The sequence below is a fragment of the Nyctibius grandis genome, chromosome 6 (genome assembly GCF_013368605.1).
Source record: "Nyctibius grandis isolate bNycGra1 chromosome 6, bNycGra1.pri, whole genome shotgun sequence".
NCBI classification, from domain to species: domain Eukaryota; kingdom Metazoa; phylum Chordata; class Aves; order Nyctibiiformes; family Nyctibiidae; genus Nyctibius; species Nyctibius grandis.
In genome coordinates this window covers 40,517,291-40,661,469 of record NC_090663.1, presented here as the reverse complement: position 1 = coordinate 40,661,469, position 144,179 = coordinate 40,517,291, and the positions used below count along the sequence as shown (strand labels likewise).

The 144,179-nt window shown below is 36.7% G+C and overlaps 1 long non-coding RNA gene across 1 annotated transcript; it reads left to right on the top strand.

Moving 5' to 3' along the window:
- Positions 1–30,707: 30,707 nt before the first annotated feature.
- Positions 30,708–121,039, top strand: LOC137665265 (uncharacterized). The gene is made up of 3 exons (XR_011048472.1): positions 30,708–30,966; positions 91,889–92,005; positions 120,970–121,039. It is a non-coding gene; the product is annotated as an uncharacterized lncRNA (long non-coding RNA).
- The last annotated feature ends 23,140 nt before the right edge of the window (positions 121,040–144,179 follow it).

Sequence of the window (144,179 nt, the reverse complement as noted above, 5' to 3'; positions counted from 1 at the left end):
TTGAAGATAATGGGGAAAGCTAAAAGCCATAGCGATGTTTATGTTTTTTGTACAGCAACAGGAAATGGCAGAAAGTCACACAGCCTCACTGGAGATTCAGAATAAAAGTGTCAAAATGGGGAGAAAGGAGCAGAGGAAATAATTTTGAAAGGCACAACACTCTAGATAACAACCATAGTAAAGTCAGACAACTGTGAACCCCAGTTTTCGGTGTTAGAATAGCTGAAAGCAACTATTGTTGTGCCTGTAGTAAAGGCACTTCCATATATAGACTCTTGATGCGTAATAGTGATTATTAGGATGGTAGATAGAGGAAGAGAAAGAGCAAAAAGTTATCAGTCCTTCAGCTACCTGCCCTTTAACAAGCCACCAGTTCTTCAGTGTGTCGATAATCAGAATGGTATTGCAGGGACATATTCCAACACAACAGGGTAGTCTCCACAAGAAGAAAAGTAATCAGAAACTGATTTGAGTCAATAGACCAAATCCTTTCCTGCTGTTACTTTCAAACCGCTGGTCTTTTCAAAACAACCTGATACCCTAGAAATTCATGTTCCCTCTGTCAAGTGAATGTGGTCTACCTACAGAAAGAATTTTCAAAGGCTTATCTCAAAAATAATGAAGTACAAACCTCATACAAAAAGAGTACAGTTTTGTTTTACCAGAACAGAATTTTAGATGACTTCCTCTCCCTGGATGAAAAGAAATAAATCAATTTCAATCTTGTATAAGATGAGGGATGGGGAGGGAGGCAAAACAGCTGAGTGGTTTACAAATGGTGTAATGAAGGTAACATAACTTCTCTAAACTCGGACTAGAATCCTATTTAATCACACTAGGTACTAACTAGGAGCTAACTACTTGTGAGCTCTAACTTGTATTTTTACCTGCTAAATTGAATGTAAAGGTCTAACCCTTACATAACTGAAAATAATGGGGAAAGTGCAAATACCTGAGCAAGAGTAACTTTTCAGATACTAAACGTATGTTACAGTACTTTGACTTGGGATGGACAGAACACATGCTTACATGTGAGCATAGAGCTTAGCATTACCCAAAACAGAGATATTATGAAGTGTTATATGTTTACTAGAAGTTAATCCTAGTGCTATAATTCTGTGTGAGAAACAATCAATTCAAGTACTGACAGAAACTGATAATGTTTTGCAATATACCAAAACTCTTCAGCTTTATTTACAAAACCTAAACAATGAGAACAAAAGCCAATGCAATCACAAACCAGCACACTTATTACAAGATACTGAATATATGGAACAAACCATATAGGCAGTTCTAGATATTTCCCATGACAAGGAAGGAAAACGTTCTTTTAGATACACAGATAAAATACTTCATATTCTTTAGTATTATCCCCTATTTTTTTAATATTGAAAATACATATGTCCTTTTTTCATTTGGTTATATATTCAAAGCATATGTCTACTTTGCCTCTACAAGCATACATATATATGTAAATATACATAGCTTTGTATGTGTAAATGTATAAATGCATATGTATATATGTCTATCAATTTTATTATATAGTCATACACATCTTCATTTTGAATCCTCTGTTTTTTAACAGGCTGTTGCTTACTTCTTATCCTTAATTCTTCTCTAATTTTACAACTAGTTTAATCTAATCACTTGTGATTGGCAGCGGTTGGAGAATTTAAGAACTGAATAGTTTTTCTTTATGAAAAGTGATCTGCTCACAATGAATACAGAACATGGTCAAAAGCATTACATTAGATAAAGTATATATGCAAACATATCAAAGCTTATTTCAAATCACTGACCTATATTAGGATATTGTTATGAATAGTAAATGATTTAATACAACATTCAGCCTAAGACTGAAAAATATTAGTGTGTTCATAATCACCATCATATAGGAAATCACTCATAAAACAAACTGTGACCATAAAGAATATGACACATAAAAAATCTTGCCATTCTCTGTATTTGTACACATGAAAGATTCTAATAGATTTACTATAAAAATTACTCTGCCTACAGTGTACACATCATGTGGGGAAATATATTCAAGCTATTTACAGAAATCAGAGATTGATTTAGGCGATTGTGATTTTCCAAGGAAAATGTCTTCATTTAAATATATATATATACATATAAATAGTAGATTGCCAAACTGAATAATTCAGTCAAGTATTAATATCCAGAGAGAAATTCAGAGCTCTAAATGTTCTATATTATCAGCTGGCTGCTGACTATTAATGCACTTCATTCACAATGCAGCATGTTTTTAAACTCAAATAATTTGTTAAACTTATGGGTATTAAACCTTTGTTTTTATAAAAAGACTCTTTATTATACAATCTATCATGAAAACACCCTTTATGATATAATATATTTTAAAGAAAAAAAAAATTTTTCAATAATTTTCCAGCCAATTGTAAGGAGATATATAAACAGGACAAGTATATGTGTGAAATATTTTGCTTTTGTTTTGCATTTGTCTTGTAAAGTTCTAAACACAAAAGATTCGAATGACGGGAAGCAAACTTTCACCTATAACACTCTCCAAAAATCTGAAAATTATATAGAGGAATAAACTTCTTGAAAAGTATTGCATGCTCAATCTTTTAAGTTATATCTTCAATCTTTATATATTATAGTCTTACCAAAAAAAAGAATGGTGACTATGCAAGTTTGATAAAGAAGGAAAAATCTTACTCCTTTCTTGACTGAAAAACAAGTGAGTGATAAGAGCAAAAAAAAGATCCTACCCACCCCTCTGCCACATGTGGGTATGCTCAGGCATTTTAGTTGGGGTTGACAAGTCACCACTTACTTTCTCTATCTCATTTCAAGACCTCTCTGTTGGGGCAGATAAGCTTTGAAGACTCTTTATTTTCTCAAGTTGTGGTAGTCCAGGCTTGAAACAGCTACCACTGTCAAATGTTAAGCTTGCCACCCCTTCTCTGGTAGCTATAACATTTTGACAAGATCCTATAATAAATGTTTCATCTTTCTGTATTTATTTAAAAGTAATTTTGATTTTAATTCAGTTTTCAGAAGCTAGCTCACTAGTAAGAGCAAATTTATTTCATGTTTTTTTCTGAAGTTATTCTCAATGATTTGTTTTGAATCCTTATTCATTAAGTACTGCCAAGTATAAATTACATTTGACAGACAGGTTACTGGTTTTGATAGTCATTGTTGATCAATTCTCTCCATTATGAATTATTTTCCACCTCTTACTACAAATATTTTCTGTATGTTTTCATCACTCAGAACCATTTGCAATCCAAGATTTAACTGTGATCTGCTTAGTTGAACCATTCATCATTCACGGTTTGCAACTAGTCAATTAAGTTGCAGGGGTTTGATCTCCTTTCAGAATGAGTGAAACCTTTGAAAATGCAGACTAATGAAAAGGGAATAACAAAAAAACAAACATTCATGCTTCCATGGGAATATTCTGTTTTAACATCATTTGGTTATATAGGCACGAGAAAGATCACTGGTGCCAAAGGTCACAGAAAGCTCAGTTAATATGCTGGAAAAGTATCAATATATTTTTCCCCACTCATACTTTCCCCTAGACCCTCTCAGAAACAGGAGACTAGACTAAGTGGATTTGTGCTTTCACATTACAGATATTTTTATGTTATGTTTGTACCACCACCTATTTTCAAATCTTTGTGTGAACAAAAGCCTATGAGATAAAATCTCTAAGTATTCCTGGATAGCACGTAGTGAGTGAACATAGTAAATGATCAATAGTTAAAAAATGAGTAATTAATAGCATTCAGCAAAATTTCTCTACGATTTAAACAGTTTTACCTCCTCATTTGAATTCAAATATTTGTGATACAAATTAAACAATGCTGTAACGTTCACACACTGATGGGAGAAAAGCACCAGCCATGGAAGAAGTAGTGGAAATTATTTCAAATTGTTAAAGATGTTCATTTAATAAGCTAGAAAACAGAATTTTCATATTGTAAGGAGTTTTATCTTTTTGTTAGATAAAATGTTTGTTATTATCCTCAGGGTGGTATTTCTGTAGCTTTTGTTTTGATATTAACGTTATTAAACTTGCCTTTTCTGTTCTCATTACCAGAATATTTTATGGGTATATCCACTTAAGGAACCTATCGTGCTTTCTGATCAAAGTGGAAAACGAAGCCAGGTTATAATAAGCAATTTAATTTTTAATGAGCTGATTGAGGCCCAAGGTCATAACAAAGGGCACAAAACCAAAAAAATACAAACAACAACAAAATTTCTAGCACAGAACACTAATGATAGCACCCTACACATGACCTGGGCAAAATAATATTTGGCAGAATACATCTAGAAGCTATCCTAGTTGTATTTTTTATTTTCTTTCAGAACTCTAAGTAAGTCTGAGTAAGGTGTAGCATATTAAATAATACAGAAGCACATAAAAATGCATGAGACTTGTTTTCTGAAAAGAACTTAGCTAGCATGGTTATTAAATTTAAATTTCCCAAGCTCAAGTTTAAATGCTACAGCTACAAGCTGAGCGTTTAACCCTCTAATATCTCTTATAAGAGCTTAGAAGGTAGTTAACTGCTATCCTGGAGTGTAATTCTGCCAGAATCCTACACGTAACTTCCACTGAAGTCCTTGGGATTTGGCCTTTCAGTCTTCAGAAATAATAAATCATATGTAAGTAGAATCTTTACACAAACACAGTGTCCTTGCTTTCTCTGCAGTTTGTAGATTAAGTCATCAAACTTTATTATTTTTGAATACAGCCTTGTTTAAGACCTTATTTAGCATATTCTTCGATTTTTACTGGTGCACTTTCTTACAGCTTTCTCTAGCAGTAGAAATATTTATGCCACTAAGCCCTTTAGGAAGCACTTTATGTCCAAGACACACATCATTTTACCCTGACAAAACTGCTCTATCCATTGCAAGTAATGTCTTTATGAAACACACTCTGTCTCATTAAAGGAATATAAAATTTAAAATTAAATTAGATATACCTTTACTTGTAGCAGAATATAAGCAATAGAGGAGATGCTGATGAGTTCTGCAGGTTCTACAGGTAGTCCATGGATCAAGTCCAGCCCACAGGATGCTTTCATCTGCTTTACTACCTTTTCTCTAGGGAACAGAAGCAACGGTTTGAGCAGCTAATTGCTGCTGGCACAGCCAAACACTTCATCCTGGTACTGTCACTGCCTCTACTGTCCCAATGAGAGGGGAGAGGAAAGAAGAAAAGAGGACAGACGTGTCTTTTGCGTTCTGCCAACCAAAGGTGGTTGGCAGAACACAAAACTGCCCCCATTCAAAGAGAAGGAGAAACGGTACCCCTGCAGAGCTCCAAAATAACTGTTCTTCCTAAGTGACAGCAGCATGAAACACAGAAAGAGGCACGTGCCTAGGCTGGTACCAGCCGGCAGAGCCATGAGCTGCAATTTTTACGACAGTCAGAGTCTGAAGGCAAAAACTGAAGTCCAGTTCCCACGGTTACTGCGGTGACAGTGACTCAGCTTAGAAAGTTTACACACTCCATCAAAACACTTTTACTTAATAAAATGCATGCTAATCCCTCCCTTTCTTGCCATTACTAACAACACACGCTGTTGCAGTTTAAGAGTTGGCAAATACAACAAATATAAGAGCTGGCTACCTAGTAAAGTATTATTAGAAAAGTATCTAATGTATTTCAGCTGTCTTCTGGTTAGGATTGGAGGAGGGCAGGGAGATAACAGTACTAGGTGATAAAGAGTCTTTCTATAGACCACAGAACACAATTTGAGAACCACTGACTTGTATGATCACATATCAGTCATTTAAACACATACTAATATAAAAAGCACTAAAATGAATGTCATGTTATGTCCCATTTGTGTATTATGTCACCTGTTTCAGGTGTGTTGAAGAAGTGTAATCCCACTTGTCAGCTGTACAGGAGCTAGACATGGCCCTTATCTCTCCTGATAACAAGTATATACTCTGAATTTTATCAAAGGACATTGGTTGCTGTTTCTGTGGATGTTTTTTTTTCCCCAGTTTCCTTTAATAAAACATACAGGTCAGGGCCCCTGTTCTTTTGCCTACATAATTTCTTATTTCCACTAAAAGAGAAGAAGGAGAAAAGGAAAATGAGAAGGAGAAGGAGAAGGAAAGGAGAAGAAGGAGGAAGAAAGAAAGAGGAAGGGAAAAGGAGGGAGGGAAGAAGACAGAGAGATTGATTCTCAGTGAGGATATTTGGTTTGTGGAAAGAACCTAAAGGAATGAGGACTGGGGAGTGGAAATGATAGAAAATATAATGAGTAGGTAACAGAGGACTGAGGACTCAGAGTGTCTGCAGATAATACCAAGTTAACCTATGCCTTCAATTTCTCAGCCTGGAGAAGAGAAGGCTCTGGGGAGACCTCATAGCAGCCTTCCAGTACCTGAAGGCAGCTTACAGGAAAGCGGGAGAGGGGCTTGTTACAAGGGCATGTAGCGATAGGATGAGGGGGAATGGTTTTAAACTGAAAGAAGGTAGATTTAGATTAGAGATTAGGAAGGAATTCTTTACTGTGAGGGTGGTGAGACACTGGAACAGGTTGCCCAGAGAAGTTGTGGCTGCCCCCTCCCTGGAAGTGTTTAAGGTCAGGGTGGATGAGGCTTTGAGCAACCTGGTCTAGTGGAAAGGTGTCCCTGTCTGTGGCAGGGGGGTTGGAACTAGATGATCTTTAAGGTCCCTTCCAACCCAAACCATTCTATGACTCTATGATTCTATGAATTTGTTGTTTCAATAGAAAGGATATTGTACAAATAAATGTTAGGATATGATTTAAATATGATGCACTTATGCAGATTATCCATTACTTGCACAGTGCAAGCTTCTTTACTGTATTTTATCTATAAATTATTGTCATAATGTGTTACTCTACCACATCTGGAAAGGTCATTATCAGTAACTCACCAGCAATCCAGTAGCTGGATTGGAAGATTGCTTCAATTTCCTCCTTCTGAAGGTGCACAGAGATGGACACACTACTTCACATCTTTTTGGGGAAAATAATACAGATTAGACAACTCTGATATAACGCATAAATGCACTTGTTTTTGCCAAACTGCTGTTAGAAAAGATTTACAGCAGCTTTACAGTTGCTGTGGTAACTAGATTCGAAGGGGGATGGGGTAGTAGCTGGGCTTGCACCACTGGGGCAACGCTCTAGTGTTGAGGTAGACCAGGAGGCCTCCCATCCCCCTGGGGTGAAATCGGTGTGCTCAGCTCGCTCCCTGAAATGCCTGTACACCAATGCACGCAGCATGGGGAATAAACAGGAGGAGTTAGAAATCCGTGTTCGGTCGGGGGGCTATGATTTAGTGGCAATTACAGAGACTTGGTGGGATGCCTCGCATGACTGGAATGTGGTCATGGATGGCTATGTCCTGTTCAGGAAAGACAGGCCGCTAAGGAGAGGTGGTGGAGTTGCTCTTTATGTGAGTGAGCAGCTAGAATGTATTGAGTTCTGTCCAGGGGCGGATCAGGAGCGAGTTGAGAGTTTGTGGGTGCGAATTAAGGGGCAGGCTGGCAGGGGTGATACTGTTGTGGGTGTCTATTACAGGCCACCGGATCAGGATGAGGAGGGTGATGAGGCCTTCTACAGGCAGCTGAGAGCAGTCTCGCAATTACAGGGCCTAGTTGTCGTGGGGGATTTCAACTACCCTGATATTTGCTGGGAGGACTACTCAGCCAGCCATCCTCAGTCCAGGAGGTTCCTCCAGTGCATTGATGATAACTTTCTGATGCAAATGGTGGATGAGCCAACTAGGAGAGGAGCGCTGCTGGATCTTATCCTTACTAACAAGGAGGGTCTGGTTGAAGCGGTGAAGGTTGAGGGCAGCCTTGGTTGTAGCGACCATGATATAGTAGAGTTCAGGATCCCATGTGGCAGGAACAGAATAGCTAGCAGAATCACAACCCTGGACTTCAGAAGGGCCAACTTTGGCCTTTTCAAGCAATTGCTAGGGGAAATCCCATGGTACAGGGTACTAGAAGGTAAGGGGGCCCAAGATAGTTGGTTAGCATTCAAGGACTGCTTCTTCCGAGCTCAAGATCAGAGCATCCCAACAGGTAGGAAGTCAAGGAAGGGTACCAGGAGACCTGCATGGTTAAACAGGGAACTGCTGGGCAAACTCAAGTGGAAGAAGAGGGTGTACAGATCATGGAAGGAGGGGCTGGCCACTTGGAAGGAATATAAGTCTGTTGTCAGAGGATGTAGGGAGGCAACTAGGAAAGCTAAGGCCTCCTTGGAATTAAACCTTGCAAGAGAGGTCAAGGACAACAGAAAGGGCTTCTTCAAATACATTGCAGGTAAAGCCAACACTAGAGGCAATGTAGGCCCACTGATGAATGAGGTGGGGGCTCTGGAGACAGAGGATAAAAAGAAGGCAGAGTTACTGAATGCCTTCTTTGCCTCTGTCTATACTGCTGGAGGCTGTCCTGAGGAGCCCTGGACCCCTGAGGCCCCAGAAGAAGTCAGGATAGAGGAGGAATCTGTCTTGGTAGACGAGGGCTGGGTCAGGGACCAATTAAGCAATCTGGACGTCCATAAATCCATGGGCCCTGATGGGATGCACCCGCGGGTGCTGAGGGAGCTGGCGGAAGTCATTGCTAGGCCACTCTCCATCATCTTTGCTAAGTCGTGGGCAACGGGAGAGGTGCCTGAGGACTGGAGGAAAGCGAATGTCACTCCAGTCTTCAAAAAGGGCAAGAAGGAGGACCCGGGTAACTATAGACCAGTCAGCCTCACCTCCATCCCTGGAAAGGTGATGGAACAGCTTGTTCTTGGTGCTGTCTCTAGGCACATCAAGGATAGGGGGATCATTAGGGGCACTCAGCATGGCTTCACCAAGGGAAAGTCATGCTTAACCAACTTGATAGCCTTTTATGAGGACGTAACCCGGTGGATAGATGATGGTAAAGCTGTGGATGTGGTCTATCTCGATTTCAGTAAGGCGTTTGACACGGTCTCCCACAGCATCCTCGCAGCTAAACTGAGGAAGTGTGGTCTGGATGATCGGGTAGTGAGGTGGATTGTGAACTGGCTGAAGGAAAGAAGCCAGAGAGTGGTGATCAATGGGACAGAGTCCAGTTGGAGGCCTGTGTCTAGCGGAGTCCCTCAAGGGTCGGTACTGGGACCAGTACCATTCAATATATTCATTAATGACTTGGATGAGGGAATAGAGTGCACTGGCAGCAAGTTCGCTGATGACACAAAACTGGGAGGAGTGGCTGACATGCCGGAAGGCTGCGCAGCCATTCAGAGAGACCTGGACAGGCTGGAGAGTTGGGCGGGGAGAAATTTAATGAAATATAACAAGGGCAAGTGTAGAGTCCTGCATCTGGGCAAGAACAACCCCATGTACCAGTACAAGTTGGGGACAGACCTGTTGGAGACCAGCGTAGGGGAAAGGGACCTGGGGGTCCTAGTGGACAACAGGATGACCATGAGCCAGCAGTGTGCCCTTGTGGCCAAGAAGGCCAATGGCATCCTGGGGTGTATTAGAAGGGGTGTGGTTAGTAGGTCAAGAGAGGTTCTCCTCCCCCTCTACTCTGCCCTGGTGAGGCCGCATCTGCAATATTGTGTCCAGTTCTGGGCCCCTCAGTTCAAGACGGACAGGGAACTGCTAGAGAGAGTCCAGCGCAGAGCCACGAAGATGATTAAGGGGGTGGAACATCTCCCTTATGAGGAGAGGCTGAGGGAGCTGGGTCTCTTTAGCTTGGAGAAGAGGAGACTGAGGGGTGACCTCATTAATGTTTATAAATATGGAAAGGGCAAGTGTCATGAGGATGGAGCCAGGCTCTTCTCAGTGACATCCCTTGACAGGACAAGGGGCAATGGGTGCAAGCTGGAACACAGGAGGTTCCGCATAAATATGAGGAAAAACTTCTTTACGGTGAGGGTGACTGAACACTGGAACAGGCTGCCCAGAGAGGTTGTGGAGTCTCCTTCTCTGGAGACATTCAAAACCTGCCTGGACGCGTTCCTGTGTGATATGGTCTAGGCAATCCTGCTCCGGCAGGGGGATTGGACTAGATGATCTTTCGAGGTCCCTTCCAATCCCTAACATTCTGTGATTCTGTGATGCTGTGTAAGAGTTTTAAAGAAACTTTAAGAAAATCTAATTGATCCCTTAGTTTTGAATTGATTAATATTTCATTCAACACATATAGATGATAGGTATTTTTATTTACTTTTAAGTTGTGCTAGATATACTCTATTTTTTGTTTGTTCATTTCAGCCTGAATTAAAATTAAATTTTGCTTTATTTTGAGGGACTTCAAAAGAAGAACCCTCTTTCCCAATTTCTTTAGATGGTTATCTAATTGCAGTAAAAAAAACCCAGATTGTTTCCTTAGTCTGAAAATTGAAAAAGCAGTACACTGCTTGCTGTTATTTTTCCCTCTAATTCAATACCTCTAACTTATCCTGAGCTCTTGTCAGTTTTCAGGAACTATACTTCTGTCTTCAAGCATTGTCATGAACCTTGGATTGTCAGCTGAAAACACAAACAGAAAACCAGCAGTTGTAGGTAATAAGATTTGATAGTAGCACAAATTACGTATAGGACAGATGCCCAAGACAGTATTGGATATGCTGGAAATAGGTGTCCATTAACGTAGAATGTACTCACAAAAATGGTATAAACACACTTTAAATTAACATAAAACCAACATCACTCCTGAAAGAACTCTGGAACGGCATTGAATCTAGAGAAATCAATACTATTTAGTAGAGAAACGAAGCTCAAAACTCAACCTGTATTTGTCATTATCAGCCTGCTCAATGCAGTCTCTGTAGCGGTATTATATACTGCTTGCATGGGCAAAAGAGTGACAGCATGCATACCTCTCCACCTATTATAGCATGTAAACTCAGTAACTCAAAACAATACTTTGGCAATAGAAGTGTAGAGAAAAAATCCTCAGTCACAGTCCTGGGAGTGACAGAAATTTGTCACAGCCTGAAATTTGTAGTCTCCTGTGTTCAAAATGCAAAGATGACTTGTTTAATTTTTCAGTCCAGAATGTTTATTCTTTTACAAAGCCTTCACATTGAACCAGTACACTCAGTCATGTAGAGCCTTTGTAGAATACAGGTATAGAAAAGACCCAACAGCAAATTACATTTAAAAAAGCAACACGAACACCATGAAGTCTTTTCACATTATCTGAAAGCAAGAGTCAATTTCACAGCAATTCAAAGATACCAACAATATCTATTACAAATAGTCACGATGCAAACTGTGATAATTATTGTGGCACTTCTCTTCTCTGATGCTAGGAAAATCCTAGCATACCTAAACTGAGCAACTCAATTTCTGTTTTGTGTAATCTGTCTTCCCAAAACTTCAATGTGGAGTTATTAAGAAAGTAACACTACATACATGACCCTTTACAAATAGTATTAAGTCAAATTACAGTCTTTGCTTGCTGACCATTGACCTAACTAAAGGTTTTGACAGTGTAAATTATAAGGGACTCTTGAAGCTTTTGCAGACCTCTGAGTGCCCCACAAATTTTATTTCTGAATTATTTAAGTCTTCTGTAATAAGATGATGGTTAGAGAGGTGGAAAATGGCAAGATCTCTTTAATATCATAAACGGTTTCCATACTCCTTTCCATCTTGTCTCTGCTGTGCAGATGGAAGCACTTTGTGCCATTGGCAGAGCTATATTTATTCAGTTTCTTACCAATGCATGTTGTTCAGTCTGCAGACACGTGTGGCTGATTTCTTCATTAGGGAGCTTCTTTTTGCTGATGACTGTGAGTTGGTAGCTCACTCAGTCAATAACATTCAATTTACTATTGATGACTTTTGTTGTGCACACTATCCCTTTACTTTTTCTGTGAAGGTAAAAGACAATGGAAGCACCAAACCAACCAACACAGTGGCACGAGCACATGCACTCACATTTTTGCAATTAGCAAAATTTTCTCAAGCCTACAGAATGTTTTTCTACTTATCATTCAAATACCGACACATTGTGAAAGTGCTTCCACATTGCCAATTTTAACTCTTAATTTGAAATATTAGAATACTGACCATGTAGCCATGAAAAGGTCAGTCCCCAAACACGCACTGAGCACTTGTTCTCAGAACACTCCAGCACGTTCATGAGACATAGACGATTTATTCTCTCCACATGGGAAACTCAGTTTCATAGGCAGTGCTGCTAGCATATCTGGAAAATTGAATGACTACATGCTTCTAACAGCAGAATCCTTAAATAACAACAAATATTGAAACTGATGTCCTGATCCCAAAAACTTGGCTATGATAATGATGAGAAAATATGGGCCGACACTCAGATAGTTATGATTATCTTTGTGCCTTTTTACAAGACAGTCAATGCAACCTGCAGTATCCTTTGAAACATAATGAAAGTATAATATGCAAATCTGAGCATAAGAAGGCAGTTTACAGAGCAGCAGACTCCGTATATTCTGGCTAATTCTAATTAGCTGATGATGCCTTTCTAAAGTTTCATAATGATATTTTGTATCGCAATGCCATAGCCTTCCCTTTTCCTCAAATGGAATTGAATACATTTCTCTGCACTCATTGGGGAGACCAGAGCAAGAGAAGATATTGCTGGCCTTTCAGCCAGCCTGGAGTAAAGTCTGGTAGTTCTTCCAAGGAAAAGAGCTCCACAGAAGCCTGGACTGTGTCCTGCTCCTGCAAGTACTCTCTTCTGCTACGATATCTTTCCCGTGACATGGACGTGAGTTACTGACCGGGTGGTAGGGGTTTTTTTTTTGGAACTGCTGGGATAGCCCAAGGGCTCCTAGTGACCATCAGCCAGATGTCCAATCATATGTGAAAGAAGCTCCAAGCCGTACAGAAATGCAACACAACATTCAGTAATTTTCTTGCAGCTTTTCTCTCTCCACAGATCAACCCCTGAGTAATAAACCTTTCTTCTAAGGACAACAGAGCTAATGAGCTTCGCTACACCATATGTCCATCAGCTAGGCCATAACTACCTCCCCTGTCTCCTGATATTAGGGGTTACAAAGCAAGAAGCAACATTACAATCTTTTAAAAGATTAAAGATTTCATTTCCCCTGTATTAATTCAGCTAAAATCCACACACATTCTTCTGAGGCCTGTGAGAAAATTTCCATAGTCTAAATGAATAAAGTAATTGTTTTCTTAGATTAGACCACTGACACCTCATGAGAAAGAATTTTTATCCAAGTTTACTTCTTAACTCTTTTCTGAGCAATGCAATAATATCCGTGTCTAATGGCTCTCTCTTTTTCTAAAATTTTAAATAATTTCCCTTTTATTGTATGAGTTGTCACACCAACTTAGTGATTTTGCAAGGAATCAAACTTTGTGTGGCAGTACTTTTAACTATAATTTGACCCATTATTTTCAGTGGAGTTAATCCACTTAGGAAAGCAATATTCCTTTATCCAAGAAATTTCAAGTGCCTGAAAATTCCTGAACTCAAAGACATAGATATGTCAAAATTCTGAACATTAACATTGCTACATTTAGTATTGTGTATCTCATCAATGCCCATTTATTCAAACTTCCAGATCCAGTACTTGCTGGATACTTCCTAAGAGTCATTGTGATGCCTTTGAGCACTGTTTCCAACACTTGAGAATTTGCAAAACACTACATAAAAGGAAACACAGTAGGTGACAGAATTTATATATTTTACAGCTTTCAAAAGTTAGAGAGACTATGGCTTTTATTTCACAGTCAATATAACCAAAAGAGGAGCATGTAAGGAGCAGGGCTTCATTCATTGTAGAACAGAAGCATCATTCATGCAAACACATGAAGAAATCAATAGAAAATCCAGAAATAGAATTCTTAGTTCCTAGGTTCATGTCAGTGTTAAACATGTTTTTGCAATACTTTGAATAAGAGATAATTGGATTACAAAAACATGTGAACTGATGAAAAAACAATTTACAAAAAAATTACCTCCTGTAAAGCAATTTACTTCTTAAATTACACAACTAAGAGAAATAAATTAAGTTGCAATTTATGGTACTTTTTTTTTTTTAAGGAAAGGCATTTTGCACTTCAGTAGCACTATTCTGTTAAAGACTGGTGAACAATTCTTGTCTGATCAGATTTCTGACAGATCTGACTGAAAAGTACAAATTTGAGTGATGTTATTTATAAAAATAGGATGTTATTTTAAAGTGTTTACAATAACACATATTTATATATTTCCTGTTTGAAAAGGAGACACTCTTCTGACATCAAATTATGGAGAAAATGCTTTCTGAATTTGAAGCTACACTTTGGGAAAAATTACTTTCATGAGTTGAAAGTGGTGTTTGTTAAGTATAAATGATCTTCAGAGTAAGTATAGTCTTCATTTTTTTAGTGTACTACAGAGCATCACACAGACAATAAAAGATTGTAAAATACTTACCAAAAAGAAAAAGAAGATATCTAAGGAGATGTCTCAGACAAACCTTTGGAAACTGCTTTCATTTTCCAGTTCCACTGTAATCAAATTATTCCACCATCTTTTCAGAAGCAAACCCTAATGTTTTCCTTACTCTTTCTGAATATATTCCCACTTGGAAACAGAAGATAAAAAGCAAGGGAGAGGGAATTCCTTACTATGATACCATTTCACAACCAGAAACCAAAATCAACAAGAGAAACTTCATAATTCTTCCCTTTGAACTCAGACACACAGTTGGTGAAACCACTGGATTCAAACAGATTTTCTTTTATATATCTTTTATATATTTTCTTAGAATTTTGTTCTCTGGCAATATATTTTGGGTTGGGGAAAATGCTTTCTTTTGCTAAAATATTCACTCTTTTCTTATTATTGTTGCAGTCAAGAGGCAATACTTCATTGAAAAAAGAACTAGATGAAAAAAGAAAATAAGAAATCAGGGAAGAACCCATTCCATCCCAAAGGTAAGTTTTCTTGTCCTCTTTAACTTTATTGAAGGCAGTTTCATTACACTGGAGCACGCAACACGTGTTTCTTTCTGGAGGACTCTCAGCCACAGCCAGATTCTCTGAAGATTTTTGAAATTTCATTTAAATTAACATCTCTCTGTAAATTTCTGTGAAGCTCTCTTTTTATAAGGAAAGAAGGGAGGTGTGGGTAAGGAAAACTCAGGTTTGACAGGTAGTGTTTGGGAATGTTCTACCGCTGCCTGGGGATGTTCAGAGGAAAAAATCCTTCTCATTCTTTGATGTTTTCCAGTAAGGACAGAAGGGAATTAAATTGCCAGTGCAGAGGAGTTTTAAAACAGAGACTTGATACTTAGGGACAAAAAACCCCCACATTAAAAAAAAAAGCATTAAAAATAATCCTATTAAAAAAGAAAAACAGAATCTAATGAAGTCTGTGTTATAATCTGCAAAGTGATGACATCAGAAAGCAGACAAGCAATTAAACACGATCCTTCACATTGTGAGGTAGAGATCTAAAGCAAACAGAGGGTCCACAAATATTTGCCTCAAAAGTTATCTGCTTCTAAAATATATACATGTATAATAAGTACCGCGTCTTGATAATCTTTCAAATCTAAGTGCGTTCATCTATTTTTTCTATTTCAAAAGTTACTGTATAACCTCTTTAATATTCTTCTTCACTTTCTGTAGGTGCTCCAAAATTTGAACCATCAAAATGTCATCTTTTCATTTTTTCTGTTTTAATCAAACTGTTCAAAAGAATCTTTTAGTCATGAAGAGAAAACAATGGCTCACTGAATACAGTATTGAGAAAGTAAAACATACATTAAATGTTAATAAAGAACTATAAACCTCTTCCTAATGAACTTACATGCAGATCTGTAGCTCCACCTAGGAGGAGGAGTAAAAAGAGGAGGAGGAAGATTAAGGTGTCTTAACACCTGTAAGTACTGGTCTTAACTCAGCATTTTTTTCCTTAATATGTGACATGTTGTGTAGTGTTCCTTGTTCTGTGAAAGAAGAAAGAAATACTCTGAAAAACATCAATTCCAGTGTGAAAAAAAAATTCTTTCCCAGAAATATTAAGTATGGTTTCTAAATTCTTAAATGTTCTTAATGATAAGGCTCTTTGATACATTTTGAAAAATAAGTGCTTCAAAATTGGGTCTCAAATCTTATTTAAAAGTAAATTAAAAAGGTTTTAGTCAATAGCACTTTATCTATTGATTTTGATTTTTATATGACTTTGCCCTTTAGCCACTTTTAAAATGGAAAACATAATATGTAAAATATATACACTTGTTTTGACATAAAGATAAATTATCTAATTTCTGTAATCTATCTCAGCTATGGACAGATGCAGGAAAATTCCTGGGAGGCAGACACTGGGTCTTTGAGGCATCATGCAACATTTTGAAAGTCAGAACACAAATAACCTCGATATGAGAAACAATAATGGTCTCTGCCAATTTATTAAATTGCATCTCTTTTCTACTCACATAACTTCACTGGTCTGGGTTAAGCTTGAAGTGGCTCTTCCCTCAAGTTCTCATTCCTTTAGCACACTCGGTCAGCTAGTGACAGCTTTGTCTCTTCTTTACAAAAAACACGGAGCTGGATATCAATATATAGATTTAATATGAACCTCTTATTTTTGGTATCTTGCAGATGTCTAAAACGTATTTTGAATTAGAAAATAGACAGATTCAATCAGCATGTGACAGGTTTTGAAAGGACTCACACTTCCTTATTACCATCTTTAAAAAACAAAATGAAGAGTAAAGAATAAAAAAGCATACAAAATATGCTGAAAAGCAGGTAGTTGAAGGATCAGTGTGTAGGATAACAACCAACAACTGGTGAATTTGGTAGCTTGAAAATGCATATACATGTAATGATTTGAAAAAAAAAAATCCAGTAAGCAATATTGTTTCATTATACTCTGCATGATCATCTGCAATAGTACATTTTTAAAAAAATATTTGTTTTTTAATACATTTAAGAATTGGCTTAACAACACGCCATACAGTACTCAGCACTGCAATACTCCCATTGTCTCTGAGTACGTCTAAGTTTTCAATTTTAATTTTTTGTTCCTTTTGCTCATGACAGATTTTTTCAGAGACTTCAACACAGTGGAAAGGTGGCAAGGGCAGAAGAGGATAAAAGCAATTAACATACTGACATAAAATAATCAATATAATACCAAACAGCAAGGGGTTTCTTATGTAGCTACAGCATTACCAGTACCTGAGCGAGGAACTTCTAAGCTATCTGTTGCCACACTGCCGAAGTACTGATTGTATTAGAGGTATCCCAGATGCTTTGCACTCCACTGACACAAAGCAGTCATACAGAACAGTGTACAGCAACTGGGACAGACACATGACATGAGATCTCTGAGAGTTTATATATACATTCCTGATCTGATAATAGCACTAGGTGTTGAACAAATAACAGCCATTGTAATTACTCCTAAATGTGAACCAGCTCTTTTATTTCCGATACTACCATGATTTCTTTATAACCTTTCTCACCACACTATATATAGGTATTACCACAGAGCCTGCTTATGTAGAACAATGCAAATCAACAGGAGTACCAGCACACCGAAACTTTTGGCTAGCTGATCTCAGAAACTTGTATGAACATTAATAGGGTAAAAGCTTAACAATGTTGTGGATGATGTATGCATGACACTCCTGCAATTTAAATACAACATATTTGTCTGGTGGATTTTGTAGTGACACTGAGAAACCTAAATTGGATATGGAGACCTGGAGTACTTATTTGCATGTTAATACATTTTTATCCTATATGACTGTTTTCAACAGCAATATTATGGCATTAGATCAAGCCAAAAACTTGGGTGCATTTTAGATGAATTTTCTGCTTTGATTTCAGTTGAAGTCTTTGCAAGAAGACAAAATAAAAAAAAAATCTGTAGTATGTACATATAAATATATATTTCTACATATCTAAAAATATCAACACACACTTAGAAGACCGTAAATCACTCTCATTCATAGAAAGATCTTACTATATGAGTACAATCATTTCTGCAGAAAAATGCTAGTATGTACCCAGAAAATGTAATTTGTATAAACAAGTGATGAATTGCAAAATGCAGTACAATTAATTTATGCACACATAATATCCATAAATACTGTCATCTTCTTTCACTTTTCTGTGACTACAGAATGCTTGCCTTGGTCTGAAAATATATATATATTTTAAACAATTCATTAATTTGATTTAATACATTACATTCTTTAGAATCAAGGAACATAATACATAGAATATATCAGGTCCATACATTTCTTAAGGTCTAAAAGGCATAATCGTTACTTATGGACTATATTATGTTGATATTTTCTAGAACTAACATGATCATTAGCAGAATTTCCACTTTCCTCTGCACTTTCCCTATTTTCCTGTACATCGAACGCTGCCCTACAGATGGAGAACAGCTCAATGGAAAAAGACGTATGTGCACAGGAATATAAAGAGACTGACAGAGGGGAGATGAAACAGAAATGATGTCTAATCCACAAATGAGGAAAAGTAATGATATTACTGACTTACAGGTGTTTTTCCTCACAAACAGGAGACATCTTAAATTCAATTTGCTATTGAAATAGCAAATATATGACAAGGTTTTTTTATGTAACTGGCAGACATTTTCATTTTTGTTTTTTTTTAAGTCTTCCAAAAAAGCTTTAAAATATCTGTCCATATGATCTATGGACAATTATGGAAGGATTAGATTTGCACACAAGCTCTTAAGGTACCTTATAAATTTTAGTATAATAATACTATATGAATAATATTACCTTATTAATGCAAGTAAAGATGTATTTACCACAATTTTACTCTTCTCCCTGTAGAAAAATCCCAAAGTGAAGCTGACTTAAAGTGGGTGGAATTTGAAACAAAAATTCCTCTCATGTCTCCCGGAAAAGCCATATTAAGAAGGATGTTCTCCAGCCAGATCCCCTCCCCCCCACTTAATCTAAAGTAAGTTTAGAAAATTATTGTATTTTTGGTAAGAATATTTTAGTATTATAAATCAATGAATAAATATACTGACCCATATGCTATAAGGCATAAGTGTACTATTTTCCTCTGTCAATGACAGATACAGTCTTTCTTTTGTGTTATTCAATCCTCCTTCCCTAGAAAGGAGCATATTTTCTGGCAGGTCAAAAATGTAAGATGTAAATTAGGAGGACTCCAAAGCAGACCATGAAAAGTAAGTAACCAAAGACATAAACAATTCTTGAATGTGTAAATAAAGGATGAGGAAAAGTTAAGAAAGAACTGGTGGTATAGCTGGATTTCAAAAGATAACATTACAAAAAGCAGGTAAATGCTTTATTTTGTCACTTTTCTCCAGAAGATGGAATAAGTCATGTTCAAAGTTTCTGAACATTAGTTTTAAGAAAATACTGGAACAAACAGATAAATTGAAAAGCTGTACTTCATTAGGCCTAGATACAGTTATTCACGAGTTCTGCTGAAGCCTCGGAGTCATCTGGCTGAACTGCAAGTTCTAATGCAGTAGTTAACGGAAAATGAAAAAGGCTTCAGGGTAGCAAATCTACTTGTCTTATGCTAGCTAGGACTCCAAAATCATGGATACCAGCAGTCAAAAATGATTACTTTAAAAGGGTATGACATAGGAAAATATTAAAAACCGGTTATGAATTTCTGCCTCATTTGTACAGTGCTAGTGCAACAGGAATATCTTCTACTAAGGAGAGCTAAAGTATATAATTTCATATTATATAATACAGAAAGATAAAATTATATAGAAATATAATTTTTTTTATTTTCAAAAGTTATTGACAGTAAAACCTGGGACTGCTCATGGGACAAGAGGAAAAGTTTTATCATGTATTAAGCCTTGGTTAATTGGAAAGAGACAGAAAAGAGAAAAGAGAAATGAAATAATCCGTTTTCATTACATCCAGTGGTTAGCGTGTTAATTAACACATTATTTAGTATATATTGATTCCTGTAAAGGGTCAAACAAATACTGAAATTTGCAGAGGACATAGAATTGTATGAGCTGTAATGTCAAGATGGTAGGTGAGTGGAGAAAACAAATGAAATGCAATGTTAAAGGATGAACTAATATATATTAGGAACAATATTTTAAGCAACCCAAAAACATTGCTTGGTTATAATGCTTATAACTATCTAGTGTGACTCAGCTGAAAAAAAACAGTATTACATTTCTGGCTAGTAGCATGTAAAGCTTTGCAAAATCCTATAGCATTCAAAAAAAACCCAAACAACAAACCTAAATATCTCTAGAGAGGAAATGTAATATATATATACATTATATGGGTGTATATATATATATTAAAAAACCCAACAACTTACAATGTTCTTCAGTGTAGTCACCATCCCTGGAGGTATTTAAAAGACAAGTAGACGTGGCGCTTAGGGACATGGTTTAGTGGTGGACTTGGTAGTGTTAGGTTAATAGTTGGACTCGATGATCTGAAACGTTCCTCCCAACCAAAACAATTCTATGATTCTATGATATTCATTCCCCAGCACGTGAACTTCAGTACTGACTATTCCATCTTGAAAAAGACAGAGCGCAAACAGAAGGGGATTAGAACTGAAGGCTACATACAGAAACATTTTTCTTTAAGGAGATACAATAGAGATTCATAGTACGAAGGCATACAATGAAACCACATGGAATGACAGGTATCACACAGGCAGAGCAGCATTTCCAATGTGACTTTAACCTTTTAAGTTTCATTTTCAAGTGTCTAAGGAATTTTAAATGCAAGATTTAAGACTGCTAATTTTCTTTAGGTCCTCTAGCAAATTATACACAAGAAATCAGGTGTTCTTTTCTAGAAAGAACATAGAAAAGTTCATTGACATTGAAAAGCAAGAAAATGAAAACACACAGAGACATTTTATAAATATATCTACATTTACATACGTGTGTGTCTAAACAAAATGCATAATTGACTTCTGTAATTCAGTGCATTAAAATTTCATAGCTGAAGAGTAGCTATATACATAAAAGAAGAGGATAAAACCAGTGAGACATAACTATGGATAATGATATTTGTCACAGTTACCATAAGAAAAGAAAAATGTTGCGTGTCAACCTTGTAATCTCTCTAGCGGTGGGCTCGCACAAGCAAGCCGAACTCTCGAGCAAGTAATACGGGCAGAAACTCAGCAGATGACAAAATCATGTACATTCAGGGAAGGAGAAAAGGCACCTTCCTTCCTCCTGAGCAAAACTGCTTGTTTTCCCTCAGAGGTCACTACCAGAAATTCCTTCTCCAAGCTGACACTCTTGACCAGAGGATCTCTTTTTGGTAGCAAGACCTCAGATTGCTAAGACTCGTGGAAAATATAACTGGAAAATTAATGTTTAAGGCTTGTGAATTGACTGATTATGTTGGATTAGAAAATGAAATATAAAAATCCAAAGCACTGCAGGTTAGCCATGGGGGCTGGACATCAAAGGTCATTTATTTCAGTCAAGAAGACTGTCTAGGTAGAAACTTGTTTTTCACTGATTATCTCAGACTGATTAGGAAAGAGACACTGCTCAGCTGGGTGGTACAAAGAACAGAAATTTAGAAAATGCAGGGCAAAGATATCTTGATGAGAACAAGAAAGAAACACAAATGAGGCAAAACAAACCATTTTACACGTGGCTGTTGGGCATCCTTGGCTGTTCATTAGTGAGTGTGAGGTATCAGCAGAATAAATAACGTCCTTTATGGGGAACTTACTATGCAACTTCCCAGTATGATATTTCTTGCTGATGGAAAATGAGAGTGAAAAAATCTTTTGATGACGATCTGATCTAAGACTGTAATTTTTACTTTCACATTATTAAAAGGGAAATTATAATCCTCTAATACAAGTCCTTGCTCTAAAATTCCAAAATGTAATAAAGTACCTCTCAATTTAAAACTTTAACATATCTATAAAATAATTTAGTATCTATTCTAATGTAATATTAGAATATTTAGTACCTATTTTAATTTAATATTAGAATATAGGGGCATAACTTTGACCACTTTTATACATACGAAAGGTTTAGAATCTTCTAAAATCTTTAACAATTAGTTAAGGGAATATTAGAAGGTGAAAGGGAAGCATGAGGTGAAAATACTAGTGTTATGCATATCAGCACAGGAAAAGTCTGTTATGTGCAAATTTGGTGCTAAATAACGTGAGTTAATATGTTGTTCCACAACTCTTACTCACACAGACACCAGGGCTTTGAGCAACCTGGTCCTGTGGAAAGGTGTCCTTACCGGTGGCAGGGGGGTTGGAACTAGATGATCTTTAGGGTCCCTTCCAACCCCAACCATTCTATGATTCTATGATTTTAAAACAATTAAAATTCTATGCTTAAAAATCACATTGATCAGAGTATTCAAGAACAGAAAGAACCAGGTATATCATAGGCCCTTATATTTGCCTCAGACTTAAATTTAAATGTTTTATTTGGTTAAAGCATAATCTGCACCCGATTAAAAGATTGATCCAGATTTTATTATAGTACCTGAAGGAATGCAGCCTTTATCATTGCTTCTGGGAGTTTGTTATAGTTGATCTCATCATGAAAAATACATACTGTATTTACATTTTAAAGAGTTTTGGTGGCAATTTCCAGAAAGAAAGACTACAAAGTCTGTCTCCATTAGACTGAAAAATTCACTAGCATCTGATACTTTTCTCTCTTACCAGCTAACTAATCTCTTTAAATACTCAGTTATTAGACATCTTCTCTAGTTTCCAAGCACTGAGGGCTCTTCTCTGTAAGTTTTCCACTTTTCAGCTTCACTTTATTGTGTGGGCATGAGGAGCTGATATAACATTCTTTTATCAGCTTTATCTATACTATACATGTGAACAATTTAATCTCTATTCTCCTAAACACTACTTATTTCTACATATGACAAATAAAGAGAAAACCCCTTTTAAATGCAACATGGTAGTGTGCGTGTGTGTGGATGATAGCGACTTAACTGCCTATTTTATGACCTTTTAATTATTTTCAGAATAATTATTTCCAAGGGTACAATCCCAATTTTGAAAGTGTCACTTATGTATCTAATTTCTAAGCATATAACTATCCAGGCAGCTTTACAAAAGCACTTACTTTGATCAGCCAAACTTTTAACATTCTCAAAGAAAGAATTCACATTTGTTTGACAAGACTTTATCTTCCGAAAACCTTCTGCCTTGAATTCTAGCAGTAATGTTCTGTATTCAAAGCTTTTGAACTGTTATGTATAGAAATCCACCTAACCATTCTATTAGCTTCTCTTTTACAACATAGGTCATGTTGCTTGGGTTTCTATTTTATTTTTTTTAAGCTTTAATATTACATTCACTGGTTCCAGGAGTTTCTAGAGTATTCCAAGATTCCTCTAAAATGAATACAGTATATGTCTTCTTCTTAATTCAGTTCATCTGAATCAGCTGCTTTCAAATATTCATCATAAAAATACTGCTTAATGCTTTCCTTAGAAACTAATTGCTCGGAAAATACTTTACCATCATTATGGAATGCGAGTGCACTCTTTTACTTCCTTCCAGAAACAGAAAAGAAATAGATATTGAAGACTTTTTTTCTTTCCATCATTACTAGTAATTTGATTTTCTTAAACTTTTAATGGTGCCTTTTTTATATATAAGGAAATATTCTTTTTTTTCCCTAATATTATGTAATATATATTCTACCGTCCTTATCTAAGCCAAGGATTGATCCTTGGTCTCACTTCCACTATACTTCAGAGCTTCTAGTTCATATCAAACTACATTTGCCTACTTACTTTCTATACTGTGATATTATATACAAGTTTTTTTCTAACTGGTGTCGTCATCATCAGATTGGGTTTCTAGAAGTTGCTTTTCTCAATCATAGTACACTGGCTATTTGTTTAGCTACTAAGCTTCCTCTAATTTATCTTTCAGTCATAATCTTGTATCTACTTACACTCCAAAGAATGTCATTCAGAACATGTTTAACTTTGAGAAATCAGCCTCTTTCTTTGAGGTACCAGTTCTCCACATTATTTCTAAAGATCTTCCTCTGTTTACCAACAGTAAGTACGATCAACTTAAAACCACTGGTCCCTAGGCAAATGTAAACTTCCATTACAATGAATAATTAGTCTTTATCTAGCCCAATAAAGTCCAAAGTGGAATGAGTGCATGTAGAGTATCCAGCCATATATCTCCTGAATTGAATTCCCAAATAGCAATTCCATTTTGCTTAGGACGGAAAGAAGGGAATTTTTAAAAAAAAAAATATATATTTTAGGTTTAGAAGAGTAAGTTTTCCAACCCTCTTTTTTTCCCCATAGCTATAAACGGATTATCTAAATATCAAATTTCAGGTAAAAAAACCTGAGCATGTGCATAAATGTTTTCAGACTAGGAAGTCCACGAGTAGAGAAGGGATTACTAGGAATTGAAAACCAAAGTGGTTTTAAATATCAACATCATGAACACTTCAGAACGTAGTTCCTCTCTGTGGCAATCTAGTTGTTTAAAACTTCACTATATACATGGGTCATGTGTAATATATATATATAAATCTGCAAACAGTTCATTTTAGCAGCTATTTGGCTGCGTAGATTGGAACAATACAGACCACAAGTCTACAAAACATATTCATTTCAGATCGAGAGTGCTGAATGTAAAAAAGTGTAACAAGGGGTTTAATTCCTTGATACGAAGCCAACAGGTACAGTAACATTGGAAGGCACAACAAAACAAACTAAAATGAAAATTATAACATCTATTTGAAAAGCAATAGAAAACCAAAAATTTTCTTTTCCACCTATAAATGTCAAATATCTATCATTATACCAAAATTCCAATTGTGAAATGTATTACTTCAGACAAGTAATTTTGACAGTTAAGCTCTCTTTCAGTTAATTTGTTCAGATATCTATTCCAGACATCTCTGTTATATATGAACTTTCATCTTTAGATTTTGCTTGTTAACATCAGTTCTTACTATTACAGTGACAGATAGTTTCCATTGCCACTTCTTGATTTTATAAATTCATAATCCTGTGAATCTTTGAAGCTTTTTCTAAACGTGTTGTGTTTTTTTTTTTTCTGAAGTGTGTATACTATTATAAAACACTCAATAGGACCATTACAATGAAATAGCATCATTTATTCCACCGTGAGCTGTAGAAGAGGTTCCAAAACCATGTAAGAGCAGCCAGACCAGACCAAATCAAAGACGCCTCTCACCCAATACCCCTCCTTGTCAAAAAGCTGTTTGCCGCGTAAGGTGATGTCTAAGCGTAGACAAGCATATGGTGATGATTTCCTTGAAAACTCTCCCAACATCTGGTACTACATGGCTCAAAACAGAGCTTGAGTCAAAGACATCATCTATGTTTTTTTTCACTGTATTCTTCTTCCTAAGAACATTTAAGCGCAGTTAAACTGTCAGCATTCACCATGTCCTATCGTATTGTACCGACTATCCTGGAAATTATAGCAAATGTCTTTCACTTTTGGTTATTTCCCTATTCCAGGGAATTAGAAAGGTTAGTTTCATCTTCTCTTAGACCCTTCTATCAAGTAATCTTTCCAGGTGCAAGATGTTTTTTGTGTCTTGCTTAATAGGGGGAATACCTTTATGTCAATATTTACATGGCCAGCAGGAAGTACCCAAGTGCTGAACAAAAAAATACCACTAGGAGAAGATATGGTTATTCTGAACATTTATGATACCAAATATTTTTAAAAGACAATGTATGGTTGAAAAGGCTCAACTGGCAAGACACAGTATAAATATCTGCCCATTATGCATGACTGCCCAGAGGCAAGTCATGACAGAAATTGCTTAATACACTTGATTCCCACTAAGATGTGTCTCTAAAAAAAAAAATTGAAAAAGAAAGTCAAAAAAACATGTTCAATTACAGAGAGGATTATAAGCATTGACTCACTCCAAATCAGAAAAAGGACACTGCTCAGGATCAGCAGAACATTTTAATCCAGCTCACAACAGTTTCAACTTCAGCACTTCAGACATGTTTTGCAGCAGTAGGCCACCCATCAAGATGCTCATACACACATCACTTTGGAAGATTTCTGGTTCAGCTCTACAGCTCTGACCCAGGCAGGGCTATTCTCTGGACAAATGCCAGAGAATCATGACAATTACAAGGTATCACTGCAGTGAATGGTATTCAAGCAGCCTCAAAATACACAAGAAAGTACTCTCTTCGGCTCCCTTTATGACATACACAAAAATTTACCAATGCATCTGATGCAGATGAAGATGATCTTCCTGGCTGCTGGGGGACACTGGTGACATGGGGCCATATGTGAATGTTTTAGAGTTACAGTTATGATAACAGCCAATGTGACATCCCTGTCTTTCACAGATTAGAATCATAGCATGTCTCAAATTGGAAGGGACCCATAAGGATCATCAAATCCAACTCCCTGCTGATTACAGGACTATCTAAAACTAAATCATATGACCAAGAGCATCGTCCAGACTCTCCTTGAACTCTGACAGGCTTGGTGCCATGACCACTTCCCTGGGGAGCCTGTTCCAATGACCGACCACCAGTGAAGAACCTTTTCCTAATGTCCAGCCTGAACTTCCCCTGATGCAGCTTCATTCCATTTCCTCGTGTCCCATAGCTGGTCACCAGAGAGAGGAGATCAGCACCTCTCCCTCCACTGTTCCCCCTGAGGAAGCTGTAGGCTGCGACGAGGTCAGAAGATGCAGACTTTCCTAGTTACCAGAATAGAAATGGACTGTAAACAACTCCCACTACCAAAGGCAGCTGCTCTTTCTCTTTTATCTGGAAGCCACTGACCTCACCTGTGGTTGTATGTTTCCTTAGAATAAATCATTTTCCCCTAACCAAAAAGGAAAAGTAAGTGGATCCATTTATTGACACACATCTCTTTTTCAATATGCAACATTAGCACAATTATCCTAATCAGTTATATATTCATCTTTGTTTACAGAAACCGGAGAACAGGCCAAAGATTGAATTCTCTAGTAGCCCTTGGACAGGCACAGTAAATGCAACACCGCACGTATTGGGTCTGAAAAAGGGAGAATTCCTACCTTTTCTTGCCTTTGAAATGCTCACAGTAGTAAAATATTCCAAATCCCGGCTAGCTGAAAAACGTACTCATTAAATCTTTATAAGACTGTAATAATTAGGTAAGATTTCATAACATATTAAACGTTATCCACCCATAAATCTAATATACACTTGTGTAGAATTCTTGATTCTTTATAACATACACCAGCATATGTTTTCTAACACAATTTTAAAACTCAAACTGTCCAATATATTCTTGCTAGTTTATTCACAGCTTTGCCTGACATATTTATAAATTGTGATCAAAAGCATTTCAGCTACCTGAAAAGAAATTGCAAAAGGAGTGAAAACTTGCCTGTTCAGCTGTGGCAGAAAAATCTATCTTTTTTTGTAAAAAGCCTCCTGCACAGATAAAATGGCTGGGGGTAGAAAAGAGTGTTTGTTTTGAAGAAAATCCTTACTGATGATCTGTCTCTCTCGATACTTAAACAGAACTTGCTCAGATTTGACTGATTTGAATATTTGAAAATACTGACATATATGTTTAATTTTCTGCTGAGATCATTAGATGCATTTCTGAAGTACAACGTACTGCACAGGATGTGTATCAGCAGCGACGTGTAACATCAGCAGCTCTTTAAGCCCTTAGAAGTAGGATTTTAACAGCCCAGACAGAAAACAGGCTGTTATATTAGAATAAGAAAGCCAGGTTTAAGGTTGTATCAGTGGCAGTGGGGGCTGCGTTTTTTTTTTATTTAGCAATTTCAATTTGAAACACTTTAAAAACCCAAAATGCCAAGCATAAGATCACAGGGATTTAAATGATGAAAGAAGCCAAGTGAAAGCAAGTAAACAATACAAGATTAAATTTAAAACCACATAACTTTGCTTTTTCTTTCTTTTTCCTTTTACTTTCTGTTTTTATGCTATTTTTTCTCCTGGATTTCTTAATTTTAGCTATTTATTCCTACCCTTCTTGTATATTTCTCAGCTATGACTCCAGAACACTGAATAATATTCTGCTTGCATAACTCAGGTGAACAGTCAATATATTAAGTAGCCACTAAATTCATCATTAGCTTGACTTAGTCAAGTCAAAGTCCTGTTGAGGTGGATCCACCTGCCTAAGGAATTCATTTTAATGGAAGCAGACATAACATGTTAGTATATGATCAGTCTTGTTAGGGGCTTTGCTGTTTCTAGATGCTGCTTCCTCTTCTTAGAACCCATATAAAAATAAGAGTCTCTCAGCTTACTCAGAAATTAATTGCTTTTTAAGATCTATGAAACAGTTGAAATTTTGAATAGTGTATCACAGAGTCAGTGTCAAACTAAATGTAACTGAAAACACTGACGGTCTTTTCACTGACTTTGACAAGTGTCGTTATAGGCCCACCATTAGTAAAGTAGTATCTTCATTAATCTCCCATATTTTGAAAATATAGTAGTTTATTCCAGCGAAAGACACTCCGTGCTCTTCTGAACAAATACTTGCTGAACACTGGGAGTTTACAGATTAAAATAAAAGTCAGAGAGTCAACTTTTTAAACATTGCTCACTAAACGCTGTCTAAAGTTGGTGGCATTCTTTCAGGCATGGAATGCATCTGTCATTTGCATTTCATTGACCTTGAAGCTTACTGGTTAGAGATGAAACTTCACCTATTCAAAGCAAGCTGTTTAAAATATTCAAATAGATTTTTTAAGTGAACTTCACTTTTTAATTTCCTACTGTTCTTCTTCCATTGAGAAAGCACTGTCAGAACCCAAAGGGATTTCCACATCTAGCTTTCATGCTTTTTGTTGCTACATGGCAGTGACCGCTAGATTGGCAAATAGAATAATTGCCTTTGAGAGATTTCTTTAAGGATGTTAAGAGCATGAACATCATTCTTTTTAAGTAGCTTCTTAAATAAATGCTTCAAAACAAAGTCAACTATTGATCCAATTCTTTGGATAAAAAGTTCTCCCCATTTCACAATAGGATTTACTACTGAAGACAAAACATACATTAATCTTTCTAGTTTGTCTTCAGTTGACAAAGGTAGAATTACAGAGTTGCTGCACAAAGAAAGATTTGTACCCTCTGTTTGAAATGACAAATCTACATAAATTCATTGACTGACTTAGGATAAAAGCAATCTTTATATCTCTATGTCTTGTCACCTGAAGAGAAATAGGGATATAATTTATGCTGTATTGCCTAGTAATATTGTTGAATAACTGTTTATTCTCTAAGCACATTTGTGATTTTCTTGAAACACAAGAATCATTCAGAACATCCAGAATGTCTATTTACTGGCAGGGGAGAAGGGTGGAAATTTCATCCAGGAAAAAACCAAACAACACCCCCCAACCCCCATCAGAATACCTGGAAGAGTTTGTACCAACTTCGCAGATTTTACACTTCTGTCTTCTACCACTGGGACGTCTAATTTGAACCCTAATTTCTAAAGGAGAAGGGATGGGAGAGAAGACAAGAATGTCAATATTCTGTCTGTCATGTGTGTGTACGGCGGGATGAAAACACCCACTGTGGGACTGAAACGTTTTTCTCCACTGACAGCTGCAATAAGAAGCTGAGCTAGGACAGGTACTGCAGGAGCAGTGAAGGAAATCCTTCATGCAGTCTCACCTCCGCAGCTTTTAACTTAGATTCTTCTTCCTTGCGATAATCGTAGCCTTGTACTCGGCCCTAAGGAACGGACAGGTGAGACCTACTGTGTTGCTCAAGTTGCATGTGGATCTGGGGGGCAGGGAAGGAAAAGGGCAATAAAAACAGCAAACAAAGGTTCAGCAGCCGGTAAGACAGAGATGAAATAAAGCTTGCTCTGCACTGGTCACACACAAGCTATAGCAAAACGTAAAAGCGATGCACACGGAGTACACTGCGGCTAGCGAGCCTGGAGTCTCCTTGAAAACAAGCTTTGTGCAACGTTACCGGGGACACACGTACGTAAACACACACACAGAGGCACTTACACGCACACGAGCGTGCCCGTATGCGCACACGGCGAGACATTCCCTCCCGTGCACGCCCGCCCGCTCTCGCCCGGCGCCGCCGCTGCCGCACCACGGCGAAGCCCGCTCCCGCCGCACCGCGGCCGCCGGCGCTCCCCACGAGCGGGGGCGGCAAAACACCGCCCCGGGGCCCCCCGGGCTCCTCGCAGCAGCCGCCCGGTACGCGCTGGCCACCCTCCTTCCCGGCTCCGGTCACCAAGCATCCCCCTGCCCGGCTGCCCCGCCCCTGCGGTGGCCAGCGGCAAGACGGGAATCACCCTCCCGCCCCCGCGCCCCGGTGCGGAGGACGGGGCGCCCGGGGACACCTCCCGCCCGCTCTCCGCTCTCGCCCGGCAGCGGCGCAGCGGCTGTCCTGCTCCCGCCCGCCTCCACTCCCGCCTCCCCGCAGCGCGTCCGCCCCTCGCCCGGCACCCGGCCAGCGGCCGCTGCCGCCGGCCGCAGAGCAGCCGCGGGCAAGCTGCGCGGCGCGGAGGGACCGGGGCTGGCTCGGCGGCGTGCGGGCGGGGAGGGAAGGCCGGGGAAGGAGGAGGGAAGGGAACGGGGGGGTGGGTGTGTGTGGAGGGGGAGGGGGGGGGGAGAAATCAAATAAATAAATAACCTCCGCACCAATAAGAGAGGCAGCGGCTGCCGAGCAGGCTGGGATCGGATGGGAGAGGTCCTTCCTGGGCTGTATTTGTTTGTGACTGGAGCTGCAAAGTTCAGAGCCAAACGTGTTGCTTTCCGGCGGCAGCGACCGCCCCATTTCACCTGCTCCGCTGACAGCGTGCCTGCCCGGCTCGGGGCGGCCCCGCCGCTCTGCGGGCCCTCTGCCCGGCATCCTCCCTGCCGCTGGGGCCGAAGGACGGGAGAGGAGCGCGGGGCCGCGTCTCTTGCCTGCCCGCCTTCCCCTCCGCGGCTGCCGGAGGGGCAACAGCCAGGTGAGTACCTCTTTTCCTCACTTCTGCCCAGCACGACGCGGAGGGTGCCGCCGCTCTGTAGTTAATCTGTCACTGTAGGAGCTGCTCATTTATCAAACTTTGCCTCCTGTTGGCTCCCGCACCCTCCGCCTTACCTTCTGCAGGAGGGCGAGTGCTCGGGGTTAATTGGTTTTGCGCAGAGGGAAGCCGGGGGGCCGGGTGTCCCGCTCTGCAGAGCGCAGTTCAGCCCCTACCGGGAGAGGGGGCTTGGCCGAGCCGTGCGCCCCTGTTGCCGCCCGGAGCCCCTCGCCCCCCGTGCGGAGTTGGCAGCGCGGGCGCGGAGGCGGCGCGGGCGCCCGGTGGAGCGAAGTTGTTTTTGCCCTGGAGGGAGCCCACCGGACCTGTGCAACAGGCACCGTCCTGCGGAGGGAGGGCGAGCGGGCGGCGGAGGGGCGCCTCGCCCGCCGGCGTGTGGCTGCCGGCGTCCCCGAGCGGACCTCTGCCCTTTTAGGTAATTTCGCTTTGTTTCCAACGCCTCCGAGGGTTTGCCTGGCGGGGAGCCTGCGCCGCGCGGCTGCTTGTGAGCGCCCAGAAGCCACCCTCAGAGGCACGCCTCCTCCCAAGCAGGGGAGAAACTTGTCGATGCGTATGAGGGGTGGATGGGGTGTTTTCACCCGGCAGCGCGGAAGATGCGCGTTGGGGCGCCGGGCGGCTCTGCTCTCCCCGCTGTGGGGGCGCGCCCCGGGGTGCGGGGGGGGGGCTGCGCGGCGCTGCGCGGGTGCCCGGCAGGTGGAGCCGTGGGGAGCGGCGGCGGCGGCAGTGATTTATCTCGGCGTAAGCAGCGTTGCGAGCGGAGCCCCGTAGGCTCCGGTGGAAAGCGGCCCGGTGTCCCTGAGCCCGCACCGCCGCGGCCGGAACGGGCCCTTGAGTTGGATGCGGCGGGCGGTGAGCGGGGCTGCGGCGGGCGGGGGCGGGGGCGCGCCTTCCCGTGGTGTGCGGGAGGCAGGTGGAAGAGCCGGCGCGCCTCGGTGCGCGCGTTACCTCTGGTCACACGCGTTATTTTTCTATCAGTGATTGTCTTGCTGGTTGTCACTAGGTACTGGAAAAAAGATGAGATTCTAGGGGTCTGTCTTAATTATCACAGAATGTATAAAAGTGTAATTGCTAAAATTATTCAATAGCGGTTAACAATTAAAAGATTATCCCAGTACTCTGCAGCTAGCAAGGAGCAGACTGTACTAATTGGATAGTTAATGACATTTAAATAGGCAGGCTTTCTTAAAATAGTAAGCTCCACTCTTCCAGGGAACTGAATAGGGTGTTAGAATATTAAATAATTATATTGCGATGATGGTAACACTTCTGAAAGGGCTGTGGTAATTAAGTTGTTAGCTTGGCCAGCAGCACTGGGACAGACTTTGCACAGTTTTAGAGCATTGAAGGCAGAGAAGGCTGGATTTTCATTGCTCTTCCGTTGATAGGTAAATATAGCTGAACACGTTAGAAATTCTTGTGAAGCTAAATCGAAGGGAGGGCAATATTTTACATATTGTCCAGTGAAATCTTCTTCCATCTTTTACCGACATCACTTGACTGAATTGATAATTGAACTTGAGTTTTCTGTCACTTACTACATGAGTTTTCTGTCACTTTATGACACATATACTGATTGGAACCAGTTACTGTTTAATATTGTGAAGACTGGATCAAGGATGGTGTAACAACACTCCTCTTGTCACCCTTTAGAAACTATACAGCTAAGGTAGTAATTTTTTTTGGTAATAATAACATACCAGTTTAAACACTGTACTTCAATAATAAAGCGATACATACATCGACTTCTGTGTGGTTAAACTTTATTTTCCGAACTTTGTTCTCCACATCTCTCATATTTCTTGCATAATTTGAGAGTTTCTATGAGAAACTCTTAGAGTCTAACTGCATAAACTTGTTGCATTTTGTTTGAAAAGTTTTCTCAGTGTAATGTATGATAAAGTTGGCATAACAAGAAGCAAGACAATGTAATCTTACGCTTGCTGTATTTTTTTTCCTACAGAGAAAATGTTTGCCACTATCTTCATCAAAGACATACACTTAAGGAAAATGCCAGAAATGGAATTAAATAAGAGATTAAATTTAACAAATTAAATAGGATATTCTATTTTAAGAACTACTGTAGAGAATAACACATAATTAAAATTGTAAATAGGCTCTTATATACCTATGCTTTATTCAGTCAATCTTAAGTTTTGTCATCAACATAGTTTTGTCTTCCTTTGAGGTAAAAAAACATATAAATAAATAAATTCCTGAAATGCTGGTCTAAATACTGAAAGGGCTCAGAGTGTGTGTCTCCCAGGTCAGTGAATATGCTGAGCTTCACAAAAGTTATATTCACAATTGTGAAAGTAGTCTATTTTCTTCCTGTGTCAGGTGTTACAGTTATCACATAGGAATCCTTTTGTGTGGTATCCCAGACTTGCTCTTTTCACTATTACAGATATATTTCTCAAATGCTTTCTTTATTCTTGCATGCCAAAGTATTCAAATATTTCTTATGAGCGTTGCTGCTGATTTCTGAACCTTAATTCCATTCTGCGCTTTCCCAAATGAGGGTTTCTAAAAGTCAGAATAATGGAGCTTTTGTTTTTTCCTCAATTCTTGTAAAAATGTTAGCTTGAATGAAGATGGGGTTTAATGTTAAGATTGGATTTCCTCCAAAACAAAAGTATGACTTTCCACACAGCTGATAAATAGATAGCTGAATATGTTATCAAAGATTTACAAAACACTGATGTCTTGACATCTGGATTTGTGGAGTGTCTTTGCTAAAACATGGAGTGTTAGAAAATGCCAAAGAGGGTTTTTTTTTTAAGGGGAAAAAACCCCAATCCCAAAATAGAAGGATTTTTTAAAAAGGCTTTCTGTGACATACTGGATTGTATAAGGCTGTTTTGGGGAGTTGTATTTGTGTATTTTCCATATATTTTATTAAAATTCTACCAGCACAAGTTTTACAAGAAAATGAACTCTGCTTGAAAAATCCTCCTAATGAAACAGGTACCTTTCTTCTAGAACATCTACATATTTTTTTCCCCTGATTTTTCCCAAGTCTTTGTAGGTAAATCTATGCAAGAGGGTTCCCCAGCATTATTAAGCATATTCTTCTGTATGGCTTCCAAATTGTACCACTTGAAGTCTTTCTTTCATCCTAACATTTGCAATACTAATGTTAAACTTAATGTCTGTGGTAGGTTGAAAGTACCTTTCTGCTCTTCTGACATTTCCAAAAGATACACACCAATGTTTTATATGTAGTATGTCGAGAAATGTTGTATTCACTAAACTCATGGATAAACCCAGAAACTTTGATCTTGCAAAAATGCTATTTTAATATGGGGGGCGGGGGTGGGGAATAAGTTCGTAATTCCTGTAATTACTATATTCATATTGCTTGTTACATGAGGAAATGTCAGGTTCTGGGCATATGCCTCTGTCATAACAGTAAAATACCCTATGGTTGACTTTGGAGCTACAGCATACATTACAAATCATTCCAGGTAAACCAAATACTTAAGAAACAGGGATGCAAAATATTTGTTAATGCATTGAAGTGAACAGGCTATGAAATTCAGTATGTGAGAATATTTCTAGTGTAGCCAATAAAATAATAATAATTACCTGTGATAGATATGGAATCAGACTTCTGGAAGCCAGTACTTCTGTTTTTAAAAAAAATATGTTGGCTTCATAGATGTTGACATTTTTTTCTAATGTTATAATAGTGTTTTACTGTATTAAAGATAGCAATTGAAGTTATAAACTAATAAATTCTATAGGCTTAGCAGAATCATGGTCTGCAAATTATCAGAATGACTAAAGCATTAAATTACACTTTTATTTGTGCAATAAAAATAATTTCATACAAGACTTGACTCGCAGCTCTGTTATTTTATGAATACATTCATGCTTCTGAAATTGTGTTCTTTCATTCAGGTCCACAAGGAAACATAAGTTTTACATGTGAACCTGTTACTTCTGGACCATGAATTTAGCAATTTAATGGTGGATACTCTAGAACTAGCGTTTTTTTGATGACTAACATTTTGTCAGAGAAGACTGATCTTTGTTTAGCACACACATGTGCACTGATACATATCTAAATAAGTGCATATATATGCTTTCTGTGTGAAAATGAGTCTTTTATTTAATAAACTTTAGCAACAGAGATAATCTGTCATCTATTTTACAAATTGCTTTAAAGATTTAATTTATATGGCACCTTATACCCCAAACATTACCTCTATTACAAGGTAAGAAAGAGTTTGAAAAGATTCTTTTTAAAGCATGGGAAGTGTTTTAACTATAGCACATAGAAAGATCAGCATGGAGTATTTGCAAATACCTTTCCTCTAAAAACATGAATGAGTCAAAGATGATACTAGTTTTGTTAATTCAAACTGCATCTCTAATCTTAAACTATTGCAGTATATTACCTAAAGGCAGTCTGCCTGTGAGCTCTGCTGAAATCTAGAACTCTTGAGAATGTCTCTTCTAATAGCTGCTAAATGTTCCAGTGTTAATTAAGAGGTAATGTAAGTGGAATCGAATGTTATGACAGCATAATGGTCTCCTGTTAAACATGGCTAAGCAGACACACTTTCAGAAAACAAGCATATTTCAGCATTGTCTGTTCAATAGGAAGTGTTTCTGCGAATGCCTTAAATAATCCCCCATAGAGAAATCCGTTCATCATGTTTCTGTTGTAGCAGTCTAATGAGAGCAGCATCACTTGCCCTTCATTAGTTTAATGCAGGGCTCGTTTACACAGCTGTGTAGGGTCACACACATGGTGGTTCTCCACTCCAGTCCCTGTCTGCATCTCTTCCTCCAGGGGAAAGAGAAAGCAAGAAAGGTTTGCTGTATTCCAGGATGCGCCATCATGACTGTTAGACTGTGCAGAACTGCAGAGGGCAGACTCGTGGCCATCCCACTGTGCATGATCGTGACCCGTATGGAATATTTAGAGTAGGAGCATTTTAAACATAAAAAGGGGAGCGGTCAAGCTGCTCTTCCCTTCTGATAGACACCTGTGCATTGACAGTTCTTCTGTTTATTCAGGAATCATTCCATCTTTAAAGTAGTGTTAAAAATCACATTGATTTAGTCTATGAAGAGATATGTAACAAATCATTCTGGCTGAAGAACTGTTCCCACACTAATCTCTACCTTTTTATTGTAAATATGTTCTCCATTGGGACAGGGTAACATTGAGATGTAGCCATAATGATGTTCAAAAGAACATCAACCGTTTCCAAGGGCAGGGAGCAGGGCACAACTAGGGGAAGGCAGCCAATCAGAAAGGATTGAGCTCATATTTATCCACTTCCAGAGCAAGTGGGCTGAGGAAGAAAGAAGGATGAAGTGTGTGCTAATTGACAGTGGGCAGTGTCCCTAGGTCACAGCAAGAGTGAGGCTTGTTGAAATTTGTACTGGAACACCTCCAGCTCAGATCTGAGAGACATTATCTTGGCACCTAATTACGCTTTACGGTAGACTGACCATTATATGTATTCAGATGAATGCATTTGAACTGTTAACAAAATTATCTGGAATTGCGCTGATTTATGCAGTGACAACCATCTAACATTATGACTGATAAAACCCATTTAGGCCCTCTTCCTGTGGACACTACATACATGTTTAATTTGCTGACGAGTCCTGTTTGTATTTTTAGGACTACAACTTGATATAACAAGAGGTATGAAACATAATCTTTTATCAGAAGCAAAATCGGTTTAATAACTTTCTTTTTGGAAACTGACAACTTTAATTTTCATTGTGGGGGATCTCTGGCAATGAGTCATACCTTAGCCGCTGTATATTGTCCAGTTTCACTTACATGCTAACCCCTGTAAATCATTGGGGTGTAACTTGTTCTTGGACAGAAGAACTTACTAAACCTAATTTTATGTTACACTGAAATAAAAGACCACATTCAAGGAACATACAAGTCTTGTCAAGGTAATTTTTAAATATTTCTAACTATTTGCTACAGTGAAGGGGATAAAATACATGGATGAGAATCAAAATGAACTAGCTGATGGTCTAAGGGGAAATCAGGCTTTGGAGAGAAGAGGTGATAGCTAATAGAGTTTTGTCCTTTTTTTTTTTTTTTTGTATTTCAGCAAATCTGCTAATTTAGGGTGTGGGCAGAGGACAGCCTGTGAATTAGGTACTGTGGGTAAGAAGGTACTGTGTGTAAGAAGATACTGTCCATTCACTTAAAAGCTAGAGTTAATTTAATTGGATTTTTAGCTGCCTTTCAGACTAAACTGCACATGTATTCCTAGTCCATTGCAGCAGGAAGTAAAATATCTTCGTTTGCAACTGCAAGACTAATTAATTTTGCTTTACTTTGCAAAAGATTTATTGTGGCTTACGCGTCCCTGGGAAAAGGAATTGTAGATTGTTGTGAAGTGCTGTAGCATGAAGATTTGTTTTTTTTTTAATAAAGATTAACTAGTTAGGGCTTACTTCAGTGATAGCTAGGTTTAGCAACACTGAGGCACAGGTAGAATAAGGGTTAGGTTTTACCAGCCTTCCTTATACTCACTAGTAAATACTTGTAACTTAGTTGAGTATTCACTCAGATATGCTCTTTGATTTCTCATGCAAAACTTGGGGAAGAAACTACACAAAGAAAATGAGAGGAGATTGCATGGGACTGATTGGCAAACTAGCAACAACTGTTACAGCAATCAAGGAGGATGACAAGTAGTTATTCTTTAGTAGGAACTGAAGGACTGAGGATTGCATTTAACATAAAGAAGAAAAAGGAAGAGTGATGAGAAGAGAGAACAGCTAAAGAAGGCTTTAAAATACTACCTTGTCAGAAGTTCTTGAGACAAAAAGGTTAGTCAACAAGGGGGAAAAATGATTATTTTTTTTTTTTTAATGAAAAAAAACTCCACTTCTTTTTTTGAGTAAGAAGTATTAAGTTTGGTATGAAGCTTGTCTCTTGGAGAGCTTGTCATGTGCTGTGGAGGACATGGAGTGAGTGTCCAAGTCTCAAACAGTACACAGATTCTTTGGGTTTAAGCCAGGTCGGGGAGAACTACTCTTCATATGCACAGAGTTTATGTTGTGCCATGTGGACTTGTGTTTCTGGAGGACAGGAAGAGCTTTTAGCAATTTCTAAAATTTTCTGCCCTTGTTTCCTTTTTATAGACTTTCATCCTACTGTCTTTTTCTCTCTTTGTTTTCTTTACTTCTGTGATTCAAGAGCATGAGGATCTGAAGATAAAATTGACCTAAACTGAAAACTCCCTGAACCAGTAGAATTGACTGGGGCTGCGATCACACTCAATTTCACACTGCTCCTAGTGTCATGTAGAGTAATATCATGAAGGATTCTGTCAATTTTTGGTTCAGCTGCTAGTTGTCGTAATGGTAAAGAATCACAGGGAGAGTCACTATCTTCAGTCAGTGAATGAGAAACTTTGTTAGAGAAAGGAAAACTGGTATTTTCTCTGAAGCTTTCTTTTTTCCCTCATTATAAAGCTTTCATATAGACTCTTCTCATTTCCTGACTGAATATCTGCAGCTGATTTTCAAAAACTGCACATTATACTTGAATCCTTGGTTCCATACATTTTTTCCTGATGGAAAAGTTAAATTGTTCTAACTCTTTGGCTATTCATTTCTATCTCCTCAGTTGAATTAGAGGACTATACACAAAACCAATTTAAACTGAGTAATTCTGTGTTGCAAACAACAACAATAAAAAAGCTAAATTTTTAACCATATTGAATCACCTCGATGCCCCAAATAGTTTTGCTGGTGCAAATGAGGGTGCAGAGTAAGCATAGGATTCCCTCCTGGGAGGGAAGAGGAGGTGGGATCTGCTTCAGCCATCCCTGCTACCAAAAAAAAGATTTTTTAGAACTTCTGCCTCATGCTTGGTATCATCTATACTCTGTAATCAGAAGGGTTTGTGATGGTTTTATTATCTTTAATCTTCTGTGTTCTGCCATAGCACCTAGAGACCTAGTTAGAGAGCAGGAGTGCACTACCTTGTGGTAGATGGCATATGCATTTAATGAGTACAGATTCTGTTTTATCCTTGTAATGGACATAAGATTCCACCGTCTTGTCAAGATGTATGCACTTGCTAATAAAACATGTAAGAATATTTGTTCCTACTTAGAACTTCAGAAAATGTAGTTGAAGTTTAAGCTTATTCATTTTTCTATTGCTTTTTTTTTCATTTACCCATGCACCATTCTACCATCTATTCCATATGGGGAATTTCATGGCTTTCAGATCACATAGTGAAGATCCTATTTGCTATTTATGTATTAATAACTCTTTATAGCATAAGTAGTGTGCAGCTATCTATTGTAAATAATTCTTTGCTAAGGAAATTTTCTATTGCTGCTTTTGTTTACTCAACTACAATGACTTCCTCCACCCACCCAGCAAGTCTTCCCTCTTGCTCTTCTATTTTGGTCTCATCTGTTTCTCAGGTGCAACTGTACTTCTGCTATTATTGTAGTTATCTGCATTTACAGCTTGTCATTGAATTCACCGTGGCCAGCCCTGACTGCTATATCCTGAGCTTTGTGAGTGGCTATCCTTTTCTCAGAGTCTTTGTCTGACTCTGTTTCTTTGCCCTTCACCTCCCCACAGAAATGCTCCTAAGTTGATATTTTGGGAGCCAAATCTGAGTCTCAGACAATCCTTTTTGTGAATAACCTGTGAGCCTGGAAAAAGATCTGTTGTGAAATCTGTGTATTAGCCCTTCTTTCTTATGTTTCTCATAGAAAGAGGAAAGCATGAGGGAAAGATGCAGTAACTAGATAGTATTTTTAATCTTAAAAATACAGTCCATTGCCTCAAATTGTTTCTTCATTAGTGCACAAATTATGATCTGCTTAAGAGTTATGCTCAGCAGTCACACTTTCAGAATAACAAAAGAAGCATATTGCTTGGGGTTTTTCTGAAAGCTGGTTTGAAGCCAGTGGAAGAGAAGTGTTAGCTGCATGAAAAGCTGCTTGTCAACTTACCCAGGGAGAAGACACACACTGGGTACACAGGTATAAGGCTCTATTTCATCACTGTCATGGTAATCCATCTCAATCTTCCTTTTGGGAGGCCACTTCTAAGTTTAATGTCAATTTACATTTCGGTGAATACCTTGTTTCTGTTTCTTCACTGCAGGGAAGATATCCTTACTTCTTAGATGACAGCATTTTTGAAATGCCTATCATATTTGTAAAATATCTACACTGACAAAACATACACAGTAAAATGTAAACTGTAAAAAATAATACTGCATCCTGAACTGCCAGTAGTTTCAGCCCTAGTAAAACAAAAAACACTTCTGAAGTTATCCTACATTTTCCTCACACTCCTTCAGTACTCCAAGATGATGAATGAATGTCTTCACATGTTTAAAGCCTGCTGAGTCTGAACTTTGAGGGGACCCACAATAGAAGTTTAAATGTCAGTAGGAAATTTTTTGTTTAAATGCCCTCACTAACCACAGTAAAAATATTGCTTCATGGGGAGAAAAATGCATGTCATAAGCAAGATATTTCAGGAATTATGCATTCAGACTGCTATCATGAACTTCATTTTTACAAAACAAAAGCTTTCATCATTCAGTGATGACAATACTTTGTGCCATCTTCAGAAAACAATACCAAGCATGTCTGACTAAATTCTGCATTACCTATCTTTTAATTGTTCAAAGGTGTTATGCTATGTGATGTGCAGAAATAATATACTGTATTATACCTTCAGTTCCTCGAAATCAGGAATCAGTCTGTTATTGAAAATAATAATTTTGGCAAGGAAATACAAAGACAGTGTGTGATGCTGCAAAGTAAAAATTGTACATACTTTGCTGTCTGTGATTTTGCTACTGCAGCTTGCTCTCTGTTCCTCAGAACTCTGACAAATGCTACCAAATATAGTGCATATTGTAAATATTACAGTGGTAGGTCCTCTATATTTAATATTTTATTGTCACTGCTGTGAAAATGGCTAAACAGAAGTAGCTTTTTATGAGAAATTAATTTAAACTCACTGATAACTTAAGCGTTTACATGACTTGATGATGGTTGTCAATGTGTACAACACATGTACTTTGTATTCTGGCTATGCCTGCTGGTGAAAAACTGTGTTGAAAACATCCTTTTCTTCACATTTGACATAATTATCACATGCCTTGCTCTTTTCAGTTTCTTTCTCCGGACTTTTCCTCATGTCACCCTCTCTAGTTAAAAGAAATGCCACATTTACTCCAGATGTGTAATCCTTCTCTTCTAATAAATCTCATAAATAAACCAAAACAAACCCAGAAAACAAAAAAGCCCATTTGTCTCTTTTAAAAAAATTGTCGTTATCTATGTGTACATATTCTATTAGCTTATTGGACCTGAAATCCACTATGAAAATGCTGAATGCTAAACTACATTGGACTGGAAGCTAAAGTTTTAGTTTTCTGTTGGACCAGTCATTTTTCTCGGTTATTTTAATCTTGTGAACTTTTACTTTTTCCATTTTTCTCCAAAGGTATTCAAATGTAAATAAATAAAAGACTTAAAGATGTTATTTAAGTGGAAGGTTGCTAGAGATTTAATGCTTTCATGTTAAAATCTGCATGAAACTTTCTGTAAGTTTTTGTAAACTGTAATCTTTTTGTAAACTCAACTCCCAGTTGGAAGAACTGTATCAGTTTAAAGATTAGCAGCTGTGCAATACATGAGTTTCTTTTGCATAAAAAACACTCTATGCTTTTGAAACAAAAATCTGCTATTTCTAATTTTATCTTGTGGTTTACAAGATGGACATTCTTCAATTCTACTTGTTTATTTTGTATTACTTGTCAGTATCAAGCTGGTTTAAAAAAAAAAAAAAGTCCTAGGACCCAATCTTGCTAATATTCATGCATGTTCAAGCCAGAGTTAAAAACATGTAAATGAGAGCATGCATAGAATAACTTTTAATGCTGTAGCTCCAGTATCAATCTAAGAATACATCACTTTCAGAGGTCTGAAAAATCAGGTATTTGGAAAAAATGGCATGATGCTAATAGTTGTTTTCTTTTGCATCAGTTCATTATCTCCTCTTTTGATAGTACCCATGGTTTTGCTGTTAAAACCAAGATTGTCATGTTGTTCCTTTCCAGTGCAAAATACTTCTTATGACACGTTTGAATAAATTTAATTTAAGATCCTTCATATTTATTTCTGGCTTTGAGTGTTATCTTGTCCATGCAGAAATATAACCTGCTCTGTATGTGCAAACAAATGATGCAAACATTTTGAAAATACTAGCTGGCAAATCGGAAAAAGTGAAAATCACTCTCTACTTGAAGACCCTTTATATAAAGAGCAACTTGGACAATAGTAACACTCTAGTTTTCCATTGAAAACTGTCTCTAAGTTGTGCGCTATTGAGTACATAATATAATCCGCTGAATACTGAAGGGTTGTATCTCCATTCTTTGCAACTACTAAGCATTTCAAAATTTATGTGATAACTTAAAATGCAAGAATAGCTGGTAAAAACATTGCTCAACTTAACTGATTTCCTGATTTGTTAGCATGTGTATACTTACATGCTGAAGAATTCACTATTCTTATAAAAGGACTTTGACCCCTTAGTCTTGTCTGGTTTTTGGGAAGCATATCTATAGTTTCCTGTTGCTTGGTCCAATTTGGATTTAAATTCAAAACCTTTGTATAGTTTCAAGGTGGTAAATACCTTGAAACCTGGTTTTTAGATTCAATTATCTGATTGTCTTATTGTCCCATTTATCCTCCATATTTTAATTTCCTGTAATAAAGTTGGTAAAAATTACAAGTAAATAATTCATAATGGTCTTTAAATCAGTGAAGGATCTCTTTTTGTACTTTTATTTGAAATAATTTTATTTATGATTTATTTTTACAGTTAACTTAGCAGAAATTAGTATATTAATTTCTTATTACTTCAGGGAATTTTACTTCTTCACTAATGTTATATCTTCTGGTGAGAAAAGTATCACAGAATCAACCAGGCTGGAAGAGACCTCAGGGATCATCGAATCCAACCGTTGCCCTGACACCACCCTGTCAACTAGACCATGGCACTAAGTGCCATGTCCAGTCTTTTCTTAAACACATCCAGAGATGGTGACTCCACCACCTCCCTGGGCAGCCCATTCCAATGTCTAATAACCCTTTCTGAAAAGAAATTCTTCCTAATGTCCAACCTGAACCTCCCCTGGCAAAGCTTGAGGCTGTGTCCTCTTGTCCTATCGCTAGTTGCCCGGGAGAAGAGGCCAACTCCCACTTCACTACAACCTCCCTTCAGGTACTTGTAGACTGCAATAAGGTCACCTCTGAGCCTCCTCTTCTCTAGGCTAAACAACCCCAGCTCCCTCAGCCGTTCCTCGTAGTCAGACCCTCCAGACCCTTCAGCAACTTGGTCGCCCTCCTCTGGACTTGCTCCAACACCTCAACATCTTTCTTGAAGTGCGGGGCCCAGAACTGGACACAGTACTCAAGGTTTGGCCTCACCAGTGCCGAGTACAGAGGGACGATCACTTCCCTAGACCGGCTAGCTACAGTATTCCTAATAGAGGCCAGGATGCCATTGGCCTTCTTGGCCACCTGGGCACACTGCTGGCTCATGTTTAGCCGGCTGTCCATCAGCACCCCCAGGTCTCTTTCCGGCGGGCCGCTTTCTAACCACTCTTCCCCCAGCCTGTAGCACTGCATGGGGTTGTTGTGGCCGAAGTGTAAGACCTGGCACTTGTTCTTGTTGAACCTCATGCCGTTGGTCTTGGCCCATCTATCTAACCTGTCCAGAGAGTAATACTGTCAGTGAATTTCAGATTCAAATAATTTTATTTCCAGTGCACTTTTTTTTGGGAAATTATCTTTTGGACAGAATGTGAAAAGCTATGGAAAGAGTTTTATCATTACTTCATTTTCTTTCCATTGTTTGATGATTTGATATATAGGAGGCCAGTGGAAGCCTCATTCTCTTTTACAAAGTGTTAAAAGAGCCAATTGTAACCTTTGTCACTGGCTCTGGAGGGCTCTTACACAAAGTAATTTTCTACTAAATTGAAAGTGTCTCATAGTCAGTAATCACTATATGTAATAGACATATATATTATCTTGTAGCTCAATTATCTTATAAAGGTACTTTATTGTCGGGAATTTTCTTAGGTAGGCCAGTTGTGTGGTTGAATCTAGCAATGTGGTGAATAAATTTCTTGATATCCATGTAAAAAGCTTGTAGACTGTAGTCAGATAGTGACTGGCTCTATAGTCCTCTCTGACTGTCATGTATACTTACTCTATGGATTAATGGTAAAAGCATTACTATATTGGTTTGGGAAGCTAATTTAATCTGCTTTACAATCTGAATGGGTTTGTCTCTTGTTTACTAGGTAGCCTTTGTCTCTTCATAGTGTCACTTAATACTGATTTACAAGATATTTTTCTTCCTGTCTTTCTTTGCTCTCCTTATGCAATACTGTGCTGAAGCCGGTGTGCAAACGAGCCAAAGATGCCCTTTCGTAATAAATATATATTTGTCACCGGCTGCCTTTGCTGTATATAGTCTGGATTTTTCTGGATATACCAAGGATGGTCAGGCACACATTTTAATTCAGGGAAATGAAGCAGAATGATCTAGTCTGCCTAGTTAGAGCACTTCATGGAGACACTGTCTTTTGAGGTATGATCAGAGGACTACAGGCCCATTGAGAGGCTGCAGCAAGCTGGTCAATAGAAAATGCCACTTGTACCATGTTTTGTCTGAAATTTCACATCTCTTTAGGGCTTCAAAGACTGACTCAGGGCTGTACATTAGAAGTATCTCTTCATTCAGGAGCCAGAAATCTGGTGTTCTTTTTATAGGAGTAGACACCTAAGTGAGAGGTGCTTATTCTCTTTAAAAGGACAGTAATAGTGATTGCAGGGAAGTCTTAGTGCTTAGGGCAGTTGCACCAATCTTTCAGTCTGTTTTCTTTTGAGGGGACTTCAGTTAGTAACTCCTGTGTCCTACAGAAATACCAGGTTAGTTTATTACTGCGCAACAACTGATTTTGAGAGAGAAGTAGAAATAACCAAAGAGCATTAGTCTGAGATGCAGTGAATATGAGAGGAGTTCTTGGGTGTGCCACTAGATTGCTTTTGCTTTTTTTTCTATTACATGGTTATTGGGTAAGCAGATTAAATCCTATGAGCAGGAACTAGAATCTGTGTCTCAACTCATAAGTTTTAAAGATATTGATCACTAAGGTCGTAGACACACAGGCATTCAATGTCGGAACTGGATATACAAGATCTGGCATTTAGGCATTGTTAGCGAATGTCAGATATTGTACATGAAGAATGAATAGCTTTAGAAATAAGTTTACTGAAGTATATAAGCCACCTCTCTGTTATCACAATATTCTTATACACTTTACAAAAAAAGAATGTCTCTGTCTAATGTGTTAGAGAGTGTCACAGTTATAATTTTGGCTAGCAGAGAACTTTGGCAGAGAACTTGAATGGAATTCCAGGGTTCAACCAGCCGTGTAGATCAAACTACTGTATCTTACTAGGAAAAACATAGGGGAAAGATTTCTGTACTGTTTTATTGTCAAATGATAATATTTAGCAATCTGCAAATAAGAAGGAAGAAAATTAAGACTATATTTGGGAGTCTGTATAGTGGCAGTCCTATCAAAGGCCTTTAAGTAATCAACACAATTACTTTTAAAAAAAAATATTGAAAAAGAGTAAATGGAAACTCCCTTACTAAAACACAGTGAGTAATGAATGCTTTCCGTGTTTCAAAAAGGTATATGTGGGGGTGAAAATATATCTCCAGTCAATTCTCAGTCATGGCACATACAGTAGAGTATCTTACCTGATTTAACATGATCATTTGTTCTAATATATTTTTATTAGTCTTAAAAGTGTTTAAGTCTTAAAAGCTCCTTGGCTTTCTGCATTTGTGTACTGATTTTTCTCATGGGCTAACACAGTTGTCAGTATTATCCCAGTGATTAATGGAGTAAATTAAATGGCCAGCTGCCTTTTTCTATACATTTTTCCTTATTTAATATTCCTATGAATATTCACAGAATTCCTAGATTCGTTCTTCATTCAGCTGCTTAACCTGAAACTACAGAATTTTTTAGTTCACTAAAAACTTATTTGTGTTTGTTATTTGAAGAGTGTGGTGGTATGGCAAAAGTTTGGAATGCTAATTGTGCTGCATTTCTTTGTGGTATAAAAATCTAGACATTTGTATGTGCTTAAGCTTCAAATATAAAGCAAGATGATTTTGTCTAATTACCAAAACAAGAAAGAGGTTCAGCTCATAAGCCATATCAAAAATGCTAAGTACTGGTTATTTCTCTTTATAACAGTAACGGGATGAACTGTGCTTTTAAGATGAATGAGCGTAGTCTTCATGAAACTCATCTGTCTTACTATAGCTGAATGTGTGTAAAGTAAAATGATGACTTGCATTTGTGTAGGGAGCAGGTATTAAAGAAGACTTTAGAGGCATCACTGTGCTATAACCAGAATTATAAGTATTCATAAGGACAGTGGAAAAGAATTTTAAAGAATCAAATTTGGAAGTCTAGAAAAGGGTTTCTTCTTGGTGTTTCAGATTATGCACTTTTCTTACATGAACAGTACTCCTTGCATAAGGGTTTAGTTAAGTGGGGAAAAAAAATATCCTGCAATGCAGAGAGCCTTAAAATGTTACCACTGGAAGTGTGCCAGCCAGTTTACTGGAATCTAATGTATGTTTCACAAATGATGAGAGAGAACTGAAGATACAGTGATTATTGCTTATAATCAATAAAAGGATCAACTACAAAGTGTCCTGAATATTAATGAGACTGGTTACTACCCAAAGCTCCCTGCTTCACTTCGTCTGAAGGGTGGCTTTTTCAGGAGCATTTCAAAAGTGGTCCCAAGGTACTTCTGCCTCTGTCACAGGTTAGTTGTGAGATTTAATATGTAAGTGAAATTCTGTTACATTGTGTGAGGAGAATATCGAGCCTGTCATAGAGTAGGAAGCAAGTAACAGACCTGCAATTATGGGAAATTCTGAAGTATTCATAGGCACCTACTTTGGAATAGCCAGAGTGTGTGCATGTGGAAAATCCACCATTATATTATTAGGTTCATCTTTGGCATAAATTTTTGCATAGTATGACAGTATTTGTAGTAAATAACACCGAGGCCATGAGGATCTAGAGCAAGAAAATTTCTTGTTTCAATTGTATGTAAAAATTATTTTACCATATCAGTTCCATGTCTGTTGTTCAAGTGCCTAAATAATATTAATATTTAGCATTAATAACACATAGTATTATTGTGTATTGTAATTGGCATTTTGCACTTAAAAGACATAAAGTTAGGTTATTGGAAATCAGGCTCTCCTAAACATAGACAAATTTTTTTCTGAAAAGGTAGTATACGTTACGTTAGGAATATGACGTGGCACTTAAGCCTCAACCTATTTTGTTGCTTTGTACAAGTATCCTAATAGCATTTATTGTGTATTTCTAAGTTATTAGCGGAATCCACAATGATTTTGGTATGTGCATATAATTTTACTGTTTGAATGCAAGCCACTCAACTACCTCTGTAAATTGGTATATTGTAAATACTTGTGTCATCTAGCATCACATGTATAATTTTGGGATGCTGCTCAGTACAGAGGTCTACAGCTCAGCAGATCTCAAGTAAATTACAGGCTGGGGGCAAAAGAAGAAAGCACAGCAGTTTCACTTGTTATCTTTTGTGGTTCTAGGACAGTATACCTATGTTCACCTTAGTGCATCAGTGGTGAGCTTGAGTGCATACTGCAGAACTTCAAGATAAGACAAACTTGTACTAAAAATGTGCGCTAAAACTTGCTAATGCAGGTGTACTAGAGGAGCACCCTGTCCTTATGGAGGAGCATGCTGTTGTTTCAACAGAGCTGAAAACTCGACATTTGAAGAAAGTGTGGCTGGATTCCTCCCCCCGGCCCCAGCCTAGAGAAGAGCTTCAGATCACAACAAAGGGGAGCTAGACCTGGTCTTCCATTACCTAAAAGGTAATTATAAAGAAAATGGAGGTGCTCTCCTTATGATGATGCACAGTGACAGAACAAGGCAAGAGGCACCTGGTGCTTCAGGGAAAATTCTGTCTGGATGCAAGACCATAAGAACAAAGTTGGGAACAGGTTGCCCAGAGAATTGGTAGGATCCCCCTTACTGGGAATGAAATTCAAGACTTAGCTCCGAGCTTGCTAGAACCCTGGATAACCTAGTCTAGGGTCCTGCTTTCAACAGAAGGTTGGACCAGATGACCTCCAGAGGTTCCTTCCAACACCAGCTTTTCTTGGATTCTAGACTATAGTAAGAGCCTTATGTGTTCCTTCCATATTTCTGCCTAAAGGGAATGAGGAAATTGCCTCCTTTCTCGAAAACAGAAAAAATGCTGAACAGTGGCTGAGTTTGGAATATCCTTTTGTTTACTGTCCAGTAATTCACACTCATCTTTGGCAAGTCTAGATGTGACACAATGTTTGATTATGGTGAACTCAAAAATAGATGTTCTATATAGTCGATAATTATTCAGTATTTGTCACTATCCTATCATATGCACTTTATCATTATCATTATTTGGATACTCTTTACATTAGTATATTGAGGGGTGGGGGGAAAGGAGACAACCTTGATTATGTCAAGTACCAGTTGCAGAACAGGAAGCAGAGATAGCAAATAGGCTTATAATCAGGTATTTTCTTATCCATAGAGAAAACTGTATATATTTATTTTATCCTATATCTGGAAGAATTAAGCAACTGCATATGGTGTCTCAGAGGCAGTATATATAACTTTTGGTTCAGGACTGACTGGTAACTCAGTTTACAAGGAATGTATTCTGTGTAGCTGTAAAGACTACTGTTTACACTGTGGAGTACTCTAAGGAAAGAACAAGGTCCCCAAGCAGATTGGTGTGTACTCATATTTCTGTGACACAGGAAAAATATGGGTTTTGGTCGGGGGCGGGTTGGTTTGTTTTGAGTAGCTCTGAAGTGTGGTTTTGTGACTGGGTTGTGGGTTTTTTGGGAGTTTTGTTTGGGTTTTTGTGTGTGTTTGTTTTTGTGAAAAAGTGCCTGAGGGTGTTTGAAGGTGAAAGGACTGCAGAGACTGCCAGGATTCCACGTTGTATTGGCTGTCTAAAGCGGTGCATGCTACGTTTGGTGTGGTTCATATCGATGCTGTCTGTCTACAGCGGACTTCAGAGGAATCTTGGTAATGGTGCCTGGATTTCCTCTTAGAAGAGGCTAGAATGGCTAGATTACTCTATAACGAGTATTAATGAATATGAAGGTCATTCTACCACAACATATCATTGGAGCAGACTTTTCCTTTGGCCCTAAATTTCAAATGTACTAAAAATGTTACAGGTGTGTGTGGCATACTTTGGGAGGTAAACCTGGACTAACTGTTGAGGTCCGAGTGGTATGCAGCTACATGTGAACATCTGAAGAATCAGAGTAGGTCTGATGAACTATTTGAGATTTTTTTCGAAAAGAAACAGTATGTGTCTTCACAAGCAATTCAAAATGAGTGCACTGATGAAACAAGCAAAAGATGGCTTCAAAATTCTCACTAGAATTAATCAAAGATCTTCTAAAGAAGAGTACATTTATCTTTTGGGGGTTCAGATGATCAGCGATTCAGTTTCATTTTATTTGGTCTTTATTTCCTTTGATGAATGTTTTTTCTGAATTGAGGCACTTGCTTTTCTTTGTTTTCAGACTCTAGAGAACTGGTAAAAGTCTGATTTATCCACTGTTTCTTGAATGGGTTAACTTAGGATGTAATTATGCACAATAGTGTTCAGACGTATTATATGAGAAGGTATGGTCCTTTCATTTCTTTCCTCTGAAATTATTACTGAGTGGTTGACTGAAGTTATTCATGCATCTGGTAGTTATTTCTTATGTAAATATTCTAAGTCATCTTATATTAAGAAAGGCTTAAATATTTACTAGCCATGTTAATCTTACTGCCTAGTACAGCAGCTTCAGGTGGTCTAGTAAAAAAAAAAGTTATGACTACATTATGTAATGGCATACTGATTATTCAAAGTTCCTGTAATGCATTACTCTTATGCTTGTATATATGTGCTGTTATATATGTGTGCTTGTGTGTGTATATGTATACTTAAACTGCTATATACAGTTTTGTATAATTTGTAATTATTCCTCAAAGATGTCAACAGTTTCTGCAAGCAGTCAAAACCAGTAAAATCATGCCATATGCTTTCACTAGCCTGCCCATAAATTCTGCCTCTGAGACCCTTTAGTCAGTAACAAGTTACCTACTTCATGAGCATAATCAGTGAGCACTGAGTGGTCCTTGCGTAAAGCCAACTCGAGTGATTCCTATGAAAAACTATCACTGTATGTGCCTCCATCAGAAGTCAGCTTTCTTCTGCTGCCTCCTACAATTTATTATCGGAACTCTGTAAATCAGAGTGAAGTGATCCAATGTCTTTTGTCTGATACCATGCAGCTTTGCTGGCCAAGTTCAGGAGGAAGACTGTAATTTCTGACAGAAACATCCTGAGGGTGCACACTTAATCCATTGCAGTGAGAAATTGGAGTAACTGTTTCCTGAGAGATTGTCATCAGTATGGACTGCATTAATGTCCCTCAATTCCTCCTTTTTTGTGTCTTCAGGAACCCAGATGTCAGATTTTTGACAGAGCTCTGTATTATGGTCATTGGAGGAAAGCCTGAAGAAGATAGGCTGCTCATCCAGTCCTGATAGACTTAGCAATTAAAAAGAAACAAACTGTTCTTGAACAACTAAGGTAAATGCTTAGCTGTGGTGGGATCCAAATTAATAGTAATATCTCAGCTAGTTATTAAAAGGCAGGCAGTTGTACAACTTCTGCTTTTAGTGGTTGATACTGTTTTAACTTGTAGAGGAAGTTGGTTTATAGGAAGGGATGCTTTTTTTTTGGTGAAATAGAAAAACAAAAAAGTTAATTATGCATGAAAAGTATTTTTGTAAAACAAATAACGATGGAACTCCAGAGAACAGTTTGAACATATCCTTCTGAAGATTCAGGTTTTGTATTTCTGAAGAAGAAAGCGTCGTATGAAAAAGGAAAGTAATTTGAGCCGATTAAATATGGACGTGCATTGATTTATTTAGAGATGGAAAACAATTGAAAATTTTGTTTAAACAATACAGTTTGGAATACAAAATAAGAACACAGCTTGGCAAACGTACACGTGACTTGCCTCAGTAATTTTATTGATTTTAGTTGGAATTCTGAATGGCTTATCTGCTTCGTTATATTTTCCTTTTAAAAGTAGAAATCAGAAAAAAGCACGATGTTCTTTTTGCAGGTGGTTGTTGCTGTTTTTATTTTTTTAAGCAAAGAAGAGAAATTCTATAAATACATCAGGAACAAGCTAGACTGGCAGACAGATCTGAAAGGCTACGTAAAAGTTGATTGAAACACTACATTCTCTGAAGAAAAACTAGTGACACTTTTGCATAATTCTGTATTTAAATATAAGAAAGTTATTTATATAACTTCAAAAAAAAAGGTTTGCAGCAGTTCTGAAGAGAATACTCAATAAATCAGTGAATATAATAATTCTTGAGAAATACTAACTTGATGTTTCCAGATAACTGTGTCTGGAATCACTGCTTGATGAATTAACCAGCAAGAACTCTAGTTAGGACTTAGCTCCTGCAGTTTGTCCCACTGAATGTAGTGGTGGCTTCTAGCATCATAGATAAAAGCAGAACATGAGTAATTATAGAATAATCAGACACTTGTACAAAAGTGGTTTGATTATTATCTTACTCTTACACGAGGAAGTTCTCTGAGAACTCTCAAACTTGTACTCCAGTTAAAGTGCTCAGATGTTTGGTAGCCTGCACTGGAAAAAAACAGTTTAAACTTCGGCATATGCTAACAGTGCTTATGCGTCACTAACTCAGAAATTGCCAAGGATATGACTGCACTGACCTGGTATATCAGTTTAGTCGTTAGTGGCAGCTAATACCTTTTTTATTATTCCTGCTCCTAATATCATGTGCCAGGATTTCAGGAAAAACGAGCAAGTGTATGGGCATAAGTCTAGCCCCACTGAAGTCCACAGGAAAATTCATAATATCTTCTTTGAAGTTGGACTCATGTACTAACTGTTTTTCTCATATTTGTTGTGCTCTCACAAAGAATTATCAAAATGTGAATATAGAAAATGCTGTACAGTTACATAATGGACTTAATATGAAGCACAGCTGGACTGTTTTGATCTATTCATATTAAAGTTACAGCAGACTGCTAAATTGTAGGATGTTTGATTGTGGTAAACTAAGTGGCAGTTACAGTGAATAATATGCCTCTATGCTCCAACTTACCTATTTTCCTTCATCCTCTCCACTTCTTCCTTTCCTTCCTTCCTTCCTTCCTCTTTCTTTACCAGAGGGTTGGCTTGCTCAAACAAATGACAATAAATTTAGGACAAATCAAAGGAAATAATATTGTCTGTTCATTAGATAATATCAATCCAGACATCTGGGATTATTTTTCATGCATTCAGGCAGAAAGATCAATCAGCAGTTGCCAGTTTTTGCTGCCATAGTGTTTCATTTCCCCTCCAGATTCTATTCTGCTAATAACACAAATGCATGTTGTTGTTTTCTTTCCTTTGTTTATAGGAAAAAATAAAGTGTCTGGAATGCCATTATAAGTTTCCTGGGAACTTGGAAATTTTTTTTTAATTTTTCTTATTTTAACAGAAGAGTTTTTTTGCCTATTTTTTTTTTTTTTACAAGTCAACTGAGTAGGAAGAAGTCTTACCGGTTTATCCATTCAAGGAGAATAGATGACACTTATGACAAATGATGGATATTTTTGTCTAATAAGAGTTTAGGAAGAATACTGAAGGGTTTTTTTTTATATACCTTATAGAAGTAAAAATTTCTTCACTGAAGGAGAAAGACAGGTGACAATTTGATCAGTCTTTTGTAGCTTTTTGTTCTGTAGAAAAGAATGGGAGATGCCTAATGTTTTCAGTTTTTGATCCAAAGAGAAATGTTTGAGTTATGAATTGACATCAGTCTTGCAAATATTCATCCTAGAAATGTCTGATACAAAATCAAGATGCAAATCCTATGAAAGGCCAGGGCTATCCAAAGAAAGATGACTGAAGAATGCAAAAACGTATAGTAGAAGAAACAACTAGAAAAATGTTTTGCAAAGAGCTATTCCAGAAAGCAAAATACTTAAGCCTCAATTGACTGTGGGTAAGGTCTGTCTCAAAGTCTGTATCGTTGCTTGTAGACAAAGCCAGACTTGCTGAGCGAATGGAATCCTAATCATCATGTACCAGTAATACTCCCACTTTTTTCCTATATATTCTCCTGATTTTTTCACCTTTCCTGCACCTCTCCTCTGCACCCACATCCATTCCGTTACTGAATTTGGGAAATAGGAAGGAAAGGTAGAACTTAATTATGAGTATATTTATAGATTCTGATTACCAATATTCATTCATCCAAAAAGACATATCAAATACTCTTCCCCCCCCCAAAAAAAAAAGCCAGCAAGTGACACGCAAATACATTTTTTTTTTTTGTTTACCCTCCTGCAAATCTTTCTATGATAAAGGCTTTAAATAAAACAAAAAGGCAGAGAATAAAAGTTCCTTGTATTCATCTTTCTAACACAAGATGGGATTTCTTTCAGACTTGAACAAAGAACTTGAAACTCATAAATATAGAGGTATCTAATTAATCAATGTTTACAGGATTAGAGATGGGTAAAGTGTGGCTTTTTTGAGGGAGGGGTTTGGTGGTAAATCAAAGTTCGACAATAATCCTTTCATGTTGCCTATATGAAACGTGGTTGATACATTTAGTCCTGCTACGAGGATATTTATTTATTTATTTTTAACTCCAAAGTCTGAATTACTTTTGGGCAGCTTTGTTTATATATCTGTTTTGTCTTGAATGTATTGCCTATAATTTTGATATATTTCTTAGTGGATTGGGCTTTTTTGCCTATTAATTGTACACAAAGGAACTTTACTTAGTATTCACTCTATTCTATAATACAAGACAACATTGCTAATAAATGCGGTCTTCTCTCGATAGAAATTTTAAAAAATACTGCTATATAGTTTTGGAAGCTTTTTCTGCCTTTGGGAGGAAATTGGAAAGTTCAGCCAGCAGAGCATACTTTCTCAGAGGACATTAGCAGGCATTGATAAAGTACTGTAAACTGTAATTCGGTAGTGGCATCAGACTGCAGACTGACAGCAGTCTCTTGGGTGCAAGTGCCAAGGTTGTAATGCTTTCTCAGTGACGCAACTGATGTCTTCAGAAGGTGTGTTTGATTTCAAAGGACATTTTATTTTTCTTTAAAGATGAAAGCATTTTTGACTTTTCTAATGCAAAGTTATGACTGTATAATAACAGTAAATAAAATAACTACATTCAAACAATAAATCTCTCACAAAAGAGTAGTAAAGTCCATCTTGATTTCAACCTAATTACTATGCAATTCAGTTGGGTTTTTGTAAATACAATAGGCTGCCTGTTTTCTATAAATAAGAATTGAGAGTAACATTATAAAATTTTGAGTTAAAATGTTATTTCTTTATTGTGTTTTTTTTTGTATACTTAAATTATCCTATAGGCCACCTCTATTAAGAATTGAAAGACAAGTGAAAATTTCAGTTAATGTTTCATTATTATCTTATTCTCTAAATTGAAGGGGTCTTGTATGTGGTAAACACAAGGAGACATTTTTTAGTCACAAATACTGTTCTTGTTTGTTATACACATCTGTTAATAACTATTTAATCTACTTCATAAATACTTTCATAAATAATTTTATATGCAACTTAAAAAAAAATTCAGTGACTGACACATGATTGGACCCATGGAAACTACCTGATTAAATCTTAGTATTTGAGAAACGAAGGCACTTGTTTGCCTCTTTTTTTTGCTGTAGCTGAGACAAAGCAAAAGATAAATCAGTTTTACATAAACTTTCCAAGTATTTGTTTGACCTTTAGTGCCATAATTCATATTAGCTTATTACAATAGCATTTCCTGTTTACAGAATGCTTGTTTTCAGGGGGAAAATACTCCAACACCTAGATTTTATTATCACTTTTTCCTAAATTGTATTATTTATTTGGCACTTAATTTTTCATCATACTTGTTGAGTAATGTGACAGCATTGCCAGTGGTTTTGTCTCAGCGGCATCGAGCTTTATACCAGGTCTTGAGCAACTTTAGTTAGACTTTGCTTGATTTTAAGCAAGCATTTGTTAAGATGTTTTAGAAAGCTATTTTTCTTCCATAAGATAGTATCTGCATGTTCTTTTTGCTTCAAAATCTTTCTTTTCTTTTCCATATCTATTCCTTTCTATGAAGCTAAAATACTATAAAATGGTGATCTGCTGGAATGCATTAATCTCAGTCCCTATAACCTTTCTCAACTATTTCTTGACATTCAGCATCAAGCTGAAGACAAAGCTTCTATGTATCCTAGTGATATTTTCACTTCCACAGAGAAGAATAACCTATGTCAGACCTATGTATCCTCTTGGCTTTTTGCTATTTCTTTTTTTTTATTATTTTATTTTTAACTAAAATGTAGAGAAACGGTGTGTTCTGGCTTGATTTGTCCAAAGCTTGGTCATAAACTAATATTTATAACATTTTCTGTTAATTTCTGCATGGCAACTGCTCAAAAAATGAACAGCAAAGCGTAAGAGGAAAGCAGATGAAGTGATTAAATGAAATATTTATTGAATAAGCATTCATTAAAAGAAATCAGTGAATGAAGACTTGTAAGTGCTGGTTGCAGTGTAAACAGCTAGAATTTAATATATTCAAATCTGAGGACGAGAAATCTGTTTTCTGATATTTAAAACATTTGTTCTAATCTTCCAGAACCAGCTAGTCAATTAGTGTTATTTTTATTTTTGCTATCCTGGAAATGAAAAATTCCTTATTACAATTATAGTGAGCTTCTCTGTTGCTTTGTATGTGAAAATCTTAAATAGAGCTAATAACAGGGGCACCAGTGCTCTCTCTGTGTGAAGTGTTTAATCTCATTTTAAGCTAGAGAGATTTCTAGAACCAGAAAAGAAATGAAATTCTCTTCACTCTCTAGGTTTAATGTATTGTCCCTTTTTGTCTTAAAAGATGAATTTTCTTGACACTCAGCTAAACAGGAATGTATACTATCTCCTCAGCAAGAACAAAGCAGTAGAGTCTTAATTTAAATATGAAAACATGGGGAAAAGACAGTATGTTCAAGACATCTAAGTTGACTGATTTTCACGGTACAAATTGCTTTGATATGCTAGGAAAAGTCTGGAGCTTACCAGTCACCAACATAATTGTTAATTACTTATTCTTATATTAAGGTGGATATTTTTTTGTTCCTGTCACTTGTCACTAAGTTTACTACTCTGTTGTTAGAATAGAAAAGATACTACTTAGGGCTCTAATCTTCAAGTTGGTTGATAGTAGCTTCTTTGACTGATTTGCAGTCCATCCCTTAAACTTGTCTGTCTTCAATTAAAATGCCATTCTTCCTCCAGAAATTACAGAGAAGGCATTAAAAACAGTCTGAAGTTCTGACTGGGTTGCTTTTCAGATGTGAGCAGTTACACTACTGGAGTTAACTAGCATTAGCAATGTCAGTTGGGATTTATGCCCACTGTAACATAATCTTACCTCTCAGGGAACTTCTAAGGACTTTGAATGAGAAAATGGGGCAGTTTTTGTCAGCTTGTGGGAACTCCTCAAATGAAAAGGGCAGCCTGGAAGGCTGGAGTAACTAGCCAATGCAAGGTGTGACTTACTTTCTCGATATATGGAAATGTGGGTTGATAATGAAGTTTTTGTTAGATGCACTAGAGAACCTGTCCGGAACATTGAAGGGATAAGCATAATCAAATGGAGAACAATATATAGCAGACTAGAGAGTTGTAGGAGATTTGAAAGAGGAACCTAATAGTGAGGAAGTATGGAGATTGAGTAGTGGATTTTTTAGAGTTCATAATAAATCACAGAATCACAGAATCACAGAATGTTAGGGATTGGAAGGGACCTCGAAAGATCATCTAGTCCAATCCCCCTGCCGGAGCAGGATTGCCTAGATCATATCACACAGGAACGCGTCCAGGCGGGTTTTGAATGTCTCCAGAGAAGGAGACTCCACAACCTCTCTGGGCAGCCTGTTCCAGTGTTCAGTCACCCTCACCGTAAAGAAGTTTTTCCTCATATTTATGTGGAACCTCCTGTGTTCCAGCTTGCACCCATTGCCCCTTGTCCTGTCAAGGGATGTCACTGAGAAGAGCCTGGCTCCATCCTCATGACACTTGCCCTTTCCATATTTATAAACATTAATGAGGTCACCCCTCAGTCTCCTCTTCTCCAAGCTAAAGAGACCCAGCTCCCTCAGCCTCTCCTCATAAGGGAGATGTTCCACCCCCTTAATCATCTTCGTGGCTCTGCGCTGGACTCTCTCTAGCAGTTCCCTGTCCTTCTTGAACTGAGGGGCCCAGAACTGGACACAATACTCCAGGTGCGGCCTCACCAGGGCAGAGTAGAGGGGGAGGAGAACCTCTCTCGACCTGTTAACCACACCCCTTCTAATACACCCCAGGATGCCATTGGCCTTCTTGGCCACAAGGGCACACTGCTGGCTCATGGTCATCCTGCTGTCCACTAGGACCCCCAGGTCCCTTTCCCCTACGCTGGTCTCCAACAGGTCTGCCCCCAACTTGTACTGGTACATGGGGTTGTTCTTGCCCAGGTGCAGGACTCTACACTTGCCCTTATTATATTTCATTAAATTTCTCCCCGCCCAACTCTCCAGCCTGTCCAGGTCTCTCTGAATGGCTGCGCAGCCTTCCGGTGTGTCAGCCACTCCTCCCAGTTTTGTGTCATCAGCGAACTTGCTGACAGTGCACTCTATTCCCTCATCCAAGTCATTAATGAATATATTGAATAGTACTGGTCCCAGTACCGACCCTTGAGGGACTCCGCTAGACACAGACCTCCAACTGGACTCTGACCCATTGACCACCACTCTCTGGCTTCTTTCCTTCAGCCAGTTCACAATCCACCTCACTACCCGATCATCCAGACCACACTTCCTCAGTTTAGCTGCGAGGATGCTGTGGGAGACCGTGTCAAACGCTTTACTGAAATCGAGATAGACCACATCCACAGCTTTACCATCATCTATCCACCGGGTTACGTCCTCATAAAAGGCTATCAAGTTGGTTGAGCATGACTTCCCCTTGGTGAAGCCGTGCTGAGTGCCCCTAATGATCCCCCTATCCTTGATGTGTCTAGATCACTGAAGATGGTCAATAGAATATTTTCAATAAAGTGCATGGGACAGAAGACAAATCAGAAGTAGCTGAGGATCAGAATAAAGAAGTCCTCTCTATAGTAACTGTCAAACTTTAATAATTTTAGCTACGAGAGGTAGATGGATTATTAATACGGTAGATAACTAGGATTAGGATTGCTTTTATTTTTTTTTTTTAAAAAGGGGATTTAAACTTTATGTGAACAGTGAGGAGAAGAATAAAATTGAGAGATAATTAAGGAAGACAAAGATAAGGTTTGTCACACAAATGACTGGAACAGTGTGTTTCTGATTTTTACTGGGACCTTTGAAATGGGGTATGTCTTGATGAAAAAGCTCAGGATGACCAGTCACCATCTGAAGGGTGTTGATGGGAGGAGTACCCTCCACAAGCATCCTCATGGCGACTTTTCAATCTGAATCAAGTGATGTGATACAGAGGTAATTTTTGAATAAGAGCTTAAAGAAAATTCAAATAAAAGGACGGGCGACAAAGGAAAATAATTAGTCTGTAGCTTCAATTGTGCATTCCCGTGCTAGGTGCCCTGACTTGCCGCAGCCATAGCAGTTGACTTCACTGGTAGCAGTCAGCATTAATGGAGGAAATATGATACCCATCACTTAATTTCACTGTCAAAGTAAGTAACACTGTAGAGCTTCATCTTTAAAATGGACAATGACTCTCCGCTAGTGTTGGTGTACATGAACATTGTCTCTTTACACTTCTGGAAAATAAGTAAATAGAGTATAAGGGACTTCAAGTTTGTGACTTGAAGTTCAAGACACTAAATTTTGTTCCCTGGGAAGTCTGTGTTAGCTTTTTTTTTTTTTTTTTTTTTTCCTATTTTTGGATCCTGGACTTGGAAGGATGAGGTAAATTCCAGAAGCCTGGAATGATAACTGTGAATGAATCACAGATTATCACATGTCCGAAAGGCTGATTTTGAGTAGAAAATGGTTTCTTAAGACTTGAAGTGAGCCCTCCTCTGCTGAAGTCCAGAAACCAGTTTTATTGCTAGTTGCTTCTATCACGTGTTTAGAAATTAAGATCTTTTTTTTTAAGACAGTTGATGTACAGGAAGTATATGAATATCATTTACATAGTATATTTGCATTAATAATTGTCCTAATATTTTATGTAATATATATTACACAAAGCAAGAGAAAAGGTGCACTATAAACAATATAAACAGCCTGAAATGCACAAATTGAGCTGAAAGATTCTTGATTAAATGCTTGAGGGACTATTCATTTTCTCTGCATGCGTCTGTAAAACTCCATTTTCACTGGCAGTTACATATAAACAGAATGGCACTTTTAGTCAGTATCTCTACATCCTCTCCCTGGCTCTTTTGGCTTTGGCAAGTAAAAAGATGCATCTGAGCCAGGGAGTTTGTAACACTGGGACAAATGGAACCTGAAGAATCAGGGATAATGAATCAATAAATATACCAAGTAACAAAACTGTTGTCATGCCAGTATTTTCATTGCTATATGCTTTCTCACTGGCAAGTGGCCACTGTCATATTGGGTCCATTCCTGTTACATGATAGGGAATAATAAAAGTATCTCTACAGATATTAATGTGACAAATCCCAATACTGGATAAACCCATATTAATCCTTTAGGACCTTTTGTAATAAAGCTTCAGTGTATATCAATTTACATTTTATGATCTTTTCTCAGAGGATAAAGATCTTTTCTCACTGTGGCGTTCTACAGCAGAACCAATGACAATTCTGATATATTCTTACATAGTAGGGTGTAGAATGATTTTTAAACCGAACCTCTGAACAGTGTAAAACTGTATATTCTTCAAGAATGACATTTCTTGAAGGTGTAGTAGCTTGAATTTTTTCTCAGGTTATGAGGACTGAGTCAAGTAAGTGATATTTTATAGTGTACAATTAAAAATATCTTCCCGTATCATTTAAGGGTTTTTTTTGGGGGGGGGAAGGAGGAAGGAAAGAAAAGCTTTTAATGATTCTTTTGGCACATGGTGACATGCCTGAGGACTCCAAATCTTACTGATTCTGTAGATTGTATTGATTGTCTTTTTAAACGTTTGTAATCTTTAAATGGTCTAGGTCAGAGAAGATGACACCAGTTGCAGACACTGTTCTATCAGTCACAGAAGAATGTAGTGACAATTATTGACTGTGTGATAATGAGCAAAATTTTCAAGGTAATTTCCTTCCTTCACAACTGAAATTTGAAATGTATTTCAGGCATGACACTTACTGTTCTTAGTACACATCCTTGGTACACTTACGTAGTGAAATATGCATTCTCCAATATATGAGGCCATTATGGAATGATGCAACCAATAAAAAAATCAATTTTGAGAGTTTCTGGAAGCTGTTGAGTTCCCTTAAATTTCAAAAATAATCTATAAAATTAGTACTGCGTATTACTGTTAAGGCAATGAAATAGTTTAGTGAAGCACCTGCTGTACTGTATTTAAGAGTCTATTTCTGTTAAATGGGGGTTTCTGAAGTTTCTAAAAATCTTCATGCTTTTCCAGATTTCCTGAAATGCTGTCTCTGTTGTTTGTACACAGTAAGGGAAGTTTTTCAAACTGAGGCAGTTGAAACAATCAATTCCTGAAATACAGTATCATAGAATCATTCGGGTTGGAAGGGACCTTTAAAGGTCATCTAGTCCAACTCCCCTGCAATAAGCAGGGACATCTTCAACTAGATCAGGTCGCTCAGAGCCCCATCCAACCTGATCTTGAATGTTTCCAGGGATGGGGCATCTACCACCTCTCTGGGCAACCTGTTCCAGTGTCTCACCACCCTCATTGTAGAAAATTTCTTCCTTATATCTAGTCTAGATCTACCCTCTTGTAGTTTAAAACCATTACCCCTTGTCCTGTCGCAATAGGTGCTACTAAAAAGTCTGTCCCCATCTCTCTTGCTGAAATCTAGCTGAAATTTCACATAGCTCAGAAATCTAGTATTCAGTAGCAAAAGTATACTTCTTACTGTTCAAAACAAACAAAAAAATCCAACAGAATTGAGGTTTAACAGTGAGATCCTGAACTCTATCAAGTCTTCAGCAAAACTGGCGCTTCAGGTAATACAAAATTCAGTGAATAACCCCACAACACTCATTCTGCTGTCTATGAAGGAGACTTACTGCACATAAAACCCGTATCTATTTGTCTTTAGCCTGTACAGAATAAAAGCAACATATAAATGATGTATTGTCAAATTATAGGCTGCTAAATTTCATAACTATTATGTTGTGTACTGTGTACAATCTTTCACTTCTATACATTTAGCATCATCCAGAATTATTTATTTTATTATTATTTGACTGGTGATAATCCTCAGGGCAAGCTGTGTCTCACTAATGACATTTACAATGCCGTGTTGAAAGAAGGTGAGAATACTTTTGTATTCTTGAAGCACAGATGGATCTATCCTGTGATTAGGCTCATAGGAATGTGGTGAAAGAGTTGACCCACCTTATACAGTCTGGTCTGTTCAGGCTTTCTAATACAATCTTCATGAAACTGCTTGAGCAAGTCTTCCAGTGTGCGCTTACAAGCATATTATGTTTTCTGTTTTTAAATGTTCCCATGGTATTTTATAAGCCTGAATTCCAGGAATTTGAGCTTGAAATATCCTAGTTCTTCATATTTCTGGTTTTCATAGATCTGAATCCAGACTGATTTTTTTTTTTAAAGTTAACTAAACTTTAGAGAACGGGCGTAATACACTACAGAGAAAATGTTAGCCTGTGTTTTGGGTTTTTTTAGAATTGGTGGTGGTGGTGGAGAGTTGTTTTACTTTGAGTACTGCTATGTGGATTTTTGTCCACTAATACATACCGATGTTAAATATGTTTGGTACTTGCAAATACTATAAACCAAACAGAAACCAGAAAAGTCCGTATGAACTAATAAAATAACAGTATCTAGAAAACATTGATCAAGCAAGACCTCTAATAAAATTTATAAATGTCAGTGGAAAGACTACTGTTGATCCCGGTAGGTTTTTATTATTTTGATAAACAGTTGCTGTGGTTTTGTATGTCACAATAGAATTCTAGGATATTGTGATAATGTTCTACATAGAGTAATTATCTTCTTGTCTTTTGTTTAATACTTCTGAGAATTTATATTTTTAACTCCTTTATTTTCTTCTCAGTATTTTTAAAGGTTGCTCGCTCATCTTTAATGAAATACACTTTCTTATGCATTCAACCTAAATGTTTCTTCAAATAGATCTATGTAATTATATGTAATTATGTGAGAGCATTTTGTTATTTTCTGACCCCTTTAATTCTGTCAGATATAAGCTTTCTGTTGCATTTAATTGAGTGTCGATTTTAGTATAGAAAGACATTAAATTTTATTCACTATAGAGTGCCTGTACTTTTAGTATAATTAACATTAAATGGTGTTCCCTGAATTTTGTAAGAGAAAAACTATAATATTGACAAAAACTTCTGTTATTATTGCTTATTGCCTAAAAAAACCCCAGTTTATCCAATGTATATGATACCCATACATTGCAATATATTAAATGAAATATTATATTGGAATATACTTTCTGCTATGTACCATATTGAAAAAAAATCCAACCCAAACCTATATGATATGCCTATCGTCCACTGATAAAATTACCAGTCTGTAATGACTATTTCATTTCAGTTGTAGTTGTAGAAACATTTCAAAGAACGAGGTAGAGAAATAATTAGTGGGAAAAGAAGTATTTTGGACAGAATATGTAAAACTCCATAATGACTTTTGGGCCTAGGGGAGTGATCAGGAGTCCAGGAAAGTACATCAGTGTAAAAAGAAAAACTGTTAGGGCATGGAAAGCAATTAGGAACTTGGATACAAATGTTGCAGCCTGGGGAAGAACATTTGTCTTTCATGGTGGATTAAAACAGCTTCAGCCATTCACGTACTTTCACGTTGTGTTTGTGAATGTGGAAACTGATTGCATACCACGAACAAAATATACTGTGTTACTGAAGTTAGGTATTTAGTGTAATTAGAAACAGAAATAATAAAAATAATAATACACAGTATAATATAAAATGTGAGGTTTCTTATAGTTGTTTTTGAGTGCCTTCTAATTTTTTCTCCTGTATCTACATTGGAAGAGTGCACTCTCCTTTGTTACATGTATTCTGCAGGTAAAATAAGTCTTCCTTTCATGGTATTATCTATTTAGAAAATATCACTAATCGTGAAAGCAGAAATTAAATGTGTATTGTCAGCTTACTTGATTTCTTTTTTTTTTTTTTTGGTGACTAATTGCAAAGTGCTTTATAAATATCAGCGAGTGAATTGTGGGCATCTGTGCCTGCCAGTTGGAGTGCTTTGCAGAGTTTATTCAACTTCTTAAAAAAATGTAAATTCATTTTTTAAATTAATAAAATCTGCATAGAGCTGTGTCCTACAAATAAAAAGAAAGCGTAGAATTTTGTTAAGGCATTAAGTTGCTTTAAACTATATGCTTTAAGCTGTATTCCTAAATATCCCGTCTTGTTCTGAGGGATTGTCTGAGCAAACTAAACAGATTTCAAAAGTTATTTCCTGATTTGTTGGACAGTGAATATAACAGTACAGTTGAAAGAACACAAGTAAGGGTTTTGCTGTGTTTCTAAGTATCATGACAGTCCAAAAAAATTGCTACTAATAAAAAATTATAGCATTCTAAACTGATTTGCAGTGCAGAACTCTTACAGTCTGCTTCCTGAAAATTTGGTCTGTGTTATTTCAGCTTGAAACACCAAAATCGATAATCAGTTTTAGAAACCATGACCATGCCTAAAATTAAGAAAAAACCCAACAGACTTCAAGGTTCACAATACAGTTGGGGTTTAGTTTAGTGACTTCTGTCTTGCTCAATTTAGTAATGCTTCTGAAATTTGGAATTAAATGTATATTCGAAATCAAAATGACAACACTGTTTTAAAGTGTAAATAAATCTTTAATTTATTACAGCAATTTGAGTGCAGTTGATTCTAAATGTAGCTGAAGTTATTTATTAGCAATACTACTATTTTGAAGTTATTTTAAAAAGATGAATTATTTAATTATTATAAGAACTTAAAGAAACCACAGACTGATACAGGGAATGTGATCACTTCTTATATTTTGTTGTGTCATTTTGTTTTAACTTCTGCCATTAGAGCATGCTAATACACAATAAATTGAGAAGACTCCATTTGGTATTTGGTGACCATTTCTTTAGATTTAGGAGTAATGGGAGTCTTTAAGACTCTTAGCTAAAACATTGAGATTTTTCCTGCAATATTTCTCAGTGGTTTTGTGATCTAAAGTAGAGAAAATATTAAAAAATAGGAAGCATTAGAAATACTGTAGTACTTGGGTAATAAAAACACTTCTGAAAGGTAAAGTCAAAAATGTGTTGATGCATCAATATGGTGCTATCTAGGTTAAGATTCATCTCAGCTGCCTTTAGTCATCTAAAACTTACAGATCTAACCTAAGTTCTTCAATGCCAAGAGGCAGACACTTCTGAAAAGGCTGTCTTTCTCACTTTCCGAAACGCATGAAGGAATTCCAAAGCCACTTATCATTTGATGTTGGAGCTGTTATCAGGACCCCAAGTTCTCCCCCAGGGTCTACACCCTCCTGCCCATGTGCTTTAAGGTCCAGTGGCCAGACTCTGGCTAGTTTTGACATGGGTACAGCTGGCTTGGGTTAGGCAATGTGAAAACAACTGTGTTGTGAGGCAGATCTGTGAGCTAGGACCCCTGCCCTGCATCTTTTCCTAAGATATGTTGTAGGTAGGAGTGTACCCAAGCCTTTACTTTGCTGATCCTGACCTTGCCTTGCTGACTTGATGTTAGATGTGCCTCATCACTATGGACTTGTCTAATGATCACAGAGCTGTGATTTTTACCCTGAATCCTTGCAATTTAGGATCATGATATACAAATGTCTATTTGATATCTTCTTATCTACAATTCTGTACCTGATTAACGAACATGAAAATAGTTGGTTTTCAACCAATTAAAATTTAATTTGAGCTCCTGTCTTTATTACAAAGCTTTACAATTGTGTACTATAACACTTTTTTTAAACACTAAAAGACTAATCTTAGTGTCGAGGTTAGTGTCAAAAAACGCGCTGGGATTTGCAACATAGAGATCTTTAGTTCAAGTTCACCAGTATTTTTCAGGTTCTTAAAGGAACAAATAAATTGTAAAGTGCTTTCTGGAACTTAAGCGCTGCCATACAACTTCTTAGGTAGCCATGGAAAGCTAGCAACCACAGATCCTTAGTATCTTTTTTCCTTCAATGCGATTGTTCTCTCTTACACTGCAGGATAAAGGATGGATGTCTAGTATGGTTATCTTCCCTTATGAGGGTGCTGGGTAGCTGGGTGCTTTCTTTTTTGCTCTATTGTATATTTATCTAAGGAGAAGGAGGCCTGTTCCTGTTAATTAGCAAGAACAGACAATAACTTTCTATATAGTGTAACCTGAGAACAGAAAGAGTCCATTTCATGTGAATGCTGCTTTTTTTTTTTTTTTTTTTTTTTTTTAAAAAAGTGCTTCAGTTACTTTCAGCTACGTCAGGGTCTCTGCCAAAGTTGCTATAGAGGAACAAGGCTTTGAAATGCTCTAAGAATTCTGGTACTGCTTTTAATAAATGAAAATAGCTATCAGTAATGCATTAGTGCATTATAGGACTTTCAAATCACTGCACCCAGACTGTGATGAATCACAGTATGAAGTGAGGATAAATGTGCTGAAAAACACAGTGAGAGTCTGTTTGCTCCTGCCATGTTAACTTCAACTGAAAATACTGTTTTAGAAACATAGAAGTTCTTGCCTTAATTTTCAAGATATACTATTGAAAGGGAGTTGTAAGTCACCTGATCTAAAGCTTCATGGTAATGAGCAACCATGTCCTCTGATACTGTTCATAAATCGATCAAATTCCCTTTATAGCTTTAATCCTGAAACCTTTGTATTATGTATACATGTTTGAAGTATCTTTCCAGCTATAGATTAACTGTATGTACTACATATCTTTGTGCTCACAATATGGCAACGAAAGTGCTAGGAATTAATTCCTTTAAGTTGCAATAGCAATCAGCAAAGAGAGAAACTATGGAAGAAGATGCTTCCCTGTTTGTGCTGGAATCCTATTACCTTTCAAGTTCCTGGCAAACTCCATAGAAACACAATTTTGATATATTTTCTTCTTCATTCTAAGTCATTCAGAAGGGATTTGATTGATGCTGATTTGCACATACTGAAACAAGTTCTCATATGGACAGCACACTTTATTTTGGACACTTGTGAAAAGAACTTGCCTGCAGAACACACTGCACGTGAACCTTTACACAGAGCTGATTTTTTTGATATCAGAAGCCTGGTTAAATACTTTAAGTAGTAATTAAGTGTCATGATTGATAAATGGCCAGTAGCTTTGCATCATCTATTGGTATTGTGTACTACAAGTACAGAAACGTATTCATATTGGTTTCACTATGTCATGTTAGTGACCAGACTCTAAAAAAAATAATTGTTCTATCCACAATAACTAATAAAAATTACAAATTCACAGTGGAATGTATTTCCTGCATCCTTGAGTATAACCAATTGTCTTTCTATATCCCTGTTTATTTAATAGAGGAAAGCCATTTACTGAATTTGCCAAAGTATTTTATTAAAAGCAGCCAAACCGCATTTTTGTAGGAATGCTGTCTCAATAATAATGTGGAGAGATCTGTACTAGCACTAAGACTATGTCCATGAAACAAAATATTCCACACTGAGCATATAAAACCGACTTGATCTTGTAGCTTAACTTGGACAAATTTTTTATTTGGGGACCAATTCTTCCTAAACACAGAAAGTTAATATAATTAATTGTTTTCTGGGTGACATTAAAAGCAGTTCTGTTGTTCTTGGCTTAATCATTATTGGTTATACAAAAAGCACCATTGTAAGGAATATGAATGTTGTAGATTACCCTGGGTTTTACCACTGTATAAAACTGATTTTCATCTCCCTATCTGTAAGGATTTCAGAAAAAAAAAAACAACCTGAAAAGACTCCTTAGTTCTTTCTTTACTCTGAAGAATATAAAAATCCCTCAGAACGGGGTAGTACCTTTTTTCCCAAAACTGTACATTACACTTCCATCAGAAAAGTCAGACATCTGGTGTGCAAAATGTTCTTTCCTACTTAACCTGCCAACAGTGGCTCATACTTGTAGAAACTACTTGATCATGATGTCAAAGCAAAAGCACTTTGATGTAAAGAACATCCAATTTATGATCTCCTTTTTCATTTTGCAAGATCTCCTGCCAACTCTAAAAAAAATTTGCCTCTTTCAAAACGATTTGCTAATACTAGAAGTATGAAATCTTGTAGCAACTCCTTTTCTCTATTAATGCAAATCAGATCTCTTCCCAGGCTATTCATGGTGCCATTCTTGGCTAAACATTGGTCTGACCAAAAGTACGTGGGCTACTGCAGGTGCTGAAAGAGGGACTGAGGGCAGAGAGATTTATTGCAGGTTCAAAGGTTAGAAGCCCAGGAAATTACTTCAGAATAGATGAAATAGACATTAAGTACAGCCAGTTCTCGTTTCAGACATCAGTTAGAGATTTAATGTTTTCCCTAGAGACTGAAGTAGTTTTATTTCGGGTGCATTGATCTACTGCAACTCTATACATTTAACTAATATTTGTTGAGTAAACAGTTAAATGTAGGTGTCTTTTATAATTTGTTCTATCTTCACCAAGTAAATAGGAAACACAGGTAAACATGAGCTGTTAATTTATTGTTTGGATTAATAAACATAACAAAAATTAACACAAAGTAACGTTTAGGTTTGTTTAATATTTAGATTTCTAGTTTTTGTAATTTAGTCAAGGAGAAATAAATATGCTAGAACAAAAATAAATACACAAAAAATGTGGACTAGAAAGTCATCAAAATACTTTTGAAAAATTACAGTAAATTTTCCTAATGTTATAATTTTAAAGGTTATGATTGCCATAGAAAGTTAAGCTTCATTACACAAAATTGTAATTTTTACCATGTATAGGTCTTTTGCTTTTCAGCATAGAAGTAAAATTCACACAGATATCATTCAGTACTTTAGAATCAAATGAAAAATATGTGTCAGGCAATTACAACTCTTTAGCCACTATGATTGTAACTAAGAATTTTCCATGTTTTAGAATTTGAGGTGGAAGATTAGTAGTAGACGTGTTATTTTTTTTCTTTAAAAATACTTCGTCACTGTTAATACAATATTCATGTTTTGTATTTGTTTTATATTTAATGTAAGTGAAGTTCTTTAATAAAATACATGTATGAATGTGTTTACTCTCTCCGAACTAATATTTTTTTAAAAAATGAAGCAAGTTACTGGCTTATTAGTCTGGTCTCTTAGTTGCGTGTTGCTAAGAAGAAAGCCATTAGCACATATCTAAGTTTCTTATCTATACGTTCATGCATTTATAGTCAGCTCATATATGTAGCTGATGATTAAAATGATCCTAAATAGGAAATTATTGTATATAGATGAAAAAGTAAGATACAAGAAACATGCCTCACCTTCTTACTATATGTCTTCAAATGTTTCTTAAATAAAGGTTAAATAAGAATTTATTATTATGAATGACTGATTTTGGAAATACAATGAAGTAAGAATATAATTTCATTAAAGCTTATTTTGGTTTTAAAACAACAAAATAATTTCAGTCTGAAATTTTCATCGTGCTATGACTATACCATTTTCTTTACGTGGATTGATTTACTGTACAGCTTTTAATGCTCATGCTGTACATTGACAAGAAAACTTAGACTTATCTTTTCATATGAAGGTGTTGGTCTACAAAGCTTTTTTCCACAGCTCCTCCCAACAGCCCACTCTGTTTTCACTCAGAAGTAGGGTGTTGAAGTAGTGGTTTTCTTGGACCAATGTTTTGAGGATTTCTGTCCTGCAGAAACTAATTTGAACACTGGTTTGCTGTCATGAGGAAGATATCAGGGCACTGTACTGTTCAAGAAAATAGTTTATAATAATGCTATTTGCGGTGGTACAAAAAAATGCTTAAAGGACCTTAGAGTAATTTTTAAACAAATCTATTTTATATTTCCTTCAGTGCTCATCTTTGTAGTATTAAGGACTGAAAAAGTAAATTATCTCACTGTGGGATTTCATAGAACTTTGTTCTTCATTCAGCTTCTTGGAATATTTATTTCTGTCTCACTGCTTTAATTAGAGAAAATACAGGGGGGAAATATCTTTAAAAGGTAGTTAGGCAATCAGTGTTTACATTGGTTAAAGTAAGATTTAATTGTAATCACTTATAGCTCTTAGAGATCAGCTTTTCTTATTTGCACATGGTACTGTTAATGGTCTTGTCACAGAGGAATGTGACTATGGTTACTAGTCATGGACATCATATGTTCTGCTGTCCTGATAGCTCTGAAGACTAAGGGATTAAAAACTAGAATAAGTGACAAGAAAAAGTGTTTTTCCTGTGAATATTTTTCACATGAAAATATTCTATATGGCCTCAGTATTTGTCTCAATTATGTTTGTCTTCAAATTCTCATTTTGTGTAAAGCATTTTACGCCCCCACCAGAGGGGGTTTAGATTGGATATTAGGAAAAAATTCTTCACTAAATGGATTATCAAGCAGTGGAACAGGCTGCCCAGGGAATTGGTTTGAGTCACCATCCCTGGAGGTGTTTAAAAGACGTGTAGACGTGGCACTTAATGACATGGTTTAGTGGTGGACCTGGTAGTGTTAGCCGAACAGTTGGACACTGGTTTTAAGGGTCTTTTCCAACCTCTATGATTCTATGATTTAACTCCCGATTAAAATACAAGATCCCTCGCTGGGAAGAAATGACTGTTAAAATCATAAAGCAATTAGACCAAAATCAGTCTGCAAAAAATAATGCTGCCAGTATTTTAATAAGTATACTGCACAAAAATTTATCCACAAACACAACAAGCCTTGGTTCTTGGAGAAGTTATATTCTGTGAGATAAGAGATTAGGAAGATGTGTGTGTGCTACTCATCTGTGGTAGTTGCACATTTCATAAAAATGAAGGGTGACAGAGAAACCTGCATAGTAAGAGGATTTTTTTTGGGAAACATTCATAGTTTGCTTTTAGAAGACTATATTCAGCAGAGAAAAGTTGTAATTTGACAGCATGAAGTATCAATGAGCTTGAATGCTTTGTGAGAAGTATTAGAAGTAGCATTCTAAGTACGTACTTTGAACCACCTGAAATCTCATTTTCTGGGGCAATCGTTTCATGACATGATTAGCAGATGGAGGTAGGAAATAAGCATTTATTAAGGGAGGGCTTTTTTTTTTTTATATGAAGTCCTTATCTTTTTCAAGTATAAATATGAATTTTCAATGTGTGTGTGTATACCTGTCTGTATAATGTGTATATATGTTGGCAATGAGTCCTTTTGTTACCCAAATCACAGGAAAGGTATCAGAGATGCTTGAGAGAATGAATACAGAGAGCATATAATGCCAGTATCAGCGGCTATTCCCTTCCCTCCCCAACTCCGTTCAGAGTGATTAAGTGCAGGTTCTTAAGTACTCTTACATGGCTGAATAGTGACATGAAAAGCAACCTTACTTATTGCATTTGAAAACCTCACTGTGGTAAGAGGAAACTGCAGTATATTTCCTCAAGAAACCACATGAGTAGAGGCAAGGCTATTTCAGGTCCACAAGCAGAAGAATCCATTTTAGGAGATGGTATACATGTCCTGGCAAAACATAGACCTGTCCCTGCCTACCTTTTCTATTAATGTAGGTTAATAGGATAGTTAGACATTAACTTTTTTTTTTTTTTTTACGAAATGATTTACTTAATCTACAATTTATAGATTTATGGCTTTTCCCCATCAATTATTTTATACTATCAAAGAGTAAGACAAAGAAGAACTGACTCTGGTTTTGATGCTTAATAACCTGACTGGAGTGATGATTACTTGTGTTTCATGTTAAGTGAGAGTTACACCAAGTACGCATTATTTGGAGATCTTCTGGGTATCTTTGCTATAAAGTGTAAGGTTGCCTCAAATGTAGTTTTGATGCCAGAACCAGTTGTTAGAACTTCATGGTTGTCTCTTTTAAACTTTTAAGACTGGATATTTTTATTATCCACATTAATGTAAAATTCTATTGTTGAATATTCTTTGCCTCTAAACTACCTGCGAGTTCTACAGATTAAATAATTAAACTTCTAATTTCTCCTTTCTGGACTCAGTTTCTAACTCTGGGGTATTTCAGTGGACGTGATAAATATTGTCTAGCAGATACCAGAGAGGGCTGTATCCATTATGGACATTTTCTGTGTAATTTTTTTGTGTCGTTCTTCATGCATTCTAATATGCTGGTTGCTTTCTGAATCATATTCAAATACAGGAAAATTAACAGAACAATCTGTATGTCTCAGTTTCCAGTCAGTTATTTTAGATGCGTTTGAAGTGTGTTAGTAATCTAAACTTCTTCTCCATTAATTTTCAATAGACTTTGCAACAGTGTCTATGATTTCATCACAAAATACACTGAACTGACATGATGCCTTCTTTCCCTCTGTCTGTACTGCTGGAGGCTGTCCTGAGGAGCCCTGGACCCCTGAGGCCCCAGAAGAAGTCAGGATAGAGGAGAAATCTGTCTTGGTTGATGAGGGCTGGGTCAGGGACCAACTAAGCAACCTGGACGTCCATAAATCTATGGGCCCTGATGGGATGCACCCGCGGGTGCTGAGGGAGCTGGCGGAAGTCATTGCTAGGCCACTCTCCATCACCTTTGCTAAGTCGTGGGCAACGGGAGAGGTGCCTGAGGACTGGAGGAAAGCGAATGTCACTCCAGTCTTCAAAAACGGCAAGAAGGAGGACCCACAGAATCACAGAATCACAGAATGTTAGGGATTGGAAGGGACCTCGAAAGATCATCTAGTCCAATCCCCCTGCCGGAGCAGGATTACCTAGATCATATCACACAGGAACGCGTCCAGGTGGGTTTTGAATGTCTCCAGAGAAGGAGACTCCACAACCTCTCTGGGCAGCCTGTTCCAGTGTTCGGTCACCCTCACCGTAAAGAAGTTTTTCCTCATATTTAAGTGGAACCTCCTGTGTTCCAGTTTGCACCCATTGCCCCTTGTCCTGTCAAGGGATGTCACTGAGAAGAGCCTGGCTCCATCCTCATGACACTTGCCCTTTCCATATTTATAAACATTAATGAGGTCACCCCTCAGTCTCCTCTTCTCCAAGCTAAAGAGACCCAGCTCCCTCAGCCTCTCCTCATAAGGGAGATGTTCCACCCCCTTAATCATCTTCGTGGCTCTGCGCTGGACTCTCTCTAGCAGTTCCCTGTCCTTCTTGAACTGAGGGGCCCAGAACTGGACACAATATTCCAGATGCGGCCTCACCAGGGCAGAGTAGAGGGGGAGGAGAACCTCTCTTGACCTGCTAACCACACCCCTTCTAATACACCCCAGGATGCCATTGGCCTTCTTGGCCACAAGGGCACACTGCTGGCTCATGGTCATCCTGCTGTCCACTAGGACCCCCAGGTCCCTTTCCCCTACGCTGGTCTCCAACAGGTCTGCCCCCAACTTGTACTGGTACATGGGGTTGTTCTTGCCCAGATGCAGGACTCTACACTTGTCCTTGTTATATTTCATTAAATTTCTCCCCGCCCAACTCTCCAGCCTGTCTAGGTCTCTCTGAATGGCTGCGCAGCCTTCCGGTGTGTCAGCCACTCCTCCCAGTTTTGTGTCATCAGTGAACTTGCTGCCAGTGCACTCTAATCCCTCATCCAAGTCATTCATGAATATATTGAATAGAACTGGTCCCAGTACCGACCCTTGAGGGACTCCGCTAGACACAGGCCTCCAACTGGACTCTGTCCCATTGACCACCACTCTCTGGCTTCTTTCCTTCAGCCAGTTCACAATCCACCTCACTACCCGATCATCCAGACCACACTTCCTCAGTTTAGCTGCGAGGATGCTGTGGGAGACCGTGTCAAACGCTTTACTGAAATCGAGATAGACCACATCCACAGCTTTACCATCATCTGTCCACTGGGTTACGTCCTCATAAAAGGCTATCAAGTTTGTTAAGCATGACTTCCCCTTGGTGAAGCCATGTTGAGTGCCCCTAATGATCCCCCTATCCTTGATGTGCCTAGAGACAGCACCAAGGACAAGTTGTTCCATCACCTTTCCGGGGATGGAGGTGAGGCTGACCGGTCTATAGTTACCCGGCTCCTCCTTCTTGCCCTTTTTGAAGACTGGAGTGATATTCGCTTTCCTCCAGTCCTCAGGCACCTCTCCCGTTGCCCACGACTTAGCAAAGATGATGGAGAGTGGCCTAGCAATGACTTCCGCCAGCTCCCTCAGCACCCGCGGGTGCATCCCATCAGGGCCCATAGATTTATGGACGTCCAGGTTGCTTAGTTGGTCCCTGACCCAGCCCTCATCAACCAAGACAGATTCCTCCTCTATCCTGACTTCTTCTGGGGCCTCAGGGGTCCGGGGCTCCTCAGGACAGCCTCCAGCAGTATAGACAGAGGCAAAGAAGGCATTCAGTAACTCCGCCTTCTTTTTATGCTCTGTCTCCAGGGCCCCCACCTCATTCATCAGTGGGCCTACATTGCCTCTAGTGTTGGTTTTACCTGCAACGTATTTGAAAAAGCCCTTTCTGTTGTCCTTGACCTCTCTTGCAAGGTTTAATTCCCAGGAGGCCTTAGCTTTCCTAGTTGCCTCCCTACATTCTCTGACAACAGACTTATATTCCTCCCAAGTGGCCAGCCCCTCCTTCCATGATCTGTACACCCTCTTCTTCCACTTGAGTTTGCCCAGCAGTTCCCTGTTTAACCATGCAGGTCTCCTGGTACCCTTCCTTGACTTCCTACCTGCTGGGATGCTCTGATCTTGAGCTCGGAAGAAGCAGTCCTTGAATGCTAACCAACTATCTTGAGCCCCCTTACCTTCTAGTACCCTGTCCCATGGGATTTCCCCTAGCAATTGCTTGAAAAGGCCAAAGTTGGCCCTAAAGGACCCGGGTAACTATAGACCGGTCAGCCTCACCTCCAGCCCGGAAAGGTGATGGAACAACTTGTCCTTGGTGCTGTCTCTAGGCACATCAAGGATAGGGGGATCATTAGGGGCACTCAGCATGGCTTCACCAAGGGGAAGTCATGCTTAACCAACTTGATAGCCTTTTATGAGGACATAACCCGGTGGATAGATGATGGTAAAGCTGTGGATGTGGTCTATCTCGATTTCAGTAAAGCGTTTGACACGGTCTCCCACAGCATCCTCGCAGCTAAACTGAGGAAGTGTGGTCTGGATGATCGGGTAGTGAGGTGGATTGTGAACTGGCTGAGGGAAAGAAGCCAGAGAGTGGTTGTCAGTGGGACAGAGTCCAATTGGAGGCCTGTGTCTAGCGGAGTCCCTCAAGGGTCGGTACTGGGACCAGTTCTATTCAATATATTCATGAATGACTTGGATGAGGGATTAGAGTGCACTGTCAGCAAGTTCGCTGGTGACACCAAACTGGGAGGAGTGGCTGACACACCGGAAGGCTGCGCAGCCATTCAGAGAGACCTGGACAGGCTGGAGAGTTGGGCGGGGAGAAATTTAATGAAATATAACAAGGGCAAGTGTAGAGTCCTGCATCTGGGCAAGAACAACCCCATGTACCAGTACAAGTTGGGGACAGAGCTGTTGGAGACCAGCATAGGGGAAAGGGACCTGGGGGTCCTAGTGGACAGCAGGATGACCATGAGCCAGCAGTGTGCCCTTGTGGCCAAGAAGGCCAATGGCATCCTGGGGTGTATTAGAAGGGGTGTGGTTAGCAGGTCAAGAGAGGTTCTCCTCCCCCTCTACTCTGCCCTGGTGAGGCCGCATCTGGAATATTGTGTCCAGTTCTGGGCCCCTCAGTTCAAGAAGGACAGGGAACTGCTAGAGAGAGTCCAGCGCAGAGCCACGAAGATGATTAAGGGGGTGGAACATCTCCCTTATGAGGAGAGGCTGAGGGAGCTGGGTCTCTTTAGCTTGGAGAAGAGGAGACTGAGGGGTGACCTCATTAATGTTTATAAATATGGAAAGGGCAAGTGTCATGAGGATGGAGCCAGGCTCTTCTCAGTGACATCCCTTGACAGGACAAGGGGCAATGGGTGCAAGCTGGAACACAGGAGGTTCCACATAAATATGAGGAAAAACTTCTTTACGGTGAGGGTGACCGAACACTGGAACAAGCTGCCCAGAGAGGTTGTGGAGTCTCCTTCTCTGGAGACATTCAAAACCCACCTGGACGCGTTCCTGTGTGATATGGTCTAGGTAATCCTGCTCCGGCAGGGGGATTGGACTAGATGATCTTTCGAGGTCCCTTCCAATCCCTAACATTCTGTGATTCTGTGATGATCAATTTGAGGGAAATTCCAAAATCAGCATGTTGGCTTCTCTGACCTGTGCGTGCTGTGAAGCTGTATGTCATACTACAAACAGTTTAAATAATTTAAAAGGAAAGCAATATCCCAGTAAAGTAGGATAAGGTGAAGAAGTTATTTTTTTTAAAAAAAAGTACTCTATTGGGTGCTGAGAAGTACATGCTTATCTTTCATATCCAATGATAAAATCTATTAGCTTTTTAACTTTTACAATAAGTAACATCCCTATTTAAAAAGTATTGATATTCTTTCTTTGAATAATGAACCCATCTTGAGATCACTGTTGGTAAAATAATATGATAATAAATGTTCAGTCTTGCTTTTCATGTAGATTACCCATGTAAAACACACATAGATATTTCATCATTTGGAAATAATCACAACTGTCTGACTTCTGTGGATGAATATATGACATGCTTTAAGAAGTTAATGTTAGGACACTTGGAGTCCGTGTTAATAAATAGAGATTGTTGCATTTAGGTCTATTGGACTATTTCTTTTTCCTCTGGCAATGAAGGTTCAGTTTTCTGGTACTAAGTCTTTCTCATTTTTTCCCCCAAAGTATTCAGAGTTAACTGGCCTTCAAAAAGGGAATACTCTGAAACCAGTTTCTGCTGAAGTATTTCCACAATCAGTGTTCTTGCAGACTTCCTGTATACAAGACAATTGAGTCTCTAATGTAGAATTAATTGAACTTGGATACATCTACTTCTTAGACAGTGAAAACATTAAAAAAAAAAAGTATAGAACTCAGTTATTTCAGAGTGTTACTTACAGATGAATTCAGTTTTATCGTGGTTTCTGTTTTCTTTCCAGTGCTTATGTACATGTATTCTTCATCAAATTAATGTAAAGTCAAGATATTAATACAAAAAGCGTGGGCTTTTGACTCAACAAATTATAAAATTTTAGGCAAGAATGTAATACCTTGAGTAAAGATAGGGATCTTCTCATAGTCTAAATGCTAATTGTCAAAATATGTTTATTTTTAATTTTAGATTGATTGTGCTTACTCAAACTTTCCTTGTGGTGATACATAGCCCAGTGTACATATGTTCCCTGCAGAATCCTGCCTAGGGAAGTATATTTTAAAGGCAAAAATTGCCTGTCCTTAAAGAAGACTCTACCTGTCATTAAGACAACCAATTTTGCAGCTAATGTGAAAACTTCATAGGGATAGATTATAAAAAGAACAAAGATTCTTGTGATGACAGAGCATTGCACTAATATATCACACCTGAAACTAATGATTAACTCCATACTTTATTGGATAATTGTAATGAATTTTAGTATAGCTTCAAGACATAACACATACAGTCATTTTCAGATTTCTCATTTTTATGGCCATCAGCAGACTGTATCTTAATGGCATTTTGAAAAAGAATGATAAAGGAGTTATAAGAGTGGCTAAAATGGATTTCATCACCTGCGTACTGTGGTATATGTGACCCTGGAGTCTAAAAAATTTATAAAGCACAAAACAGACTAAGAGTCAAATGTCCATGAGTTAGTAATGCCCGATGTGCTGCAAGAAGTCATATGATAAGATAGAGTGTTGCATTTTGGCTATATGATGCAATTTAGCCTCAACAGGTTTTATTAGCTTAAACAGATTACTTTGAATATTAAAACATGAGTAAACTTAAACGTGAGTATTTTTCTTTCAGTTGTGGAGCTGACGTGGGTGTTCAAAGCATGTGCAGGTGACAGCCACATTCCATTAACAAGCCTTTCTTGAGTTTTCCTCTTCTCACCGTAATATCTCCTAATCAGAATCTTTTAGATTTTCGTCATCTGATCTTTTCCTCTTATCACAGCACAGTTTCAACTCTGAGCACAATGAATCTGTGGGGTTTGGTTTTGTTTTGTCTTGTTTTTTTTCCCCAGCAATTGAATTCTAGATTTTGGGGGAAAACAATAGCTGTCTCCTTCCCATTCTCACTGATACAATATTATCCTTCTTACTTGTCACAATGACAACTTTTAGTTCGGTGCATTTCAATTATGTTTCACTAAAGCTTTATACACTGAGCTATTAAGATAAATATCTAGAATGAACAGTCATCTAAAAACCACCAAAACACTGGTCTGATTCCTCAAAATTATCTGTGTGGATAATTTTTAAGATCGATAAAACTTGGTAGTATGTGCATTTGAAATACTGTTATTTATCACTCAGGAACATCAGATATATTCTCTCTCTGCTTCATTCTCTAGATTCAGTTTATGCAAGGGAGCTTAAGGAGGTTATGTCAATACAAACACAGCAGTGTATCTCTTTTGGCACTTGGCCAAAACCACGTCTTTTGTGTTTTAATAAAAACTATCTTTCATATACTGGTAAAAAGAAGCTATATCAATGGAGAAATATAACAACAATTAGAAGAAAATCTGTTAGATTATTATGGATGGATTCTTTGAAGCAGAATAGACAGGTCAGTGGGAAACAGTTCACGTAAAGTTCATGTTGTGAATGATAAAGTGTGATTGAATGAATCAGTGCTGCATTTTAAATAGGGTTGGGACAAAGGATTTTATATTCAGGTGGCTATAGACCCACCTATTTATATGTTATTCAAATGGTAGAAGGCTGCTATCTCAGTTACTTCCTATCTTCTCCTCTAGCCTCAACCCCTTTTAAGTTAAAGAAAATGTGCCTGGGTTTCGCTCTCCAACAGCTGCAGTGGTATTGTACCATTCTACCTTGTTTTAATGTACTGGTCCATAAAATCTCACATTTTTGAATTAAGCTTTGTGAAATGTCAGCTGGCATTTACAGCAGCCTTGACTTGATTACATTCTAAGTTGAACAATGTTTAGAAAAATCCCCTTTAGTAGCATGACTTATTTGTCTATCAAGCAAATAGCCATCGTCAGCTTCCTTACAGCTGCTCTCGAAGATGGAAAGGTGAGAAGCAGAACTGTCCTCCTACCCCTGTTAAAAATGTATGAATATAAATTTGGTAGCAACTGGAAACTGAAGAGGGAATCACTGTTCTCCTTCCAGGCTGAGATCAATGTAATGGGCACAGGGATATGTTAAGACTTCTGCAGTCTTTCCACAGCATGAGGAGGAGGTTATTGATTTCTCCTGTTCTCCTCATTAAAATGAATAGAATGTCTTCATGAGTTAGATTCAGAAACTAACTATTGCTGCCAAAAAGAAGTTGAGAATAGGCATTTTGCCAAACTTCATGAGACTACTACCTCAAAGAAATCCATTTTTCTTCTTAATTCACAACTTTGACATTAGTGTAGGAATGAAATTACACCAAAGTTTAGGAAAACTTAGGAAAACAATTGTTACTATGAATTAGCATATGATTCATATATTGCACATTACATTTATTAAAATTATAAATCAATTTAGTAATTGTAATCTACTTGGTAGTAAGTTTGTGTTGTTATAGAAAAACTGAAAAATGAATTTCAGAAGGATCTGATGATTCCAAGTGAATGTGTGATAAAATGGCAATTGACATTAAAAAAATCAAAGACAATAATTCAATTGGGGGAAAAAAGTGTAATTTCAGATACATAATAAAAGGCTTTAAAGGTATTGACTCTTAGGAAGGTATCTTATAGTCTTTGTGAATAGAGTTCTGACAATAGTAATTTAATATTTAAGGTAGTTGTAGTTAGGCAAATAAAAAGTTCTGACTCATAGATAAATGGAAAATGTCATCAGCTCCGTATTCCAGTGTGGAATAACATGTGCGTTCCTGGTCACCCAATTCTAAAATGATATAAAAGAACTAAGGAAACTGCAGAGACTGTTCGATTGATTTAAGGCTCAAGTAGCAAAAGAGCTAACATAAGATCTTTCTATTTACCTAAACACAGTGCTATCTGGATACCTTTCACAGATGTAGAGAAGCTTGATTTAAGTTTGAACATCAGCTAAAAATTAAATATGATGCTGGAGATAGAGGAGGCAAGCGGACAAGTCTGTGTGGGGGGAAAATGGGAATAAAGACAGAAACTCTATGGAAACTTCATGTTATTTATGAAAGGCTATTTCCTTACAGTATTGCAAAATTGACTTAAGCTTTTTCCTATACGTACACTAACTCTGCTAGGCGATCTTCGCTCTTTCATTTGTTTTGTTTTCAAATGCATGAATCCCAAAAGTTTGCTCAGTTTATGTTTATTTTGGCTATTTTTTTCTGAACAGTGACCTCCAATTTATTCTTGTTTGTCTCTATTTCTGCTTCCTTAACTAACACAGATCTAGTATCTATTAAAAGAAAATAAGTCAAACCTTTTTTACCTCTGATTTTCTGAATCTAATTCTTTATAGTAACTTTTTCTACCTACGTAAGTATTTTTGTTAACTCATCAGTTATTCAGCTGTAAAATTGTATTTGCTGTCATGCAAGACTTTTTCCACTGTTAAAATAGTTTTATCAGAATATACTAGTGAATGAACAGCAGATGGAAAAATACAGTGAGGTCTAGCCACACTATCCAAACTTGAGGCACGTATTTTAAATGTCCTAAACTTAAATGTCTTTTAAAAGCACCATCTCTCCCTTTCATGATATAGGAAGTTTAAATTCTCAAGTTACACTCATTCATTACTAATGGTGTTAATACATACATTATAATACATGCACGCTCCCTGCCTCACCTGTGTGTAACCACTTATTTAGGAATTTTAGTCCTAACTTTAATTTTTGATCCACTCCCTATTTGTTGTGTAGAGGAATATTTTTTAATTGTTTTTTTAAAGGCAGTATTTCCATTCTGTATGGATACAGTTCATGAGTGAAATAATTAACCCCACTTTTTTTTGCTGGGAGTTGATTTTTGTACTTGCTGGATTTCGTTTATTGTAGCAGCGGTTATCATCAGACTCAAAACCCTGTGTTTGGTGTGTACATATCTGTATGCATGTATGTGTGTGTGTATATCCCATTGCAAAGGTTACACTCCTGCCCTGCTGTATTTGACAAATTGTTCTTAAAGAACTGCACGAGTTCAGCACATTATCCTTAAAAAGGCCTTATTTGCCAGCTGTCTGTGCATGCCATAACTGCACCTTTACTAAAATGCTGTTGCGTAGCTTACAATAGCTCTTCTTAGAAAAACATGTTTTTTACGTAGGTTGAATTGTGGCTAACCAGACCTCTCGTAATCAATTATGATTAAATCAGTGTTGTACTTTTATAAAGCCAACATCTGTCTGGATCTTAATAATAAGTTTTAACCAGGGATATGCAGTCAACCAGCATGAGCTATCTATGAAGTATAGCTGAGCTATGAGTTCAGAGGGCCATGAGAAAATCCTGCTGTATGTCTTCTCTGATGGACCACTGAAAGCAAACAGGTGTAGACCTTAAGTTACAGTTCCGCTTTCTTCCTGTGGTCTTAGCACACTTGATGATCCTGATACCAACCAACCTGCCTCCCAGTTTGCACTCAGTTCTGGGATCCTGTTTGTAAGCAGCCTGAGGAATGAATACTCTCAGTGAGTTCACTGCTTGGCTAATTCTCAGTTTAGTCTGAAGAGAAAAGGCTTTCTTTGAACAAGGTTCTAACAGAATATCCTTGCCATATCTTCCAATGACATTTGCCTACCTGTGAACTGCTCCTACCTAACCTCTGGTACTGCTGGCTCAGACTTGATACCTATCTCTACATCCAGCAATGCCTGTTATTTTGTAAGCAGTGTCTCACTGTCCTTCCAATGGTGGCTATCTCCGCTGCCCTTTGATGCCTCTGTCTGATTGGTAGACATTGCCACTGCTGTCCTGTCTATTCTGTGTTTGTATCTCTGGATGAGTTCATGTGAGAGAAAAAGATGGTTATGGAAAGCAACTCTTCATTCAGCCTTAGCAATCCTGATCCTCAAGATACCAAAATTGTGTAAAAGGAGGATGTGGCTAATTTGCTGCAGCTACACATTAGGGAATGCCTTGTCCAAGGCATCCCCAAAGAAAATTTATGAGAAAGATCCATGAAGATAAGTGACCCAAATCACTCACTGTGCTTACTTTCTATGCTCTACTCCTAATCTCTTACTTTGCCTATTCTGCCTACATGCTTCCACGCATCCTCCAAGTGTTCTTTGCTGCCAACAGATGCCAGTAACTTTTGAAATTTTGGGGTGTATTCAGATTAATGAAAGGGTAGAAAATCTAAGTGTGAAAATCAGTTGCTTACCTCTTTATTCATAAACAGTATGATAAGGAAGGAATTAGTTCTTTTGAACTCTTACAGTTTTGCATCCTTTTGACCAGTATATCTCTATCAGTTACAGTATCAATTCCATTGGCTGAAGGGCAAGTGGCGTATGTTTTGTCCTTACTTCAAGATCCACGCTTTTTATATTCATGACAAAAACCTTTTCACAACCTTCTATGAATTTATTGCATGCTACTTTTAGTTTAAAAAAAAATTACATTTAGGCTAAAAATACAGTTCTGGTTCTCTAGATAACACAGTCTATAGAATCTTTCTGAGTTCTGTTTGAACTAAGGTGTTGATACTAGCATTTGAACATGAACATTTAGGAAAATATTAAATCATAGAATATCTCAAGTTGGAAGGGACCCATAAGGATCGAGTCCAACTCCCAATCTTGATCTAAAAATTGGCAATACTGGATATACTGCCAGGCAGCTTTGTATGCACCTATCACTGACTCTATCACTGTTCTCATTTCTTCTTACACTATCTTGGATGACATCCTCCCCATCTTAGATGATGCAGTCCCCGTTTTACTTATTTGGAGCCATGTAATGCTTTTGGTAATCTCTATTTTAAAATACTTATTTATTCTCCAATTTAAGTTGCCATAATCACTTCAACAGACTTCAAAATTGTCTTTTAAAATCATCAGTGATTTGTTTTATAAAGATGCCACACACATTTATTTTCCTTGCAAATAGTATATAATAAAAAAATTGAATAATATATATTTTTCTTAGAAGTCCAAGCTGGGTCTATCTGGAAAAATCAAGCAGCAAGTAACCCCGCTCCCTGACATTCCTTTTGTTTCTGTTGTCTAAAGGGAGACTTTCTATGGATCTCATTTTGTAACTTCAAAATGGGTACATTCAACTGATGGAAAAATATAATTACTGTCCTTTAGATAATTTATCACCAAACTACATTTGTGACATCAGTCATTATGAGGTCTAATGCATGTAATTGGCAAATGTGTTTGCATCGCATACTTTATTCTAATTGACATCTACCATATTGCTGCTGACAGCTTTTCAGCCCAGATGAATGCTGTTTGCCAAGAGCTATTACTACTTTGGTGAGGTAGTCATATATGGATACATTATATTGAAGGTACAGAGTAAAAATTTACTTTTTTTTTTTTTACTGCTCAGGTGTCTAGGTTCACTAGTTCTGAATAGCAAGGCTTTGACATGCATCAAGTAGATTCTTGACAGTTTGACGATATGTCACTTCTGAGGTTTTGTACAGTATACCAAAAGAGGACCATTGAAATACTGAAAGGTTACTGTGTGCTTTGAAGCACTGAATATAATTCATGCAAGATGAAACTTTATAAATTAAATCACTGAAGAAAAATGTTTTACTAAAGAAACTACCATTAGACATTTTCTCTCCTATAAAAAGATTACATTTTGTCATCAGTACTCATGCAGGAGGACAATGAAAGATAATTTTATGAGTTAGGGAAGGCCATAAGAGACTTTCTAGAGACATTAAATAGTCAGCATACCTACTACAGTGGCATCCTGTCAAATCATAAATAGTGGCCTGTCACTCTTGGTGGACTAAATCATGATGTGGTATTGCTCATAGGTAAAGGTCTTGGGTAATAAAGATAAAATAATTGTAGCTCTAGTGAGATCAGGATGTTTACGTTTGGTATCTTGGCTATAATTAATTCACCCCAAAATCTTTAGAGGAAAAGAAAAGCTAGTGAAACACAGTATTACTGTATTGAAGTGGTTGCACAGTTCAGATATAATAAGCATATTGAACATGTAAATCACATTCAGTTGACACAATATAATGAACATTAAAACATGGAAGCCACACATTTATCCAGTTTTTATAGACATTTGTACCTAAAAATATAAATCCTTTGTTATCATCATTTGCAGTACTTTTTTTCCCTATATATTAAGGCATATTTTCTCCTTCTGGCAGAACTCCTTGAAATTTCTTGAATATTAAAGACTAGACATGGTAAAAATCAGACCGAATTTTAAAGTTAGATTAAAGCAAAGTCTTATTTCAGAATTGGAAGGTGCTATTAGATTCAAGTGTATTTTAAGTTGCTGTTTTCTGTGTTCTTCTTTGCAACATCCAATAATAAAGAACTTCACTTTTAAAAAATAAAATTTAGTTTCATTTTAATACACCTTTTATAGGTTCAATAGCTAAAAGCCAGCTGAGAGCACTGTACCTGAAATATGTTGTCCACAGGAGATGGACTATTCTGGGTTCATTCAGTCATGTCTGGATTTTATTAAAAAACTACCGTTCACAAGGGAAAGAAATGGCTAGAAACTTTCCTCCTTTTTTCATAAAAGAAGAATTAATTTAGAGTAACATTTTTAGTTTAGTAAACTCTAAGTCTTTACAAGTAAGTATTGTTCAGACTTCTCTGGGTGTTGTGTAGCTAGCCTTTTTCACACGTTCTTTTCTCATACCATGCTTATAATAAGACATTGATTAAGTTGCTGTTGCTCTATCTAGCTCTCTCTGCCTAGGCAGCATGAATTGCATCATGAACTCTTTATGGCTTCATAACAAGTTACAACATACATATTGTTTTAAGAATTATCTATGTAATATTTACATAATTCTTAAAACAATAAGAATTATACTATTTATATAATATTTACATAGTACCCAAGTGTGAGGTATGTGGGCTTCCAGAGACCACGTTTAACATATTAATAATGTAAGTATCAAATCTGGTGCAATTTCATTCTTCCTTTTGGCAATTTCAGAGACAAGTTTTTAAAACTTCTTGCTATCAAAGCCACATTTTCAGAAAGTGTGACATTTAGTTATGCAGCAGTAAAGACTTATGATTAGATTCTTTATAAATAAAGTAGTTTGATATTTTCAAACAGCAAGCTTACATACTACTTTTCATTTTTAGACGATCATTTCTGAGTTCCATGCTTCTTCACAGTCATTTTCTCAGAGATCTTACTGGAAATGAGCTTCACATTTTTAAGATTGTAATTGGACATAATTTTTCTACACAGGCCATGTTTTCTATAATATACACTTTACAAGAGATCTGTATTTATACTTGTGGAAAATGAAATCATGTGTTCCATATTTTAAAAGGCAAAAATGATAGCAACAATAAATATGATAATCTCATTTATATAAAACTCTGAAAATGTGTTACTTACAGTGTAAATGATACATCTATAACCAAACGAAATGCATCTGAAGGTTGACTTAATTATCTGCATGGGAAATAGTTGAAAAAATTGTGAGAAGCCATCAAAGTAGATATTTCTAAGAAATCTAAGTAAATTTCCTTTTAGCATTATGCTAGGCAATATATAGCAATGATTCTCAAACTTCAAATGACACAAAATTTCTTATGCTTTGCATCTGCTTTTTGCAAAACACCATTCATCCATACCCTGCATGTGTCTGTTTCAGATAGCAATACCTATTTGAAAAGGAATTTACCTTTCCATATGTTTAAAATATATGATAAATAGCCGTGTTATATCATTTATTTTTTAACATTTTTCAGATTTTCAAAAACTCTCTCAATATGCACTCACTATAATTTTAGGTTGTATCACAGAATTATTTAGGTCAGAAAGGACATCCAGAGGCCATCTAGTCCAACATCCTACTCAAAACAGGTATAATGACATCAGGATGGTCAGAAAGATGTTGAGGTGTTGGAGCGAGTCCAGAGGAGGGCGACCAAGCTGGTGAAGGGTCTGGAGGGTCTGACCTACGAGGAATGGCTGAGGGAGCTGGGGTTGTTTAGCCTGGAGAAGAGGAGGCTCAGGGGTGACCTTATTGCAGTCTACAACTACCTGAAGGGAGGTTGTAGTGAAGTGGGAGTCGGCCTCTTCTCCCGGGCAACTAGCGATAGGACAAGAGGACACAGCCTCAAGCTTTGCCAGGGGAGGTTCAGGTTGGACATTAGGAAGAATTTCGTTTCAGAAAGGGTTATTAGACATTGGAATGGGCTGCCCAGGGAGGTGGTGGAGTCACCATCTCTGGATGTGTTTAAGTAAAGACTGGACATGGCACTTAGTGCCATGGTCTAGTTGACAGGGTGTGTCAGGGCAACGGTTGGACTCGATGATCCCTGAGGTCTCTTCCAACCTGGTTGATTCTGTGATTCTGTGATTCTATGTCTTGAACATCCCCAACATGGATTCCACCACCTCTCTGGGCAACCTGTTGCCACATTTAACCATCATCACCGTAATTCCACACACCACACCCCTCCCCGAGTACCTAATTGAAATTTCTCATGTTTCCATTTGTATCCGTTACCTCTTGTCCTATCACTGTGCACCTCTGATAGGGGTCTGGCATCATCTTCTCTGTCTCTTCCGATGAAGCAGTTGTACATAGCAATAAGATCTCCCCTTAGCTTTCTCTTCTCCAAGATGAACAGGCCCAATTCTCTCCACCTCTCCTTGTACACCATGCTTTCCAGTTCCCTGACCACCTTGTTTGCCCTTTGCTGGAGTCACTCAGTATGTTGATATCTTTCATGTACTAGGGAGCTCAAAACTAGGTGTAGTACTCCAGATGTGGACTTACAAGTACCAAGCAGAGGGGAAGGATCACTTTTCTGGATATGCTGCCTACATTCTTAGTAATACATACTAGGATGCAGTTGGCCTACGCTGCACAGGCACAACTGCTGGCTCAAGTTCAACTTGTCCACCAGAACCCCCAGGGCCTTCTTTGCAGAGCTGCTTGCCAGACAGTCGGCCCCCAGCCTGCCCTGCCTTGATACATGGGGTGTTTCCATCCCAGATGCAAGGCCTTGCACTTGCTCTTGTTGTACTCCATGAGCTTCTGGTCAGCCCATTTCTCTGGCCTGTTCAGGCTCCTCTAACTAGCAGCCCTGCCATCCAGTGTACTGACTGCCTCCTCCAATTCAGTGTCATCCGCAGGTTTGCTGAGAGTGCTTTCTGTCATCCAGGTTGTTAATGAAGACATGAAACTACTGGCTGCCAGCTGGACTTTGCACCACTGATCAGAAATCTCTGAGCCTTGGCAGTCCAGTCAATTTTCCGTCCACTTTTTAATCCACTTGTTTACCTGTTTCTCACCAGTTTTGTGATAAGGAGACTAGGGGAGACTGTGCCAAAGGCCTTGCTAAAATGGAGATGCACAACATCCACTGCCTTCCCCATGTCCACAGCTGCCAGTCACCTCACCACAGACAGCAATGAAGTTGGTCAGGCATGATCTGCTCAGGCAAGAAATGTCTTGTAAGAAGATCTGGTCCACAACTTTTCCAGGGACAGAGTTAAGACTGACCAGCCTGTAGTTCCCTGGATCCTGCTTTTTGCTTGTCTTGAAGGAGTGTGACAGCAACTGCCTTCAAGTCATCACAAACATTTCAAAAAGGACAGGCAGCAGCTTCGCAGTGACATCTGCCAGCTCCATGAACACCTCTGGGGATGTCTCCCACCTGGGCCCGTGACCTTGCCAAGTGGGTTAAACGATCCACTCCTTCTTCCTCTCCTGTGGTGCTCTTCATGCCCACAGGCTCTCTTAGGAGGCTCAGGGACCCGGGAGGCTTGAGGAGACCAGTGAAAACGGAAGGGAAAAATGGCATGGAGTACCACAGGTTTTTTGCCCATCGCTTGTCACTAGGCCCCCTGCCCCACGGAGCAGTGGCGACAGCCTCCCCAGAGCCGCCTCCTTGCCGCCAGGGTGGCAGCTCCTCGCAGCCCCGCAGGGCGCCGCCGCCCCGCTGCCGCCGGCCGCTGTTTGCGGGCCTGGCCTTTCCGTGCCCACGGCGGCATCCGCAGCCGCCCCCGGGAGGGCACAGATGCAGGCGCAGAGCCCACATGCCCTGCCGTGCCCTGTCCTGCTATGCCGACGGCCGCGCGGAGCTGGCAGCGGTCCCTCGGCAGCGGCCCCGGCGCCGGCCCCGGCCCCGCCGCTTCTCGCAGGACCAGGAGCCCGCCGAAATAGCAGGGGGCGGCGGCGGGCAGCCGCGGGGGGAGCGCAGCCGCTCTCTCCCTCCCAGCACATGGCGGCCACCCGCCCGGTGGCGGCGGGGTGGGAGGAGAGTGCGGCGGCCCTGGGAGTCGTGAGAAGAAGTCTTGGCCCGGGTGCCTTGCAGGCAGAGTTAATGGTCACACAGCGAGTGCCGCTGAGCCTGGAGTATCGACTGCTGTTTGTGCGCTTCCTTTTTTTTCTCTTGCTGAGGTGCAGGGCTCGCTCAGGAAGCGTGGGGGTGTTTCCAGAAGTGTTTTGTAGGCCCTGGAACTGTTCTTTTCGTCCTTTAAAGACTTATTTTCAGCCTTAAACTGCGTAGTTTAAGAGAGGCAGCTTGTGGTTAGGCATAAATTGTGCATAAGGAGGGAGAAGTTTATGAGGGCCCGTGTGGAGCCAGCCGCTGCTGTCGGTAGGAAGAGTAGCCAGGCTGAGGGAGGCCGTGGGGCAAAATTCAGCCCATGTGAGAGGTGAGTCTTCAGCTTTCTCTCTGGAAGGGTTTTGGGAAATGGTAAAGGTTTCTAGGCAGGTCATTTTTGTCATGGAAAGAGAAATAAAGGAGAGTTCAAAAAAGCCCAGCCTTGGAAAGGGAAAAGGGGTGGGCTTTTTTTGAGTGATTTTTGTTGTCGTTTTTTGGGGTGGGGTTTTTTAGTGTTTATTTATTTAGTTAGTTAGTTTATCTATGAGCTTTGTGAAGGATGTTGGGTAGAAGCCCAGGCATGTGCTCCTGGAAGATAAGAAAAATAAAGTGAAAAAGGAGACCAGAATGAACAGATAATTTTCTGACACTATTTTGAGAGATATTCCTTATCTGGGATGCTGTTATCATGGAAGTAGTAGAATTACAGGGCTGAACTGCTTTTTTTTTAGGGTCATTTTATATGTTAAGGGTGGGGTACTAAAGAGTAGAGAAGCTGAAGAAAGTCTTACGAAAAAAATTAATCTAGTACTTAAAATGAGGTACAGATGTTAACATAGTCTTCTCGCCAGGGATAACTGGTATTTCTCATTGTTTTTATATGCCAAAGAGACTACTTTCCCCAGGTTCAGCTGTGCCAAAACCTGGGGAAATGAGATACTTGATCCGAGTGGTCTTAGATTTATCTGGTTTTGTCTTCTGTGTTCTTTCCTTTAAGTAAAATACTTCCTGTGACCTGATGAATACACCTCTCTGTTTAAAGAGTTTGACCCAGTAATGTAATGTAGATGTCCCAAAACAAGAGCATCTATTTTGAAAATAATTTATGTTTAAAAACAACAGACAGCATTTTCTTTTTTAAACATACTGAAAGAATAGGAAAACCCATTCTGTGCATGAAGATTACTGCAAGGTATGCAACTAAAGATACTGTTACTTAAATCTTAACTGAAAGATCAAGAGGAAACGGCAGGACAAATCCATGTACAATTGCATAAAACCTTAAAAACGAAACATAAACATAATTATCTCATGTTCTGTTAGCCTCTTTGTGTGAGGTAAGTAGTGTATAGAAAGCAGTAGAAATTTCAGAGGTCAGTATTGGAATCTAGGATGAGCAGTACATTAGGATGGAATGACTTTAGCTATTAAAACAAATTAATTACACAGAAAGTCATGCCTTCTCTTAGAAAACTCAGTACAAATTATCTAACTGCAAGGTTATCTCAACTAGAAACGAAGAACTGTCTTTGTTCAGGTCTTGATTTTTTGCAGAGAGTATTGTCTGTATGATTTATAAAGCCGGAAGTTATGCATGCATGGAAAAAACAAATCTGCATGATACATAGTAACAACATATTTGAAAACAACAGTAGTGAAATTTCAAAAGCTCAGAAAGGAGCTGACAGTGAGACCTGAAGAATATCTAAAGAATTGTAGATAGTTCTCTTAACTGAATTTCCGTAAGGGATCTTAAATTGTCAAACTGTTCTTTCAAAGCATCTATAAGAGATGATGAGAATGAACAGCTAGCATAGATTTCTAGGGAACAAGTCAGACCTACCCTATCTCTTTAAAAAATATTGCAGCAAGCCTGAAGGGGTAGAAGAGATCCGATATGACTTGAATTTAGTAAACTTCAGTTTTGATAATCTCACATGGCATTCTCTTAAGCAAGCTAGGGAACTGTGGTCTAGATAAGACTGGTCTAAAGTTAGTATACAAGTCTTTTTGGGAAAAAAAAAGTTTTTTATTTATTCACAGTCACTCTTTTCCCCAGTAAGTGGCAGGGTCTAGGAGGGAGGAGTGTAATTCCATAAGAATTCTGTACTGGGTCTAAGGTTATTCCATAACTTTGTTGGTAGTTTTGATAATAGAGTAGATGCTACTCTTGCTGCAGCCATGTTAGAAGACAGGACTCAAGTTCAAAGTAGTCACAATAAATTTCAGGAATAATAGACATACCATTTGGTAAGAACAAGCACAGGCACTAAGTAGGAGTAATGAACTGCACAAATACAAGATAGCGAATCCCCTCTAATGCTTCAGGAAAGAATATGGGGTCAGTATATTCACCATGCCGTACTGTTATATGTTGTAGCTGGTTCCAGACTTTTTGCTTTCTTACGCAAGTGTTTGCCCTCCCTTCATATCAGCAGTAGCAGAGCTCAAGAAGTGTTAAAATGCCTGGCAGACATCCTTTGGCAAATCTGAAAACGTTTCATCCCTCTATCTCCCTTTATGAATTTGAGGCATAGCATACTAATTTCTACCTACTCATTTACTGGGTTGATAGTCTGTGGCAGAGGCACAAGGGACCGAATATCTGAAACTGCTAAAACAAGATCCACTAGAGCTCATTCTCCACAGATATTGAGGAGTGTAATGTGTAAGCATCCAGTAAAACAACTTGTAGGCTCAAGTTGTCTAAATTTTCGAAAAGGAAGAACAATACAATGTACCTAGTTATTGATAGTTCATGAAATTGTTAAAGGCATCAAAAGGAGATTTAGAACCAGGTTTATTTAACCTAGGAAATTAGAAGAATGAGGATAGTTGTATATATAAAATTGTTGCAAAAGGAGATCAGCATAAACTGTTTGGTATTTCTGGTTTAGATATGACAAGAAGTAGCGGGGTTTAATTTGCAGCAAAGCCTAGATGCAAGAGGTAAAAAAAAGGTCTTTGAAAAGTAAGAATGGTTAACGCCCTGGAGTAGATTTTTTTTTATCTGGAGGATAGACCAGCTTTTACTTCAGCTATTTAAAGAGAGATTGAACTGGTATTTGTCAGTACTGGTTTAGATGTAAAGCAAGATACAGCCAAACCCTGCTTCCTATAAGAAATGCCAAGACATGTAAACAGGCCCTCTTATGTCTTATTCCTATCACTTCTTAAGTCACTTTTTGTAGAATTCTGCCAAGTACGTAAATAGGAACCAGGAGAAGGAATGGAAGCTGCTTCTTCTGTTTCTACTGAAAGACCAAATAAAAATTGTGAATTAGCTCTACTGTTAAAATAAACATGACTATTTATTTAATGTATTCTATATCCTACAGTTGTTCTACATGCTGAATGGAAACTTGGTTGTGTTGTTTTGGAAGGCTGGACCAGTTCTCTCTGTGGTCATTATGTTTCTCCTCTCAGGGCACCAGATGGCTGTTTAGGTGTAACAATAACAGCTGTTTGATTCTACTTGCCAGCCTTGAGATTGAAGAACTCTGGAATCACTTGGGTACTACAGGATTAAACGAAGACAAAATTTAAACTTTTGTCTTCTATAATGTGGTAATTGCATACTGAAGAATAATGGTACGGACTTCGCAGTAAATTATCACTCAATGTGTTCTTATTTTTTTATTTCTAATAATTTAGTTTATGTTATTTTCTGTATTTGTTTGTACTTACTCTCTACTGGTTATTTCCTAGGTGTGTCTACAGAAAGACAGAAAAATAATCACAGGAACAGAACACACTCTGGATTTTCTTCTGATGTGCAGACTACACTGATTCAAGTATTGAATCCACTTACAGCACCACCTTCCTGTAAGTAGGCTTAATCAGTGAGAAACACAGTGTATAAAATTTTGTTGGGTTTCTGTGTAATTCAGTACTCTACAAGGAAAACCACTAATTTAGTATTCTACCAGAGAAACACTGCCATATATTTATGTGCACTGAGAAGAAAGAACAATGCTTAGGCTTAAAGCATCTTCTGACAGATGTTCTCCCACTGTCTTTTCTGAAATTCAGATTGAGAAAGGAATATCAAGGGTTGGATACACTATTAGCCAGTTTTCAGAAGTGGTAACTTTGTACACTATGGGAGATGTAACAATGAAGTGGTAAGGCAAGAAAAGCAAGCAAGAGAGTTGCAACATGAAGGGGCTATAGAGGTAGCTGTATTTACTTTGTTCTTATCAGGACCTCTCTATGTCACTAAGACTAACAATCAGTCATAATCTCTTCTGTCTTTTAAATTAGTATTATTAGATAGCACAGCTTTACACCATCAACACTAACAGACATAGAATATGCTTATTGTCCATGGTTATTCCTGGTTATGTCCTTCACAGTTAATATCAAGGGACACAGAAAGATAATTCTGAGATGGTCAGAATGACAGTCTAAGAATCTGTTGTGATCAGTAAATATTGAATTTTTTTTTAAACTGGATTCTATCACACTACTACAAGCTGAGATATAAGCCTCCTTATCGTTATGGGAATGAATGGATGTTTTGAGATATTTTGAATTCACAATGTATCCAGGCGTATAAATTTGGGTCTTCTTTGTAACAGGTATTTGAGTTGGCATATTAGTTTTCTAGATTCAAAGTTATAAAGTTCACATATAAAATAACACCATGGAGGTTTTGTGATTTATTAACTGAAAAAAAAAAAAAGAGAATATTCTGCTGGCTTATTTGATAGGCTGTCATTTTATATAGTTGAAGTGTGTAGACATGGAAGTTCTCCTAGATGATAAAAATATGGTGTGTTCATTAGGGAATAATATACCTATATTCTTTAGAAGTTTGACTCCTTGAAATCATTGACATTCAGGCATTGATGTGAACTGGAATATTCAGTGCAAAGGAACTAAAATGTGGGTCCAAAATTATGAAATGGGAATTTTTATAGTATTGAACATTTAACACTGTCAGGGTCAAGCATATCAGTGTAATTTCTGCACTTTATTTTCTGTGATATCGTAATATATCAGCTACTGGAAAGACTGTTAAATAAGCAGTAGCATCATAAGTTGTTTTGTATGATTTTTTTGCTTAAAGTTGTCTTTTTGCAGGGATCCAGGGATTGTAGCTTGCCATCTGTTGCTTAAATCTCTGTACATTTCTACGGCATTGAATGGATAGTCTTTTTAGCCTGGCTTCATGATTTGGAAATGGAAAGTGATGCTTATGAGATCAAGCAATGTAAGGTTATGTTAGTGCTCATTTGTTTATATCTGCACTCAGTACATTTGAACCTTCTGGAAGGGGTGGCATTTTGAAAGAGAGGAAGAGCTCTCCATGCTCTGTTTTTAGAACTTACACGGAAGTGAATGGCTGAGCAGAGGAGAGGGAGTCGTGTACTGACTGACTGTCTGTAGTGTAAGTTTAAACTATATTGGACAGCGGAGTAAAAAGTTATAGTTGGCTCTGTTACGGGAGAAACTGCAGACAGACCTTAAAACTTTCTTACATGCTAAAAGCATTCAACTACAAGCTGTAAATTTATAGGAAACAAAGTGTACGTTTTCTCATGCTTAGTGAAAATTCTTGCTTCCAGTGGCTACGATGAGCACTGTTTGGAAATCTTTTCTGCTTGGGTAGTCAAAATCTGATGCCCCCAGCAGAACGCTGATATTATTTATAAACACACAGAGATGTAGCTGGAGGAACTGAACTCTGTATAATGCATGAGTGCAGTCAAGTGGATGAAGCGTTTGCCTCTTGTTCTCAGTTTTCTGTTTGGTGTTTTAGATATGTTTGTAATACTTCAGCATGCTTTTAAATGGCAGAGCTGTTTTTCAGTGGTAACCATTTGTGTATGAAATAATTGAAGTTCATACAATAAAGCATAGTTCAATTTACTTGAACATGTAAATTGGCTCATTTATGAGTCACTTGTGCATGACTGATACAGCAGTATTCCACATGATAAGTTAGGAAGTATGCAGTAATTGACATATAATAATATTGAAACAGATTGTCCAATACGTTTATTTCTTTGGCAAAAACTGATCAATTTTAATTTGTCGAATTCTGCACTGCTCTGTCATTGAAGTGAAAGTATACTTATTAAAACAGCAGTGACTGTGAAGTCTAGTATGTTAAAATTTGATAATTTCTTTTGTCAAAGAAACAAATCATGAGATTAACTCAAGAGTCCTTGTTAAATTTAAAGTGCAAGGTAGTGGGAACACAAAAAATGCTTTATGATGAGGTTTTGTCAATCTGTATAATTTTTCAGTTAAGCGTCATAATCAAGGAATATTGTATTTTTTGAGGCTCATTAAAGAGACATTATACATTAAAATAGTGAGGCAGTCAGCATAATGAAATGATGAATGCCCTATAAACTATCTGTATGTAAATGATGTGAGACAGATTTGCTGGTGCTACAGAGGAGAATAACAATCTATTTGACAGTTCCCTGTAGGTGCTACTTCTGGATACAAGTGACAGATGTTAAATGTAAACCTCTTCAACAGCAAGCACTTATTAGCACTCGGGGGGAAAAAAATTGCAATATAGAATAAGACAAATAGCAGATAATGCTATTTAAATAACTTTGTTCTTACAAAGCTTTATTGCCAATGTCTTAAAAGTCTGGGAGGCTGGTTTTCTTGTTTGTTTGTTTTCCTTGACAAAGATTAGGTAGGTAAGAGAAGGTTTTGGAATTTAGAAAACTGTAATTTGAAGCATTTAAGAAAATTCCCTCAGTATCATGGGAACTCTTGGTGGAAAATATATGTATGTGCCTTTTCATCAACAAACTTTTTTTTGAAATGTCATTTGATAAATATTTATCGACTCATTATTATCTGTGATAAGTGTCAGTGCTGTGTGTGTTTGCTGCCATTACTTGATTTACCAAATTAGTTTTAATTGTTGTTTCCATTTTTTTTTCTTTTTTCCCATGGTAGAATGGAAAACTGTGGTCTTTCAGATCTGTAATTTTAATGGAAAAATGGCAGAAGTAGTTAATAAAACCAGGTTAGCAATAGTGAATACTTTTTAGGACATCTTATGATTTTATTTCTAAGCCATTTGTCTCAGTCCTAGCCTTGAGATGCTACTCCTAAAAGTATAAAATATTAATCTGTGTGAGATTCACATTTCGATAATAATCCAACTCTTCAACAGAGATCAGTGTTAAAGTAGTTTAGGAGACTATCAAAAAACACTTGATTTATTTCTTATCCTACTTTGTAATAGATTAGGTTAGGGATTTATTTTTCTTTAAAGTATGAATCTAGGCACCTGAATTGATTTTTCAAATTGTCAAAGCTTACTTTAAAGCTTTTTCTTTTTTTTGAGGTAGCCTGTCCTTAATGAAATTTTTTTTCTCTCTGCCAGCCAAACTACTGCTTGAAAGGGCAGAGATTAAGCCAACGCGAAGTGATGCAATGTCTACATGTTTAGATTCCGTTCGGCCTTATGTCTTTTAGTATTATGAAATCTGTGACACTGTTTGTGCTTTTCCTTTGTTATCTTTTGTCAACGGTTAAAGCTACCTTGTGTTGCTTGAACTAAATCTCCTTGGAACTTAGTATTTCACTGCACCACTGCAGATTTGTAATCCCCTTTCATGGTGTTAAATTATCGGCCACATATGCACTGTGTCTGACTTACTGGGCGTATTTATTGTTCCCCTGGCTACTGTGCTTGCTAATTTGTTTCTTTATTGCTTTGCCTTCAGTTAGGGAATACTCACCCTCTGTCCCCTGAATACTTAAAAGAATAACTGAAGTTCATTACTATGTACTTTTTGCTGTTAGTTCTCACTGTTGCAATTCAAATCTAGATGATTTTCCTCATGTAGATCCTGCTCCATGTTCATGTAGAACAGCTGAAGTTCAAGAATGTAGAATGTGAATATCATCTCAGTCGGGAAAGGAGAGTAAAGACAGATTTTATGAGAGAATTTAAGCAATAATCCGTGACTGTAATGGACTTCTCATGTAGCCAGACTTTGTTTGGAAGTAAGGAAGAGTATATGTACACAGAGTACATATATGTATGGTAAAGAGTACACAGTATATGCATGCCTTGTAAATATAAACTGCATATACACTATATAAATAATATTATATATAAAAAATAAATAATATTTATATATAAATAAATATTTAATACATTTTTATTTTAGGAAAAGAGCTATAGGTTAATAATTTCCAATATAATGTAACTGCTTCCAGTACTTTGAAAAAATTGCTTTGAAATGACTCATTGAACTTTTTTGGCTGATCAGAAAGCATACTGAAACATGTATGTTTCATTGTCTCATTACCTCGGTTTAGTGTAAATAATAAACTTAATACAATGACATCTATGTAAAGTTCTAAAGAATGATGCATTTTTTTCAAATATTATAAGTCAAACCACCAAAAAAACCAACATACTGAAGAAAATTAAAATGAAAATACATGTATATGTCAGGTTGAGATTTTTACTGCACTGTTATTGCTTTATAAAATCAATTTACTTCTCAGTTGTACTAGAGTACTTGAGTAATTATTAACTAAGCTTAATGGATATCATCAGCATTATTTCTTTATATATCAGTTAAATCTGACTGGTAATCTACAAATAGTTAGAATTATAATTTCAAGTCTAATGCCTTTGTCTGAATTTATGATTTTATTAATTGCAAAAAAAATGAAGTCGCCTAGATATTGTTTCTCTTTTACTTAAAGAAATCCCTTTGCAGAATGTAATAAGTGCTCTGATGCTTATCCAACTTTTTCAGCTATTTTTTTAAGAGCTGGCTAATATGTTTAAATGATATTGAATGACAGTTGTATGAGCTGATTTCTGCTGTGTAAATGTGCCAGGAGAGTGCAAAATTAAAATATAAAACTATGATATAATGTTTCATTAATGCCTATTTCAAGTAATCAAATTGTTAAAGCAGTTGTAATTTGTGATTTATTCTAGTGATAATATTTTTACACAAATAATATTTTGGGTTAACTGAACTGCTATGAACAAAATGCTTGTGGATTTGTCAAACATAAAAATGAAAAAAAGTCTTATGAGCCCATTCCAGGAGGCTTGGCCTCTCTTCAGCTTTTACAGAAAACATTTAGAATTTTGCTTGTGTAAGGGCATTCTGACTGAACCAAAAACTTGATCTTCACAAGCAGTGTCAAAATAAAGAATAATAGTGCTCATCTGGGAGAAAGGATGAGGGTACGGAAAGCACGTATTTAGGCAACTGTTAAGCAGTTGTATTGGATAACTTCTGTTTATTTAATTGTTTGTATTAAATATTACTACAGTCCACAAATACAGATCTATGTATGGATCTCTCATACATAGTGTCTGTGTGTGTGTTTTAAAATCTAGTTTTTAGATCAAACTGAAAACAAATAAATCATACATATTTAGCAAAAGATCCCAGTCATTCAGTGCTATCCAGCTGAAGGGGGCCTAAAATTTACATGTCAATCTAGAAGGGAGTTCTCCCTGATCAGAAAGCTGAAAACTGTTCTTCAGTCCTTCCAACATACAAGCATAATTTTATGGTAACAATGAAAGGGGAGACTCGTAAGGATTGGTTGCTTCACTGATGCTTTCAAAATTTGATAGCCCAGCAGCAGGAAACACTTCAAGTTGTCATTCTTTCCCATTTGTCAGTCTGTGCTTTGTCTTTTTAATAAGCAGGACGCAGTTTTAGAACTTCATTGCTAAAAGATTAAAGTTAAGGCAAGACTATGGAAAATATGGGTATGGAAATGAGTGATAGTTTTATCTTAAGACTTTTTGAGATTTCAAGAATACAGTATATATTCAGTAGTCTCAAAACAGTCCTTTGTTTTTCCATTCTGAGATATAGAAGAATTTTTACCATAATGGCTTTTTGTGAAGAGAAAATAGACAGAAAGATTTATGACTGGTATTGAAAATGCCATGGACTAAGCGATTGGATTGCGACATATTCTAGGTTTCCTCTTCAGCCATTGTAAAATTTTGACATTCAAAACTGAGGCTGAAGGATTGTGGGGAAGACAAGAAGTAAAATTGTAACTAAATGCAAGAAAACAGTAGAAAAGTATAAGCAATGGGGAAATTATGACTTTGGTCACCATTGAAGAGGATGAGATGAAAGGATGCTTGAAAGGGAGAAAGATAATGAGAGAGAACTTTTTTCCTCATCTTAATTTTAGAGACTGCCATAACCTGAGGCAAGCTGTTTGACATTGCTAAGCAGAAGCAATTAGCTGTTTTACTGAAGCAATTTCCACCTGAAAGGGATGGAAATTAGAAAATGAAAAGATGAAAAAACTGGTGTAGGAATACTGTACTAGAAAGTATGTATTTAAAGTCTAGTAAATCCAGATGAGATGCATCATTTGGTAGCAACAGTAGCAAAACTAAAATAAATATTATTTTTCTAAAAATGTCTTCAAATATAATTAAATATATAGAAGTATATATTTTATGTCCTTCTGTATGTATCTGTATATATATCCATTTTTATAGGTTGGTATGTATGCATTATTAGTAACTGAGTTTCATTGCCTACATTCATTTTCTGGTGAACTTTCTCTGCCAAAACTTTAATAAAGTTTTTCTTTTCACAATTGCATTTTATCATCATATTTGAGTGATAAACCTGTAATAGTCCCTTTGCAGCATAAGTGCTTGTGTGGTAGCCTAGAGTACCTCATATTTTTCCCCTCTTATCTACTGCACCAGACAAAGCTAGGTTGAATAAATACATTGTCTTTTAGTTTTTTGAAATTAGTTTGAGAGGTAGACAATAAGGACAGAAAACGTAGCTTAGATTAAAATGAAAAATATAACCTTTTTATTCCTGAAATGAATAAAATTAGCCTTTTTCTACTTGTTGCAACATGAAAGAGTTTGCACAAATTCTTATAAGAAAAGTAGTTTTAGAGTCATAAGATTCTGGAGTGGGTATTTTACCTAACCTCCCTGATAGCCATTTTTTATGAGAGCCATTTTTTATTTTAGTAGATTTATTTCTATAGTAATCAACTAAAGAAAACAGGCTCTACTTCTCTCTTATGTCTGAGAGGATTTGATTCTACATTTTCTGCAAGAGTAACCATGAGGCTGCACTTCTTTCTGGAAAGGTGAGGGTGGTCGAAGTTTTCCTAAATCCTGTATTTTTCTACTGTATGTGTAAAACTTAATTTTTTAATGGAGTATAAACACTAATCAAATATTAATTGTTCTATTAGTTACTGTCCATGTAATGTTTATCTCTAATGTTCATATTTATGCATTTTTGAAAGTGAAGACAAAAACCAGGGAATGAAAAAGCTCTGACATAACTTTCCTCGGATTGCCATTGCTTTAAAATTGAAGGTTCATTTCTGACTCTTTCTGGATCATATCCTACTGGAGACAGAAGAATTGATAGATTCTTTTCCCTCTGCTGTGAAAAGAAAAACAGAATCACAGAATCAACCAGGTTGGAAGAGACCTCAGGGATCATCGAGTCCAACCGTTGCCCTGACACCACCCTGTCAACTAGACCATGGCACTAAGTGCCATGTCCAGTCTTTTCTTAAACACATCCAGAGATGGTGACTCCACCACCTCCCTGGGCAGCCCATTCCAATGTATAATAACCCTTTCTAAAACAAAATTCTTCCTGATGTCCAACCTGAACCTCCCCTGGCGAAGCCTGAGGCTGTGCCCTCTTGTCCTATCGCTAGTTGCCCGGGAGAAGAGGCCGACTCCCACTTCACTACAGCCTCCCTTCAGGTACTTGTAGACTGCAATAAGGTCACCTCTGAGCCTCCTCTTCTCCAGGCTAAACAACCCCAGCTCCCTCACAGCCGTTCCTCGTAGGTCAGACCCTCCAGATCCTTCACCAGCTTGGTCGCCCTCCTCTGGACTCGCTCCAACACCTCAACATCTTTCTTGAAGTGCGGGGCCCAGAACTGGACACAGTATTCAAGGTGCGGCCTCACCAGTGCCGAGTACAGAGGGACGATCACTTCCCTAGACCGTCTGACTACACTATTCCTAATAGAGGCGAGGATGCCATTGGCCTTCTTGGCCACCTGGGCACACTGCTGGCTCATGTTTAGCCAGCTGTCCATCAGCACCCCCAGGTCTCTTTCCGGCAGGCCGCTTTCTAACCACTCTTCCCCCAGCCTGTAGCGCTGCATGGGGTTGTTGTGGCTGAAGTGTAAGACCTGGCACTTGTCCTTGTTGAACCTCATGCCGTTGGTCTTGGCCCATCTATCTAACCTGTCCAGATCCCTCTGTACAGCCTTCCTACCCTCCAGCAGATCGACACTGCCACCCAGCTTGGTGTCATCTGCAAATTTACTGAGGATGCACTCAAACCCTACGTCTAGATCATCTATAAAGATATTGAACAGCACCGGCCCCAGAACTGAGCCCTGGGGAACACCGCTAGTGACCGGCCGCCACTTGGACTTTGCCCCATTCACCACCAAAAAACAAAACAGAATGGAAAAGACAATCAGCAACCTAAGTAACTAAAAAAAGAAAAAAAAAAGAATCTAATTTCCTTTTAATCTCCTGAACTCCACCTCATTCTTTTAAGTTCTTGAAAAATAACTTACCAGTGTGGTGATGGTCTTCTAAGGATGACAATAATTCTAGATAAAATTTCTCTCTGTCAGTGCAATTTTGTATCTTTATGAGATCACTGTTGTGTCATATTTTTATTGCTGAGTTGATAAGATGTAAGTATTTGGACAGGCTGCTCAGAGCTGCTGACTAGAAACTCAGAGCTGAATATTTCTAGCTATTACAAAGGTTCCTTAATCTCTTCTCTGGTTTCCTTACAGACAGGTTATAAGCGTTGTTACTGTTTCAATTTCACGAGTCCATTCGTAGGGGTTGCTTTCTTTAACTTTCTTTTATTTCTAAATATATTTGATTATAGGAAAACTAGTAGGAAACAGAGATTTCTACCTTATGGCCAAAGAAATCTTGGATTAAATGGTTGGTAGAAGTATCTGTCAGAAATGGGTACTGTCAACAGTATGCTATATAAAGATTCTAATGAAGAATTCAGTATAATAAAAGTGTATGACAGCTCTAATGATATCTGTCACCTGGGTTCCAGTAAAGACTTTGCAGCATTAAAAATCTGCAAGAGAGGAGGGAAAAGGCAGTTAATATGACTGACATTTTCGTAACTGGTTTTAAGAGCGAGCTTATTTTTTAGCTGAGTTGGAAAAATATTTTGTGTAAGAGAGGCAAGATCATAATAAGGAATAACTTGAAGCTTATGGAGTAAACAAACATACAAAAGCTGTTAGGACAATGGAATTTTGCGGATGTTAAGGTTGAGAGGGCTATGTTTTTTAACATGTTGAGACTTGTTTTCTGAGTAGGAAATAACATGATTGTACAAGAAAATGTTGAGGTAGTGAGTTATATTACTGCTAACACAACAAACAAAACCAGGAATAATTTAACCCCACAACCTTCTGTATTTGTTTTGATTTTTTGAAGATAAAATTCAAAATTTCGGACGTTAATTGTTCAGAAACTCACATTATAGAAAAAAACTGGTTGTTTTTTTTTTTTTTTCCTCTGTATGTGCCTGTCATCTTCATGAAAGACTTAGTTTCAGTCCCACAATCATGTAGGGACATGGAAACTATGAATATCTGTGATTTTGTTTTGGATTATAGCTGTTTTGTATATACTACTTTGTTAGCTCTGACACTGTACCTCTTCTCAAGCAATTTTTTCAGTTGTTAGCAGCAAGATAGGAGCTCTTATGTTAATGCTAAGGTATTTAATGAACAAGCTAAGTATTTTTTTTGCATAGTCCTGTATGTCTCCCTAGAAGGATAATTATTGTTTTCATATTACTTTCTGGTGATCTCAGTAGGGATAAAAGTGCATACGTATAATTGTGTATACACACACTGGGACATGAGAGTATATATATGTAGACATGTACATATAGACAGTATTTCAGTTATGTTTTTCGTTCAGAAGGTAAACAAGGCATGAATACAAAAGTAATGTTATACCTCTAGCTAATAATGCTGTAATTGGTGGGATCAGATTTTTTCTTGTGTTCATTTTGTTTTGCTTGTATTTTACTGCATTTTTACCACATCTATTTAAAATCTAATTCTGATTTCATTAGGATCTGTTCACTTGAAAGTGTAAATCACACTGATTTATATGTATCTATTTACGTAATATAGTATATATGATACAGTTTCTTAGAATTCAGTACGACTATTCTCTTGAACAATAATCAAATAACAGAGCCATGCAACATATATTACATATTGGCTCGTTATAAGAGATACTACTACAATTTCTTACTACACTTGCCTTAGTGCACCCATAAAGTTTTATAAAATTCTGTTAATTTACAGTGGTGTGTTTTACGAGCCAGATTTATGTCACTCATTGCTTTCCCTTGATCATTATACTTGAAAAACTGGTCTTGGTGAAGTTCCTGCCAAAACTAACTATTTATAGACAGCGGTTTCTTAGTTCTTCAAAACTACTCTTTTTCTCCTTTCTTTCTCCTGCACTTTGAATTTGTGATATTTTCAATAGTTTTGAAGGATTTAAATTTCTCAAGCATTAAATTATTAAAATGCCTCTCAATTCTGCATAGTTCAAATTGTAACAGAAAACTTCAAACAAATGCAGAATCTGTGATCAGTTATCAAATTTATTTAAATATAAAAAAATTCACTGCAGTTGGCACTGCAAAATTCTTCTGCTAGTGCTGCCCTACTGGGATGTTGTACATAGCTTTCTTTTCTGCTTGATGATTGTCTGGGCAGGAGAATTGACCAAATTAATTACTAAGATCCCCTCCAGACCTGTTTTCTATGGTTCATTTTCATGGTCCTTTCAGGCAAGAGTATAACCATTAAGTTTTAGATTTTTGCAACTAAATGGTACTTTCTGACTATAAAAATGGTTGAATTTAATATGGATGGATCAAACATTTGCATTTTATTAGGGAATAAATGCTGCTGCTGCAGTGAAATTTACTTTGTATGATATATATTATTACACATATTATATTAGCCAAATCAAAAATAACAAGTATTTTAGGTCCTATTAGACCTCTTAGGAACAGGATAGGAATTTTTGTCCTAATCAATGATTTGGAAATGTCAGTAACTGAAAGGTAATAGCATTAGAATGTTTATAAGGGATAAGCAGGTGATAAGATAGTTCTGGCAGAAATTATTTTGGTGGTTTATCAATTATATTCAAACACCACTTACTACAAAAACTTAAATTTTCAATTGTTTCTTTCCCTTTGAGATTTAATTGTTTTTTTATAACAGCAAGTGTTATTATTTGTTTAATTGTCAGCATTAACTATTAATCTGGTAACGTATATGTGCAACTTTTGAAAGTAGGCTATTGGAAGGGCTGTATATAGCACACATAATGTATTTCTGCTCTTTTAATGTATTTGAGAGATTTCACACTTTTTTCTTCCTATATTTTGTCAAAATAAGTCAAACACAACCTCATCCACATTCAGAACTCCTCTACACAGAATGTTAGCAGAACAAATCTTAAAACCCAGGCTCTGAGGTTGTAACCCGTAAAAAATTTCAGGGCAAAAGGTGGTTATCAGTGGTTTACAGTGATTCCTTTTTGATGTGTTTATAAATTAAATCTGTTTCAAAATGCGTTCATATAATACAATGATTGTATAATTCATTTTCATGACATCTTAAGGGTTCAGATCCATCAAAAAAACTCCCACAGTGTGCGTGGAATCAAGGTTTTAAAAATGAATCACCAGGCAGGATATTTTAGTATACAAAACCAAGAGTATGATAATGGTGGTTGTTGACCTACTGGTTTTTGTTTACTTGCAGATCATAAAAGTAAAATGGAATTGTGTTGACTAGATATACATTTTTACTTTTTCATGAGCTGAAAGTTCAAGTTTGTTTTCATTTTTGAGCTCTTCAAATATTTCTTTTCTATTTTCTTCCTAAAATTAAATTTTCTTTGAAAGAAGAGTTTAAATAAAAAAAACCTAAATGTCTTGCTTTAAATTTTGCATATAAATATTTTATTACTAGAAATAAGATTTCAGATACTTTGGGAGAGAGGGACTCAATGAATCAGATTAGCAGTATTAAAACGATTTCATAAAATAAGATTTTTCTTTATCCTTCTGTAACACTAACCTTGATGACCCAGTGGGCTGCAATATGTTGTGCTTTCTAACCTGTCAGAAGTAAACCACGGAGACTACTTTTTGGAGAGAATTAGAAGTATCTCAAGAACTAAGCAGGAAAAAAATGAAGTGCTTGCCATAGACCAAGAAGTTGGTCCTTTTCAGGCATTTCCCTGGCAAGCACCTATATTGAAAATTTTGGATTTTCATATTTTTGGAAGCAACATGCATTAGAGTATTTATGTTTAGGGTATTAGTCATTAGTCACTTGATGATGCGAGTTAGTTTGGTAGAACAAGCAGTAGTTGGAAGAGGGAGTAGTTAAAATCAGTCTTAACTACTGTCATTTCATTAAAAATAATCCACACATTTATAATTTCAAAATTAGGATCATCATGATAGTTTTGGACCTGTGTGATGATGATACTGAAGTTGGTGTTACCTACCACTTGCAGGAAAAGTTGTTAACAGCAGTTGTATTCATAGACTTTCTTGCAACTGATAGTTTATCTCCTATGGCATGGTACGCATGAGTCAAGTTCTGGGGCCTATCCATGATGGCTCCAATACAGCAAATAAGAGGCAACAAAATAAAGTGCATTACCCTCCCTGAGAAATTCAACAGTCCTTTTTAAACACTGTCCACCTTCTATAGGGAGCACCTGTTGCCTGATTGCTCAGACTCCATTTTCTGGTTGAAACACATCACACATCTCCATGTGTGCGTATAAGATTAGGTAACTGACTCTTTAGGGAACTTCTTCGAGCACAATGGAGTCCTGTGGTCTTCTCTAAGCGTGCCTGAGGAGGAAATGCAGGTTTAATGGCAAGCAATTGCATCTTCAGGCTGTTCTTCATGATCTGTCACTTCCTTGTCACTTCATATTGAATGATGACAGTTTAGGTGCAGTTCTGTTATTCTCTTTCTGAAGGAGTTCCTTGGAGAGCATGTTTGATATTTGAGTAATCAAAGAAATACACTGCAGCACCTTTTTTCTAAGAGATTGCATGATTTTAATGTGAGATGACCCAGTCTTCGATACTATGTTAGATCAAAATACATAATTCTTTTGATCTTTAAGATGAAAAAAGGGATTCTTGTTTTGAACTTATTATGTATTTATCTAATATCTTAAGTAAACTTTGGTTATGCTTATTTACAAACTGATAGTTCTGAGAAGAGAAATAAAATGTGAGATGTTTATAACTACTTTTATTTATACTATTTGGGGTTAATTAAACGAGAGGCAAAAGAGCAGAATCTTAGCACCTTAAAACTGGTCCTACTATTCTGTGTATGCCATTTTAATCGTGGAAAGCACATTGTAATTTCATATGGTTTGTATGTGCATATGCAGTTTGTATAATTGGATGTGCCTGCCTGTTTTTCATAGGCCGGATTAGAAATACAATTTTAAAGTGTAGGCACTGCTCCTTAAAAAGCAGAACCGTAGCTGACCTCACTGTAGGTACCTAATTCGGAGATTAGCTTGTGAAAGATCTTTCAGATATGGTGGCTGGCCTTCATTCATCTTCACTTTGCCTCTCTTGGTTGGTCAGAGGGGTCTAACTCTCATCTTGTCTCTAAAGAAGTTGTGTATGTGTTTCTTCCTTTTCTTACAACTGTAAATTTTAGTGTAAATACAGTTCTTATGTGTATTTTACTGGGATAATGCAGCTTTGTATCTTCGACCACTATGATTTTTTAATTTCAGAAAAAATATAATTAAATATAAGCTAATGTAACCTAATGCTGCATCATCATGCTATTGACTTAATAGAACATCTGGCTAAGATAGAACCAGATGTTACTCCAGTTGGAATCTGATTGGAATAATAATTGTTGTAATGTGGAGGCTTAAGGAGTAGGACGTAAAATTCATGTTGTTGACTATCAGCCCTTACATGAGATGTACGAGGATCATATTAACTAGAGAAAATGTCTGGTTCTTCTCAGTGCTTCTAGGGTTATTTGTGCATCCTGCTAACAACATTCATACATATTGATGTGTTAAATATCAATTTCATTTTTCTTCTTTCAGTAACTATGAGTACTTCAAGTATGGAAGGCTTTTAAAAAATAAAATAAAAACATACAAGTATAATACTCATACTGGTATCTTGAAAAAAAACACCCTTCTGATCACACTAACATGCTTAACTGTTAAAAGAATGGAATCTGCTTCCAAGAGAGACAGGAATTCAAAACTGTAATAAGTTCTGGGCTGTGTAGCTAGCAAGTATGTATTTGGTGAACTTCAGCACATTGTTATATTCAATTTTTTTTTCTTATATCCTTTTATTTTGTCATATTTCATCACGACTGGTAGTTTTCAGTGAAAATATGTCACTGTAGAAAACAACAGTTCTGTTGCAGGATTGACTCAACAGTTATTGACTATCAAATAAAATATGTTTTTTTTTAACTGAACCATCTTACAAATGAATGCAATAATTTAATAGTAGACTAATGTCAGAATAATTATGAAAGTTTCTTTTATCCTAGTAAGTTTCCTTAGTAATTGAAAAATTATCTTCTGCTTGATGTGGCCCACTTCAACAGAACAGTTATGGTATGAGTGAGTGAAAGAACTGTGTATAGAGTTTGAATTCTTTGATTTTAAGCAGGTAAAAATTGCAAGTTGTTTTCCTCATAGTGTCATCTACAGTACACCTTACATACTGATATATAGATTCATTGATCTATATATTCAAATAGAGTAAGATATATTAAATTTTTTATTTGTATTTCCAATTATGTAAGCTTTCCAACATTTTCTTTTACTACTATTCCAAAAAGCCCCACATCTGTCTCTATGACATACAGCTATTGTAGGGAATACCTTCCATTTATTATAGAATCATAGAATGGTTTGGGTTGGAAGGGACCTTAAAGATCACCTAGTTCCAACCCCCCTGCCACAGACAGGGACACCTTGTTTATACTTAAACTTCTTTAATAATATTGATGTACTTGCCATTAAAAAAAAAAAAGAGGAGGATTAGCGTCTTTTGTATGTTAATGCTTAGCTCTTTTTTTGCTGATGGGTTCCTTCCCATGTTCTAATATCTATACTCAGAGTCATGCTTTTGGGCCCATGTGCCATAAAAATTTCAGTGCATCTTCTGTAGGCAGAGAGAAGTTTGCTGTCAGTGTTCAGGTTCTGGTTATACACCTGCTGCCAGCAGTATTTGCCTCTGAACGTGGCAGTTTGCAATGTTGGTTATAGTATGACCAAGAGTTACAAGGTCTGAATAGTAACCACCCCCACTGACTGTGTAGCTGTAACCCTTTCCTGCTCGTTCTTGGGCAGAATGTTCACTCCCCCTGATGTTTAGAGGCAGGGTAGCATTTTATATTTCATGGTTCAGCACATAGCAGTTACTCTTTGGCTGTTTAGGCACCACCCCTCTTGAGATTCAGACTGCAATTCAGTCCCTACTTTGTCAGTCAGAGAATGTGTTTCTAATGTACCCTTAGTTAGCCCAGTGAGCTATATCCGGGAGATATCTGGATGAAATTCAAGAAATACTGACAGGCCAGCAAAAATATCCAGTACTGCAGTGCTATTTTAAGAGAGTTTTTTTAGTTGGGCATGAATTGTAGTGTCAGGAGAGTAAATTACTCTGATTATTTCTTTGTGCCACAAACTATACTGCTCAAATTGTTCAAGTTTAGACGTAGCTGAAATGTCTCCAAACTACGTATGGAGAATACATATGTACACATGCTATTTAGTTACCTGAAATAATTATAAAATAGAAGAGTTCACAATGCACTTTTACTGCAGTGCCATGAAAGTTGTTCAGAGATAATATTGGGCAAAAGTTTAATAAACTGCATTTGGGAGCAGAAAATATTATGGATACAGTAAATGTGTGTATTTTGTAGTTTGGTAGGATAACAATGCTGCATGGTGAACATTGCAGGATATTAAACCAACTGTTACTTAGATAATATAGAAATATTAATGTTGTTACTATTATTATTGTATATTTATCGGTAATTCTGTACCATTACAAATACAGATTATATTAAAAAAAACCTGATTTACATACAAAGAAAACCTGAAATTTGCTTAATTGTTCAGATTTTTGCCTGTAGTAATTCCAATTCAGTCAAGAAGTCCTTTTGCCAGAACTACACTGTATTTTGTGATGATTAATGAGGTTCTGATTTAAAAGTAATTTTAAAGAATAGACAAATCCTCTAGCTCCAAGGATAAACAGCAAATAATAATAATAATAACGATAATGAGGTAATTCAAAGCTCAGCTGGATAATAACCTGCTGTCAGAAACTTTTAAAATATGTATTCATCATCCTCAAGTATTAATAGGAATCAGTCTATTTGAAATATCAGTGGATAGTTATGTTTGGTCTTAATTTTCTGGAGTTTCATATATCTCACAATATTTTAATAGTATTTTAGGGTATTTTTAGTTGGGCTGAGTAAAGTAATTAAACCGTCATATCTCCTTATGTCGTTCTATGTTTTTTTCTAAATACCAAGTTCTAGCCAAATACTTGCTTTAGTCACATAGAAGTATGATACATTTAGGTATCATCTTTATCAATTAAAAATACTTCCCTTGCTTGAGTCACAGAATCACAGAATGGTTGAGGTTCGCAGGTATCTTTGGAGGTCTTCTGGTCCAACCCCGCTGCTCAAGCAGATCCCCCTAGAGCCAGTTGCCCGGGGCTTTATCCAGATGGCTTTTGAGTATCTCCTAGGATGGAGACTCCATAACCTCTCTGGGCAGCCTATGGCAGTGCTCGATCACTCTTGAGTGCAGAATTTTTTCCTGATGTTCAGAGGGAACCTTGTGCATTTCAGTTTGTGCCCGTTGTCTCTTGTCCTGTCACTGAGCACCACTGAAAAGAGCCTGGCTCTGTCCCCTTTGTACCTTCGCTTCAGATTTTATATATGTTGAGTCTTCTGATCTTTCCTTTGCATTGCATGGTGCTTTATATTCTAGTATATACTGCCAAATTTCATAAAGAATTTTCTTGACACAAAGGACATGGGAAAGCTGTATCTGTCTTTAATATTCTGTTCTTCTCAATTTTGTTACAAATGCTTTCTTGGCTTTTTTACGTGTTTCAGATGTTTTTGCTCATGATACTAAAATGGTGGGGTTGATACTCAAATAATTAAAGACAAGTATTACTTGTCTAAGTATAATTAGCCATATCAGGCTTCTAAATCACTCATATACTGTTGAAAGACTTACTATGGCTCTCTTGGTTTTACATACATGCTAAATATATACGAAATGCATTTGAATTTAAAAGAAGATTGGCTAATACTTCACTTCCAAATCTATTTTAAAGCTATCAAGGCAATTTAATTTTCTCATAACAATTCATTTAAATTTAGTCCATGAATCAGGTGTTATTTATGGTTCTATTATTCAGGCTTTTCATTATCTCTTTATCACAGTGGTTGAAGTATTTAGATGCTTCAGAGACTACTTAAAATTCTAATCTTGCTGCATTCCTTTCAGACATACGTCAAGGTCAGAATTCCATCCAAACCAAGGTGATTGATCAGGCTTGTATGCTTAATAAATACCGTATGACAATGAAGTAACTGGCATCATAACCAGTTGCACTTGATTACCCGGTCTTGATGACCATCCTCAATTTACACCTGAGTGGAACAGCAACCATCAACAGGAGAGAAAGGTGTAGCCTTAGCTCATGAGCTTTGAGTTATATCAAAAAGGGCAAACTTATCTGTTGTTATAAACCTTCAAAAAATATGTAACCCCAGAATTTTCATCTTGGCTTTTAAGGAAACAGGGTTTAACAAACACTAGACTGGCCAGACATCTGGATCTGACATCCACACTACCTAGAGTCCAGTTTTACTTCAGACCATCTTGGGCTGAATACCTGGTAGAACTTGGAATGCATTTAGTGCTCTTCTCAAGCACACTTTCTGGTTTAATTTAATCCTGAAGGATTTGCAAGTACCATGACTTCTCTGTAAAGGAAACCAAAGTTTAAGAAGTAGCTGTGATCAGGAGATGAGCGTCAAAAATGCACTCCTGATCAAAATCAAAATGCCAGTGTGGATGCGTGTTAAATATGCTAGATACCTCTGAGGCAATTTACTTGTGTGCATGAGAAACTGAAGGCTTGGAGGATAGGGAGATATGAGTCATGAGCAATAACTGGCAGATTCTGGGGTAACAAGGAGATACGGAGGACCTCCGAGTATTTGTGCACAATCTGAAGGAAAGAAGAGAGTATTAAGATACAAGGGAAGGGTGCTTGGAACACAGGAATTCATAGAGCAAGCTATACATAGGGCAGTCTCTTTCTCAAAGATTTTGTAGTGACATTTTCCTTTATATTTTCTCAGTTTCAGACAACTTTCCTTAACTTACCTATTTTCACTCAGTTTTTCCAAGCTGGTCTTTGCCCAGTTTCAGTCATGCTCACTTCCTGCTATCCTGAATATCCTTGGTTTTATTCTTTATACGTGTTCATTCTGTCTGTCAGTGTTTCATCTGTTACAATCAGACAGATTCCTCATTCTCTCCTTACTGTTGTGAAGATAGAACTTGGATATGGGCTTGCTTTCTTGTCAGAGTGAACACTCTGTGGCAACTGCACAGTACAGAAGAAGCAGTAGCTGTGAAAGGTTTTAGTTATAGACTGTGTTGAAAAAGTTGCACATTTTATTGTGGAAAATAACGATGAAACTGAACCGTAGGTAATTGTTATTGATTCTGCCTGTAACATATGATAAATCCAAGTTGTCTTAGTTAAGACTGTGTAAGAAAGAAAGGAAAAAATCCGCTTTTTAAAAATAAATAGATGTTTCCTGATGTTAATTTCTTGTGTATCTTCAAATTCTACTCATATTTATATTAATTGTATATTGCTTCAGGCATTCCAAGGCAATGTCAAACAATAGCATTAGGGAAGTAGCAAATTCATTATATTTTCCTTTAAGTATGAAAATAGTAGTACTGTGATTCAATGATTTCTAAATCTTTTGACTTGTCTGTCATGCGTTTGTTGACTCTAAATATGCAATGGCTTAAGAACTTTATCACCTATTTATGTAGATTCCTACCTGTGTTTGTTTAGAAATAGAAGTATAAATGAGTACATATGCTATCAGTTTTTGTGTAAGAAATAATTTCTAATATACCTTCTAAGTTCTTCAGATAGAGCCTGTGGCTTTCTGAACCTGTAACTTTCTTGTCATTGTGAGTTTACTGATTACAAAATGGAGGCATAACTTTGTTGATTTGTTGGTATCAGTGAATATTCCCACTGAGTTAAGGAACAAGTTTTAAGGTACGTGAATACTAGGTGAATGCTTCGGTTTCTTCCCAATATTGAATTATTGTCAAGATCCAATAATACAGTCATGTTCCTTTGCAGGCATGGTGACATATATCTTATTGTATTATATCACATCACATCACAAGATTTTTTTTAAACTGATGTGATGCTTTTTTCTTTCCCATAAGGGTTGTGAGTAGTTTTTGAAACACATTAAACACATATTTTCCTGTGTATTTTATTCATGCAAGTATGTTTCCATGGAGACAATGCTGGGATTCATTTTTGTTGCAGTTGTAAACAGTCATTTATCTGTAGATCAACAACACAAATCAACTTTTCTGCATGTTGTGACAGTCCTAAGGTGATTAGTTTACGGGCTGTATCTAAAGTTCATTTCCATGTTTGTATTTATACACACAGGCATAGTATGCTTCTCCTTGAAGAATAGCACAAACCCATCATTTACTTCTTATGGATTTAGACATGAATTTGGTGCAGTTACAGATATATCAATATTAAGCAATGTTGGAGTACTTCTGGTGAATAATCCTAATCCCATGTTGGCACAGACACCCAAGGGCATACCACTTTCTTTCAATTCCTTGCTCCTTTCCTGACATCACAGCAAAAAAGAAAACTGCAGCCCTCTCAGCAGGTGCCATGCGGTGGACCAATATTGTGAAGTTTGCTGCAGAGAGAACTTGGCCTCTGGCTGAAGTACATTGCTTAAGGTTTTCAGCACAGATAGTGACTCATGGCCCTCGGGCAAAGTGGTGGAAAAGTGGCCCACACTGCTTAGTCTTCTTAAGAACATATTGACAATACCCAGTTGCACTGTGGTTTATCAATATTGTGTTCTATAGCATGCTGCTGAGAATATGTATTACCTGACATAAGCCATGTGGAGGGTGTTTGAAGATATAAAGCTTGCTGAAGTGATATTGTTGTACTGTAGTGTTAGAAATGGGTGCCTACTGACCTGTTCAGTAAAATGATCTGACAGGCACCCTTGTATAGCTTAGATTAGGAAGCTAAGATTCCTGTGTGTTCAGTATAGTTCTGTAAAAACCATGGAGGGATTTAAGTCCCTTGTTTTATCAGTATATTTTAATACAGTTACAATGTTGTGACTAAGTTATTTTTTATAACTATTGACTAGTCACAGTTAAGTATACTTAAATTAATGGAAGTGTGGCTGTAGATTTGATTGAACTAGAAAAAAAAAAAAAAAGGATATTTCAGTAAAATTAAAGGTAAACATCAAAAGACCAGACGCAGAACTGTAAAAGCTCAAGGAACTTATCTGTTTGCAGTTTCTTTCTTTCAAATTAGTTGCAATTCAGCAGAGATTAAAAAGTGATCTCTAGCAAAAGCCAAGCAGATAGCCAGAGCAATCACGCTCTCAAACTTCCCTAAGAAGTATCAAGTCAAAAAAGACAAAACATTTTTGCTACTTATTGACAAATATTTTGCAAAATGAAGATATTTACCAAAACAAGTCTAATAGAAACCCAGATAGTAAATGAAACATCACAAAAAGAAAATTAAAGAATTAATAAGGTGAATGCTGATTATGCAATTGTTTCTTACCAGTGTTACTGAATCTAAGTATATTCTAGTTGACGTTCTAGAACAACCCTCTGATTGTCAGATTGTAATGGAATTGCTGTGTACTACTCAGGAACAATTAAATGGTTGGGTTTTTTCACGTACGGTTCTCTAACCCGCTGCTCCATGATTATTTTCAAGAATGTAGTCTCTAAGCACTCTGGAAGAGTGTGTTATACATTATAGAAAGTAATCATAAAGTTCTAGGAAAAATAGTTTTATTAGCTTGCACTGTTTGAAAATAAAATTTGCACATGTGTAGTAAATAAATAACCTGCAAAGCTGAAGTGTTGTCATTATCCATACATTTTGTTTTCCTGATTTTCTGAAGGTGTTAATTACTTTGTGAAAGTTATGCTAATGCTACCTTGTACCATGAATAAAATACTGTATTTTGATTTTCTTAAGCCGTCTCCAGTAAGCATAGTTTACAGATTTTGTCAGCTTCATGTATTAGTTTTTAGACGTTTTATGACTAAAATGTCTCGGGTTATCGTTCTCTCCAATTTAAATGCTGAAAAGAAACTAGAAGGGTTTTGCAATCCATCTGTCTGTATAATTATACTACAAGTTAAATTGCTTGGTAATAGCAGTCTTAGTAGTCTGCATTCCTTGAGGCAATGACGTAAAGCATAACCTGTCTTACTCATGTAAAATTGACCGTATGTCATCATAATACATGTCACATTTTCCGTATAGTCTTTGGAAAATTGTTTTGAAGAAAGTAGAGATATTTGTGTTGCTTATTTTATAAGGTTTAAATAAATATTTGGTATAGAATACAAATTATTTTAATCCAATTTCAGATATTTTCTGTTTCTCTTAAAGTGTAATAATTAAATACCATGCTTGATGGTTACAATTTTTCACTTCCTTTTCTTATTAATTCTTTCTAGACTGACAATAATCTTTGCACTTGTTAAAATGCGACATGAAATATATTTTGGTACAAAATTAGAGGAACAAAACCTTTTATTCATTAATATATTTGAATTTTGCATTATATTACTAGAATGACTTTTTTAAAAAGTAATTGGACAGTCCTGAGCTATTCATAAAGGTGATTCCTGCCTTACTTCAACTATATGATGAAGAAGAAAGAGTCTTGCTAAAAAGTTGGTCCTTGTTCTGTCATTAAAGCCTGAGGATAGAAAATTATTAGGTTACTCTAGACCAGTGTAGGTGGGACAAGACCAGGCCGCAGTTTGCTAAACACTATGTTGCGGGAGCCCTGACTAGGAAAGATATATGGGGAACACTAAGTTGAAACTATATTCGAATCAGGACCCTAAGCTTACATGGTATAATAATTTTTTCCAGCTCATGCATGATCTTTACAGAACTACAAAGAATTTACCGTCTTTGTAAGAGTTCTGAATAATTATACAGCTTACACTAGAAGGCACTTACAAGCTTTGAGGTTTTTTATTTGGTTAGTATAATTTACAGAATAAATAACTGTTGCATAGGTATCACTTTTTCTAGAAAAAAAACACCTTTTTTGTTGGAATTCCAACAAAATAAAAGTCAATAATTTTTTAGGCTTTGTTGGTAGAAACACATATGATGGCATAAGGGAAGAGTATTCCATATTTCCAAGTATATATACTTAAAATAAAAAGTAATTTGAGAAGTGAAATATGACACTGAAAGCCTATAGACTGAATTGTTTCTAATTTGTCAGATCCTAAACATTCAGATTCCTACATTCAGTTTTGCAGAAGAAGACAATTATATATCAAATATGTTGGGTTATATCAAATCAGTCAAAATATTGAGGCCAAGTTGGCAAGATAAATTATCAATGGTTAATACTCTTACTTTACTTTCTTGGTATTCTTTTTCATAGGGTTCATAATGACATTAAATAAAGCATTCTTTCATTTATATGGAGTTAGACTACTAGATTGTTAAAGTGTCTTAAAGGTAAACATGCTACAGTATAAACACGTAGACTGGCATATGAGATTAAGGGAACTAATGTGAGTGTTGTAAATGCTATGGCAGGGGACTAGGAGAAGGATCTAGTGGTAGACACTGTATTGTGCTCTTTTCATTTTCTGTGCCTTCTTCACATGAGCCAAAAGAGGAAGGTAAGATTTTACTGTCCTCAAGCCACACTGAGAGTCTCTTCACTACTGAATTCCATTTTAGCATTTTGTTTTACATGTTTAAAAAAAACCCCCAAACTCAGTGATTTTTTTCTTAAGGAAATATTTTTAGCTAGGAATATAGTTTTAGCATGGTTTCTTTATAGATTGTCCTCAAGAGTTTTCCAGTTCTTGATGAATATACTTACTAAAATTTGTGAACTAGTTTTGCCATTTAAAGTAGACAGCTCCACTTTTGTGTTAATGTTTTTTTCCATTGGGAAGAATAAAAGAAATTTTTATAATTAGGTGCTTATAGGGGAAGAGTGGCAGGAAAAAACAACTTAGCAGTGGAGACCTAGGCATGATACTATCAAGAATTTCAGAATACAGTTTTAAGATACTACATTTTGAGCAATGTACTGCAAGACTAGAACAGATTGAACTCCTTATGCACATTCAAGAGATTTCTTCAAGCATATTGAACATCAAGTAGGAGATTAAATGTATCTTAAAGTGTCTCGTTACAGTGCTTAAACATATGTCTCATTTAGTCTGGTCACTTCTAATGAGTGGAAGTTTTCTAAAAAATTCCCTGCAGGGAGATTTCATGGATATGCTGTTACTACTGGACCAAGTGAGACAGAATTCCAAATTTGTTTACTGGAAGTGTATCATATTTTCATCACAAAACCAAACACAAACTGTAAAGATAATGCCTAGTGGCAGTTCATCTTTAAATTCTTGCCAGATGTCAAAGAGGTGGAAGCTAGATAACTGAGGGAGAAGAGAGTGAAAAATCAGTGATAAAGCTTTTTTTATCTGAGCTGTTATGGTATCAGAGTGGATGTTGCACTTGTGGCAACAAAGTGAATATTATAACCTGACATGTCATTGAAAAAAAAATCACTGAATGTCATTGGAAGTTATTTACGGACTCTCATTTGCTTTATGAATTTTGAAAATGCATATGTATCACACAGGTACATATTGTATTGAAAGGTTAAAACAGGAAAAATGGTTGGGTTTTGGTAACTTATTTTGAAAAATGATTAATGTAGTTTTTTGGGGAAGTAGGGTAAGGTATTGTTTTAAGGTTGAAGGCAAACTGTTCATTTTTCTAACAGAGATGGTAAATTATTGTTTACTGACTGAGTGACAATTCCAGAGAGCTCTGTTATCTGCTTTTCTAGCTATCATGAATCTGTAGGACTGCTGCTCAGCTGGGAATAGCCAGGTCCTTGTGAATAACAGAAAAGAATGGGTCTTCTATATCGTTGATGTTGTTGGTCAGCAGTATGGAACAACAATCACTGTTCAGTGCTGGGCTCCATGGGGCATTCCCTACATAAGGAGAATCCTTGAGTGGGAAGCCAAGCAAGCCTCAGAATTGCCTTGCAAAGTCAGAATGGTTTAAAACACAAAGCATGAGGTTTAATTGTACTTTCCGTTTTGTTATGTGTGTGTCTAAGCAACAAATTACTAGTGCTACAGCATTAGTGATGGCCATGCATGTGTTGCTGACATGAGCATATTAAATGGGATCAACTGATTGACCCAATTAAGGGTTCAAATCACATTTCTTCTGTATCTGGTAGCACACTGAAAATGAATGGTTGCTCTGATAGTCTGAATCAAGCCTTCCCCTATCTGTGCCAGAAAATGTCTCCATGGAAAGGGTACTAATTCTATTCACTTTAATTCTGAAAGGGAAGACAAATTATCCAATTACTAAACACACACTTCCAGGCAATACGAAGTAACGTGCTGATTCATCTAACTATGTAGGGAGAAATACTTTTTTTTTTTTTAACTTAAGAGATCTCCTGAAGCAAGCAGCATGGAGATAAGCATAGAAGTGAGCTAAATGAGTAAGAAAGTGTAAGTTGAGTACTGGGTGTGTGAATAAGATGCATATTTTACTAGCTGAATTAAAAAGAGAAAGTTCCAAATCTAGTGAATAAAATTCCTAAACATTTTTACTTTAGACTTACTTCTCTGTGGTCACATTTGTTCTATTTGTTAATCTGATTGTAATTCCCTACTCAGATCCTTTTGGCCAAAGCCATGTTTATCAGTATGCCTTTGATCAGTACTCCTCAGTAAGACCACAAATTCAGAAAATATTTTTCTGCCACTTCTGTAATTAAAGGTTTGAAGGGTTTTTCTTTCTTGTGGGTGTTCTGCGAGAAGATAATTGAATCCCGGTCTAAAACACAGTTTTCTTAAGCTAGCAATAAAATAATAAAGAAAAGGAAGTTACCTGCAATGAGCTCAACTAGCTGTTACACATGCAGCTTTAGTATAGTATAAAAAAGAAAGCAACTCTTTTAAAAAGCAATTTTTTAAAGCAGCTTTCTTCTCATGTGTCTTGAGTACACTTGTTTTTTTTTAAACATCATTATGAATGCAGCTTTTGATATACGGAAGAAAGGGAAAATATGTTGCATAAAAATATATCAATATCTATCACCAGAAGCAAATTTCCTAGCTTCAGGACCACACTCTATTGTTTTTGAAAGTTCATGTTGACTGTGAAAGGTTCCCAGTGAGTGGATGTCCTGGTTTGGCCTAAACCAGGCCGATTTTCCTTTCAGTGATTTTTACTTTCAGCTAAGTCTCCTTTAAGTAACTGCATTTTCTGAAACTAACTGCATGTTTTTGCAGACAGTGTCTGCTTCCAGGACTGATAACGCTCGAAGTTTGTAGTTATCACTGAGGCACCGGTAGGGATGTTGTGCAGAAAGGCAAATGTCATTCCCACCCTTGTGAAGGGCAGGAAGAATTATTGGAGAGCTACAGGCTGGTCAGCCTCACCTTGCTTCCTGGGAAGATCATGAAGGATTCCCAGAATGATCAGAAATTCCCTTGCAAGGCATTTCCAGATAACTCAAAGATAAGAAGGTGACTGGAAACAACCAGCAAAGATTCAGCAAGGGCAAATTATACTTCACCAATCTGATTGCATTTTGCGATTAGATGATTGTCTCAGTGGATGAGGAGGGAGCAATGGATGTCATTTGTAATTTTTAAATTACATATGTAATTTATTACATATGTGATTTTTAAACTATAAACCTTAAAAGTTCATTTTGGAATGCATTATAACTCCTTTTTTAATGAACATTCAGTATATCCTGTTTTAGTAATACAGGTGTCTCTCACTTTATATTAGTATTGCATTGTTAAATGTACAGGTTTCACAATTTACAGGTTCCGGTAATTTAAAAGAATAATGTTCTATCTGCTCCTGGAAAGTGCTCAAAGACTTTTCGTGGAATGGGTGGGAAGAGTAGCCTTTACAGAAAAGAAAAATGAGTTGTTTTTTTAATTAAATATCTACTGCCAGATAATATAAAATCTCTGTATACTGCAACCACAGTTATTCCAAGATTGTGATTTTTGTTCAGGATCCGGTACTCAGTGCTATATACTACTTTTTCTTTGGGTGGGGAGGTCTTCTGAAGAAGGCATATGCACTAGATCCTAAAGTTACATAGCATCTGAAGTGATGGAATGGATTTTGGAGAGCTGCATAGCATGCCAAAGAAAAACCTAGAGACTGTACTATCTGGATGCGTACTTACCTCCAGCGTGGATGGGTCAAGCTTGCTGACTTAAATCAAATCCATTACTATATTTATTCATAATGCCTGGTGGAGGCATCATGTGACTAACACTGTAAAGAAATCAGGTTTTTGGAAGGGTCTGGAATCCTGGAATGCAAAGGACTGCCATTGCTAGGTGGTTTTAGCTCAAGAAATGGAGAGGAATGCCACAAGCAAGCAGAGGACAGGGTCAGGAAATATGTTGCATTTTAGCTCACTCTTGGGCTAGTACTCCTGAACTCAGCTCAGACGTCCAAAGCTATACAGAACACAAGAACTGAGACTCAAGATGTAGTTGTGTCCATACTAATACGTAAGCTTGCAGTATGTCTGAAACTCAGTTATGTTTATAAGTGTAATGTTCTATATTTTAGTGCTAGAACCTCTTCTTTTATTGTCATCCTCTTCCTTTTATAAATATTACTGTGTAGCATCAGGCATCCCAAATGCTTTTAACAAAGAAACCAGACTTCTAATTTTTCAGAATTTCTAATTTTTCAGTTTTTTTATTAAATCATATCTTGTTATCGTTATTTATTCACTCTTTGCAATTGTGATAGTGTGAAGATGGACACTACAATTTGCTGTGTATCTGGTAATCTCTGTGCTCTCCTCAAAGATACTTCTGCTTATAGCACTTCCTTAGAATAGATTCCAAAAATATACATAAAGTTTCCATGTTTTAAGGAACAAGGGACTAAACTATTTAGTATGAAAAAGACATTGTGGTAAACAGTCCGTAACTGGAAGAACACACTTTAGACAGTGCACTCTGAATATGTATTAGAAAAAATATAGACAATATAGCAAAGAGAAAAACTAATGCAAAATATTACTTGCCATAGTAATAATTATCGTGTTAGTTATAATTTTAAGGATGCTATTTCATTCCAGGTTGCAATAGTGAGGACCTTCTTTGGAATGATTTGATGATGAAGCAGCATTTTATATATATATATATATATATATATATATATGCACTAGGATATGTCACAGGAACATTAAATGCTTATTCATGCTGACTGGGATATTTAATCTGGGGATATTGTCTTTCTCTACTATTGTTAGTGAGTTTTGGTGTGATGTTGCCACTTTGTTATCATTTCATCTTGTTCCTGCTTTCAGTCACTGAGAGCTGGCCTCTTTCCTTATGCAGCATCAGCACATCCTTTGTATGTCCTTTGGAAAAAGGGTTTGCAGCTCAGCTTGCTAAAATGATGTGAACTGCAAAGATAAATAGAAAAAATAGGAAATAATATTATATCACTCCTTAAAGCTATAGCCTTTATTATGCTTCCTTTGGCTTGCTCCCTTGAATGTAGTTACCAATAAATTCAAGAAGCAGGGATTTTTACAAATTAGGTACAAGTCTTTGCAAGTGCACAATATATAATTTTAAGTGTTGACTCTTCTGTGATAATATACCACAAATACTTTTACAATTTTGTGTTACTATCCAGAAAGAACACAAACATTTTTATGCATGCATATTAACATTTATGTTTATAAAATAAAATTATATATGAAATTCATGTAGATATAGTCAGTTTTATGTCTTGCGTTTTTTGGTGTGTTTACTTCCCTATATGAAAGGTGTTACACAAAAGTTACCCTTATGCAAAGCGCAAAATCATCTACCAAATGTCTTGGGAGTCTGGGGAGGCACCTGCTGACTGGAAGCTAGCCAATGTTATTCCAATTTACAAGAAGGGCATGAGGAGAGACCCAGGAAACTACAGACCTGTTAGTCTAACCTCAGTTCCCGGAAAAATTATGGAGAAAATTGTACTGCATACTGTTGAAAGGCATTTAAAGAATAAGGCAATCATCAGTCTCAGTCAACATGGGTTCACAAAGGGAAAGTCCTGTTTAGCTAATTTGATCTCCTTCTGTGATAAGATTGCCTGCCTAGTGAACGAAGAGAAGGCAGGGGATGTAGTTTTTCTGGATTTTAGTAAGGCTTTTGATACACTGCACTGTGTATATAGTCAATATAATAGTTATTTACTCCTTTCTAGGAAGTTTCAGATTGAAGGGGATCAGGAAAAGACATCGTTGTGACTTCTGTGGTAACTGTCACTGAAGTAAGTACTGCTCAAGAGAGGATAAATGATCCTGTGACACCTTTAATGCTGAAAGTAATTTAAAGAGTAAAAAAATACACAGAAGCCTTAATTGTTTAGAGAAAATTATTGCTACTTAGCTAAGAAAAGAGAAGAAACACACCCTGTAATGAATGATAATGGCCTCAGTTGAGTGCAAACAGTGGTGTGCTAAAGTCTGTCACTTTCATCAATCTATGAGGCAATTTATTTCCAAGAGCATTAACTGTAGTATGTATAAAGCATAACAAGTACTATAAACTTTTTCAGTGTATTATGAGATGCTGTTTGTTTCAACACAATGGGGCCTTGAATAAGGCAGTAGTCACTCAAGTGTAATTGTCACCTAATATCTCAGAGAAAAGCCAATGCAGAAGTCTTTTGCTGTAAACAGTTTCTTTATGAAACATTTGTTAAAAAGTTAGAATTATTTAATGGAACATTTATTGAAATTGTGATTTTACTCCATGATCCCCAAATGATCTCAGCAAGATTCTGTTACTTGGAAAGAAATTGAATGAGTGTGGAAGGATCACATTGAAAAAGAACACCAAACATCTGAACTTCTGGTTGTGCAATGTTTCTATATTGAAATTAATGTTTCCTGTTCTGTCTTTAAAATCATGCCACATTTCAAGCCAGCGCAGTCTAAACTGTCTTCGTTCACAAAATATTAAATATATTTATTTTAGGGAAAATCCTAATGTACTGAAAATACAAGTTTCATAAGTACAGTCTGAAAATTTTGAAGATGTTACACAATAGCAGATATTTTATACTTGGTGAAGTATTTAGGTATACCATATTAATATATATAGAGAATCATGTACTTCTGAAATTACATTCAGTAATAATAATTACCGGTTCATATATGCAAAGGTTTACAACTCGGTGCTCTAAGAATCTGAAAGTCTTTGTAGTCCTTTGGAACTGGACATACCAGGATTTTTCTTCCCTGCCATAGCAACCACTTAGGAGAAAGTTCTGAGAGAAACTTGAAACGTTTTTGCTCCTTTACATTGTTATTTAAAGGAATTATCAGCTTAATAGGAATATCACAATTGGCAAACGATAAAGAACTGAGGAAAAAGAAGTCTTTTGCACAGCAAAGACTATTGTTCCCTATAGTCATATATATGTTTCATGTATGTTTTTAGTTCATGCTGCATTTCATCCCAGCACAATCTGAAAGCTGAAGCTGTATGCATGTTACAAAACCAAAATATGGTCACTATAGTAGAGGTCTTTCTCTCCTGTTGGATGTATACTGATGTAGTCAGTAAATCTTCTGGAGCGCTCAAAGAGTTCAGACAGGTTATACAGCTAGGCAAGAGAAACAAACTATGGAAGCAACAGTGAATGAAGATCCACAAAATGCAATGAGCTGTATTCAGAATAGAGGGTTTTATCTAGCCACTGTTGTTACTGATCTGTATAAATTGTTCTGTGCACATATGTACTTCATACTTTGATGCAAATCCTAAATTAGATTTTGAGAATCTGTATAGGTACTAATAATGGGGGATTTTTTTTAAATTCATCCTGTAACGCTTCAGGACTGGACTTCATGTTTTCAATGTAAATAACGTTATACAATTATATATTTTTTTGATATTGATATCAAATACGAAAAAAAGTGTACTGGAACTGATAATTCCACTGTTATATAAGTTCATAATTTACTTTCATGATTTAAATAGAATTCTAATTGTATGTGCTTGTAATTATACTGAGAAATTTGGCAAAGGAGAGTAAGGCTAAAATTGCTTAATGGGCAACAGATAATGATCTTGTAATACAGAAGAGTGTTTAAATTGGGAGAAGAAGAAAACTCACTTGTGATTTTGATAGACTTTGAGTGCTATTTCCTTTTGGCTTTTCTGTGCTTAGTGCCTAAGTTCATCGTAGACATTGCATCTCAGAGACTGATAATTCAGTGCAAAGTTTGCATTTTACTTTCCCAGTTGAGCTGACCTTCACTAAATGCTTGTATTGCACTTGCATGGTTCATATCATAGCATCAGCAGAAACCTTTGACTGAATTACAGGCCTTAATTCAATTTAGGTCATTTATGATCTTACATACTAATTTTCCTCTATTTACTGCATATTATCAAGGTAAAATCGGTATGAATTGCAAATAAAACGATCATAATAGAATTCAAATATATAACAAATATGTTTATATGTAGGATATTAAAACTCTCTAAACTTATTTTACTCTCAACATCTTGTGAGGTTTTCCATCATAGACACAACTTCAGAATCTTTTTTCTTAAATATCAGCAACATTTCACACTCAAGATTTGTATACCCAAACTATGAAGAATTTGATTTCCTTGTTTAGGGCTTAATCCGAATTGCATTGTGGTAACACAGTTTGTTGATAGCAGAGATGGTTGAGGAATTTGTAACTAAATTAGACAAATAATGCCTTTGAATATTTTTCCACATGAAAAGTGTATTTTCAGTATAGAAAAATGTAAATACATGTATTGCCTGGTAAATTTAAAATTTTAGCAATATTTGCAGTTTGAACCAGTTCAACATCCTTAGCCAATGAGATCAAATATTGACTTGTACTTCAGAGAACTGCAATATGCATATTTAGGTACCTAAATGAAAACAAACAAACAAACAAAACAACCCAAACCCTAGGCTAAATTAATTTTACACATAAGTCACTATGAATTAAATCTTTCTATATAGGCTTTAGGTATCTGGGGAGGCTGAGGTGGTTGATTTATCACATTTTCAAGCTTTGGTGTGTGGCATAATTTTTTAAGAAAAAGCAGAGGACAAAATGTAAAGTTGAAATGTGAAGATGTGATAGATGTGCCATGATATAGTATAAAAATCAGATATTAACTGTGCCATTCCTTACTATATATTTCTCTATAATGGTAATAATAAAATCTGCAATAGTTGCAAATACAAAATAGGTAACAAGTTCAAGGTGTATAATAAAGTTGCATGCATGTTTTGCTTCCTTTTGTTAGTTTTTCGAGAAAGTATTTGGCCACAGGATTTGTATTTAGTTCATACACTCTGTACTGTTGAACTGAAATGACCCTTTAAAAGCACAGGCAATTTAATATCCCAAACATACTTTCTCTAATGAAGAATGTGCCCATATCTTTTGGTTAGTTACTTAAGCTACAGAGGACGTCATGCCGCTCGTTTTATCATATATGTGTTTTTTGCATTTTTTGGATCAACAAAGGTGAAAGCTGCAGGCTGACCTTACCAGCTGGGGATCTTCAGGGGTCTCCCTCTACTTTGTGCATTTAATTTTCATTCCAGATGCTAGTTCAATGGTTTCCTTTTGTAATTTTCATAGAAACACATCTTGTGGCTGAAAGCTTGCATTCAATTAGATTTAGAACTACTATTCTCATGGGCGTAGTTGAATGTATAATATAAATAGCTATTTCTTCTTGATAAAGTAACTTTTACTATTATTATGCTGTATTCAAACACTGCTCAAAATTATACCTGTGTTGTTTTTATAGGCTGCTAAGCATATCTGATGATGTAACTACAAATCTGTTCTATAAAATCTTATTTTTATTCCTTTTATGGGGAAAAAAATTAGTATGCATCCAGTTTTAGATGATAAGCAGTTCAACCTTGTACAGTGACCTCTTCTTATCTAGAAGTTGACCATTGCAGTATGATGATTCTGAGTAGTTACAGGATATGATACTGCTTTATCTTGCATTCAAAGGGCATGGAATGGAATAGAATAATTCACCATATGTAAATGCAGAGCATGTGTAAAGTCTAGTATGACTATTGGAGCATGGAGATATGATTTTACAACCTTGAAAATTAAATTCCCTCTCTCTGTCAGTGCTCAAATTTTAGGAAGCCACAAATCTACTATCTTGTATTCTCTTTGTTTACATGCTTCCCGTTGGTTCTTTTTTATTTTGTTTATTTTCTGTTGTCCTTTACCCATGTATTGTCTGCTCTTAAATTTTAGGGAGGAAACTAGTAGTACCTAAAGAATACTGTATTTTTTCATCATTGTTACTGTTAATTCCTAATTTCAACTTGAAGAATAAAAAATGTAGAATATTGTACAATCAACACTGAAGTACATCTTCCCTTTTAAGTACTTCAATGCATCTGATTCCTAAGATGTTCTTCTCAGATCCTCAGGAGATGAATGAAAATAGAGTTTTGGATTTGTCTCCTTGGATCAGAGTACTTTTTGATACAAAATCCCAGTAATAAAAGGAATTTGAAATTTACTGTTTCCTTTGCAAGCCATCTTCTTTTTTGCCAATTGTGTGTTAGCCATGGTCTTTGATTTTCAAACATTTGTGGTAAAGCTGAAATTACATTAACCTTTTCATAGTTTATCTCTTCATATCCATTCTGAATTATCAAAGTATTTTCCTATACTAAAAGAAATCCAGGCAAAAAAAATAAAGTAAAAGAAAACTTTTCACTAAGCTGCAGTTAAGGCTGTTGGTATATATCAATAGGTTAGGGGAAATTATACTAAAGAGAAAATCCTCCTTTACCATTGTGGCTAAGAAGCTCATCATGAACAGCAAAACTACTGCATTTTTTCTGTTGAAGAAATGAATTGATTTTGTGCAAAACTTCTTTTTGGAGTAGGTCTTAAGGTACAGAGGATTTTGACACCACAAAGCGCAGGACACACATAGGAAAAGTATGCTTTCACAACAACTGCTCAGTATATGCACTATGTTATGCTTTTGTTCATGTATCTTGTTAATAGTATGTAACACTTCAATTTAAAATCAGATTTTCATTAAATTTTCTTTTATGTTACAAGTAAGCCAGAATCTGTATTGAAAACAGACTTTTAAAACTATTAGATGTGATGCATTTTTAAAATTTAATTTATGAGAAATATAAATAGCAAATAGTTTGGTATTCAGCATTGCAAACGTGTCTTGCTTGTATCGCCTGAATGCAGACACATAAGACTTCTGTATTAAAAATTATGCTACCGAGATACACAAAATTTGCTGACTTGAAAGCTTTCATGGAAGGGAGAACAGTAATTAAATCTGTTATCCTCCGGAAAAAGTTAAGAGGTAAGATGTGCATAATCCTTCTATTGTGTATGGAATGGAGAAACATGGGCTTAAAGGAGATTAGAGAGTGAATGATGGGTAAGTGGAATAACTAAAAGCAACAAGTAACTGTACTACAAGTGATAGTTTCTCTGCAAAAATTTAAATACATTTACATTTTGAAGTTGAGCTTGAAATTCTTTTACCTACCAGAACATTGTTTTTTTAAGCATTTGGATAGATGAAACTTTAAAAATTAAATGTTTATACTGCTTCTACGTAGAAAGGCGGCATCTTTCCATCTTTCAAATTTTTACTGTATTTTTGTACCTGTTACTTCATCATGATATTAATATTGTTATGAATTCATGTTTTTTTTGACCATGAGATTTTGAATCACAGTTTTCTATTGATATGGCTTCTGTTGATGGTTATCAATATGGTTATTGATAATCTATGTTTTTTCTATTGATAACCATCTTTGTTATGGTTTTTTTAAAACCAACTTATCACTGCTGAGGGGAAAACCTTTTGGTTTTGTTTATAAACCAAAATAGTTTATATAGCTTTATAGCTTAATCTTTAACCTTTTTATCACCATTTTATCTCAGCTCAAATAAGGAAGGTAGTACTACATTTGACAGCAAGTAGTTCATATAGTGAAGAATACTGTTAGCTATTTTTTTTCAGAAAATTTCAAAGTTAATGTATTACACTCCTTACAAATTCCTTCTTGAGGTAAACTGTAGATGCTGACTTTTTTAAAATGTTAAGAAACATTTTCAAGATATTTAATCCTGTTCTACACGATTGTTATAGAAGTACAGTTAAAATGATAGAATAATTATTTTATGAAGGTCTTTTTATTCATTTCACATTCATATTTCTGTAAAAATTGCTACACGTTAGTTCTGCATGCCAGAGGTTCAACATAATCTTTGTTCTGAGAGATCAGATTTGTCATCACAGGGACATTGCAACTCATTAGTTACCTGAGGTTTCCCAAAAAGTGCATAAAGACAGACAAGGTGAACACTAGTTCTACCCTGTGTGGTATGGCAGGTGTTAAGGTGATCCTGGCTTCGCGAGTTGGGACACTTTACTGAAACACTGTAGTGTCCTATAGTTTGCCCATCACCAGGCCAGACTTAGGTGTAAGAGTTTTAAACCTCTAGCTGAATGAACCTCATTGAGGTTATCAAATGCATAGCACAGAAAGTTAAATGGGTCCTAGGCATACCAGAATTGCGGCACGTGTAGACTGTTGATGTAGCTTGTGTGCAGGTCTGAAACATCAGACATGCATAGGAGCTGTGCATAGGCTGTAATGCAAAGAAAAAATATATAAAATTGCACCAAGTCTTTTCCAAAGTCCTCTAATTATGCTAAAACTACACTAGCACTCTTAAGAGAAGTGACTCACAAGTTCCAAACAGATGTTCAAAATCTGGCATGTATTGTCTTTCTTTGAATGGCTTAATGGTGGTAAACTAAACGTTTTTTCCAAGCTATTTTTTTAAATGCACTTTACCCCACTTCGGAGAATAATAATAGTGTTGGTTATAATGCATAATATACTGAAATGGCACTTGTAGATAAAGCTGATTTGATAGTGTCTTCAGTCTCTGCCTTCAAACACTCCAGAAAATCTTTCCTAACCAGTCGTCTTCTTTGAGATGATGTTGTATGGTTGCAGAGATTAATTGCATAAAATGTTTATTTTGACTTTTGTGTTTGGTAACGTGTGCTTTATAGAAATATAAATATTAACATTTAATACTTATTTTTAATGCTGCATTTCTCCCCTTCATGAAAGGATGTCCTTCTTATCCTAATTTCTTGGTGCAAATACAGTAAATATTATTCTATATTGTAGCCAAAATACTTCTAAATTTTTCTCCTTGAAGATTGTCTCCAACTGCATGGTTAATTGCACCATAATTTATATAATTTCCTATTTACCTGTGTAACATAATTGCATAACGTGATTTCCTTATTACACTTCATACGGATCTTTTTCAATGTTTAACTAATGCTTAATTATCAGGATTACCACTGCTCTGCATGGCACAAATACTTTTGACACACTTTCTCCATCTCTTTGTGCGTTTTCTATATGCAGTTATGCAATATTCTCTCTTTAATACTTGTATGTCACATATGTCATTCTTTTTTTCCCTGCGCTCTTTCAAATGAATTTTTTACTTCCACGCCTTCATTTTGGTTTTTGTACAAGGTGAATACTGCTGCTGAAAACTTCTGTTTGTACCTTAGGAGTTCAGTATGCTCTAGCTAGTCTAGCTTTTTTTTTCCCCTAGTGTTTAAGTGTCTGTCATAAGTAATTTTATATTTTTTTTTGTGTTTGGTCCCTTAAGAGTGCATTCTTTAGCATGCACGCTCCTTGGTGAGTTAGTCACCATTTGTTATGCACAAGTTCTCCACTTGTCAATAGCTAAATAAGATCTTAGCTTTTCTCACCAGAACTCTTTTTTTTCATAAAGAAGTCTCACTTCTGAAAGACAAAAAAAAACAAACCAAAAAACCCAACCTGCAAGCAGACAACTTTTCCTGTTTTTGATGTCAAAATTTTCTTTTCCAATAAGCTTGTTGCTAATATTCTTCAGAAAAGCAAGCGTGTTTCCAAATTGAAGATTACGTACATCATTCAGCTTAATCTAATTTTCTGCTCTTTTTATCCCAGAATCTGTTGGCATTGTATTCCTTATATGTTTTGCCCAAACATTGCTTAGTTCATTTATCCTGCTTGCTATTACTTTGGGGTTGATTTCAGTTGTTTGTGGGAACAGGGATCCACATAAAACACAGTTGGTTAAACAGGTTTAGGTATTCAGACTTCTGAAATACACTTGATTCTCAGTAATTTGGCTTAATACACATCCCTGAATATACTCAGAGAAAGCAATAAAGAAATTTATGTTCATAAATTACTCCGGGTATCTCTATTAGAAAAAGAACAAATTATCTAGTTGCATCATTTAGTGTAATGCAGAGCCTGACATGAACTCAAGTGACAGAATGACTGTGACTGTAAAGAATGTCTTTTTACAAGCGGGTAGAGGAAAGTCTTTTTTCCCTTAAGCAACTGATGTTCTTAGAAGATGGTAACAAAAAATGGCATTCTAGGTTGCAGATGATGTATAAGAAAGAGTGAGAGCATCTGGAAGGCAGTGAATGACAATAAACCCCAGTTTTATATTGCAAACGTATTAATAAGGGAGGGAGTGTCTAGCCAAAATCAGAATGTAGCAAAGAGACCAGGTAGAAATACGGACAGAAGAAAATAAGCTGTCCTATTTAGATGCTGGGTCTGTGTATTTTTGAAACACAGTTTTCGTAATTTGGGTTCATTTTGGTGTTATCCAAAACCTGCTGTTTTGAGAGCCTTTAGAAAGGTTTGTTATTGTACATATAAATAAGGACTACTACAGAAATATTTTAACATAGTTTATTTCATGAAGGGAAGTTATATGTTAATGCATATTTGTAACCTTATTTGAAAAACTGGAGGTACAGATTTGTGGTCTTTACTCAGAAAAAAAGCTGAATTCAGTGAATTTTAGAGTTATGCTGAAAAATCATTCTGAAATTCTCATTGTATTTGCACTGAAAGTTTTGCTCACTGGCAGGTAAGTAGTAGGTAGTTGACCTTAAAGTTTAAAAAACACGCACACATTTATTTTTCAGTTTTCTGGTGGTATATGATTAATTCACTTTAACATATTGATAAAGAAGATTTTTAAAAGGTTTTGAGTTGATTAAAGGTACAAGGTGTTTAATTTTAATTTTGAAATACAGTCTATATTTTGGTATGTTTGCAGTTTATCTTTCCTACAATAATTTATGTAGATAATAAGATTAGAACTGCAAATTTGGAGGAAAAGCATATAAAGGAATAATCTTTCGTTCCTTTCTGTTCCTAGATTTCTGATTATTTTAAGGTATTTAATTTACTTAAGTAAATAATTTTGTACTTTGGTCAATACATGTTTTTGTATACAAAATTATATAATTTCAAGAGTCTTGATAACTTAGTAGATTTTAAAAATCGAGCCTTCAGGAAAAATGCTGCTGCAAAAATGTAATACCACATAAAAGTATTTTACATGATGTAAGTCTGTGTGCTATAGGCATATAGGAATGCAGCTAAATCCTGTTTCTATTGAAATAAAATCTGAATTCTACTGTGAAAACAAGATCAGATGTTTAACAATTTTTAATGTAAAAACTTGACATATTGTTTATATATATAGTGTATGTGAACAAATAAAAATTATACAGAAATAATAGTACATAAATACAGCTTTCTATGAAAAAAAAAAAAGGTTTGTATTTTTTCTGCTATAGAGTTTGCATAACTTAAATATTCATGAAGCACAATAGTTTCACAATAAATCAAATTTAATTAAATGATGCATTTTCACCACTACAAAAGGTTTATTAAAGCTTTATTTGTTCATGCAAATTAAAGTGTTAGAGTAAAAATCCACATGAAATTTGGCACTAACAATTAAAAAAAAAAATTGGAAGATTTCTTGCCTCACTGCAGTACCTTGCCATGTTTAAACTGCTCAGCTTGTCATTTAGAATCTTTAATGAAACCAGGGAGGAGGCTATTTATTTGCATAATAGGACATAATTTGCTGTGGTGAGATTTTAATTATTTATAGGCTGTCTAAAATATTTAAAATGACATCACTAAGGAGCATGAAATGTTGGATAATGCCTTCATTTCAGGTTTCCTGCTGATTCCTTTATGGGTCAAGCATTTTATTTGTAATTAGCATATAAACATAGTAGCTTTAGAAACACAAGGAAAACAAATTCATTTCAGTATTTTCGCAACCTGAGAAATTCAAAACTGGCAAAGGTCATTGGGAGCAATCAAAGCTATAGAACATGCCAGAGAGGTGCAGCCAGAAGGAAAAAGATTGATCAGATGTGCAAAATAGACCTAATGCATAGTTCTACTCAAGTACATCTTTATCACTACATGTTTACCTTTCCTCCTTTGTCTATAATTTTCTACAGTATTTCCTGTATTTCCTCATTATTTAGATACGTTATATTATTCCTGTAACACATACAGCAAATAAATATTTTTTGAAAAATAACAAGTTCTGTGTTGTTCCTATTTGTAGCCTGTTTTAAATCACTCCAAAATACTGATGCATTTTGAGGGATTTCACTCGTATCATACAGAAAACTACCTGCTGTTGGAGTCTTCATTATAAAGTGTTGAAAACAAGGACAAGAGGGAGGAATAGGAATTCTTGCTTTCAAGGAAATTAAATTATAGAGTTGGTTTTTCTTGTGGTTTGAACATTCATGCAGATATATATATAGACTATCAGGTGAAATTTGATCAGTTTTAAAAAAAGTAACTGGGCATGTTTCTGCATCAGAGATGTCTGCAGAGGGACATGAAGCCAGACTATGGGAAAAATTGCACGGCTCAGAATTCATCAGGATTATTCAGAAGAGTTCTGTCCTTGGTGTATTTCATATGTTATATTTGGTCCTTCCCTCTGGCCTGGTGAGAACCCTCTGGATGGTAGCTTTACCCTCAAGCATATTGGTTACTCCCCCAGTTTGGTGTTAGCTGCAAGCTTTATGAGCCTATCATCCAACCAGTATTGTAACCACCTAGTTGTCCACTCATCCAGACTTTGATGTCGTAACTTGGATACAAGAATTAACTTAATCCTCCATAATTTAACCTAACCAGACATGTAGGAAATCCTGACTACAATTAAAACATTAATAATAGCTGCAGAAACACTTTCTTCAGAGAACTACTTCAGGAAGAATGACTCAATATGTCCAATCTACTATGTAGTAATATAAGATGAGAAAACTGAGGAGAACAGATACGCATTCTTTGGAACTACTGAATATATGACATAATCCAAGAATAATATTCAAATTTGTGGAAGTATAATACAAGTCAATTAATTAGAGAAATTCCATTATTAGAACCTTTATTTTCAGAACACTTGCTTGTGTTCTTCCATCATTTTAGTCTCCAAGCATCTCCAAATTCTAAAATATGAAACAAACTGTTGATGTTTTCTGCCTTTATCTCTGAAGCCTTGTAGTGTGGCTTCCTGAAAATCACATTTGACCTTTTATTGTTCCACCTGAAAATTATTTTTTTCTCATTCTGGGTTACTTTCTCCAGTTCCTTAATGACTTAAATTAGCTCAATGCAATATTCAGTAATTCAATCTGTTTTTTACTTTTTAGCTTCAAAGGGAAGTCTTAAAACATTGTTTATATTTAAAATATTTCTTTTCACCTGTTTACAGTCCTGTCCAGTTATCGACTACCAGCTTCAAGTTATTTTCTGATGGTTTTCTGCGACTTTATTTTTCAAAGCAGAGCAGAAAAACATCCTTGATGTGTCAGTTAGCATCACTTCTATGTGGAGCTTTTTCAAGGTTCAGTTAAAGTTGTTACATATTTAACAGACACCTCAGCAATTTATGTAAGAGCTTCTAGGCATTCTTGAATTACAGACTTGTCCTCAAAATTCCAGTTGTTTTATAGTTTAAGGTACCTAAGCTTTTGATAGCAGATTGATCTAGGTATGTATCCTCTCCTCTGTAGAAAAACATCAGGTTATTTTCCTGTATTTTGTTTGTACACCATTGCTTCTTAAAAGTGAAGCTAATGTCAAAGTAACTTGCTCAGAGTCCATTTGGACCATTTTTTGAGAGGATGTCATCTGCTGAAGGAAGATGTGTTACTTCTGTAATTTCAAGGAAATTTTGTTGTCTCTCTTCATCCACAGTTTCTCAGGTTGCCCAGAGAAGTTGTGGGTGCCCCATCATTGGAAGTGTTCAAGGTCAGGTTGAAAGGAGCTTTGAGCAACCTTATCTAGTGAAAGATGTCCCTGTCCATGGCAGGGGGGTTGAACTAGATGATCTTAAAGGTCCCTTCCAACCCAAACCCCATTCTATGATTCTATGATTCTATGACTCCTCTCTCTGGTGAGTTTCCTGGAAAAATGAGAGCATTTCTATTAATTTGCATTATAAAGCTATAAAATTCCATCTTGATCTCAAGCTTTTTAAAGGAATTTTGAGCCTTCAATTTTCTTAACACACTCTTCCTTCAAAGACAGAGTTTAGAATCACAGTGACCACAGATATGCACCAAAAGTCAGATTTGGCAGTCTCGATTTCACAGGGTTTTTTTCCCTACTATGTAGTGAATTTTGCCCTAGGAAGGTCTAAGAACACAATGATTTCTGTAAAAATTTTGACATATAAGTAAATTGCTTAGGTGGGTACTAGTTTTTATGTTTTGTTTTGTTTTTATTATTATTAGTTAGCCAAGAGCAACTTGTCACTTGTGGCAGATCATGGACAAAATGCCTACCGTAGATAACTAGCTATCTCACAGGAGACAAAAGAGACTATTTGTTGTAGCTGGGCAAGTGACCCCAGCTTCCTAACTCCAGATCCTCTTCAGCAGTGAAGAAATGTTTCAGGGCCAATTTCCTTCTTAGTTTAATGGCAGCAATGGTTTTGGCTAATTAATTGCACAAATTTAAGAAAAGATGTACATCAGGCCATCAAGTGTTTATTGCTATGCGTTTTTATTCTCTTCAAGCATATATCTAGTGATACATACCCCAAGTATTTTTAATGACATTTTTATCTCTAGTCATAATTAAGAAAGTTGTGATTACCCTGTTAAAAGAACAGAATTTTTAATTTCAACTCTGACAACTTCTTTCTAATATTTACTCCTTTACGATGAATGTGATTATTCCAACAGAGTGGCTCAGAGACCAACCTTTTTCCCACTCTGGAATATATCTAAGGCAAATTTGGCATTACTCAAAAAAAAGAAAAAGGTTTTGTAGCATATTGGAGATTAAAAAATAAAAAAGTTGGAGGCAGGAAAAAATAATTTTAATATAAAAAATTCACGCACACATTTTCATCATTGTAAGTTTGTTTAAAATTGCTGTTGCTTTGTTTATCTGAAGCCACTATGAAAAAATCTAGAAATTACCTAATAGAATTTGAAATTTTACCTTATTATTGAAGCTACACTTTCTCTTGAAAACAGATCTTATTAGTTTCCATATGACTTTTTCTTTCCTTTGCATTACTCTGCTTTGGGCTGTCCCATTTTTCTTAGTGTTTGCATTCCCAGTCTAACTTTGAAATTACCTATATAGAATTCTGGAATCTGTAACATTCATGTGTAAATTTATCTCTCCCTTTTCCCCTTTTTTCTCCTTGTCCAGTGAAGATATAAACCTATTTTCTCCAGGTCCGTAGGGAAAAAAAAGTATTCTTTTGAAATGAGAATCTCAGTGAATAACTGATTTTGCCCGGATACTTTTGCAAAGGGATGCAAAACCTTGTCATAGTAATAATTTGCCAGACATTTAAAAATATGTTAATCAATAAAAAATTTCTTAACGATAATTCTTTTTTACTTATATAGTTTATCAAAGTGTAAGTTTTACATTTGTCATAAAGGATTTTAGCCTTGCATCGTTCACTTTTTTCAGGTATCACTCAAAAACATTGAGTAGAACAGTTTTGACCAGCAGTATTATTGAATTTATGTAGTGTGAAGTGGGTTGAATAAGTTACACCTCACAGGTATAACAGAACTTTGTGCAATTTATTTTGCATTGCAGAAGTTGACAATTGTTCCATATTTGGAAACGAGAATGCTAACCCACGCAGTTTAACTCTGTTGACACAACGATGATAATTTGAAGAAAAATTGACTGGAATGGATACTTAAAAATATGAAAAGTTCTAAGTTTAGTTCCAAAATTTGTTGACCTTACTTGACCAAAGACATCTTGTCCAGTTATATGGGAAATGGAGCAAGAATTTCAAATGTGCTGTCGTGCTATTTGCTTAACATTTAGGAAATCAGAGAGCCAGGATGCTAAACTGATCTTCATTAACATATTCAGTGTGAATGTAGTGAATGTTTGCCTGCTTAGATTATTGTGCTAGCATTTCTCATTTATATTCTTGATTTGTCTGATTATTATTTTTTCTTTACAGATTTAGAGATTTGTTATTCCAAATGAAAGTGCCACCATAATTAATATCTGATTCGGTGAATGTAAATCAAACACCTATGGCAATTACAGTTATCCTAAACCTTGGAGCATATGCCGAAAACAAGATCATGATGACACAAACTATACTATTCCTGTTTAGAAAAGCTTTAAAACACCAGAACGAGATAGCTATAAAGTAATAATTAAGATAAATTTTAGATTTTTTTACTGTTTAATTAGATGGAAGACATTTTACAGCTTTTAACTTCACGGATTGATGTTCACAGGATTATAAATCCAGTGCTTTTTTTTTTTTTTTTGAGATACATAGTTCAATTCGTATTCCAAAAATTCACTTCTGTTTTCATTGTATTATCACTTCGATTGTTCGGAAGCACTGTGTTGCTTTCCATTTGAGCCCTTGCAATGAGCTTCATTGTATTCTCCTTCCATTAAGCAATTCTCCTTCATTTATAGCAATTACTTCTCCTAAGTAAATGAAAAAATGGCATTGCATTCCTTTAGCTTTTTGGTTTGTTCCAAAGATAAATTACTGCTTCTCCTTAAAACCTTGTCTGAAAAAACCCTTCCCTCAAATGCACTCAGGTTTTTGTGCAAGCCTCAAAATTCTTGTGTTAAAACTGTGTGTGTTCTGATCACAATTCTAAGGTTGAAAAGCTTTGGCAAATGTAGGATTTTCTGTTTTATCTGAGCAAAACCATTAAAAAATCTGTTCTGTGTGAAAGTCCAGAAACAGGGATGAACTACATCCTGAATTGCTTTGTTTTGATGAATCATAATTTTCTGCATGTGAGAGGATTATAGATTAAAGGCTTTCTTTGTCCGGAACTGTTTGACACTTGGTGAGGAAACAAGGTATAGAAACAAAAACAATATGGCATTACTTTGCATTCATATCCTTACTGAACATTGCACAGGGGCATAGAAATATCCAGGATAAACTAATTTTGATCATATTTTGTAAGCTGCCTTTTGAATTATATATGTGCCAATTTGAAGAGCTTTTGCATTTTTTTCTCCTTGCTATGTTCACTATTTTCATCAGTCGTATGTAATCGGGGAATTCTGGGAGTTTTACTCATTTCTAAGTTCCACCAATTCAGAAATTGTCTCTTCCCCCTCAAGGAAGAAAAGCCGATAATAACTGTGACAGAAGATTCACTAACCTACACTGATCCCATAACATAACCTTTGATTAATTACAGAAAATATTTTATTAGAATACAGTGAAGGAATTTTATCAGGGCAGCATTTATTCCTCACAAGAAATACACTCTGTTGTCAAAACACACTTGTAAGAAGTAAAGCGATCTATACTAATCTCTCACTTCCAGTACAGTGTCAATATAGTTGTCCGAATGTTGTGATCTATTTTACTATAATTGTCTAAACAGCTGTCGAGAAGTTTTCTTTCCCAAAGTTATTTAAAACAAGTTTTCAGTTTAGGGTTCTTTCAAAAAAAAAAAAGTTTCTTTCCATTCTCTAATGATCATTTTTATTATAAAGGTCTAAAATTTATATCTCATGGCATTATTACTATTTTGTATTCTCATCTTTTCCCTACCTCTTCAATTTTGTTTTTCTAACATTGTTTTGATTTTAATTTATCTCTTTCTTCAAGGATTATTATAGCTCTGCTCTTCTGTGCTCAAAGAAAGGCCTTACATCAGTAGTCACTTCAAAGAAACCTCTGTGGCCTTCTTGTTATGGGCAGATTTCCTACAGCAAGGCTTATCTTCTGTAGTTTCTTAAATATTGAAAGGCTATAACGAGCAATAAAGAATCCCATAACGAAAGGAGATTACAGACACTCTTGGCAGAGTTACTATTAGCAAGCTCTTTTGAAAGAAAGATGGTACCTAAAATAACTGTACCTCCTGGATAAATCATAGCAATGAGCCGTAAATAACACTAAGAAAAATACAGCATTACCCATGTGATGCATTCAGAAATCATGAGTCCACCCTAAATTTATTTTAATCTTGAAGTTTAGTGTAATATATATACATATGTGTGTACACTATATATATGTATATGTATTTGCGTCTGTGTGTGTGAGACGGAGTATCTTTAGTTTATGTGAATTTTAATTTGCCTTCTGTTATTGAGGGAAAAAAGGTACCTTTGAACCATCCTAGCAATTATTTTTAAATAAAAGCTAATTTTTATATCATTATGGCTCTAGGGGTCTAGTCTTAGCACAAATAGCATTATGTTTAGCAATACTGCTATCACTGTTACATGAATGAGAGGTTATCTTTTCAACTCTGTGAAGAGTTTATTTGAATATTCTCTGGCAAAATCTGCACTATGTATCATTATTCTAAAGTTTCCTGGGCAGGAGAAACGCCTTATGGATTTATAAACTTTTTTCTGCAAGCTGAATTCACATACCTCTGCTTCAGTGGTACACTGAAATACCAGTTTTAACTTTCTTCCACCAGGAAGGTTTTCTACATCTCAGAGAAATTCCTGTTCAGGGAAGGTGTCTTTTGGAGTTGAAGAAAGACTAGAATTCATTTCAGCCAGAGGCTAAACAGGTACTTCTGGCTGTAGAGTGTGCATAGTGGATATATAGTTATTGACATATTTTTTAGCCATCTTGTCATGTTCTCCTAGCAGCTAGCATGTTGTTCTCTGCAGTGGATAAGCCCCTGTGGGCTATTTATAGAAAATTTGTAGCATCTTTCTGTTGCTGTGGCTTTCACATGCCATCCTGATTCTGGCAAGCTACATCATGGGCATAGACAGGCATCAACTAACAGTGAGCAAAGAAGGTAGATGAGCTGGCTGTGTATCCCCAATGGGACATGCAGTATCCCCAGTGTATCCCCAGTGGGACATGCAATATCCCCAGTGTATCCCCAGTAGGACATGCAGTACCGTTTCCCTGCACTTTTGTGAGGCCGCTGCCCTTAATTCATATCATTGCTGAACCTGGCCCTGGGTATAGAAGCTTAATTCCTTTTATGCACCCTTGCAGAAAGTTGTGTTTTTACCCATGCTTCAGTGGTTTATAGCTACAGCTGTACATACTGTTGTCCACTGTGAGATGCTTACTGTTAACTTTTCCCACTTGGAAGGCATAATTCTGCAGCCATAGTGTCACGGTCCATTTGGATCTCTCAAATTTACAGGACAATGTACTCTGTGAATTAAGCTTTATTTTATGAGCTCATTAAGAAATACAACAAACAAAACAAAACCAAACAAGGGCTCAATTCCCTTTGCCCAGACTAGTCTCTCATGTGGATTCACTTACTCACCACTCAGTTCACAAGGTTTCATAACTTACAACCTGTAACTCTTAATTCATGCACCTATGAGCAAAATTAGTTACCTAGCCGATGGTGAGAATGCTTATCCTTCCTCCTCCATCACAATGTGGGCATTCCCTGTATCACACCGGGAAGCAGGAAAGCCTCAGCAGTCCAGCTGCTGTTGAATTCACTTCAAAAGCTTTTTGGGGTAAGCTGATGTTTTATACCTTTTGACTTGGAAGTTTGGTCTATACCATTTCCATAAGTTAGCAGATTCTGAAGAAACTGCCAGACAATCAATATGCAAAGATGATGGCTGCAGGACACAGCAACCTGCAGGTGATAATGGCTGCATAACGGCCTTTTCGCTTTCAGGCCACCTGTCCTGACTACATGGTGCTCTTGCTTTGACCTAATGCGGCTGCTCCCAGCGTACATCAGGCCTTAGCATGAGCTGTGTTAGCCAAAATCTGAGCAGGAGTTAAGTGAACAGTCACTCATCGTAGTTCCTTTTTTACTGATGTCAATGAAACAAAGAAATCTGGTGTCTTCATCTCTGAATTTAGGCATCTAATGTCATTTCAGACACCCTGGAATACCCAAGAATCCGCACAGGGGTGGGAGAAGTGATGCCAATTCATGGGAAGTGAATACGTTTCTAAGATCATCATGGTAAAATGGTTTTGCAGTAGAGTTTTAGTTAGTTTTTAGTTTTAATTTCTTCTTTCTGAAAAAGTGCTTTTAATTTTCCTTTGCCTTTGATTTCACTAGAACGCTTAAACATGAGCCTACCTTTAAGCATACAATTAAGTACAGCAGAAAATTAATACGTTACAGAAACACTGCTAGATTTTGTTGCTAACAATAGGAATCACAAAAACACTAAATTGAGAGTTCCATATGTGAACTTGTTATTCTCAGTGCCCTTCCCAAATCCCTTCAGCTGTTTTTGAGTACCTGGACATTACTCCTATGCCTTAGATAATGTGCCATATACTTAAGACACATCGCTGTACAGTTTATACACCCATGTTGCATATATCATAAAAACAAGAGTTATAGCTGTTTTATTAACCTGAATTTCTTTAAGACTTCTTTTAAACAATGATTCTGTTTTTCTTATTTGATAGTTTTATTTCCTTGCAAGAAAAAATATTTTGTCAAAATGTTAGTGTACTGCATCTTTTCAGTTAGTTAGATTCTTATGAAGTATAAAGTATTTTTTCTACTGAAATGGAACTTGATTTCATTTTAAATCTCATTAGATTGCATTAGTTAAGTCAAAATAGGTCACACTTGGAACAAAATAAAGAATGAAGACTTAAATAAAAAAATCTTTGTGATCTACAGCACAGGTGAAGTGATGGCGTAAAAGTACAATCGTGATTTTCATAATCTCTGAAAAATTTAATAAACGTTAGAACTACTGAAGGAATATAGATTAATGTAAAAGCATAAAGTGTGTATATATAGGTATGTTTATAGAAAATATTTGATAGGATCAGTGTGATTATATGAAATGGTAAATAAATTATTTGAATTTTTATTCTATAGAATTTTTACATATTTATGTTAACAAATGGTATATCTGTAAGAAAAAAGTGTAAAGAGGTGTGGATGACTAATATGAGAAAGATCGGCTGTCTTCCTGTATAAGTGATTAAGGTCTTTTTATTTTACAGTTATTCAATTTGTATTATTCTGTATCTTTTTAAACATTCTTTGTTCTCAGTATTAGCTGATAATGTTCTTGCACTGTGCTTAGAAGATGATTATTTAAGGAAGTTTATTCAGAGTGGGTTCACTCACTGATTTGTCAGAGAATAGTGGCTTATGTGCTTTTCTATTAGAGTGGTTTTGGAGTGCTTAGCTAAACAAGTCATAAGTGGCTCATAGCGCTTGTTTGAAATAAAGCTTCTGACCAGTGTAACTACTACTATGTAAGATCTTAGTGTGATCATGGCTAAGAGAAAAGCAAGAAAATGTGTGGTTTGATAATAATTAAAAGAAAAGGCAGATTTATATTTTCTATTACTTATTCACTGAAACGTAGTTAAATGCAAGCTTAATTTTGCTCTGTGAGCTCGTATGTAATTAACCCTCTTGTCATTTTTTAGTGGTGGTAATAAGGGTATATTTAGTTTACATGGCGTCCTGATAAAATAATATTTTGATGTAAAACCCTATCTAAATTTTCATTGTAAAACATGCAGGTAGTCCTTTCCAAGTCATAAGTATTAAAAATCCTTCAAAGAAGAAATGCCAAATATTTTTTATTTGTGGGAAAATTGCTGAGTCAGACAAGGTAATAAAGATAGATATGGGTATTTTATACCTTTTTCAAGAATAGATATATGTGTTGCTTTTCAATAAGGATCTGTTTTTTTTCAATTACATGTTATTTTTAGGCGGTGTAACTTACATGCATACAAAACCCAGTCAGTGCCTCCTTGTTGATTGGACTGAACATTCACCCTATCATGGCCTTAATAGTTCAGTCCCACAGGATCAGCCCTCACAGGATGAAGAGTCTCAGGAAATGGGAACCTGAATGGATCAGTGCCCTTAACTACTGTTACTCATCTGAAAAATCAAAATACTCTTCTTACTCAAGGCTAGGTTTTCCTCCATTCTTGCTTTCTTCCACAAATACAGTTTTGACAATAATGCTAAAATTTATAAAACCAGAATGTAGAAAGACCACTGATAGCAACAAAATACAGTATGAGAAGCAATGAACGGGCAACATTATAATTCATGAACTGAGGTGAGAAAATTTCCCTTTCCCTGAAGAATTCCATGTTTCTAGGCCATTTATCTCTGGAGACTACAACAGCTTTGCAAGAGAGATCTGTCTCCATTCCAAAAGTTAGCAAAAGCTTTTCCTTCAGGCTTTGCAGGAGACCACTCCCCCTACGAGTTTTTGAAAATTCATTTTATACGATTAATGTTGACATTTTTAGTAATACTGCTTCTTTTGATGATCATTGTGAAGAAAAGCAGTATTTATTAATGCTTGCCATTGTGTGATATGTTAGATACTTTCTACTCTTTAAATATTGTAAGAAATTACTGGAGTTATGAAATTACAGCCATGATTATACGATCACACAAAGATTTCTAAAGACATTCATTCTTTACATGGGCAATATTGTATAGTTCGGTAACATGACATAAAGCTTTGTTAATATTAACATAATCTGAAACAGTTTTTGCCAAGGTTTACTAATGCTTACTCTGACAATTAGTGTGTTGCTCCCTTATCAAAGATGCCTTCAGAAATACTATCCCCTGTATAAATAGTTTTATTAAAATAAATTTAGCTAGGCTGGAAAATTGCTAGAATTAAATTTAGGAATACACTTATCTCCCCTGTGCATGTGCATTAGGACAGTTTTTAAATATGATCTCTCTTTTTTTTTTTTTTTTTTTAAACAGGTACACAGCTTCATTTATCTATAAAATTACAGAGTTTGCTTTAGGAAAAAGTATTCATTATTCAGTTACTGCTTTCCCTCATTGCTTACTCTGTGTCAACATGTCATATTTATTGTATGTTATGTAAAGATTGCTCTGAATACAAAATGGTTAATTCCTTAATAGGATAAGCGTGGCAGTTGTCATGCAAGTGCTGGAGTACTTCGTGAACGTTAATAACTCTGTAATAAACATAAACATTGATAAACACATTATGTATGAGGCTAAGGGATAGTCTGTTTTACAAATGAAGAACAGAGAAACAGAGAAATTAAATGCAAAACCATCCTCCAAATTTAGTTAATGAACTTGAACTGTACAGAATTTGCTTTGTTTTTTTTTTCTTACTTAACGTTATATATGGTTTTATTTGTTCATAGTGAATCTTCTGTTGATCAACGTTGCTCTCCTGTTGCATTGCGGTTTCTCAAAAATCAAAATCCCAAGTATCAAGTGCACTGTATGTGCCCTGAAGACAGAAAGTAATAAAAGAAATAACAGTATATATTAAATCGTCACTGGTACAAACTGTGCCAGTGATGAGATGACTGTAAAGCTCACTGGTAATCATTTTACCAGTCATGGGCAGCTATTGATAAAAGTCATAACATCTCACTGATCATTCGTTTGTTCAGATAGCTAATGCTGTGAAAGAGTTGAAATGTTTTTGTAAAAGGTCTGGAAATGCTCACTAGTGTGGAGGGACCAGGACTTTGTGACTTCTTTTCTTCAATATTGTTTGTATCTGTTTGGCACATGATTTGGACTACCATTAATTGCTTTGGTATCACTTGCAGATAATCCAGTTCTCACAAGTCAGTGATTCAATGCTTATACTTGAGGACCCTCTCAAAATTGAATACAGTCGACAGTTATGACTGTGTGCAGTGGAGTTTCTGTATTCTTCTGGAAAACACAGAAATTTGCTCAAGAGCCTTGGGATAATCTGAGCACCTGAGGTTTAATCTTGACAGTCTTTTGAAACTGTGATAAACAGTCTTGGAAACTATCTTAGAATTCTTACTTTGAGCAGAGTATTAAATATTATTTTTTCCTGTACCCTGTGTTGCATTGTATCTACTGGAAAGGGATCACTAGACTTCAGCTTTTATTAAGGATGACTCTTATCTGTAGATTAAGTTTTGAACTAAGAATGTGGCTTGAATTAAAAATATTGAACTACATTTTCTTTCTTTGCTTAGAAATGAAACATTCCCTTTTAAGTATGAATGGGAGATTGCATAAAAAATATGGTGATTGCTGGGTTTTGCATTGCCATTTATGTGACTTCATCACTACATCCCTTTAATCCCTTTAATCAGAACATAGCACTCTAATGAATTTTCTTACAATCGTTTATTTTTTAACAGACTTTTGGAAAATACTGGCTATAAAATGCCAGTAGAATGGTACAATACATAATGATCTGCCACAGGTGGACAAAGAATAATATTTATCTATCCTGAAATTCAAAAAATAAACCAAAACCAATCATGTGCTATGTATATTTTAGCAAGGATATTTTGTGGTTTTTAGTCATTAGAGAACCATTGGGGCCTTTAAACTTACTTTTCTTTCCTTCATTGATAACAACTTTTGATACAACTTTTAAAACATGTTATAAAATATCACAGGATCTTCAGTCTTTATTGTTATTGTGTGCTTTATTCCAGCTCAAGCTATATTTTTGTCTGAGTCACATAGAGTAGTTATTCCAGATCTGTTCTGTTCTACTCTCAACCATTTGTAGCGGTAGGAAGAAAAGTCAGGTGAGAACTAAAAGATCAGACAACTGCTTAATGGTGCTTAATTTTTGTAATGCTTGTGGTGGTGTACAAATTCCCTAACAGCTGCATTGCTCTGGAAGTGTATATTAATGCTAGTATTTATAAAGTATAGATGTTACAATGAAAAGAATCATATTCTTAATGCATGGCTATGACATTTGCGGTAACTCAGCTTCAGTCCAGATACCTGCAAGGAGTTACATGGGAGAAACCAAAGCAGAATTTTTTACATTGCAGTTAAGAGTATCAGTTTTCATGCTATTGTGCCAGGCAAACAGAGTAAAAATGTATGTATGGTTTTGAAATATAAGATTTTGAAATATAAAGCCCATTCCTACATGAAGCAGGAAATACTTAGAACTGAATTGAGTTCACACTTCCAAACAGGAGGATTAACTCAGGTACTGTGTGATAAGCGTATAATTTATGGTGAATAAAATTATTATTTTATTAAAAAAATATT